This window comes from Vanacampus margaritifer, chromosome 4, assembly GCF_051991255.1.
Source record: "Vanacampus margaritifer isolate UIUO_Vmar chromosome 4, RoL_Vmar_1.0, whole genome shotgun sequence".
Classification (NCBI taxonomy): Eukaryota; Metazoa; Chordata; class Actinopteri; order Syngnathiformes; family Syngnathidae; genus Vanacampus; species Vanacampus margaritifer.
This window is the reverse complement of record NC_135435.1, coordinates 12961686-13066680: the sequence shown is the minus strand read 5'-3', so window position 1 is coordinate 13066680 and position 104995 is coordinate 12961686. Positions and strand designations below refer to the sequence as shown.

Sequence of the window (104995 nt, the reverse complement as noted above, 5' to 3'; positions counted from 1 at the left end):
TATGCTCTTCAAAGCACTTCAATAAGATGCCACAAGTTGGCAGAAAGCACTCATTTTGTCTAAATAAAGCTCTTTAAGGCATCAACGTACTTCCATGGCACCAAAATTATAGAAGAAGGTGCCAAAGCACTACTTTTGGCCAAATGAAGCTCCTCAACACACATCACTATAGTTCCTTGGCACTAAGCTGACACAAGAAGGTGTCAAAACACAATTTTTGTCTAAATTAAGCTCAAACACATTTCAACAACATGCGACAAGTGGGCAGTAACGCACTACTTTTGTCTAAATTATGCTCCTCAAAACACGTCAATATAGTTCCTTGGCAACAAGGTGACACAAGAAGGCGCCAGAGCACTACTTTTGTCTAAATGATGCTCCTCAACGCACTTCAATAAGATGCCAAAAAATGGCAGAAAGCACAAATTTTGTCTAAATAAAGCTCTTGAACGCATCAACGTACTTCCATGGCACCAAAATTATACAAGAAAGTGCCAAAGCACTACTTTTGGCCAAATAAAGCTCCTCAACACTATAGTTCCTTGGCACTAAGCTAACACAAGAAGGTGTCAAAACACTGTTTTTGTCTAAATAAAGCTCAAACACACTTCAATGACATGCCACAAGTGGGCAGTAAAGCCCTACTTTTGTCAAAATTAAGCTTGTCAACTCATCAGCATACTTTCTTGGTTCCAAGGCGATGCAAGAAGATGCCAAAGCATTATTTTTGTCTTAATGAAACTCCTCAACTCACGTCAATATACTTGCTTACCACTAAGCTGACACAAGATGGCGTCAAAGCACTATTTTGTCTAAATTAAGCTCTTCAACTCACATCAACATTGTTTCTTGGCACAAAGAGGTGTCAAAGCACTACTTTTGTCTAAATGAAGCGCCTCAACTTTCTTGTTTTTTTTCTTCTTTCTGATTCTGATGCTGCTCACTTACTGCTCTGCTTAATGATCAGTTTACAAGGCTATAGCACTTTGGATACTGCATAACTTTATTCTGCATTAATGTGTGCTGTTGTCAGTCTTTCATATTTCCTAGAAAGTTCTCAATATACTCTCAATATATATATTTATATATATATTATATATTTATATTATATTTTAGAAACTTAAATTCAGTTTTAATATCCGGTTACACAACATAAGCAAACAATGAGGTCAAGCGCTAATAAATATTTAACATGTGCATTTTATTTTTAAAAGCAAACGCTCATACATATTGGCATTTAGCAGCTCCAGGGTGAAACGCCTTCATTATCACTTTGCTTTGTCACATGTGGGCCCGATGCTGTCATTTCCTATTGCCAATCAAATGCTATGCGCGCGCACGCACGCGCACATGCACGAACTATCCGGACACTCCCAAATCTCTTTCTCGTTTTGTAAACAAGTAGAAGAGTTGTTTGTTGCATGCACCGGAACTTTCTCTAGTTCATCATCTCACACGAAGAATGCTTTTGTCTTTTTTGCCATTGAGTCAAATTGCTAGTATGCCCTCTGCTAGTATGGAAAATGTTACAGTTCTACTAAACGTTCAAAAACAAACATTTTTGTTAATGTTTAACCTTGTTAATCTTAGCTCTCTACCCTCAACTGAAATATATTTCTTGTTATCTTTGCTGGTCAAATGATACTTTCCGCTCACATCTACAGTCATGTGTTCATGTACTTGCGTTTACGTGACAGGTTTGTTTTGACGTGACGCCAGCGAGCCTTCCGAATGTCTCTGACGCAAAAAAAGTTGCTCTCTGACTGACTGCATGCTGTTTGTTGGGCACCACACACAAAGTGTGAAAATTCTCAAATGCCAGTGGACATACAGTGTCGGTTTCGACGCCCTGTCGGTATACTGCGTCAATAAAAGCTGTGGTTGCCATGGAAATCGAACAGGCAAATATACTTACTCCACTACATTGTTAGTAGTTTGATAGTGTAAACACCGAGCAGCATTTTCTTTTTCTTTGTTTTTGAAGTGGCTTTAACCTTTATTGGAAGTGTTTATATGAGCTTGCTGTTTTGATGATCAAGATAAAATAGTTGCAAAGAGTCCGTCGTTAAAATGACGGTCATCTCCCCAACGGTGGTCCGAAGAAACCCAGAGCAGAATGTTCACTGCAATCACTGGAGCAAAACAAACAGTAGAACATAACCGTACCCCAAAAAATTATTACGATTGCCTCTTTGCTGCATTAAAATACGTGATGAGAGCTCGCCTGTTAATTAGTCCCCAGGCTGCCTTGCTTCGCCTTGATCAGAAATGAGTAGGCAGGATTAAAGCCATCATTGCATCAGAATACATTTGAGATACGTGAGAGGTATGTGCTGTCGGTTGACCAATTCTTTGCCCTGACATAGGCACCAGCATTCGATATTTGCATATTCACCTTTTTTTTTTTTGTATCGTCTGTTATTTGCTGAAGGAGTTAATTTAGACAAAAGTAGTGCTTGGCCACTGTCATGTGGGATTTTGGTTTGATGTTGGAATACAAGATGGTCAGCGCCAATTCGGCCAGGGCCACCACAACATGGAAATATTTCATATTTGTATCATTTATTGATTGTTGTTCATGTCCATGTTTTCACTGTCAAGAATTGACATTTATAAAGTGATGTACATTTTGGGTTGTTGTTTGAAATGTACATTGAAAAACACAGCTATTTGCAGGGAATTGAGACAATGCCCTACGTCAAATATGCATTTCAATTGATGCCCCCGAAAGGTTTTAATAGCCTATAGATGCCTCAAGGTGGGAACAAAGCACTACTTTTGTCTAAATGAAACTCACTTCAACATAGTTCCTTGGCACCAACGTCTGGGCACTTGGGCCTTTGTTTTAAAATCATCTTAAGTAACCAACTGGATCCCTGACCTAAAAACCCATTGAACACAATAGGTGGTAAATAAGAGCAACTCAATTGAAAAGAACAAGAAATTGCTATCAGATGTTCTTTTCAGGTCAACATTGGTGACCTTTGACCTCACAAGTGTCTCTATGGAATGGACAGAATTGACACATAATCTAATGGACTCAAAGTGAGGATCCATTCATCCATTTTTACTCCCTGTAGGTGTAATCGGGAGGTGTCCCAATTCTTTTGCCAATACAGTGTATAACAAATATAACACTACTACTCCAACTCGGCATGCTTTAAGGTCGTAAGTTCATAATGCAGCTATATTGTTACCATGGTAACTTGCTGCACTTGCAGCCTCTTATCCACTAATGTTTATTCCCATAATAGTGTTCACATGTAAAATCACGCACAATATCCGTATACAATGACTGTGCTGTTTTTTTTGTTTTGTTTTTAAATCAGTTTCAATCAAACGGGCTCGTGATAAAACAAAAAACAAAAAAAACATTGTTTTGCATGTAAGCTATGTAAAGATTCTAAATTGTCGTGACCACGTCCCTAAATTTGGGAAGACAATCCTTTTCGAGGAGGATTACCTAACATCCCCTCCGTCCTGTTACAACACAAGCAGTCCTCTATGATGACAATTGCGACTCATGCGCTGTTTTCTCATGGGATAGGACAGGATGAAAATACTGCAGTCACCGCTGGTCATTATTTCCTATTAGCGTCCTGTCTTTGCTTTGTCCTGCCCTGCAGAGACACGCTGGATTGGAGTGTGACTCCCACTGATTAAAATGAAATGTTGACCACAGGAGAAGTCTCAAATCTATTTAATGAGCCTTACATGCTCGTAGTCCTTGCTGGTAAATGACTATGGTGCACTAATAGGGCGCACTAGTAATATTTTTCTACTTCTAATGCCACTCTTGGCCTACTGGTACACAAACATTACCAGCAACCTACCGTGCTGGACTAGTAACAGTACTAGGCATCTGTCACACAAGTAGCCTTTTGGGTCCTACTATCAGGACCAAAATGCCCACTAGTAGTTTTGCCTGATGAGAAACATGTATTGTCCTACTAGTATGCCATAGTTGCCCTACTAGTATTAGTAATAGTCAGTCATTTTGATACCCAGTTGAAGGTCCATGTACTAGTATGGTTTTTTTTGTAGTAATTCAGCACACTAGTAGAATTACTAGTAAGTGATTTTTCCTCTACTAGTGCCACTAGTGGCGGGCTAAAGGACAGTTAAAGCTGACTAGTTAACTAATGTGCTGCACTAGTAAAACTAGTAGTTTTGCCTGATGAGAAACATGTAGTGTCCTACTAGTATGCCATAGTTGCCCTACTAGTATTAGTAATAGTCAGCCATTTTGATACCCAGTTGAAGGTCCATGTACTAGTATGTCTTTTTTTGTAGTAATTCAGCACACTAGTAGAATTACTAGTAAGTGATTTTTCCTCTACTAGTGCTACTAGTGGCGGGCTAAAGGACAGTTAAAGCTGACTAGTTAACTAATGTGCTGCACTAGTAAAGCTACTAGGCATGTGTCAGAAACTAGTAGCTTCCTGGATCATACTAGTAGCACCAACACACCCACTAGTAGTTTAATATATAGTTGTCCTACTAGTATGCTAAATGTGTCCCACTAGTGTGCAGAAATGTTATATAGTAGTGGAAAAAAATGTTACTAGTAAGATCCAGTCATTGTACTAGTACCAGGCATTGTCTTACTAGTGAGGATGAAGGATATATATATATGTCTTTATGGAAAGTCATGTACTAGAATGCTATTTGTCCTCACTAGTAGGTGGCTACATGTTACTAGTGAAGCAAAACTGTGTACTAGTTGACAATTACATGCTATTAGTACAACAAGTTACATTATCAAATTGGACCAGTCACCTTTTAACACCTCACTAATAGCACTAGTAGCGTGCAACTCAACGGTTTCACTACAAACATGTAGTAAATGTTATACAGTTGTGGAGAAAAAACTTTATTAGTAAGAAACTTGTTTTACAAAATCATTCTATTAGTGTGTAGAGCTTAAGATGGATATTAAGGATATCAAATACACAACACACACGAGCACGGGTTAATATTGAAGCTCCAAGTGAGCCCGAGGCTGCCTATTGGCATCTGGTGCCCACTGTTCCTGCTGTGCATCCATCAAGTCCACACCTGGGGGCTGACGAGGCCTGCAATTGTTGTCACGGCACGCGCACCTGCCCCCGCACGCTGGAATCCGTGTTCACAAGCAAGACATGTCACACAAAAGACTATTGTGCTTTCAAGTCATTTCCACACACAATCATCAATGCTGCATATCCATCAGTTGACCACCAGTGGGGCTTTTGTGTAATTATGGTGAGGTGAAAAAAATGACAAATAGGCTACAACGCACTACCTCAAACCTAACCAGAGGAATAACTTTCACTGGATTGCTTCCAAGATGGAGTGGTATTCAGCAAAAAATAGAAGGTGGTGAGACTCAACTTTCACAGCAAACTATGTTTAACTTTGGAAGGTAGGCCGCGTGACACACACACAAAAAAAATTGCTTGTAAACTGCTTGAAATATGACGGCCTTTTTGAGTTCCTTGGAAGCAACGACACAGTAGTCACAGAAACATCAAGTTGCTTGGAAATGGTCTTATAGACTTTGCCTTTTGTCAACAATTCTCTTTCCTTTTTTTTTTTTCTGGAGAGCTCAGTATTGTTCATTCGGTAATTTTAACGATTTGTCATGTCATCATCATTGCTCTCTCTTTTTTTTAAATTTTTTTTAATTTTGTACGTGTGTGAGTGTGTGAATGTGCGCGCGTGTGAGTGTGTATTCATTAGTTCACCTAAAACCTATTAAAAAATCCCATACCGTTCACCTAAACCGAACACTTCCAGCCAGAGTCGTGAGCCCGTCAGGAGACCCGAGGAAGGACCAAAGAAAAGAAAACAATTCTCGTTCCAATCTTCGTTACGTGTCTCCATCGCTTCCTCCGGTCCATATTTAGTGCGGTACACGCCATGTCACCACCAAGGTTATTAGAGTTAACGAAAACTAACGAAAAAACAAAAATTCCCCCCAAAAAATTGTCAACGGAATAAATAAAAAATGAAAAAGTTTTTTTTAAAGACGAAAACTAACTGAAACTGTTTACAAAACTAATTAAAACTACTTAAATTATAGCAAAAATGTCCTCCATTTTGGTAATTAATTTAATGCATGATTTTAAACGTGATTTCAAGTAGATTTATTTTTATATTAACCGGAAGAAGGACGTTTGAAAGTGTGTCGCGCAGAAGTGACATCATCAAGCAGCAGCCAATAGAAAAACACCTTCAGATGATGTCACTCCCAGGCGACAATTTTTCATGCTTGATTTTTTTCATTTAACACAGCCGAATTGCAACATTAGGTAAAAAATGTGTTACTTTTCTAATTTTACCATGGTGTTTTTTTTTTTTACTCATTAGCTCCCAAAAACGTATGAATATGTTTTATTTTAAATATTACCATGCTCCCAAAGGCGTATTAATACGTTCTTTTTTAATGTTTGTTTGTTTTTTATGCTAGAGCATACAGAAGGCTTTGATGCAGCCTCTCAACTGCAGAGAACGGGTGAAGCAATGGTATTAATTACAAAAACAGCCAGCAGGTGGCAGCAGAGTATAAGAAATCAATCAGGGCCATATTGCAATTAGCTGTTTCCCCCACTTTATTCACAAACAGATTTGAGAATAATGATGAAACTTAAGTTATATTCTAATGCTAATTGTTGCAAAACGGAAACAGATAGAAATATATTTATATATTTTTTTTGTTTTTATAGCAATAGAACACACTATTCTGTGGGCCTTGAAAAATCTGTCAAAATCCAGTAAAACAGCCAAATGAAAATGGCTGAAACTAACAAACTAAACTAAAACTAGGCATTTTTCAAATAACTAAAACTAATAAAAACTAACAGAACCACCCTGAAAACTAATTAAAACTAACTAAAATTAAAAATTCCAAAACTTTAATAACCCTGGTCACCTCACAGCACAGTGACTGCTAGTCACCAGAGGACACACCTTGGTTGAACGTCCTCATATTGTCCAATCATTTTCATTTTCAATCTTTTCTTCATTCTTTTTTGAGTTTAAAATGCAGTCGTTCTATTTAAGCACAATATAAAAGCAATGTGAGTGTAGCATTATTTGATAGCAATGTTTATTATTATTTTTTCATCCAGGTCATTTCTGTGACCACTGTGTGTTTTTCTTTCATTAACAAAGGGTGAATGTGTAAATTTATTTGAACTTGTTACCTGCAGTGTGTAGCTGTCTTGGATTAAAAATAATAATAATAAAAAGCTAATAAAAATCACAAGTGTGTAATGTTAAACCCCCCCCCCCCCCAACAAAACAGTTTTTTTTTTTTGTTACACTAAGAAAATAAAATGGGGAAAGTTGGCACATGAGTGCATGTTCGAGTTAAAAAATGTCTGTGGGAAATAATCATTAATAGTTCATTCAAGGACACTCAGCAGAGTTCACAACACCACCAGTGCCAACATTAAAAACAACCATGATAAACAGATCCGTTATGGTTCCCTGACCAACACTATGTTTCCATAACACTGCCTCGAGTTTATTTACAAGCCTAAAGTGGCTCAGATTGGACCTGGAGATTTTGTGCAAGGAGCCTTTACTGCCTATGGTTAAACAGCAACTGACCTCACGTCAAGTGACCACCATGGATAGTTAGGGGCTCATTTTATGAGAGCCAGTAACACGAGGTCATGGGATTTATACTGCTGGGATGAATTTTAAATTGCCTTGAAACAACCTCTCCCACTGCTGGTTAAAAAACACAGGCAGCGCTCTCACCCAGAGAGAGAGAGAGAGAGAGAGAGAGAGAGAGAGAGAGGAGGAAGAGAGAAAGAGCGAGGGAGGAATAGGCTGCATACAGAAAGAGGTAGAGAAAGGGTTGGAGTGGACAGCACCGGATGAGAGGAGGAGGAGGAGGAGGAAGAGGAGGGACGAGAATGAGAGGGGGCGGACCGAGACGGTGGGAGGAGAGGGGGCACCAGAAAAGTAGATGAGAGGGAGAAGAAAGAAGGAAAGTGAAGGAGTCAGGAGAAGCGAGCACAAGCAGAAAGAAAAAAAAAGAGACAGCTCAGCAAATGATCCTTATAGCAGTCCTCCAACCGCTGCAGTGATCCAAGTGCTGGGTGGGGAAGGGAAGCTCAGTGGGGAGAAAATAAATTGTGGTTTCCATCTTTTTTTTCCCCTTTTTTTTTTGTGCGGGGAGAGAAGAAAAGCAGAAGAGGAGAGGGGCAGAGGGAAGCGCGACAGAAGAGGAATCAGAGCCTTCTGCAACCTCCTTGTGTCCTGCAGGAGAACATGGACTCGGACTCCGGAGAGCAAAGTGATGGGGACCTCTCGCCAGGTACGCCACTCACCTTTACATTTATTTCATAAACTACAGCTCGTACTCTTCATTACATTTCATGTATTACGCGTACTCTACAGGTGGCCTTTATTTAACATCTTACACTAACATTCTGGGTAAGTATTATTATACGTCACTCTACTCAGATTTTATTAAAAGTAACTCTAATGGCTATTCCAGATTTAAAAATTGAAGTAAGTAATTCTAAGAGCTGTTCTATATTTAATATTGGAAGTAACTCTAATGAACACTTGAGAGTTAATATTACAAGTTAGACCTTTGAGTCTTCCAATTGGTGCATTTAATTAATATTGAAAGTAACACGAATGTGTACTCTAGATTTAATACATATAAGGATTAAATAAAATGAATACTCTGGTTTTAATATTACAAGTAACCCGAATGGGTAATCTACACTTGAAATTTGAATTATTTGGGTAATTTTGAGTTAATATTGGAAATAACTAGGGGTAGGAATCTTTGAATGTCTCACGATTCGATTCGATCCCGATTTTTGGGCCTGTTATTCGATTCAGAATCACTTTTCGATAAAAAACGATTTTTGATTCAAAGTGATTGGATTGACAATGATTTTTGCTTCAATCTATAGATGTGCAAGGAATTGTAATGATCTACTTGAGTCTGACTCGCTAATTCTAATTAGCGCGCTACTCGCGACACTTTTATCATTCAAAAGAACAGCTCTACACTGCAAAAAATATAACTTATTTATTATTATTATTTATTTATAACTTTTATTGGAATAACTTGATTGTGACTTTTCCCTTCTACTCTCTAATGTGGCTACAACTTAACAGTGTATTAGACCACGTGGAACCACACTGCCCCTAAGTGGCCAAATCGGGTACAACATGAACAGCGCTCCAAATAAAGGCACACACAGACAAAGGCAAGACAGTATAAAATAATTTAAATAAAATCGATTTTGGGACATTTAAAATCGATTCTGAATTGTACTAAATGAGAATCGCGATTCTTATAAGGATCGATTGTTTGGCACACCCCTAGAAATAACTCTAATGGATATTCTGGATTTATTAAAAGAAGTAAATCTAATAAGCCTTATTTTCATGCCAAGTGCAAGTCTAGCGCAAAATGCCATCTGTGCATGGGTATTTTAGTTTTGAGGTTTTTTTGGTGGTAGTTTTGTAGACAGGCACAGGTAGAGAGGTGTGTTTGAGCCGTTGTGAGAGCGAACACAGTTGACTAGAACCACTAACTTTTTCGCAGACCTAGGGAACTTTTTGCACTTTTTGTTTTTGTTTGAAATTAAAACAAAAGATAAGATTTAATTTCAGTTATTTGGACATTTTGAAAAATTGCATTTACTGTAGAGTTTTTATTTAACTTTGTTGGACATGCTGATGTCCCTGGAAGCTCCCTGAATTGTTTTTGTTAGAAAAAAAAACTTTTTGCTAATCTGAAAAGTTGTTCAATAAACATGCTTAAAAACATTTCAACAAAATTAAGAGTTGGAATCTGTTTTTTTTTGTTTTTTTGCACCAACTTTATCTATTTTAATGACAATGAATATTGGTTCAAAATATTGCTTGGTTGGTTCCTTGGCTACTACTAATCACCATCGTCCCTGAAAAAAACAAACAAAAACAAACATATGGGTCTATTTCTACATATACCACAAACATTCTACAGGTACTTCATACATCCTAATCTAACGATAAATAAATGCTTGTTATATTCATCTGTTTTATTTGTCTTTTGGGTTCTATTTCTCCTGGCATTTTCAATACCTGAACTAGGCTTTCAAGTAAGCAAGTGCTGTAAGTCCAAGGTGCTGCGAGACGCCCGACAGAGAGCGCGGCCGGCTCGTCAGCTGGTGAAAGGCGGCTCAGTCGCTACCAGTTACTGGCGAGCTCCAACACATGTTTGGTCATCGACGCATCCGAGTGAAGCGAGGGAGGGGGCAACGTCCCTCAACGCTTCTCTCTGACGCGTCTTGGCATTAATACTTGATCAGTTTTACTGGAGTGTTGTGGCTCAAACGTTTTTGAACGTATCTTCCATTTCTTTGATATCTGATCAATATACTAGTCCTGCTATTTGAATTTATAATTAAGGCAATTGGGCACACTTGTAGCACACTATGGCGCTGTCAAATGTGACAATACATTGCTCAAATGACTTCCCCTAGTGAGCGAGCAAAGATTTTTTGTGGCTTCACAAGTCAATCATCAAGTCTCCACAAGTGTTAGATTTGCTGTCTGATGAAGTTATTTACAATGTTATCCCAAATTATGATTTTTTTCTTTCTTTTTTTTTAATCTTTGTATGTTAATGATCCTCTGCTGAACTCCACCATCTGTTTGTCCATCTGGCACATTGTCTGTCTGTCTTTTGATCTCCTGGCAGAGGTAGCGGAGCACTGATATGTGAGCCAGGTGGCAGTTGAAGTGTGGCATGGCAACGTCCAGATTTCAAACCCGACTTTCATACGCTGCCACGGTCTGAGACCATCTAGTAAACGTTCTCTTTTGTCCGAGACTACGGAGCCAGATAAATTAAAGTCTAGGAGACTTTCCCGTCTGGACTGAAGGAAAATGACATTTTTTCATCCAATAGGCTCTGACTCATACTTAAATGCATCCTGGTTTGTGGCTGCACCGCACTTTTTATCATTTGGTTTACTGTCAAGGGAAAGGAAAAGCAGCATGAATGCCTTATATAGGTCAACATTTTTGCGTTATGGTTTTTAATGAAGTCAAGGTGGACTACTACGAAAATTCTTTTCAGTTCAAAGTTCAGACTTTTTGCTAATTAGAGCGCTTAATATGTATGCAGGAACAAAGTGTCAAAAGAGTAAATATTGATATGTTTTGTTTCAGGTGACCTTTCGGGCTTGAGCAGTTTGTGATTGTTGTTACTTAGTAAGCATATTTTATGATGCAACTTGCCGCCGCGTTCTTCTCAGTGACCTCTGACGTGCATCAGGGAAGATGCTTGATCCAGACAGGTCATACAGCAAAACAAAATCATGTGCGCGTTCAAGTCTTCCAACTTACTGTAACTAGCAAGCACGGTCTCTTTCGGGATGCTGCAGTTTAACATTTTATTGCCATAAATAAGTTGATATTAGGGGTGTGATTTGCCAAGTACCCGGCGATTCAATTCGTATCACGATTCATAGGTCACGATTCGATTTGATACCGATTAATCCCGATACGAATCTATAAATTGCTTATTGCAATTATTTTTTATTTTTTACTCAAATTTAAAAAAGCACTAATCAGTAAACTAGTACATGTACACTGTAAGATTTGTATGAAAATGTATTTATTTATCTGAAAATTCAGGTTTCTATTTGAGCCACTGCATTTAGCAAACAGGTTGCAGTCTGTTTCATGTTTGAACAGCACTGAAATAAAATATTAAGGCTTAATGTTCCATTAATATAACATTCTTCCATGCTTAATGTGTGAATCCTAACCCTAAGTAAGATGTTTTGTTGAATATTCCCATAAAAAATGGATGTTTAAAAATCGATTCGGCCGCATATCGAATCAATTCGAGAATTGCACGCTGTAATATCGTGATTTATTGCTGAATCGATTTTTTCTAACACCCCTATTTGATATTATTACATAATGTTAATATTATATTATTATATTATATTATATTATGGGCAGACAGGACAGGCTGTGATTGCCATGAATGCCCAGCGAGATGTTTAAATTGTCGAAGCGGTGAATTGGTTGTTCACAAATAGCTAACTTTTATTTATATTTGTATTAGTGGCAAGCTATAATTTTTATTTGCCTGGTGTAACATCATTCTGTTTATGTATACAGTATTTTATACAGTAATGGACTTTTGTATTGTATTTTCTTGATTGTTAGCCTGCCCAGGAGTTACAGGTATAAATTCAGTGAATTATTTTCAAATCACTTGTTGCACTTTCCCTCAGAAAATTCTTCCTTGGTGGCAAAGACGATTCTTTTATGGACTTAGTGGTGGACAGTGAGTCAGCTCACAGCCTATTTTGGCAACATAATCTCCATGATTCAGTCACCCAGAACGCAATGTGCCATCTGCTGAAGTTATTTCCACGCATTTTTGCCGACTTCAACATCACTGGAACTCAGACTTGTTGAGAAAGTGTTTGGTAGTGTCTTGAAGTGTATGCCAGCCATGACATGCATAGGGGGCATGAGGGCCGCTTCATTTGGCTTGTGTTATAAAAACAAAGACACTAAAGCTGTTGTTTGTTGACACAACGTAAATGTAATCCTCAGCCAGGATATCCTTGTATGGAATGTACTAACAATGGGCTATACTCACAAATAACATCAAAATGAAACGACTTTTGTATTACATACTTGCATTAGTGGTAGCCTCGGTCAAAAGTCTCGCTAGTAATCATTCTACTAATTAGTTGTGTTGTCTGATTGGTGAAGATAAAGGGCAACCTAGTAAATGGACCTGAATCTGACTTTTCAAGCCTCAAAAGGCTTTCCTTAAGAGACAGTGTGTTGGTCTGGCATGCATCCCCCACTTCTTTAATCTGATCCGCAGATGGAGAGTGCTCACTGCACCCCTGCGCACGACGCACATCCCCACCCACACCCCGGACTCTACGGCCTGCTGGAAAATTCTAACACAAACTGTTAAAAAAAAAAAAAGGCAAAGCCAAAAGTGGAAAAGGCAGTTTAGGAGATTTTTTTCCTCTGTCGTTGCAAAGAGCAAACCGTAAGACTTGCAGGTGTTGTAAGCATCATGTGACATGTTTCATAATATTCTATGGGAGAGGAATGTGCTTTCTAAAACATGGACTTAAACCGCTGAGGTATTTTGAGCAGGCCTCACACAAGTCTGTGGTTTGATTGGCGATAATACGCAAGCACAGACTGACTATTGGACTATTAGTGTGATTATCTGGTTTTAAATCGGTTGGCTCAAAGTCGATCATGACTGTGGCAAACAGCAAATATAACAATCGAGGTGGTGTGAAAGGCAACGCCCCCCCCCCCCCCCCTCCTTCTCACACCTACTTTGGCACAACATAACCAATTGTGCTCATTATCATGAAGTGTGAGTGAGCTAGAAAATATGGAGACATTACCTAGGAATGACCTCATATCATGTTATTGATCCCAGTGTGCAACAACAACAACAGTAACTTAAAAGAATAACATTTCAGTTAAGTCCATAAAATGTGTTTGTTTATGTGTTTGTTTAACCAAACAAAAGAAACTCATGTTACCTTCAATTTTTTGGATTCAATGGAAGTTTCAGGGCCCAGAGAAACAGGAGAAACCTTTTGTTTTGGGTTACTATTAGCATTGACGCTAGCAAGCTAGTCAAGAAGAGAATGTTTTCCAATTCTTAAAAAAAAAGAAGAAGAAGAAGACTTCACGCTGTTCATATCATTATAAGATGAAGTATACTGTAGAACAAACATAAAACTATTGTGTAGAACAAACTACACAAGTATGGTAGTTTTATGCTAACGCAAATCACTATCGACACATGATTTAAGGTAACAGTGTTTTGTGTTGCGAGCATGGTAACTTAACAAACTCATATGTACATAACTGAATGCTCCACTGTAATATTTCAAAGTGCCTGTTGTGACTAGCGAAATTCCGCGCGCAACTGACGTCTTCCCCAAAAAATTTTGATTGTATAAGATGCCACACGAAAAAGCCGTTTTATCTATAAGACAAGGCAGCCTGACTTAAAGTTCCTCTCTGCCAAACCACAAATATATAGAACTTTACTGTAACACATTTTTTTCTGACCACAACTTACAAAATAGTCTAACTTTTTTTTTAAACTTGCTTCCAAACTAGTTATCCATTAAATTGTTGCGTATATGTGATATTATGAGGTGATCATAAATTAATATGAGTTCACAGTCATAATGGCCCCATAATTATTTTTTTTAAAATGAGTTTGCCTTCCTGCCTAACCTTGGTCTTTCTAACTTAAAAATAGAAGTTGCTCTTTGCACTTTAGAGATGGCTCCCGAGGCTGTTCATGAATTTTAGCAACACAGTGCACTGAAAAGAATCAATAAGGAAAATAAATATTTAGTAAGCAAGAAGAAAATTAAGGCAGTAGCTCAAACTTGCCAAACAGTGATCCCCCAAATTTCGTTAAAACCGTTTATTACATCATTAATAACCCATTATAACCCATTTAAAACTGTACTTCATTGTGAAGTGTTCCTTTCTAAATTACAAATAATTTCCCCTCTTGCTCTCCAATAAAGTCTGTGGGAAGCACAAGGCAAACCAGAAATACATGTGTGGTTTACGACATTTATTGGGAATAAGGAAAAGGGGGCTCAAATGTGACAGTTTTTTCCCGTAGTCTTGGATTAGAGTGAACACATGTGGGGGGTTGGATTTACGCTGTCAATGGAGAGGGTTAAGTTTCCAAGAGAAATGTGGTCCCTCCGAAGCTGAGACAACTCTTCAAATGTGTGTTTGTGTGAGGACGTGAACCACAGTTATTTCCTTGTCATTAGTTAGCGGTGGTGCTTGGGCCCGCTGCCACGAGGGGAGCAGCACTTGAGCTTTACACTCAATACTATCAGGCTGTCAAGGACAAAGGGAAACACACATCCAATTTGATCACACCAATTAAAGCAGGAGCAACCTTTTAATTGAGGTGACACGGAAAATTGACACCCGAGCTCCTCTGGCCTTTGCTCCCGATTGTTTTCCACACCCACGTTCAAATCTCGCCAGCTCATTCTTTTATGTAACTTTATTAGGTCATCCGGCTGCATTCATGTCTCACAAGTTTTATTGCAGTTGAAACTTCTTAAGGTGTATAATCAATAAAATACATGTAGACAGTGTTGTTGCTTTATGGCAAGCTGAGCATTTATTCCACATCATTGATATCCATCTTAAGGTCCGTGCGCTAGTATGTTCGTTGTCCTCACTAGAAAGCAGAGATTGCAAATCCAGGTCCAGAAGAATGTTGCCCCAGTTTGGCTAGCCACAGGTGCTTCTACTAAACCTGTAGCACTGATCTGAATATATTACTGGATAGCCAACAGCCCATACAGGCCCGTGCAAGTCGTTGAAGCCACAGGGCGGCCATCTTACTCCTCCCATCTCACGATCAGACTACTGTATAAACTGTATATATACGTACAGATTAGACATATACAGCTTGTAGGCTCTTAGTTTAGGGCCGGGGGTGGGGGAGTTTGAGGTGGGGTGGTCACTATTTTTTAACAAGTAAAAAAAACAAACAACAAAAAACAAGTGGACGTACTGTATGTGCTGCTTTGGAGACCACCTTTTTATTTTATCGCTCAATTCCTTAGACCCCAATATTATATTTGGCAGAAGCATCTTTTGTTGAATTACAGTTATAATTCTTTCATTAAAAAATATACAAGTTTCCTCCTGTAAACATCATTAAGCATATAATTTATACAAGTATTTAAGGCAAGTTGTAAAATGAAATGCAATGTAAAAGGCCTTTTGTGTATGTTTAACAAATTTAAAACGTTTCTCAAATGTTCTCCAATTTCGATACTGTAAATAATATGGCGACCTTGATCATGGCTTCAAAGTTTTTGGCCTATCGGCTATCCAGTAATATATACAGATCAGTGACCTGCAGGTAAACCAGCTCCCAGCAGCTAGCTAGCTAGCAACCACCAGGTAAACGATCTCCTGGGGATGTAGCTAGCTAGCTAGCTAGCTAGCTAGCACCTGTGGCTAAAACCAAACTGTGGCATGATTTTAACTTCCTGGACTTGGATTTGTCACCTCTGCTAGAAGGTCAACTTCATAAAATATAGTTTAAAAAAAATAAAAAATCATAATAATTACTTGTAACACACGATTCTTCCATTAGGCAAGGCAAATATATTTCTATAGCACATTTTATACACAACTCAATGTGCTGTACACAAGGAAAGACAACACCTATAAGCATAGTGCGCTGAATTGTTTACCAAGTGAGGCAAAGTGTGCTAGTACACTGACCTCAAGATGGATTTTAAGAATATGAAGTAAACGTTCAAATGACTTTCCACAATTCCACACTATTGGTTCCATTAATGCCTAATTATGTGCAACTGGTACTTCCACTCAGCAGTATCAAGGCTTTAATGCTTCAGAGATCACATAATCTCAGCAGGGTGCTATATGGACGTATGTAATTTATTCTACTCTACTTTTACTCTATTGAGAATGTCTCTGAAGTGTGAGGATGAAACAGTTGACATTACAGAACATGTATTACCAATAATTTTCCTTTACATAAGATGATAGTTTATAATTAGCATACTGTAACATGTTCTGCACATGTTAGCATGATGCTATCGGACTTCATTAGTATAAATTCAACCTTTTGGTATTTAAATGCACCATTTTTTTTTCTAGTCTTTAAATTGGCAAATTAACAGCTTGAGTTTGGATAACTATGTGATTAGCGAGAGTCTAGAGAGAATTATTTTCATTTTCTAAATGTGACATCATAAGAGAGTCTCCTATCTCTTGGCGGCGAGAGAGTGAGAACATGTGCTGAGAAATAGTTGAAAATGTGTGTTTTCATGAGTTTAAAATGTGTTTAAAGTGCGTGGGGGGTAGAACTATAAAATCATTTTGTGTGTGGTTTACATAACAGATTTTCATCCACGGCAGTTTTTTTTTTAGAACGTTACCCTTGCGATAAACAGGATTTATTATTAAATTCTCTTCAGTCTTAACATCCCTTGTCGTGGCTGTTCCTTTTTTTACAATAAGAATTGGAAAAATCCACCACAAAAAATGTTAGAGAAAAATAAAAACCCATATCTAGAATTGATCCTTTGATGCTTGCTGTGCAATGAGGGCAGCAAAATTTTACGACATCTTGCATGTTATTGATGTGTGCAACTTGGGAAACAGTTTTACCACAAAAATAAAGTTCAGTTCCGAAATGTACAACTCAGAGAAATTAGACTTGAAAGGTTTCACTGTTCATATTTTCTTTTTGGTTTGTGATGTCATTTCATTCCAATGAAGCACTTGCCCTCATACCATTTGATGAGTTCCCATGATGCCGAGCGGCTCTTGTTCTGCTGAACATGCACCATCGCTATCGTAATCTGTCCATAATAGCTCAAGTTATTTTTATTCCTCGTGGCTGTTGAATAGAAAAATACATGTGGTACAACCTCAGTGGATCCTGATGCAACATGTGAAGAGAGCAGATGTGCCCGACGGCGGTTACTAATTGTACTCTAGAAGCCACAAAGTGACAGCGCGACATCGGATTTAGCCTAGGGTCAGATTTCATTGCTCGTCACACTGAAAACCATTTTGAATTGAAGTTGAGAAAAAAGATGGATGTCGTTTGTAATGCATAGATAACATATAATAAGTATTTAAAAACAAATAGTGACAGAATATAACACTCACAGGCCTATATTCTTTATCCTAAAACAATATTACAATATTAAGAAATAATCTGGTTTATGAGGTAACATGCAGCACATACGAATTGTAGAATTCATGTGTTGATGTGTGCCTTTAAGAGGCGTGGCCTAATGAGTCAAATCCTAAAATCGGATTCTAGCTGCGGTTGGCCATTTGCCACGCAGTGCTGTGAAAATGAAAATCATCAGCTCAACATTTATTATTATTATTATTAACATTATTAGTTAGTTAGTTAGTTCGTTAGTTAGTTAGTTTTTTTGTGACAAAAGCGGACCAGCTGCCTTAGCATTTAGATCCTGGCCCTTTTCGGACCTTTACACAGGCCCACTTGGACGTAAACTGAGTCCAAATGGGTTAACTGTAAACAAGCCAAGAGGCCAGAGTTATGGGGAAGGTTGGCATTGCCTGGATGATTGTGCTTGTGTTGAGTGGGAGCCTTTACACCGCCGTGTGGGTCTCTTTGAAAGCAATGCTACGCCATGCTGAGACTTGGCTAGGGCCAATGACAGAAGCTACTCAACAAGGGCCGGAAAACATTTACTTCCTCGGCGCTCGGCTCACTGAAATGGAGTCAGAGAGGAAGAGCTTGGCAAAATAAAAGAGTCCAAGGCATTGATGCTGGAGGAGGAAAGATGCTTCTCGTGAGTGGGAACTTAGATCTGACGCAAAGGGACTTTGACAGGAGCTACAGTTAGTCTTTTTTTTTCTACCACCCTCACCACCTCCTCCAGGCTTATATATCTTTGTCACTCATTCTCAAATGATGTGACATAGCTGCAGATTTTTATTTTTCCACCTGTGCAAATTCATGCCGCCCACACACACACATGCAAGCACATACACATTTTTCCTTCCCTTCTTGAGTGAATGGTGTGAAATGAAAATGTGTATGGGTGTATTTTTAAGCCTTTTCAGCACAAAATTCTCTCTCGCCAAAAAGCTTTGATTCCTTTTGGGAAATTTAGCAACAAGCACCAGCATTGTTGTGATGGAGGCAAAACAAACTTTAAAAAAAAGCAAGGTGGACATCAAGGAGATTTCTTATTAACCTAACCACATAAAACATTATTTGGTCAAGTGATGTTTGATGAACAAAAGTGTCTTGTTCTGTAATAATAGTCAATGGATTTATTTGGAATCGTTACACGTCTTGAGCATGTGGCAATAATTGCGCCACAACTACTGAAACTATTCTTGTGCAATTGGTCATAGCGGACTAATTTCACACAAGGGCCAAAAAAGAAATTGTGAAAATAAATAAATAAAAACCAAAAGGAAGATTATAGGCCTTTTCAGTAATCTGCTGTGCACATGTTTTGAACTCAACATGGTCAACATGAGAATTCAGTATAACATGGCACTTTATTACACATTTAAGTTTCCATGGAGACAACATCATCAAAACAACATTCATGCTGACCTGTGAAATAAACGCTGTTGGCGTTGTTTGCAACAACACCACATCTACTTGGTATTATTATTTTTAGCATTTTTAATAATCCTTGAACGTAGACTTTGGTAAATAGTGTAGGCCTAATAGAGACAATCGCAGTGCAGTAAAAATAACACTTGGCTAAAAGTAGACACAATTTTCAGCTTTTAGTCATTTTCTAAAAGGTTCACTTTGAGATCCAGTTTTAAAGGTTCAAATTTTTGGGGTAAAAAGATACAATGAGCCCCTCTTTATCATTGCGGATATCTTTCAAACCCACCTGCAATAAGTGAAAAGCCACAAATGTAGCTAGACCATATAATGTCTTATACATACAGTTTTACCAATCTCACGCATTTTAAAGACACACATTCAGTGTCAAGAAATGGTAATAATTGTAAGGAAACATAATTGTAAGGAAACAAAGACTCTCTCACGCACACACCTTTCTGAATAAGTGGCAAAGCATGCTTGCTTATCATACAATTGGGCTTAAAAGTTTACATGCCCTTGGGGAATGTATGGAGAAAGATTTGGATGCAGGTTTTGGATTAATATTCCGCTATGTACTTCCGCAAGCAACATTACGTCAACCAATAAGAAGAGCGGATTCTGAATCGTCATACTCTAACCTAGGAACATTACCGTAAGTTGTCATATAAACCAGAGGTCCCCAACCAAGGTCCTCAGGGACCGGTATCCAGCCTGTTTTCCATGCATCTCACAGCCAACACAGGTGGAGATCGTTATCAGCCTTCTCCAGCGATTGCTGATTAGCTGATGATATGAATCACCTGTGTTGGCTGTGGGAGGCATGGAAAACAGGCTGGATACCGGTCCCTGAGGACCAGGGTTGGGGACCTCTGATATAAAGGACATTGATGTTCATTAACTCCATTGACATTTTACGGACTATTTTTGGCTCTCATGAATATTACGGGACAAAGTGCGTCCCTTGACGCTTACATTTCTAAATACAGGACGATTCCGGATTTCAGGGAACAGTGGGCAACCGAACATATTGGTTACAGATACTTTTTCTTAGCGGGAGAAATTAAAGCGTGAGAATGGACAGAAATGCGTGTGTCACGCTCAATGCGTGAGTATTAGAATGTCAACTTTTAAACACAACTTTATGATGTTATATAACGAAAGCCGACCAGCTCAATTCTAAAATAGAGTACAACGTGACACGTTAGTTTCCCCGTGTAACAAATTGTTATACACAGTCTCTGCTTGGGAATTAAAAAAAAAGATAAAGAAATAAAAAACACTAAATCTCTGAATACTGATTTTCACTGATTTTATTAAAATGGCGGACAACCAAAATAAGTGAACCTTGAAAAAAATGACTCATGAGTCACTACAAAAGGGGTGATACCTCAGTAAATGTGGAAATTAAATGACAACAAAATCTCATACACTAAAACGCACAAGCACACAAAATACAACTGATACTGTTGCCTTCCTAAACAATACAAATGAGGAGAAGAAAAACCCAACCGCTCTCCTCTCCGTCTAGTTTAGTTATGAACCCAGGTACCCTCAATAGCTCCTGATTAGGTGAGTGAGGCAAGATGGGAGAAATTAGACAATAAAACTGAATAAAAACGCTAGGAATTCGAAAAAGGGTCCAAATTTTGAACCAAAAAAAAAAAGTTTAAGCTTGGAAGAGGTGTATTTTGAAGCGTATCGAAAAAAGGAAATTGAGAATTTTGGCTATGGAAACAGGTTTTTTGATTGGATACACGTCGCACGTTTTCACCGGATATAACGTCACAGTACGTTTGTAGTCACAAAAAATGGCGGACGATAAAGTAAGGTATGTTTGGGGGAACGACGAAACTGAATTTTTTTTTTAATTAATTAAAGAAGCGAATATTAATGCAAATGTAAATGGAAAACAGCAAAGAAACGGTTTATCAAGAATTAAAAAGGCATACTCGACATACGACGTCATCGCACGGCGCAGTTGCTTCCTGTTTTTCTTCTTCTTTCAATTGACTGAATCCCATCTCTTTGGTGTATACCGCCACCTACAGCGGCGGAGTCCCATCTCAATATTCGCAAAAGAAGAACAGATGGAAACGGGCATAAGTTGCATGTCCGTTTTGTGCATTTTCAGTAAATTTGCTTAAAAAATTCGAAACAACTGGATGGAAACCTGACTATTGATGGGCTAAAGGAAATTAGCATTGATGTTACGAATCTTACCTTTAAGTGCTACATAAACACACATGAAGCTGCAACAAAATACAATTAAATTGTGTTTCTAAACACCAGAATGTTCAACTGCGTCTGCTAGCTTAATGCTACTGTATAACGTAAATCGTTGGGCTCACAGAAATTAGCAAAGGTAACTTTAATACATCAGAAGTCATTTAAACATTGTATATTCAACCAAATATAATGAAGTCTGACAAAATATGCTAGCATAAAACCCTGTGCTTTATTTTGTTTAGTTAACATGCCAACAATCCAATTTTTGATGTTTATATACAAAAAGCTTCCTGTGTGTGAGTTCTACGTGTTCGTGATGTGGATTTGGCAGAGCAGAGTGGTAGAGAAAATCTCCCACAGTGGAGCGAAAGAAGCAGAAAAAGCCTGCAGCCAGTTCCCATGCCCGACTAACCAGCCGAGTGGGCCTGGTTGTGTGCGAACTAAACAATGGCAGTCCGCAGCTGGTTGATGCATTAGTGTTCAAGCAAATAGAGGTCAAAGAGCAGCAATCCTACAAGGTCCACTATCTGATCAGACAGGATGTCCCAAGTAGCACTTACTCTCCCCGGAGGACTGGATTGGTCCTGTCGTTCTCCATAGGGCAGAGTGGCTGTGATGGGAGCTAAGGTGGAGGTCGATGATGTCACTTTCTTCCACTATCCTCATGACAGGCAATCAAGCCAACAGCGTATTAATCCGTTCCTGCCACTTCCTGTTTTGGCTTCAACTCTTTAGGGACATTGTCATTACAAGGGAGACACACAAATGCCTTGAGAATCACACAAATTCTTAAGTGTACATTACAGTATATGCGAGTATAGGCTGAGCTACATCCATTGAAATAAATTCCGATGTGCAACAGCAGCAGATTGTACACAAAGCCCATTCATTTGTCACGGTCACTTTTTTCCCAAAGTAAGCAGAGGATTACAAGATTTCCTCCAATAAAAAACTTGCGTGTTCCACTTTCTGCCACCGTAAAATAATCCACATCCACTAAAAGCAAAAGGACTTTCAACTCACGCTGAATGATGATGATGAAAAGCATTAGAGAAATTAAAAGGGAATTATTCATTAACCCCGTAGCTCTGATTGCCCCGCTACATCTTGAATAGTTGTTAAAACTCATTCACTACCATAAATGAATGTAACTAGTTCTATAAGTTTAACATTTTTCACACTTTTGTTAACAAGAGAATGAAAACCTAGATTTTTTTAATTGTACATTTAGAACACATATAAAATTTGTGATTAATCGTGAGTTAACTAGTGGTCGTGCAATTAATTACAATTAAACATTTGATCACCTGACGCCTCTAATTTAAAAATATATATATTTTCTTTTTAAATCTTTTTTTAATTAACTAGTGAAGTCATGCAATTAATTGCCTGACGCCCCTAATTTTTAAATATTTTTAAATATTTTTTTTAATAATAAAAATTAACTAGTGAAGTCATGCGATTAACTACAATTACAAATTTTAATCGCCTGATGCCCCTCATTTTTTAATAATTTTTTTTTCTTTTCTTTTTAAAAAAAAGGAAATTTTAATTGCTTGACGCCCCTAATTTTTAATAATCTTTTTTTCTTTTCTTTTTTAAAAAAAGGAAATTTTAATTGCCTGACGCCCCTAATTTTTAATAATCTTTTTTTCTTTTATCTTTTTTTTTTTAAATAAAATAAAAGATAACAAAAAAATAGGGGCGTCAGGCGATTACAATTTTTAATCTCACGATAAATTACAAATTTTATATCTGTTCTAAATGTACAATATTTTTTTTCTCTAGGTTTTCATACTCTTGTTAACAAAAGTGGAAAAAATGTTAAACTATCAGAAATAGTTCAAATGAATTTTTGACATCTATAGCCGTCAATGGCAGTGAATGAGTTAATGGTGAGGTGAATGACCTCCTTCAGACCAGAATGCCTTGGAAAAGATTTAACATGGCGTGACCATGAACAAGATATCTTACTTAACCACTCTGCGGAGACCATTTCTTTCGCAATTACCTACTTTTTTTCTTCTTCATATTTACATATAGAGCACACGTGACGCGCAGGGCTGGCGTGTTTGAGTCATTATGTGACAGTGAAAAATAGGCCGATGTGGAATTTTTACAGGACAGACTGAGAGGAGGAGAGAGAAGGAATAGCAAAAAAAATATGCATAGAATTAGAATTTAAGAAAATGCTCTGTGGTGTACCATCCTCACCAGTCCAGTCAGGCTCGTTAACCAAGAAGCTCATTAAAATGTTGTTTTCCAGTCGCAGCCCACAAAAATGTGTAAAAAAAACAAACAAAAACAAAACATCAACAACAAAAAAACATTAGTAATGCAAAGATAAGGCCAGGAAGAAAAAACAGGGAAAGGCAAGCTGTTGAAGTGAATTTCCTCTGACATTTTGTTAGTATTGATGCGAGGTTGGTGTGGTTGTGTTTGTCCTCGGGGATGACACAACTGGGAGCATATCCAGGCATTTCTCTCCACATTATGAGCAGACATAATTTGCCAGATTCACACGAATGGATCTGTCTGCCATCGACCAAACCTTAGGTCAACTAAATGGCATTAGAGACCATGCCAGAGCGGTGTCAACTTTTCAGTCTTTACAAAGATAACTCAACCCCAACCACCTCAAACCGGTACCAGTCCAATGATACAGAGCCACACAAAGACACAACAGTTTTTTGATCATCAGAGTCTGAATTTTTTTTTAAAGCCGGGAGGCTTTCCTATAACCCACTCGCAGGTTAGGTGAAGATTTTGAGAAAATAAGGTTACTTTTACCCAAGGTTTGGTTAATTATTTTGACCCCGCAGTTGAAAGGGAAGTCAACGTTAAGCATTTCTTAAGTTATGAAGCAATATCCAGCCGTTTTTATCCATCTCAGGGGGCAGCCATGTTGCCACTTGCTGTCGACTGAAGATGACGGCACAGTTGCTCCTCTCTTGCGACTGTGATGTCATCAACTGTGATGTCATCTTCAGTCGACAGCAAGTGGCGAAATGGCCACCTTCTGATAGTCATAAAAATCGCTGGATTTTGCTGCTTAGCTCATATTCCACTAACACAATATCAGGGATGTGCCAAAAAATCGATTCTCATTTAGTACAATTCACAATTGATTTTAAATGTCCCCAAATCGATTTTATTGAAATTATTTTATACTGTCTTGCTTTTGTCTGTGTGTGCCTTTATTTGGAACGCTATTCATGTTGTACCCGGTTTGGCCACTGAGGGGCAGTGTGGTTCCACGCGGTCTAATACACTGTTAAGTTGTAGCCACATTAGAGAGTAGAAGGAAAAAGTCACGTTATTCAATAGTCAAGTTATTCCAATAAAAAAATATATATATTTTGAGTAATAAAAGTGACGCGAGTAGCGCGCTAATTAGCATTAGCGAGTCAGACTGGAGTAGATCATTACAATTCCTTGCACATCTATAGATTGAAGCAAAAATCATTGTCAATAAAATCATTTTGAATCGAAAATCATTCTTAATCGAAAATCGATTCTGAATCAAATCGCAGACCCAAAAATCGCAATCGATTCGAATCGTGAGACATTCAAAGATTCCCACCCATACACAATATTAACCAGAATACCGTATTTAGACTAGTGGAGCTGCATAGAACATAATTGGCAAGAATTTTTGTGTGGGTTGGCTTCCCCTTTAAGAGTGGAAGATTAGATTTTGGGCTGGGTCGCCATTTCGGGTTACATTTAACCCAACAGTTTCAAGAGTGCTCATCTCAGTCACATGATATGATATAACGTGAAGCCTTGCGTTTCACTCAAACCTCTTCAACTGTATATCTGAATGCCTCCCAAAGCACCAACAAGCAATAACATTTCAGCAATTCTCATCACTGTGACATTTCAAAAGATTCAATGAAGCCTTATGGGCCTGTCACGTCTGAGGAACATTGACTGCAATGGAGAAAGGTAGTTAAATAGAAAATGTATTTCGGAGATGCGACAATCATCACTTGCCAACAACACTCCTACCCACAGCACATCAGTTCTTTGACTGACTGTTTGTACCAATAATATTTAGAGGGGGACATAAAGGTCCTCATGCTGAGGTAAATATAATGTGTGCCTTTGTGTGTGCACAGCACATAAACCATGACCACACGTCATGGTCTGTGAGTGTTTTTGTAACCTGCAGCAAAACAACACACGCACCTGCGGTGCGTCACCTGGTGTCATCCAATGCTAAACATCTGCATGTTGTCACCAGCAAGGCGTGCGTGTTTGCGCGTTGGTGTATATGTGTGAGATATCTGATTCAGGCAGGATTTTTTTGGGGGAGCCGCGGAGAAGCACGGCAAAAACATTCTGACGAGTTGCAGGGAAGACAGGCTGTACTATTCGGTGCATACATTTACCTGTTTTTCCCTAAAATTGGTTATTTGACTCATTATTGTGTTTTGTAAAATTATCTCATTCAGTTAGTTGTTCATTTAGTTAGAAGTTTTCTATATGCATTCACATTTGATTTTGTTAAATAGTTGGTTTCAAAATTCTAATTATATAAATGGAAAACATTATGAAGGAAGCAATTTGCCAATTTTTTATTTTATTTTAAATTTTACATCAATTCAATTTTTTTCTTAAATTGGTCAGTTAAAACTTCATTTAACTAATTAAACCATGTGCTAATGGTGTTATTATACATAATACACAATATTAGCAAAAACTGTTTTTTATATACATTAAAATGTAAATAATTGTATATTGATTACATTTAAATTAATTATAAAATGAAATATTAAAAATGAGCATGATTTTTTTATTTACTCAATTTAATTGAAACTTAAAGTAATTGAGACTTGAGGCTACATTTAAAAAAAAACAAAAACAGAAGCACATTTGATGCCACTCCGTTTTCTTCTTTTACACATGTACGTTTGTGTACTTTAACTGACTTAAATAACCCTTACTGTAGGCTACTGTATATGAAAGTCTGCTGGCTTAATGCTAACACTCAATGGAAAATGCCATAGACCGGCATAACAAAAAATGTTGTGGTAGTGTAAGGGTTCAGAAATGAGTAAGATTTAAGTGAATTTAAGAGCGACAACGCTTTCTGACCACTCCTCAGCTGACTAACACTAACCAATCAGGAGCTAGCAAACTTTAGGTAAATGCAAGTGAATTAGAACAGCAAATTCAACACGTCACTTTATCTACTTGTACATATAAAAATGTACAAATGTGTAACTTAAATCTTACTCATTTCTGAACTTCACAGTAGTTATAATCCTCTAAGCAACAGAGAGTCTTTTCCGCATGTGCATGTATATAGCATATGCGCACTTTTACTGCATTTTTTTTAAAAAAAATCAGATCATCTGTGATCCATTTTTTTTTTAAGGGTAATGTTGTAAGTGTTTCGGGATCATAGTTTGTGGTATCTTTACAGTTTGATCTATTAAAATATGCGATTCACCAAAAATGTTGGACATCTAAAGGCAGAATGTTGTTATGTCTTGACTATGGTCGCTTTTGATGTCACATTCCTTTTGGACATATCAGCTGCATCACGCCATAAAATCAAAGATATACGATGGTTACAGCAGCGATTTAGGAGCCGTTCACTAATCTGCTGACTAAATTTGTGTTCCCTGTCTTGTTAAAATGTTAACTTGATTAAGTGTTAGGTTTACGGCTTATATTTAGTTTCCTCTACATATATTTCCTATTACTAATCCTTGCCATACTAAAAGTGCAAAACTAAAACCAGATGTTCTTTGTCGACGGTGCCATGTAATTTTTCGCAGGGCAGCTTTGGCTGCTCTCCATGTTCCGCACTGCATGCATATTTTTATGTAATGCAACAAAAAGTGTTGACTCAGCACTCCAAAAACATCAGGCGGAACAAAGAGGTCAGTCTCGTCAACAGCCACCTTCCTAATCCGACGTCAAAAATCAACTTCCATTGTTGTAACCATTTTGAAAGTGTGCATCAACTTCATCAAGAGTTCATTGCAATTTCACAAGGTGTGTCAGAAAAGTCCCAGGATTGGTGTCACAAAGTTAGATTAAATTAACGGTGGTGCTAATTTGTTCCATGACCATGCGCGTAAGGGTGGGTGGGTGGTCCGTCGTCCCTCTGCAGTCTGTCCGCCCTGACAAAGCTGACACATTTATTTATTTTTTACGAGAAGCGTTTTCTTTGAAAAGGTAGCGTAGCCTGGTTTCAAGGACGTGATTGGCACATTTTGGCCTCAAGGAATAACTTCACGATGGGTGTTTGTCACTGGTGGGAAGAAACAAGCAAAAATGCTTTGTCATTGGACTTAAGTAGATGTTTTAGGTATACTTTACTTGAGTATATCTGTACTTTCTATTCTTTACTTGGTCAAAGTAGGCTAGATACTTTTTTATACTACACGAATGATGACACGATGTATGAAACCCATAAATAGAAAGCGGTAAAGTTAACTGCAAGCATGCCCAGTATTTTTTTTTCCCGGCCAGGGCTAAAGCTATTGAAAATATTTTGAATACATTTTTCTACAGATTTTTTTCCCAATTTATGGGATACATTTTGATTTAGCATGTTTGTGTCAGGTGCAAATGCTGTTGTTGTGTACTTGAGGTCAACGTCCTCACGTTCAACACATCATTTCTATGATTTTGAGTGTGTGTGGCTTTAAAAGGTTGGTGCCAGCCTGGTGAATGATGTGGACGTCTGTGAATGAGAGTAAACTCAGATTAGTAGCTGGCTGTTTAACTAGCTAACCGTTAGCCAATTGGCTATCATTAATACCTTGCATTAGCCATTGTAGAGGCGCTGCTGTGGTACGTTAGTTGTTTGTAATTCGTTTTAAAATCAGAAATAAGCCGAAACGTTGGACATTTTCTGTCTTTTAATAATTTTTTCCTCCTGGCTGACCACCATCACACAAACTTATTTCAACATGGAGTGATGTGTGAGTCTGCAGTAATATTAGTCCATGTGGAAAAATGATCACTATGAAGCTTTGAGGCACAGATTGTGCTTCAACTCTTTTTCTTATAGATTATAAGGTTAGTCAATTAATCATTTCAGCCCTTTTCTCAAAACTAGGCAAGTTAACTAATTCACTGCCAATGACGGCTATAGACGTCAAAAATTCATTTGAACTATTTCTATTAGTTAAAAAAAAATCCCACTTTTATCAACTAGTGTATGAAAACCTAGTATTTTTACTGTACATTTAAAACAGATTTGTGATTAATCGTGAGTTAACTACTGAAGTCATGCGATAAGTTATGATTACAAATTGTAATCGCCTGATGTCCCTAATTTTTAATAATTTTTTTCCCCGTTTTTTGGAAATTGTGTCAGCCGATTAAAATTTTTAATATTAATTAATTGCTTGATTTCAATAGCTAATTCATGATTAATCACAAATGTTATATCTGTTCTAAATGTACAATAAAAAAATATTCTAGGTTTTCATACTCTTGTTGACAAAAGTGGAAAAAAAGTTAAACTAATAGAAATAGTTCAAATTATTTTTTGACGTTTATAGCCGTCAATGGCAGTGAGTGAGTTAATAAAGGAAAGCTATTTTTGTTTTCTGTATGAAAATGGATATTATACCTTTGCAATAGACAGAAAGAAAAACATTTTTACTTTTGCACTTCATTACAAGTACAGATAGTGAGTACTTTTTCCACCTCCGGTGTTTGCATGTGTTATTTCAGCTCTGACAACAGATTTCACTCATCAGTGATTCATTTTCGAAGTTGACAGTGCACACATTCTTTGTAGTTTGCAAAGCTGTTGCTTCCATCAGTGTGCTTTCACAAATCATTCCAGTTTGCTTTAGGAATATCAGCGGCTCGCAAGTACAAAGAGGTGCTTCAGAGAAACAGGAAATGACAGTGATAAAGAGCCTGTTGATGTGAAGCGTGGATCTGCCTAATGAAGACCATGTTGTTACATCCGGATTGTGCTACTGAAATATCATGTGAACCATGACATCCATGTTGTGACATCTAAATTTATTTCAATGCGCACAGCTGGGATGAAACAAGTAACTGCTGTCAAACTAGTATTCAACAGTTTTGGCAGTAGGCTTAAAGCAACAGTAAGTCAGGGACAGTGGCGTGTAAAGTGTGTGTGTGGGAGGGGAGGGGGGTGCACAAGGATGTCGGGCCCTGAGCATCCAATTTAGGGGGTATCCAAACAGCCAATAGTGAACCGAGCGCACTAGCCTCAACCAGTTTCTGAGCGACATTTGCTATCAACCCCCCCAAAAAATATTTAATGTGTCTGTAGTTGTGTGTTTGACAACCGCAAACCAACCTCCCCCCCTGCTGTTGAGCCTCTTCAGAGGTCCGACTCGACCTCCCATGATGCCATGCGAAAGAGCACACAGAGGCCACATGCCATCATTTGTATTTTGAAATGATTGCAGACAGACATTTTCTTTTTGTTGCTAAATGTCATGCTGGGCTAATGATGTGCATGAAATGTCATTTTGCCTTAAACTAACTCACGAAATGCCACCGATCGGCTTTCGTCTGCATGTGGCGGTGCAGCTTTGAGCCTCTTGTGGGTACGCATGCACCCGCACACACACCACCATGTTCAAATGATGTGCTACAGTGGTCCTCAACCTTTTTACACTGTGCAAGTGCCACCTCATAAAATACTTAGCTCTCCAAGTACCACTATAATGACTCACATTAAAATGCTGTTCAAGTTGCAGGACACCTTTGGGGGAAAAAATGTTGTTCTGGATGAATGAACATTTCAAATCATCATCAAATACATACAGTCAGGCAGACAACATAGAATAAATAGATTCAGAAACAGCTTTTATCCCACAGCAATAAAGGCATTAAACAACTGTAGTAGGTAACACTGGTTGCTCAGGGATAGAAGGGATTGTGCTACTGCAAGATGGGTGTATGGTTTCTTGGCACTATGTGTTTATTTTAGCTGTTTTTTATATTTTAGATGTTTATTTTCGATATATTTAACTTATATATTTTATAAAAATGTCTTTAATGTCTTTTACACACGACACATTGACACCCGTCGACGGGATTGCGCAACAGAGGGGCACAAAGGCGGAAGCGCAAGAATTGGGACGCGGACCACACGTCGCAAACAGGAAACAGAAACAAAGCTGATGTGTGAAAACCAGGAAGTCGGAAGTCCCGCCTCCTCCGCGGCATGTACCCCATTGCTGCGTAAAATTTTCGGAGTTGCTGTAAGCCCGAAACGTCCGGTTTAACATGTCAAAATAAAAGCATCGTATTTCAAAGGAAATAAAGATGGCAGCAATTACACACTGAGTGATTGCTTGACTACAATTAACTATTTTACTGCCACACGTTATCCAAAAAAAAACCCCGATAGTGCCAGTCGATTTCGGGCATTTTAACTCATCTTTCAAGGCAAGTAGAATATTGTACACTTTAACTAGACAAACATGCGACGTACCAAATGAAAGATCGCGTTCCATTCTTTCATTAAAAAAAGTATGTTTCAACCTCTTTCCGTTCTTTAGTAATCACCATTTGAAAATAGGTCATTTGAGTGAAAATTTAAAAGAAAAGGAGAAAACGAGCTTTTTGTGAAAAGATACTTTTTGTGCACAACAGTGACTTTGACACTAATATTTTTTGTTTAATGACGCTCTGTGAATTTTATTTAATGTGACAAATGCTTTGATCATTCATGTCATCCTTGAAAACGTTCTATTTCCTAAGATCGGTCATGTTTCATTGCAATTGCATACACCGGCAGAACATTGAAAAGAGATACAATGCTGCCATCTGCTGGTCATAGTTAGTAGATGTTTGTGATTTCACAAGTCCATTGAGTAGGCAGCGCTGCGCAACAACTTCCACTGCACATTGTTAAAGCAACACCCCCCTCCCCCCATGCCCCACCCCCGTAGTAAACGTCAATTAACGTTTTTGGCGGCATTCATTTGGATTTTAGTAAACGTCATTAAACGTTTTTTTGGCGGTAAAAGAGTTCATGTCTCACATCATGCTTCAGTTAACTGCGGCAAAAACTGGTTTAGTATTAAAGTATTAAATGCTGCTTTGGTGTAATTGAAATTGTCTTCCAACTTATAAACATCACAGTAAGTCTAGATTGTTTCCATTTGGTTTTTCATGTACTGTATTTGTTTCTGTATTGTGTACTGTATAAGTCTATTCTATTCTATTAACGACATGAAGCACTCATTGCACGAATAAAATATACTTATTAACTTGCTTGTGTCCCAATACTTGTGCCCAAACAGTGTTGCTAGCATGCTACCAATTCCCCAACTGTCAATCTCAATAATATTGTCACAGTGTGACATATGCTGCGTAATGAAATAAAATAAGCCTTTCATTATCCAACTCGGCGCATCCACATGTCAAACATCACTGTTCTTGACAAGATTGGCTAAGTATAGTCACAGCCACGCGTGCACAGCTGTGAAGCATGTGGACAGACAGTGTGCAGACGCGTTGTTATCACGCTGCAGCTGTTTGATGTTCTCCACAGTAGATAGTAATCATTCCCCCCTCAGTCAGCCCACCGCATTGCTGCCAACTCCAAGAAGGCCGCCGCCCTGTTATAGAATGTGCTTGCACCGCACTACTGTACAGCACATCTGTTCAGCTCCACACTACACAGTGACTTATTTCCACAGTTGTGTAAAGATCTGCTTAGGAAAGCTAGTAGGAGTTGTCGGTGGGGTGTATATTTAAGTCAATTTTTCAAGTACATGACATGAGAATTGTCTGCTTCCTACATTTGAAAACATATATATGTTGGTTCTACTGCTTACTTTGCCAAAATAAGCTTGTTACTACATTTAATAGCTACAGATAAGGAGATGTAAAATAAATAAATAAATAAAAATAAAAAGACATAATGGTGTTCACAGATTCTCCATCTAACATGAAAAAAAAAGTGTATGCTTTGGGTGTTTTCCCTAACTGATTTTGCAATTTTTGGTTCCTCCTTACAAAGTTAGCAAAGCAATGGGAACATGTTTTGATTGCATAAAAGTTGAGCCAATGCTAACTAGCGCGTACACAACAGCGTGATTCGTGTCTATTATGACGGACCACCTCTAGAGGGAAACATTCTGAAAAGCTGACACACCCGTCAAATAAAGGTTTATAGTTACCGTAACTGTGGGACGTTACAAAATGGCAGCAAAGCACCACCAATGTTTACATGAAAGTCATGTCAACATATTTCCTTGGCACCAAGATGCCACCAGATGGCGTCAAAGCTGGCCTGTGCACAAAAGCAGTGAATCGTCTTTTTTAGTGAAATTGTAATATTTAACTATTTTGTTTTCATTTTCATTTTTTTTCTAAATAATAATAGCCATTGCGTATAATGTATTAATCAACTTTTAGAAAATATGTATGGTAATATTGATTTTATTTATTTATTTGTACAATTTTAGTTGTGACATTTTTATTTCATTTAATCAATAATTTAAACTAAAAAGTGTATCATTAAAGTTTTTTACATTAGATATGCTTTTTTTTAATATTGATGATATCTTTCATCATTTTTTTCTCGTAACCTTATAATACAATGTTTCTGATCTATTATTTGAATATGCTGTGAGCCAATAAAAAAAAAATATATATATATATATATATATATATATATATTTTTTTTTTTTAAACGGGTCGCTCCGGACCGGACTTTGGGTGTCCCTGCTCTTCAAGGTCTTTAAGTACAGGAATAGAATTATTATTTTTACTTTTACCAGAGTTTTTTTTTTTATTATTATTATTATTCAGTTTAAGAATTTGTACTTCTACTTAAGCGCAGAGTAAGAGTACTTTTGCCACGCCAGGAAACTGCATCAACAGCCAAGCTATAAAACCTAGCACCTCGTATTTTTGACCATCCTTCTCATTTCTTGCTCTTTCCTCTCCTTCCCCAAGGACACGAAAGCTTCAACTCGCGCTCCTTGGCTCTGCAGGCCCAGAAGAAGATCCTGAGCAAGATGGCGACCATGGTGGTGGCCAACATGCTGACGGACGACACCAGCAGCGAGATCCTGGATGAGCTGTACAAGACCAGTCGCGAGTTCACCAAAAGCAAGAAAGAAGCCCACAAGATCATCAAGGACGTCATCAAGATCGCCCTGAAGATCGGCATCCTGTACCGCAACCACCAGTTCAGCCCCGACGAGCTGGACACGGTGGAGCGCTTCAAGAAGAAGATGAACCAGGCGGCCATGACGGCGGTGTCCTTCTACGAGGTGGAATACACCTTTGACCGGAATATTCTGTCCGAGCTCCTGCTGGAGTGCCGGGACCTGCTTCACGCGCTGGTCGAGCAGCACCTGACGGCTCGCTCGCACGCTCGCATCGACCACGTTTTCAACCATTTCGCCCACGGCGAGTTCCTGGCGGAGCTGTACGGGGACGGAGACGAGTACAGACTGTCTCTGAGGAAGATCTGCAACGGCATCAACAAACTGCTGGATGAGGGGACGCTTTAACCTTTCACCTTTCTGGCGCCGCCACGTCACTCCGGACCGCTTCCTGTTCACTTTCCTAAACTGTTTGCGTCACTTCCTCCTTTCTCACTGTCAACTTCCTGTTTCCTGCATCTGTTTCCATGGAGCTTGTTGTAACATCCTGCAGCTGGGGGTCGTTGAGGGTTGTTTCATTTGGACCACGTCTCTCCACACACACTTGGACAATATGTGTCACGTATGCGTTCACGGCAAGACGTTTATTCCATATCCTTGATATACAGCTCAAGGTCCATGTACTACAGTAGTACGCTCTTTGTCCTCACTCGTAAGACAATTCAGTGCTCTAGCGTAATGACTGTGTGACTGTTTTTTAGGAAAGTTAAGATCTTAGCTGGGCCTGGATATTGTGGATTTAGAGAAAGCCATTTGAGTATTTAAAGTGGATTTGCAGGGGCTAGCCAATTAACCCAAAGAAATCTTCATAGAACGCTGATAAAAATTCAATATGTGTTTTCTATTAAAAATGTATACCATTTGTCCCTACTAATAGGACAAATTTGGCATAATAGTTACTAGTGGGGCAAAATTGTAATTGACATAAGTCCTAGTGACACAAAAATGTACTAGTTATATGCTGAAATGGAAAAGAAAACATGTATTCAATATATTTGATAGTCATCTTAAGGTCCATGTACTAGTACGCTCTTTGTCTTCACTCATGACACAATTCAGTGCATTAGTAAAATGACTGTTTTACCCTAGGGGTGTGTAAACTTAAGAGCACAACTGTACGTCTGTCAGATAGTGAAGAATGGTGGTATATCCAGTTGTGCTCATAAGTTTACAAACCTATGTAAACTTATGAGCACAACCACATTAGTGTCACTAGTTGTGCTCATAAGTTAGCATACCTTACATACCAAACTTACGCACCTATGTAAACTTATGAGCACTGCTGTATGCCAGCTAACTAGTGGTGAATGATGGTATATATAGTTGTCCTCATAAGTTTACCAACCTATGTAAACTTGTGACCACAATCACATTTGTGTGGAACCAGTTGTGCTCATAAGTTAACATACCTATGTAAACTTACATGCCAATGTAAACTTATGAGCACAGCTGTATGTCTGCCAACTAGTGGTGAATGGTGGTACATACAGTTGTGCTCGTAAGTTTTAATTGGTATATAAACTTATGAGCACAACTGTATATACTATATACTAACTATATTTGTTTATAGTATGGTGGTGTATACAGTTGTGCTCATAAGTTTAAATTGGTTTATAAACTTTAACATTGGTATATAAACCTATGGGCACAACTGTATATACCACCATACTATATACAAACTCTATTTCTAGTCGTGGCATAAGATTCTATAAGTTGACATAAGAGTCTAAAAGTTGACATCTAACACATTGCTAGTAGTACTAGTTTTTTAAATAGCATACTAAAGTTGTGGAACTCGTGTCTAGTAGTGGATGTCAGTAGTGGACAAGCATTACTCCAGTCATTCCACTAGTGTGCTGAATCGCGTTACTAGTGCATGGACCTAAAGCTGGATGGCTAAGATATTGAATAAATGCTCAAGCGGATATCCAATTGTGTTATTTTGTGTGTGCAAAAAAATGCACTAAAGGCCAAAAAAAACATGCATTAAGGTATACAGTATTCACTTTTGGTCTTCGTGTGTGTGCGTGCGTGCGTGTGTGGTGGACTCGTATGGGCTTGGCATGAACCATCTGTCATGAATCATCTGTACATAAAACCAATGACAAGTCAAATTTCTCCAGAGTGTATCACTTGTCTTTTATTAAAGACTTACTGTCAACGTCATCTTGTCTTTCTTTCTGACGATAATAGCAATAAAATGATTGGTTCTCTCTTCTTGGCGTGCTTTGTCAACATTGATTGACGTTTTTAGGCAGCATATCAGGGAAAACATCGATTTCCATGACTGCTACGGCCAAATACGCTTCCAACATCGGCCACTCTTTTGCACAACACAGAGACTTGAATCACTCAAGACTTTACTGCTTTTGTTTCTGCTAAAATTGTCTCCAAGACAGGAATTATATGGATGGATTGGATCAGGAAAATAAACCACAAATTGCGAACGAGGCCACACGTTTCCTGTTGGCTTCACAAAGATGCACGCGAAGCATGACTTTGTCGACATGCACTTGGAAATATCATCATATAAAATTTTTTGTTTCTGCTTCACAGGATTCCCTGTGGTGCTCGGGCCCACAGACATTATGGCAGTATTTGCCTTTTCATTCTTTTACACTAAAAGAAAAAAACATGAAAGTTAGCTCTGTGATTATTGTTCATCTACATTAAAAAAAAATATATATATATATATTAAAAAGAGTTGAGAAATACATTTAGTTTTACTTGAAAACTGTCCACCTCGACTATGAGTCAGGCTTGGACCCCCATGCTAATACACACTACATTAGATTACAGCAATTCCCCAAATATGGAACTTGGGCTCCCTCTAGTGTTATGCAATAGAAGCACTACCTAAATTCTGTTTACAGTAGTTTCACTTTTAAGTTCAATACATTCACATTTAATCTTTTAGAAATATTAAAGTACAATTTTTATTTAACTTTTATGTGCAACACATTGTAATTGAAGAATCATTCAAGCACACTTATATACATATATATATATATATAAAAACGATGACAAAATAGTCAACTAGAACAAAGAAAACATCACAATCATATCTGTCATGATCTGGTGACCACAAAGTGCATTTGGAATAAGCAAGCGAGCAGTTTGTGGCAGAATAAGATGTTTTCTAGCAAAGTGCTAGTAAAAATAACATGTTTTCAATACAGTTGGGAGAGACTTGAAAGGAATGAAAACGTTCTGATATGAGTTATTAAGTAGTCTTTGAAGGCTCAAAAGAGGAGGTTTGCCTTTGAGCATGTTATAAAAACAAAATTTATTTATAAACTAGAAAGGAGGGCTACAGAAAAGCAGACAAACGTTGCATTACGTTACTGAAATAGACAAACTAATTAGGTGTGTGTGTATATATATATATAATCTAAACCGCTTGTCCTCACGACCACCACATCTCTACAATAATACTGTACCATGACGGCAAATATTATCAGACGAGTACATGTACTTTCAGTCACCAAACGCAAGGTGTCAGTATTGTTGTGATAAAAATTCTGAAGAGTTACTGTTAATGTTTCATTACATTTTGTTAGTTTATTTGACAGGGACAGTATGCAATTGCACAGCAGTTAGAAAACAAAGCTAGCAGCTGATGTTAAGCATATAGAGTTTAGCAAATGCTAAAAACAACTTCCAAGTCCCGTCCCTACATAACTATTGTTCAAAAGACCCGCGGGTTGCCCGTATATCATACCTACCCATGGGCACCAGGTTGGTGACCCCTGATATAGATACTGTCAATATCTGAGGTTTGGGGTTTTAATCCAGGCTCTGGTCCTTCTGTGTGGAGTTGGCATGTTGCATGGCAGTCTGTCTATAGGATAGACAGTAGTAGTATAGCCAACCATTCGCAGGGAAAATACAAATACTGGTGGCGGTAAACTACTTTAGTAGCTACAGCTGCCCTGGGGCAGGCTGACGGAAGTGTGGCTGTTAGTGTGCGCCTATTGCCCCCCTGACCATTACCACACATTCGCACCATTCATACACCAGTGTGAGTGGCACTGGAGACAATGTGGGTGAAGTGTCACATGACTTGGGATCGAACAGGCGACCTTCTGGTTACTGAACCTACACACTGACGCTTCACATCTCAGATTTTATAAGTATTCTATGCCTCATTTTCATCACAGAGATTATGAAAGTAAACAGATCATAAAAGTGGCCTTGTAAATCTGTGATGTGAGCACAAGTCGAATGATTTGCTGGTCGTTTAATTGCATTTGCTGCTGACAAGCAGGCGGGCAAACGAAAGATAGTAGGCTTACAAGCATGGTGCACGTAGATTGTGACGCACGTTACAGGCTAGGTCATGCTCCAACGCTGCAAAAGGTGATGAACAGATGATGGACTTTAACTAGAAATTGTGGAAAATAAATCTTCAATTGAATAAATTGTGGTTGCTGTTATGAATTGTAGACACGTGATAATGCACAGAACCAGGTTTTGATTAAAAAATAATAATAATAATAATAAGCAAGCAGGAAGTGCATACATAAACTAAAAATTCCACACAGGATGAAACCTGGACCTCTCAACTATGGGGTAGACGACCTTGGACGTTAACTAAAAGTAGATTTTACACAGCCGAAACACTCACAACAGAGAAAGCATCATGTCCATTGTTCAACGTGTCGCGAGGATCGCTTTTTACAGCGCTCTCCTCCTCTTCCTCTTCCTCCTCTTCGTCAGTGAGGGGGCAGGTCCTGTTGTGCTGAGCTGCGTTACATCCTCCGGCTAGTGATGCTGTAGCTCACACGGGGCTTTGCTCAGCCTTCCCATTTCATCCTTTGTAGAAGCAAAGCGTTCTGCCTGACCTGCTTTCAGCACCCGCAGCCGGCAGACAGCTCCACCTCTCTCCACAGTCAAGCGGAGCTCAACCAACCGCTCCCCCGCCGAGAGCTTCACTCAGGCGGCTAGCAATCTCGCAGCCTCCGCGGCGGCGGTCGGAGCCCTAGCAACCACTTTTATTTATTTTCCTTTTTTACTATTTCTTTTTTTAGATTTGTATTATTAGTTGAGGATGGAACCAAAGCATCTTTGCATCGTTTTCCATTTTCTTGTATTCACGAGTCTACTAAACCAAATATCTGCCTTTCCTACACCGACAGCATCCAGCGAGGGTGAGTTAGCCTTTAAGGGAATTCTTACTCACTCACATTCAATATACATTACAGTCATTTAGATCTTGTATTATCAATGTTAAGAGAGCTAGCAACAAAACGAAATTACTAACTGTAGAGAAACCAACTTAAGTGACCCACCCTTGTAACACACTATAACTTAAAATCTCTCTTAACAGTAGAATAAAATAGACCCTAAACGTGCTAAAGGTGCTTACAATGAACAGTTGGTCATTACTGACTAATTGTAGCTCAGATTAGAGTCGGGTTTGTGGTTCTTTGTAGTTGTTTCCAGCAGTTCCATGTCAATTTAGCTGTAAATCTGCTCATTAACAGAATACAGCAAAGTTGAGCTGCAGCTCAGCGGCGGCTGTTGAGGCCTGTAGTCTATTTTTGACTCAGTTTAATCTTTTGTTTGGTAATCCGATTAAGGTCTGCCCAAGAGAGGGCTGAGGGAGTGGGAGGGCAGCAGCTTTCATATGTCTGGAAGCAAAAACTGAAGCGTAACCATGACAAAACTCGCAAAATTGTAAAGTGTAGAAAATTCCGATAGAAGGAACCTGTGGGGGAAAAAATTATCAGTTTAGCCTACAAATCATTGAGACTAAACTAAAGTGTTTGTCATTTACTGTACTGTCTTTGGTCAATTATTATTGCAGATCAATCTGTGTACAATCGGCAGCTGACAGAAGAAAGACCACTCCAAGAGCAGGTGAGGCTCTCTTGTCTCTCTCTCCCCCAGACAAACAATGATAATCAAAAGCTAATATGCAGAATGGAATTATTTATAGAAGGCTTGTCATTTCCTCAGATTGCTGAGGCGGACAGTGTGAAGGCTGCAGTACAGTCGGCCGGTAAGAGGAAATCATATTGCCAATCAATTAATGACACATCCATGCGTTCAGGTTTCATTACTGCCAGTAAGAAAATGCCTCATCCATGCATAGAGAAGCTAAAATGTGCTGAATGCTAGTCGAATTTCTGGACTAAGGTTACAAAAGGGTGGACAGTTGCTGGTAAATTTCCATGGGAGGTTAAGATGGGGAAATATGGAAATATTTTGGGAATTTATTGCAATTGCCTTGGAATGGAGGGTGAATTAATTAGAAAGGCACCACAGAAATATAAACATAGTGTTTTATCAAAAACACCAACACTTAAAAAAAAGTCATTTGAATGTACTTTGCAATTTGAATATTAGTTGCACATGATTAAAATATATAGACTTATTTCAAGGAAAAGAGGGGGGATTACCTCAAAATTAAGTATGTTTTTCCTGGTTTATTCCCACTTCCATTCATTCTCATGTAACGTTTGCAACTTAAAAAATGTCAGCAATTTTGTAAGCTTGTTCAAAGGCACCGCACGCGGAATGCACAGTGATGAACGATTTTCATTTCTTCTCCCTATCAGAGAGCAAGCGACCTGCCGTTTCCGAGGAGGCGGACGGTGATGACCCGACCGAGCTGAAGTCATTAGCCCAGAGCCACAAATCCAAGGAGACCGCTGATGAGGTGGAGCAGAAGAAAGATGAGTACATTCCAGATGAATCTGATTCCACCAAGAGCCGCCGTCTGGCTGAGGAATACGACTCGACCAAGAACGGGATGGAGCACGGCAAGTACCGTCAAGCAGAAAATTCACACTCTCTACTAAAGTACAAGTAGATACTCGCTTTAAAGAATAAGTAAGTAAAAGTAAAAATGAAAAAAGTACACTTTTAAGTAAAAATTAAACTTTTTATTTTTATTTTTTACTGTTAAATGCGTTTTTATACAATACCCGTTAAAATTACTTGACACACCAAAAAAAAGAAAAAGAACTTCTCCCCATGTCGCTGTTGTCTGTTTTTCCGACTCTAAAACATCAGTATCAGTTGACTTGAGTTCTCTCTATTTACGTCTTTAAAAAAAAAAAAAATCAATGCTTCAAACCATTTATATTCATAGACTCAGTATATTGAGGCTCATCCAGTAGCGATCTTGTCTGCTAGTGGGTGACCTTTGAACATGCCATGTGCGACATGAAAGAAAACACGTGGATGTCAGTGGGATTATCCCCCAATGCTCTTGTGCCAACACTCAGAAGCACTAGCTTTAAAATCTCTTTTTTTTAATACAATGTCTTGAAGATACTAAAGACTCTACAAAAGTCAAAATTGTCCTTCTACTAATTGATATTGCTTTATATGGAATCTCATCATATTAGCACATTTCTGTGCTATGGTATTCAATTGAGTTGTTGAATTCAAACTGTCTGTCTGTCCTTCTATCTATCCATCCATTCGAATTTGACTATGGCTCAGAGATAAAAGCAAGTGGCTTGTAGTATGTATGCGTATGTGTGGAATACTGCTCAACAGGAATTGAAGCCACAAATGCACTTTAGAAGTTGACCACTTCGCAAACAAGGGATGGAAAGAAAGACCGTTCTTGCTTTACTTAAGATGTTCGAGTTGTGACGCATCTGACTGTAGAAGCAATATTATGCACTGCATGATTATTATACTTCAGAGTCTGCTGACTTAAAACAGTTCCGGAATTTGGATGGCTGTTTTTTGAAAATGTTTAAAAATATATTTTTGTTGAGTTTTAACTGCACAATAAATAAATAAATACGTTTTTTTTTTAATTATTATTTATTTATTTATTTATCTTGCACACAAAAAGTGCACCTTTTTAAACTAAAACTAATATATGAACTAAACTCAACTAAATTGAAGCATTTTTTTTTAAACAACACAACAACTAATAACTACCACACCTGTTGTGAAAACTAGCTACATTTTAAAAAACACACACACACACAACTCTAAACGGAATAAAAACTAACTATAATGAAACGTCCAAAACTATTATAACCCTAATCAGAACATGCTGTATATGCCCACAAATTGGTGGTTGGGGACCACTATTTAAAACAAAAGAGTGTAGAATTAAGGCTAAAGTTGAGATTTAACCATTTCTACAGAAATTAAAAAATAAATCAAATCTAGTTATATAGTGCAAAATACCTCCTCAAGTACTTTACGACAGCACAGTGATTTATAAATGTGGATGTAAAAAAATAATGTAAAAAGAAATAAAACGCTCGCTAGATTATGCCAGGATTCCAGTCTGCCTAAAAAAAAAAGCATACAGAAAATGCTTCCATGTCAAATTTGATCAAACGATAAAATATCTTCAAATACAAATGTCCAGCCATGTGATTCTAAAGTGAGATGACTCAGAGACAAATCAGTTTTTACATAAGGCTCAGCATCTGTGAGCTTCTCATCATTTTACGTTGTTACATCACAACACAGCAAAGCACACCTTGGATGTTCTTTTATTGTTCCTCAGAGTGAGACAACAATAGCTTGAAGATGATGCAATAAGTCAGCACACGCTTGCTCTTTGTGGGAGGCATGGGAATTATAAAAGAGTTGAGCTGTATGAATAGTATCTCTCTCACAAAGTAGAAGAAAAAATATACACGCTGTAGTCAAAGTGTTGGGAAACTTGCCAAAACACCTACTTGAAGTAAAAACAGCGAAACAGTCAAAAAAACAGATGTCAGGGGGTAACACAGTGCAAGACGCTCATTTCATACTTGCTGTGGTTTGACCAAATATGAGAGTGTAGAATTAAGTCTTCAGTCCAGATAACAAATTGTTTTTAGCATATTCCATAAACACAAGGTGAAGTGGACCCATCTCTTCCTTCCACTTTTTCATATTTGGCCTTCATCTGAAAAAATCCGCTCCTAACTGATGAATCCATTGACGGTCCTTTGAGGATGACTGGAAGGCTGTTGTGAATCAGCTGCTGCGCGCTCTGTCAAATTAGCCGAGCGCAACACAATTAGCTAACGCAAATGATGTCCCCCTTCTCCTCCCAGATGACACAGACACGTTCCGTCAGGTGGACGGCACGCCGCTGACGGCCGACGACATCGTGCAGAAGATCGCAAACAAGATCTACGAGGAGGACGACAGAGGTGTCTTTGACCGGATTGTGTCCAAGCTGCTCAAACTGGGTCTGGTAGGTCTGACTGCAGTAGCAAGTACACATCATGAGGCATGAGGCTTGAACTTTCTCTTATGCAGAGACAGTGATGGGAAGTAACCAAGTACAAATACAGTGTTACTATTCTTCAGTGGATTTTCAGATGCATTGGTGCCTTGAGATATGACTGACTCGTATGTCATGTACCGGTACTTCTATTATACTGCCACCAAGTGGTTAAGGCGCGCACAACAGAAGGAGCAGCACAATGTGCATTGAAGTGAAGTAAAAAAGTGGGACAATAACGGTTAATTCAATTACAAAAACATGTGTTTTTTTTTAAATTGGGGACTGGGATGGATGAATGGAATTTCCATTCATTTCAGAGACAAGTGTTTTCAGTTTTATGAATTAAACTCATATCTCAAGGCAACACTGTATCTGTTGTTTACTTGAGTATTTATTTTTCTGACATTTTTTTTACTTTTATTCCCTATTTTTTTTAACTTTTACTCCCTATATTTGAAAATAGTATTTAGTATAGTAAATAGTAAATATTTGTGTATGTTGTTGTTATTATTATTAACTCATTATCTCCCAGCCATTTTCACTGAACCCATTAGCTCCCAGCTGTTTTACTGGATTTTGACTGAATTTGCAAGGCCCACAGAATATTGTGTTCTATTGCTATGAAAACGTGAAACCCACCAAAAGAAAGATTAGAGTATTTTCTTTCATCAGGAAAAATCTTTTTCTGTTTTGCAGCAAATAGCATTGGACTATAGCTAAGTTTCATCATTATTCACAAATCTATTTAGAATTGTAGGGAAATCAGCTTGTTTGCAACATGGCCCTGGTTGATCTCTTATACTCTGCTGCCACCTGCTGGCCGTTTTTGTAATTACTACCATTGCTTCACCCATTCTCTGCAGTTCAGAGGCTGCATCAAAGCCTTCTGTATGCTCTAGCATAAAAAAACGAACAAATACGTCTTTGGAACGCTTAAATTTTTTAAAATAGAACGTATTTATACATTTTTGGGAGCAAACGAGTTAATCAGTTATCTGCCAAATATAGTCTAAAAAATATCCCTATCAGTCGGGCCCTACTTTCTACCCCGTAAGGTGCTCAGCTAAGTAGACGTGCTCACTAACACAGATTTGTACAGATTTGGGAATAATATTTGAGAGAGAAATGAGAGGCCTTTATATACACATAGAAGACCATCTTTGATCAATATTTGTTCAGTAAGTACAGGAGTTGACTTTGAGTCATTTTACACAAGTATCTGTATTTCTTCTGAAGTACCTCTGCCACCTCTGTGCAGGGATAGTGTCTGTCTCTCAGCCTGAAAAACGATCAAATGAAATGCAATCAAATAGGCGTGAATTGGATATTGTTCACCCGAGTATTACTGTTATGACACCTCGAGTGCTCTGTTTCTCTCAGTCAGCCTCTCACTAGCAAAAATCCATGTTATACAATCCACAGTTGTGTTCAGTCTTGCTGTTTGTCTTGCGCTTAGATAACGGAAACTCAGGCTGACACGCTGGAGTACCAGGTGGCCGAGGCCCTGCAGGATCTCATCACCAAAAATGCAAAAAACAATGAGATCGAGGACAGAGATGAAGAGGAGGTCGGGGCTGTGCAGGACACCCAGGCAGCAAACCTGGTACGGTTTTCACAAATACGACGTGACGGCGGTTAAAAAGAAGTTGATTTCAATTCATATAAAAATGATCCTTGCATCGCAGGATAAATGGGAGCAGCCCAGTCGGCGCTTCAACAACGAGGAGGAGGAGGACGATGAGGTAATGGATGAGGTGGACAGGGATGCTGAAGATGAGGACGAGACGCTGGATAAAACTTGGGACAAAGACGACGGCGAGGACGATAATGAAGTGAGCCCCGAGGACGGCCTTCAGGATCTCCAGTACTTCCCCAATTTCTACCGACTGCTCAGGAGCCTCAATTCAGGTGAGCGCTTCCATCACACGTGTGCCTCCAGGACAACACAAAGACCTGGACATGTTGTCATGACAACGATGCGTTCGAGGATGAGTCACTGTTTCGTCCGCCTTTGTAGATTGCCATCTAGGAACACACACACACACACAGCACTAATTATTCATAATCCCATCACCCACATCCCTGCAGCCAAATGCCACACGATTATAACAACACTGTGGCAACCAATTACTGCAAAAACAAGGGCAATTGCACAGGTGGAAAAAGTACTTTCATTCTGTAATTAAGTAAATGTAGAAGTACGGAGTACGGATTCAACCTCCATTGGTTATATTGTCAAAACAACATGTATGAAAGGCCATCAGGTACATACAGTAATTCATCTTGACCCTATAAGTGAATTTAAAAAATACTCAAGTAAAAATATTACCCGAAGAATCAGCTTCACTACAATACTTAGTTACTTCCCACCACTTCTCCTGATTGTTTCGTGATTGTCTCAGACCAAGACGCTCAGGAAAGAGAGACGCTCATCACCATCATGAAGACGCTGATTGATTTTGTGAAGATGATGGTCAAGTACGGCACCATCACACCCGAGGAGGGCGTCTCCTATCTGGGTAAGAACGCTTCACCTGTACCACATTTACTGACGAGGCTCTGTCTGGAACAACAAACAAATATTTATTTACAACTAATGCAGTTTATTTGTTTGCAGTATGTCTGAGTATATTAACTACATTACAATCTAAAGTCACATTATAACCTATTTTGCCAATAGCTTGATGTCAATATAAAAAAAATATACAGGAAAAGGAATGATTTAATATGGTCTTGTTATTTCACTACAAAAGAAAAATGTTGTGTAGCTGAAAGTAAACCAGCCTTCTTTTATGGCTCATCATCACATTAGTGGTCCTAGAAAAGGTCTTTCACATGTGAAGCACAGCTGTCAACCTTTTCCGCCTTCCTTTAACTTTCTCTTTTAATATTATTTCGTTCATTTCTGTTGTAAAAAAGAGGGAAGAAAATATATACTGTAAATGGATAGCGGATGGATAGATGGGTCAGGGTAATGCAAAAAAAGTGCAGAAAAATAACAGAATTCATTGATACTGATAGTTGTAACATTAATAATAGGAATCATTAATTTATCAATTGATTAAATAATTTCATGTTGGAAAGTTTTAAGCATTATGATGAGAGTAAACGCACAAATACTTGTGTGTGAATGTATGCGTATATGTGCATATGGTCCAGTCTAAATTACGTAGATCAATAATGTAGTGTTGTTACTGAGGCAATTTGTCTACCAGACAAAAAAAAATGGATGGCGTTACGCGAGAAAAAATCAATGAAGGACTCACGATTTATTGTGCTGTTCAACGAGCATGGAAAGTTCTCTAGAAATAGCCCTCATCCATTATCAGGTTGTTCATCTTCACAATATGGAAATATACGGAGGCTGTCGACGTCCGAGTCCTTCACATGACCCTGAAGAGCAGCTGGCCATTAATGCCCATGATGTGAGTTTCCATGGCAACCTGTTGGCCTTGGCCATATGGTTGTAGGGATAATTGGTCAGACTTTCACAATCGCCTAGCAACGTGTTAACTTGAGCTGCGCCTCTCCCCCCACTTAACCTGGAAGATCACGGAGTCGGCATTGGGCACGACCCACTGAGCATGCAGCAAAAAAATAATAATAATTAAATAGACGCAAAGCATACAAAGAGGAGGGGAAAAAAAGCAATGTTATAGCGTGTTTGGCTGTCGAATGCTAAGGAGGAGGCTGTAAAAAAAAACAACAACAACAGCATTTTGCCGCACTACTGGTGGTAGTAGGCGGTGTGAATACAGACAGAACTTGCTAAGAGAAAGTGAGATCGGAAGAGAAAAGTAGTAGTAAGCCGTCGTGATTGTAAATGTCTTCATGCAAAATAAGAATGACATTAACCTACATTAACTGTGTCTTTGTGATTCAAGCAGGAAAAATATTATGCTTACAATTGTGCGTTTTAAAGCACTTTGAATTCAAAGAAAGCACTACCATAAACAGCATGAAGAGCAGTGGTTTTAATTTTAGTTTCAAATTTCATTCAAATGTACCCGACCACACGTGATTTCTTTTTCACGTACTCTAGAGAGCGCCTGCTTGTCTTTAAGGCATTCTGGGATGAGTGAAGTTATGCAATGCAATTTTTTACTTTCTCACTCCTGTAGAAAATCTGGACGCGATGATTGCGATGCAGACCAAGAACAAGCTCGGAAAGGCTCTCGGACCGCCAGACTTTACAGGGCCAAATGGTAAAGAAACAAAACAAACTTCCAATTCTGGCAGAGGCCTTTCTTTGGTTGGTGGTTAGTTTGCGGTCATTTATTTCAGTATTTCCAAACTTTATTGAGCCAAATAAGGCACATGAAGTATTAGATGACAAAACTGAAATTTCCAAATGCACCCCGTGTTGACAGCCGAAAACATCACACATTCATTGTCATCACTACTACCGCTACTACTGTACTTCCATTTTGTTCTACTTTCTTTTTGGCTTTTGGCAAACACTTTTGGTGCATTGTTATTTACCAACCGCCAAAAGAAAGTCAACACGATTAGGGAACGGGGATTTTGAGTGCCAGTCTGAGCTCAAATTCTAATAAATCGTTGGCGTCAGCCCGAAACCTGTTACCTCACTTTTTAGGATACCTCAAAAATTTTAAAGCCATTTTCAACACTTTAGATTGGTCAATAATGTTTAAAAATAGCTTCCGCACGTGTGGACGTACCAATTATTTAATTTGATGAAATTCAGCAAATTGTGACTTTTGAGGAAGTCACACCTGAGGGTAAATTGCAGGACCAACCAAATTATTTTTTTAAGCGACACTTATGCTCCCAAGTGTAAATATCTGGGCCTGATTAAACAAACACATAGCTATTGTTGTGTAAACAGGTTTATCAAAGAGCATTTATGTGAATGTCGTCGGCAAAGATAAATGAAAAAGCACATTACGTCACTTGAAATGCCATTGACGGTTATAGACGTCAAAAATTCATTGGAACTATTTCTATTAGTTAAACATTTTTTTCCCCCTTTTGTTAACAAGAGTATGAAAACCTAGAATTTTTTATTGTACATTAAAACAGGTATAAAATTTGTGATTCATTGTGAGTTCACTACAGTCATGCAATTAATTACGATTACAAATTTTAATCGCCTGACTCCCCTAATTTTTAATAATCTTTTCTTTTCTTTTTTTAAAACACGTCAATTTTTAATTGTAATTAATCGCATGACTTCACTAGTTAACTCATGATTAATCACAAATTGTATATCTGTTCTAAATGTACAATAAAACAAATTCTAGGTTTTCATACTTTTGTTAACAAAAGTGGAAAAAAATTTATACTAATAGAAATAGTTAAAATGATTTTTTTTACGTCTATAGCCGTCAATGGCAGTGAATGAGTTAATTGATCATAGCTCAACCAGTAAGGATATATTGATTTATTTTGAGGTTTTCCAATGTGTGCATTGTGCTAACAATTTGAAATTTGAATGGTTAAAAAACAAAAAATAATAATGGATATTTTATACTAATGACAAGAACTGATATTATAAACTTTAAGCAGTAAAAGAAGCACAAAAACTTTTATTTATTTATTTATTTTAAGCAAGAGTATTCTCCATCACGAATAAGCTGAAAAGGTAGTTCAATCGATTAAGGCCTGGGTGTTAATCGAATGTCTTGTTCCCGGGCAGAGGGCAAGAATTTGGACGAGGACGACAACACCAAGGCCGAGGCCGCCAAGATGCAGAAGGAGTACGAGAACCTGAAGGACTCCACCAAGCAAGACCAGCCACCTACCAGTCAGTCCACAAAGCAGCTACGATGAACACACCACATATTTTGTCTTCAGACTTTAGATGTGATCCCATATAGCCACTGAGACCGAGGGCCTTTTTATTGATTTATGCAAAATAACTTTATTGTTTGTGGCAAGTTTTAATCCTTTACATACTGTTTAAGTAAAAAAAAAAAAAAAACCTAAGCGCCTTTTTTTTTTTACACCCTGAGATTGGATGACTTTTACTGAACTAAAATACTGTACACAAATATTTAAAAATATCATTCTTTTCTACAGGTGTTCCAAAGTTTGTGTAAACTGAGGCTTTGACCCGTGTTTATTAAAATGTTGTTGCTTTTTTAGATTGACCAGTTTGTGTTAAATCAAGGAAAATGGTGTTTTTCTTTTAATGGGACAGTGGTAACAGTAGAACTGCCTGTGTCATCACCACATTTGACAAAAACATGCACCTGTTTGTTCTTTGAAGAGTCATGGGGGAATCTGAAAACAGTAAAACTGCATAAATTGTCATACATGCTAAACATAAGGAATATAAATCATACAGAAGTCAGAGGGTGCCTTGACAGAGTCACACACATCTGAAAAATACACATTTCCCTTTTCTCCGAAACTTTAATAACGTCCAACAGGCTATTCATATATTTTGAAAAGATCTGCAGTTGATAATTTAATATAGACAACATTTATGAGAAAAATCTTGTCCTAGAGCATACTAGTGTGTTCATGGAAAATGAAAAGTATGAGAGGGTTAAATGTATATTGTATTAATCTACTTCAACTAACTAAATGACGTCACTTCAATTAAACAAAACATCTCCTTTGCCCTACTTCCACTACAAAACAAAGCAGGCCTTTTGTTTTCACTCAACAGCGCCAGCAGGAGAGGAATAAATAAATATATAAGACAGTACAGTCGAGCCAATCATAGCACGGAGTCCGTGTTTGGCCCAGAACTAGGCCAGTCCAATAAAGACGGGCAAAAGCCTATCACAGCTGCCGTTATTTCCTGTCCCTCTACGCTGCACCGTACTTCGCTCCATAGTAAATCCTCAGCAATAAATATCACATGAAAAGCCTTTATTTTTATTTTCACTGATACAACATTTATGAACAAAGTTAAATTATAATTAGTAGTACATCAGGATGTTCTCATTTTTGATGAGTGCATGCAATCATCTTGATTGGTATCTTTTGATCGTTATCGACAGATCGGCCCGGCAAGTCTGAGACCTATCTGGAGGCCATCAGAAAGAACATCGAGTGGCTCAAGAAACACAACAAGGAAGAAGGCAAAGGTGGTGAGTTGAACGAAGTAACTCGATCAATCCAGAGAATTGTGTTGGGTCACAAGCAGGTCAAAGGCACAGAAAAGCTCAAACCTTTTAAGCTCTTTTTGTTGTCCCTAATCTGCATTTGAAATGAGTGCTTGAGGGATGCTTGACCAGACGCTTGCTCCACAGCTAATGAATATGGATCACTCTTGATGAGTTTGTCCTAATTACTGCTGAAACAAAGGCCTATTCAGTAAACTCATCCGACTTGTTCCTACATTAATGATGTGTCTAACTATATGGACAAAAGTCTTGGGACACACCTTTTGATCACGTTTGATTAAGTTCCTCTATAGCAGTGGTCTGCAACCTGAGGCTCTGGAGCCACATGTGGCTCCCTGTGGATCTCTTAAAAAATTAATTAATTAATAGGTTGATGTTTTTTACATATTTATTAGCATTTATTAGATAAAATATTGTTTAAATGAATTAATGATTTAAATAAAAATGGAATAATTAAATATTCACAGAGTCCAAATTTTTAAATCGTCAGAATAAGATAAAAAAATCAGTTTTTTTTAAATTACCTAAAAATTAAAGTGATTAAAAATGTCCAAAAAGGAAGAGGAAAAGCAGAAATCTACCAAAATATGTCCATGCAATTGCCAAAAATGTCAGAGAACCTTATTTAAAAAATGCAGAAAAGAAAATGTTCAAAAAGTAACCTCAAACGTCCAAAAACAATAAAAGGCAGAAAAATTACCATGAAATATTTTTGTAATTGTCAAAAAAGGCAGAATTATTTTTCTTTTCTTTCTTTTTTAAAGAAAATATTTCAAAAAGTAACTCTGAAATGCTGTGAAACAAAATATGTAAGAAATCCTAAAAATGTACATAAAATGTCCACAAAATTGCCAAAAATGTAAAAATTGCCAAAACAGTCAAAAAATGTATGAAAAACGAAGTGTGAAAAATTATATACAAAACCAAAGACAAAAGGTAGAAGAAAAGGAATGTCAAAGTATTGGATGCTGCATATATTTGTGTTGTGGTGCAGCTCTAATTTCCTTCATTTCAATCTTCAAATTTAGTTTCCTTCATTACAATCTTCAAATGTTTTGCGGCTCCAGACACTTTTTTTTTTTTATTTAGCCTAAAATGGCTCTTTAATAGGAAAGGTTGCTGAAATAATGTGTTGTTAAAAATAAAAATTGGTATGTCTAGTATGAGGTTTCAAAATCATGAAAAACTAAGCCGTTCTCTCCACTCTCAAAAACTGTTGGCGTGTCCACTAAAATGATCTGAAACTACACTCTGCTCTATTTTCAACTGTCAATCAAATAGCTGAAAAAATGGCTGCTACATCTTTCTTATCTGATTTTGGACATTATTTATACATTATCCCATCAGGTGCTTTTGCACACTACAAAAACAAGGCACTCTAAAATGGCCACGCTAGCACGAAGACCTTGTCCAAATGCTAGCGCTAAAATCGTGCCTTTAAAAAAATCGTCCCGGTCACCTTAATCAAAGTGGAAATGTTCACGATCAAACACACCTGTTGTGGATTTTGCCATTCAGCTCCTGGTGAGAGAACAGAAAGATGAAAAGTTCACCTCCAAAGACTATTGTTCATTTTAGGTTCATCTTGAGATTTCACCCAAAAACGTAATATCCCCCAAACATCTTGGGAGTCGTGTACTTCCTTTTTCATTTGTACCTTTCTTGACAGCGCTATCATGCCAGGGTGCCCTACTTTTATGTCCAAACTGCTTGCATTTAAAATGCACATCAGAGTAAAATTCACAAAGATGAAACTAATTGAACTTTCCGTTCTTGCAAAGAAGAAAATGTCTCCGTCCTCAAAGATCCATTATTTCTGTAGTTTTGGGAAGGGGTGTTGTTTCTTTGGTTGAGGCCGGCGACCCTGAAAACTGATTGACGCACAAAAGTCTCCCTGCTGCTGTAAAAATCAATGCCCCAGCGGTATTTCATTTGGCGGCAGGAAATGAAATGTTAATGAGCTCTCGCTGTGCAGGCCACGAACAGCCGAATGTGATAGCTGCATGAAAATTGCATTTTACAGTGGGCGCTCAGAGGCTTTAATCAACATGCGTGAAGCAGGTGCTGTTAAACAAAAAGCCAGGGTGCCTTTTAAATTAAGCGTTAAAAGAATTTTCACAATCCATTTTTACGCGACAACAAAGGCCAGCAGGGACGTTTTAAAAGTCTCATCTTCTTGCTTGTATGTGGGACACTTCATTAGTATTCTAGTGTGGGATGGTTGTCTGGGACAACATCCGCCTCCCCGCCTGCTTGTCAACCAAAGAAGACACACTTGAAAATTGGAGAGAGTACACTGAACACTTGCAGTTAAAGAGTACATCCAGTTTTCTTAAAATGGTGCAATTATTCATCATGTAAACCTATGAAGAGCCGTTTGAAGCATTCATTCCAATATCCTTTGATATCTTAAGTGTACTAGTACAATAGTGCCCTGAAATAGGAGTGAACTTTTCCAGGATACGAACCGCCATTCGGACAGTTTTTGCTTTGACTTGTGAGCACAAATGTGAGATAAAAGCGCTGAATGGTGGCAGCGAATTCAACTCAACTCACTTCACAGCAAGCTGCAGTTTGGCAAATGGTGAACAGTTCTTCAAAAAGGAGGTTTCAAGCTGTTTGTTGCCACTCCAGTTGAAGTTGACTGTCACACGCAACACACAACAAAGAGAATTACATACTGGGTATTTAAATAACCACATAACGTTGCCTTAAAGTTTGGTGCCTTAATGCTAACGCATAATGGGGACATGCCATAGACAGGCTAACGAACAGCATCAAATTTGCCATGTTATATGAATGCATGTAGACAGGCAATATAACAATACATTTTTTTAACCTAGAAATTTCTGGAAAAAGCTCCAATAATAAGCTTCTAATTTGAAAAAATAAAATAAAATTTTAACATTGAATAAACAAAAAGTCAATTAATTTTATTTATTTGTTATTTTATTATTATTTATTATTATTCATATGTAAAGTACAATCTTACATTGTTTATTAAGAACACGTTACAAAAATTTTAGCTACTTTGTTTTTTTGCGGAAAGACTGGAACGGATTATTGGCATTTCTATTAATTTCAATATGGAAAGACGATTTGCGATATAATGTTTTGCATTAAGAACATGACTCACTAGTACAACAATTCACCACACCAGCAGAATGGCGCGCACAAGTAGAACAACTGTATGACATGTTACTACTGAGACAAAACTACACTATTATCCGTATCTTCACACTCCTAGTACTACTACCAAAGTGCTATAGTACAGTTAAATGTCATTACTAGTACAAGTAGCACACATTTTTTTCTACTAGTGCATAGTTTTGCCCAAAAGATTTTACTAGTTTGTGGACCTTTACCTGGATAACAAGGATATCAATTAACTCTTTGACTGCCAAAAACGTTAAATAACGTTTAGTAAAATCCTATGGAGGAGTGCCAAAGACGTTAAAAGACGTTTGTTTCAAAACAGAGGTGAAACTAACCATTTTCTATTGTGGATTACTGAAAAACGGAATAAGGTAGAAACAAACTTTTTTTTTCTGATGAAAGATGAGAGTCCAATCTTTCATTTGGTAGTATGTGTGTTTCCATAGTCCAAACACATAATTTTCTATGGACCTTGAAAGATCAGTCAAAATGCTTAAAATCGGCTGGCACCCACGGCATCCCTTTTCTGAAAACGTCTGGCAGTCAAAGAGATAAATGCTCAAAAGGCAGAGGTCATTAGATTGTGCAAGTGTACCTAATAAAGTGTCCAGTAACTATATTGACTTTTCTCTGTTGTCGGAAAACAAGAGCAGGTAGAGAACAAAGGCCTCCTTGACCTCTTGCCAGCGTCATAGAAACAGAGCAAGCAACCATTTATTGTGTTTACTCCTGCAGTCGCGCGCCCATTAGGACAATCTCAGCTGGCAGCTTGTTTGGAAATGTGCATGTGTGTGTGTTTACGCCTACACACCACACAGATTAGGCACAAGAGCAGATGGACGCAACGGCCACATACTGGTTTTGGTTTTTGGCTCCGCACAGTCAAGATTGAAAGAGTCTAATCACTTTGCGTTTAAATCCCTGACGCACGTCATGTTTGTCATCAGCAAACTGTGTCCCGGCAACCGTATCGTGCATGGCGTGCGTCATTAACAGGGGTTTTCCTCATTGAAATTCATACTGTAGGTCATCTGCTTTTTTAATTTGTGTCGGAACAGTTTGTTTTGTTCCTAGAACTGATAAGAAACAGCTTATTTCTGAAGCTAACCTGCTACTGCTGTGACGTTGTGGACATGAATAAAAGGTCAACGGAAATTAAAACTGTCTTTGATTCAAGGGTAATGATGTGTTGCTGATTGGAATTGATTTTACGGACCATTTATTTTTAAAACATTTTGTTATGTATTTGAGAATAACTGGTACAAAACCACCATAAATTTGATTTGTCCAGCGCAACCATCAAGGGCACACATTTTTATATTTTATTTGTCATATATTTGCTGTTTGTTTGGTCCAACCTTGTTACAGATACTCAGGCATCTAAAAAACACAGATTTCAAAAACTTTGCTGATTAATTCCTTTATTAATTAATTAAGTTTTATTTGAATAATGATTTAATTTTAGTAATAGCCGACTGTAATTATAGGAACAGTTTTCCAAACAAATGCTAATGTTGAACTTTTTGCTTGAGAGTACATGCTATCTTAGCATTTAGCTGCTATGCTAACTGGTCAAGAGCCAACATAGCGATAGACTTAATAGAACAACTTTAATGCCTGAATATCTTTTTCAGGTAATAAGTAAAATGGTTGTGGGTGTTTGAGTAACAAACTCTATTACGTTTAAAACCCACACAAAAAAAAATATATTTATATATATATATATATGAATTATGAAACAATGACTTAGTTAACAATTTCCTTAATTACTACTGAGGCGCGTAGAAATATATTTTTTCTATTTCTCTAAATGGCTAAAATATTTTAGAAACAAGGTTGTATGTATGTTGGGAAAACAAATCTGATTTACAACCTTACTTAATGCTATATTTGATATGTAGGTTGGTCTTCAAGAGGGAGGGATATGGGGGCATTTTAGAGGGCGCTTTAAAGCTATGTGGTAGTTCAAATTATATTTCGAAATCAATTTTACTAGAGCTGTTTGTTTTCGACTTTCATCTCATAGCTACTGTTGCATTTTTCTCTCACGGCGACTGTAATTTACACAACAAGTGCATGTTTCAGGATTTTGTGCATTGATTATTTGAAACTTCATGGGCAGGACAGAAAATGTCCTTGGATTCTGGAATGACCCTAATCGCGGCTGCTTTAGGGTTCCTTATGTTTTCTTTCACCTCACATGCTTGCGCTACTGAGTACTGACCTCAATCCCTTGTAATAATGAATACAGCACAGATTATGTCTTGTTTGGGTGTCGTGATGACTGATCTATTCTACATACAAGCCCGACTTATGGCCATAGATACATTCATTAGCCACAACATTAGGTACACCTGCACAGATTATGTCTGCCTGTAGAAAGATGGCAAGTTTGATACCAAGTTATAATAAAGCTCAATAAATTGCTTTCACGTATTTTTTGTCATTGTGGGCTCACTATTTGACAAGCTACTGTTACATCTCTTCTGTAAGATAATGTGATGACTGCGTTGTTTGTGTGCCAGACTACGACCTATCCAAACTGAAGGACTTCATGGACCAGCAGGTGGACTCTTACATCGAGAAGGGCATCATAGCCAGGGACGAGGGGGATACCATCAAAAGGATCTACAGCAGCCTGTGACGTCATCCTCCAATATCTCCATGCTCTAGAACTGAATCGAAATACTAAGAACATTCATTTCTTACTCACACTTGATCCCCATGGCATGGTAAAGTGCATTCATAATAACTACTTACTCTCCCATACATGCTACAATCATATTGAGGGACCGAATGTAATAAAATTATGATACAAGGCACTAACACAATTTCATTATTGTTTGCGCGGCAAGATTGAAGAGTAATAATCCCAAATTTTGCCATTGTCATTTTCTATTGTATTTTTAAAACACATACAGCTATGGCAAATATTAAGAGACCAAGAGCTGATCATTTTGCAGTGGTCTTATTTTTCTCTGTCTATATACATATATATGCATATACTTACATATAATACATTATATACACACACACACTGTAATATGTAATCTTTTTTTTCTGTTTTTGGTGTATATGTGAGACATAATTATATTCCTGTTTTCATTTGACCAAAAATATATTTCTGTATTACATTATAGTGAACTGCTGTAATAACTCTGGAGCCCACAAGGGGGCAATGTGTCAATCATTCCTCTACTGTCCATAACATTTTCATCTGAGTAAAGACACACAAGATGAGATATTTAAAATGTAAATATGTGATTTTTTTTTTCCTAGAGTGTGAAAGCAATTAAAACGCTGTCTTTTCTTTGCAAGTGTGCTTAATAGGCCGAACAGAGCAATAATGGTTAATCCTCAAAATAATACACCCGCAAGGACATGCATTGCAATGACAACACATCAGGTTTAAATACATTCAACAAAAAATATAAATGCAACAGTTTTGGTTTTGCTTCCATTTTTCAGTAGCATAAATCAAGTTTCACAAATCTGTCTTAATCTGTGTTGGTGAGCACTTCTCCTTTGCTGAGATAATCCACCCAGCTCACAGGTGTAACATAATACTTCAAGCAAAACGGTGACTTTGACTAATATTTTCTTGCTTTTGTGATACCTCAATTATAAAACAAAAATAAGTCTGAGACGGCTTTTGACGGCAAAATAATTTATTTACAGATAGATATATGAAGAAAAATAACACGAGTCCTGCATGTTTTCGAGGTTTCTCTACTCCAACACACCTGAGTCAATGATCAGGACAATAATCATGCTCCTGCAGAGCTCGCTGATGAGCTTAAATATGAACGTAGGAAACCTCTTAAAAATGCAGGACTCAGGCCCTCGAGGATCGGACTATGACACCACTGATCTATAGGGATCTGTTCATCATTAAGGTGTTTTACGAACCTGAATTTCACAGACAAGTGTCAAGACCAACTTCAACGCGCGCCTATTGAAAACACATTTAATGATATCTACTGTATACATCGGTGGCAGTAAACAGTTTATTGTGAGCAACCTAACGCTCTCCTGTGCAATAATCAGCATGTTGATACGCTATACTTGTGATGTGGATGGATTATCCCAACAAAGGAGAAGTCCGTAACACAGAGTAAGACATAGTAATTATTATTATTTGAGATAGTTTTGTGTGTGTGTTTAAAACATTTTTAAAAATGACCCTCATCTCTTTGACTTCAGACTGTGAACAACGTGGGCAGGAAAAAAGTGCTGCATTTATATCTTTGTTTGGTGTACTTATTTATTCTGGCCAAACTAAAATATAGAAGCACATAAAAACATCTTCACACACATAAATAATGCACTCCCAAAATAGAGGCTTCCCTTCTGATCTTGAGGTAAATGCTTTTAGGGAGCTAATGGAGTGAGTATAAACTATTACCTGATGTTTTACTGAGGGTTAAACACTGATGAGAGCATGTGCAGCCGGGGGCGCTCTATAAAGCGGTTGTGCATAAATAGATTGATAGTACCTGTATACAAGATGTTCCGCTTAAGCCGTCTGTCTCCCAATGCAACTGTACAACAACAAAAAACAATCGTACATGTCATAACACTTGCATATCCATAATAAATAAAAGGCAAACATAACAAGCAAGAAGGTAAACAAACAAGCGGGGGTTCAGGTAAACACAAATGTCCGTCATATTTCCTGGTATGAGGTGGTGGGTGTCGTGTAGTTCCCTTCGCTGCTCCTGCAAATGAGGAAGACAAACAAGGTTTCATGGAAATTTTCCACTGTGGAAACACACACACACAGGTTCTAAACTGGTCACAGGGTCATGTGCGTGTGCGTCTTGTGTCAATAATGAATGAGGCTAATCGAACAACTGTCTCGGTCTCAGGCGCAGCTACAGAGCTCATGTAACCATGTGTGTATTGTTCGTTCTTTCAAAAGTGACTTTTTTGTTTTTTTTTAATCTAACACTAGTTGACGACTGTGTGCTAATAGTAATACTTGTGACATATGGAATAGGGCTGCAGCTATTGAATAATTTTACAATCGAGTAGTCACACCAATGATCCCATCGATTAATCTAACAAAAATGTCTTTTCACCATGCACATGTTGTGAGATGTATGTGTTATTTTTGCGGGGCCTGCCAGGTGAGTGACATGGGCGTCAGCAAATGAGAGTGTGGCGTAAGCTGGCTGTTAACTGGCAAACACACCTGCCGTGATTTATGGTCATTAATAAATGTGCTTAGAATGTAGTTCCCTACTGTTTGTTCAATAAAGCAATCGAAAGTGAACCGGAAAAATGATCCACGCGAAACTTTGAGGCAGAGATTTTGCTTGTGCTTTTTTTTGTAATCAAATTGAGTTATTCGATGAGTTGTTTTTAGCCCTAATATGGACAAATCCTATTAGTTAACATTGAGCACTTCACTAGTACATTGGAAAATGGGGAATTATGTTTACTTGAAAAAAAAATCACTCAGAAATTCTAATTAAAGGGATACTTGAATCATTTAGCCATTTTTAGCAGTAAAAAATAATATTTTGTCTAGAATAAATTTGATAACTTCATTATTATTCATGTAGAATTAGTACATTTAAAGTCATTTTTCCACTTGTTGTCGACTGAAGATGACATCACCTGTGCGAGAAAGTAGGTAATAATGACCAATCAGAAAACAGATGAGCCGTGATTGGTCGTTACCTACTTCCTCAGCACAGGTGATGTCGTCTTCAGTCGACAACAAGTGGAAAATTTACTTTTTAAAGGTAATAATTGTATACAAAAAAAATGATGTAGTTCTCAAATTTATTCTGGACAAAATACTAACTTTTTACTGCTGAAAATGGCTCAATGAGTCAAGTAACCTTTAAACTCTCCTTGTGAAATTTACTTAGAAATTTGGATATCTAGTTTGTATATAATTACTCAACTCTGAATTCACAACATTTTCCGCTGAGAATGATAACCTAACAACATAACCACGTTGTGGTTTTCTTCCTGCGGAAAGATGAAAGCTAAATGGACACGTGCATGTTTGCACGTGTTGACAGTTGAACAGATTTTCTTTATCGATTTCGTCTTAAGGACACGAGCGCACATTGTCGAAAGCAGCAACGAGAGACATGCTCAGTCTTGACTGGGCAAGTCAAATTCTTGCCATTTGCAAGATGTGCCGCCTTTCTAGCAAAAGCCGGACTTCAGTCCTCTGCTCCACCATTGCAACGTGTAGCCACTTCATTAGGTAGACTTAACAGAACGTAATGAGCTCTGCACCACCGTGACAATGTAATAACAATTTGTTAACTAGACCTCACCTTACTTCCTCTTCTTTCAGCCTGCGCGCGGCCTGCTTAGACTGTTTGATTTGTAAGTCCAGTCTTTGTAAGAAGTCTTTGGCAGAGAGTTCCTCCGCTTGGGGCCGGGAGACTGCGGAGTCCTCAGGCGGCGGCGAGGGCGCCGGCGAAGGTCCCTCCACGTCCTGCAACGCGGCACGGTGGGTCTCCGTCTCCTGACACGCTGCTTCGCCGTCCCCGTCTGGGGACTCCAGAGACAGTCCGTTAAAAATGGAGCGCTTGGGCACCGCCACGGGGATGTTGAGGCTGTTCTTGAGGAAGATGCAGTCGTTGCTGAACAATTTGTTGGCTCTCTTGATTTGTTCCATCTGGAAGATTGGGTGACAGCCAAGAGGAAGAAGACGAAAAGTGTTAATAGCGATGAGGAAGGGGAAATCACACGCTTTTGCCATGGAAATAATATCAACTTTTACATATTAAAACCTACAAAATCACGTGAATATTCAAAGTTGGAAACTTTCCATGGGTATTAACAGGAATTTATAGGAATTAACCAGGAATTTAGAAAATGGAAGGTTGAAAGTACTTACATTTGAGTTCTCGCCGATACTTGATAATGACATTACATCCTGAAACTGTGATGACAATCAAGATCTAAAATCGATCACTGTAATGCTTCATTGCAGAAAGACCCGAGCCATTGAGGTCAATCTCTGTACAGATTAACACCCAACTAGTAAACAGGATGAGTCGAGTTGTGTTGTTTATTGAATGGCTCATGGCTCTTTGAGTATGGAAGATCAGGTGTCTGCCCTTGTTACATTTTACAAAGCTTTTTATTCAATGACAGCATAATACAAAAATTATTGTGGGCGCCTTGGTGTTGGTATTAGTATGCAGTGGTATATGATAGCATTATATGGTATAATAAAATTGGAATGAAGCAGTATTTGTCTTTTTGGGACCTCTAGCAAAATGGCTTTTTTTCCCTTAAAAGTTGTCATTTTGAAGATGTAAGGATTCCACCCAACAGCGATATGTGTCAGCTGGTGAAGTGGTATCAGTATTGCTGTATCGGAGCATTTTAAAGAATATTTTCAGGGTTTTTTTTATGTATAAAATGTTTAAGTTGTCTTTGTGTAATTAAGCAAAACATACAATATTAGCCTGATAGCTAACATCAGCTCTACGTCAACGGCAAAACAAATAACATTTGTTGTCATCTACTGAATTTTGACAGTCGCTCTGTGATTGTGTTAACTTACTTCTATTTTTTGTATCAATTTAACAGTTGAAATTTAAGTTACGACCAGCGCTCCGTCTCCCTTCCAAGGTAGTATTTAGTATTTAACTCATGTAACATCTTATTTTCGACTGACACCTCACACATTGAAAATATGGCAGTAGAGAAAAAGGTGAAAATCATCATTCAAGCGATCTAGCCTGTTCTCTCATTCGATCTGCCTTGCTCAATTGATTTGAAATGGTTTGTTTACAAGTGCTGTCAATCGAAAGTACATGTGAGTTATGGTGAAATGTCCAGTGGATTAATTGTCAGTAAAATTTCATTTTAGTTATGTGGTTTGGCACAAATCAAAATTCTGTACTTATTAAGTAGAAGAATTGAATCTGTACTTCAGCAATCTTTTCTTTACCCTAACAAAGTATCCGTACTTGTATTTAATTGCAGATTTGAGTAGTAGTTTTGCACTTGTGTTAGATGGAGATAGGGAGGAGATAGGGAAGTACAAAGTCAACTCACCGTTACACCATATTTGAGGGCAATCCCCTGCAGAGTATCGCTGTCTGTAACCCGATGCTCTATGAATTTCTCCCCCAGAGAGGCCGTGACGCTCGCCGTGCTTCCGTAAGAACGTATCTTAGTCCGAGCCAGGCTTTGGGAGAGTTCGCTCTCTGACTCGGAACCGGACCTCGACCGAGGGAAGATAGGTTGGCCGAATCGTCCTCCTGCTCCTCCATCCCGCATCGGTAATACGGGCGAGAACTCCGCCATCTTCTTTGGATGTAATGTGGAACTTGTGACCTCGGTGAATGTTAACGTTCGACTTACGTGGCCGGGGCTATAAAAACGACAGCGTCAGGGTGCACAAAGGTTCCCATTCCCGGTGGAATCCTGCTTGCTAGCCCCAGATGAACAACATGTTTCGGGGAGCACTACCTCAAATTTCGTTTTCGTCATAGGGCCGTCACGTCGACGTAGTGAGCGGCAGCGCGTCCAATCAGCGACAAGAACAATTCACTTCCGGTTCGCTCGATTTTGTCTTCGACAGTTCGCGTTTTATTTTGTCCGCATTGTTACCAATTTTCAATTCATTTTTATTTCAATCATTTATTTCATTCATTTGTAAAAGAAGCGAGACAATATAAAACAATATTCTTCATCGTTGAATGAAAAGGAGCAGACAGAAAACAAGTCTTAATTCGTCTCTGCCCCGTTTCTACCCAGAGTTCAGGTAAGGTAAAGTAGTTTAAAAAACAAACAAACAAACAAAAAATAATAAATACGACACATAAACAACAAAAGCAAAAAACTAAATAAAAATGGTGACAGCTAGTCTCAGTCACATCTGTACTTGCTCGGTTTACAATTTGATTTCTGACATTTGTAACAACAAAAATTAACAATTTTATAGAACATTTAGATTTAAAATAATAATAATAATAATTTCACAGTAAGTAACACAAAAACATGTTGTTGCATTAACTTTTGAGCGATGTACTGAGGATTTTGGTTAAGAAAATGGCTTTTGTAGGGAAAACATTATGTTTGAGAGAGTGAAATGTGGAAAAAGCGAAATGCTGTAATGCACAAACTGTTTTGCACCCTTCGAGAAATGCACCAAAGCGACTGAGAAAAACTGAAAATACATGGTGTGTAGTCCACTTCGTTTGATGCTTAAACTTTAACTGGAAATAGCAATAAACAGCTTGAAACAGAACTGATTAGTATCTGCTGCTTGTTTTGACGTTCACAGCCACCATTTAACGGCAGAACCATGGCTTGTTCATGGATGGATGGATGGATGGATGGATGGATGGATAGATGGATGGATGATGGATGGATGGATGGATGGATGGATGGATGGATGGATGGATGGATGGATGGATGGACATACACTGTAATAAAGGTTTTAATTAACGTCCCCGCCAAATTAAATTCACAGCTTCCACTATCCTGCTATCCTATTTTATATGAACTGGGAGAAGTAATGAATATTTTATTGTCCTGATGTCGTCTTGCACTGCATCTCTCGGGAGCAACAGGTCAGTTAATCATTGTAGAACTGTAGGCAAAGGACCCATCATTGAACTGCTAGATAATGAGATTGTTACGGGAACGCTGTGAACCCGTGAAGGAAAACACTCCGACGTCTAAATGCTCTACTCAATTTTTCATCATTGATATCAATATTTCCATGGCCTCCCGTACCTCTTTTTGCTTTGTCTGCTCCATGAATATTTAGAATGCAAAAGAACCACCTAATTCACTTAATTAGTTTGCCTCTTGAATTAATGAAGTAAGAAGTTATTGAACATACAGTCCTTTATTCAATCAAAGTGGTTGCACACAATGATGATCTGACCGCATTGGATGGCGCTGATGTGTTATTCACCTGGAACACAAAGAGGGCATGTGCTGCTTTGGGTTGTACACAATGAAGTCTAATTTGCCATGGGGGAAAATATTGGGTTTCAACATTCATGATGGTCAAATGGCATTGGATATACTAAAATACAAAAATTACTCATGCTGACATTTTTCAAATTGATATCAGCTGTAGTGCATTAGAATACAAAGAAACCTAAGATGCAATCTAACTGATTTCTAATTCACAATGACGGGACTAAGCGAATGGAGCACATACTAGACTACATTTTCATATCCATATTATCCAATATTATCCAGGTAGACAGTAGTTTTGATGACTTCAACTCAACTGAACTGGGCTTTATTCATAGAGTAAGTTAAAAACACACACAGCTGTAACAAAGTGCTTAGCCTCTCCTTCCAATAGTTGAATGCTAATATAACTAGCATCTATGTTGCAGTGCTAAAGTATAACTAACCCTTAAGTAACACATTGAACAAATAGTGCAGCGGCACACGTACACAGACAATATGATAATACTCACAGTCATATATTTTTTATCCACTGCAAAGAATGACTTATATTAATTAGTGCTGTACTGATGAGCTGGCAGGAGGCGAGAGGTCTCGGTGAACAGTATATAATTGTGTTTAAATCTGCTGATTTTTTAAAAATTCTATTCAATTATGTCATTACTGTATGTTCTTATAGAGTACAATATTATGGAACGCTTCATAAAAATACATATTACTACAATTTGTGTTGTTTTTTGGGGGGGCGGCGGCTGGTACTGACAAATGGCATTTCCCATTTGTTGTGAGGTCCTGCTAGACCAACATGGAATCATATTCGATGCCCTTTTAGATATAGGAGGAACAAAGGAAGAGGAGTAAGAGCACGATGAGTCATAGTCACAGTGTTACCATGACGACAATCTCCTGAGCTGCTTCCTGCTGATCTGGCTGCACGCACAGATGTTGTTGGCTAAGATATTGCATTGGTGCAGTATCCCTCCAAACAGTTACCAGACCACATGGTCCTTGCAGTAATGCTTTGAAGGATGAGGAACATTGGAATAGTTAGCCGTCATGTTTTTTTTCGTTACAATCCAGTAGTAAACGAATAAATGGACTGATATAGTATTCATGCAACAAATTTAAATTGGTGTGTGGTAATTTATTACTCTTAACGTATACTATTTTATTTATTTTAGTATAATGTATTAAGAATTCTGCAGTGTTACAAATTGTATCCATTTCTATGAAGCAATGAAAAGGCACTAGCCATCATTTTGAGCACTGTATCGTGGGATTGTTATGTTCACTTTCAGTATCTTACTACAGCGACGCCTTGCGATACATCTTTTCATTCCATGACCATAATAGTAACTCAAATCTCAAATTGTATTTCCCTATTGAAATGTATTGAAATTCCATTCATCTGTACCCATCCTCTTAAAAAATAAATACAAGTTTTTATAAAGCTTTTAAAATAAAAAGGAATTAAACTGTTTTTGCCAAGTTTTTTGCTCCAATTCAATAAACATTGTGCGGCTCCTTTTGCCATACGGGTATGCAGTAATACTTAAAAAAGGGTTTGTTGGATTTATACATTAGACAGACAAGGGCATTGGATGCACCTTGCACACTTTAACATGACGTGTCACCAACAAGGATATAATTTCATTTTGTACAGTATTTATATTGGTGAAACAGGACGTTAATGCATGCAACCAATGTCCCTACTATTTACATGTAAATCCAACAGCCTCGAGTGTTCTTTGCAGACGGTACAGAATATATGCCTGTAAGTATTTTTTTATATTATTTGTCCACGACGTGTTCAAACATCTGGTAGTTAAGTAGACGACAGCAGTCTGACCAACAGTTCACCATTTGGTCTTTTATTACTCCTATTGGAACTCTGAGGCGCTACACCTTGTTTTTTGCTAATTGTCATATTATTTAGAGCACTAGATGGCGCAATTATCCTTTAAAAGAACGAAAATTACCATCTTTTGAATAGTGTGCATTTAAGCATTTGTTACAGTTCTGTTTGTATTTGACAACAATTCCACTGTTTCGATTGCGTACCAAGCATCTTCTTGAAGGCTGTTTAACATAAATCAGCATCATACAAGAATGGATACACACTAATGTGTTCGCACGTTGGAATGGCAATTAGCAAAAGCTAGTTTACTAAGCCACCAGTGATGACTTTTAAGTATGTACAATAACTCAAACTTACATTCTTCCATTTAAAAGTGATTACCCTGATTTGTTTCCCCCAGCTGGAGGGGAAAGCGGTTAGTCCGTCGTCATTGGGCAGGGGAATGTTTTTTTCAAGACTAGGAAAAATGTCAGCATGTTCCCTGGATTTCGAGAGGCATCTGAGATTGACACTGCTGCAACATCACTTTGTTTTGTAGTGCTCTCTAAATATAGTTAATTCACAACAACCGCATTTACAACATAATCTACAACTCGTAATTCATTCGGCTCCATTTTATCCTTGTTTATGTTTTGTTTTTCCTCTCGGAAAGTGCTTTCTAAATGTCCTCTAAGTCCCTCCTTTATTTTATTGTGTTAGTGTTCACCTTTGTGTGCCAGTCAAGGTCACGTTATTGAGTGAATTGTTGCAGGGTTTACATTAACTGCACACAATTTGATCACATCTTGAGTGATGTCATCATTCTCCTTTTGTGACAGCAATTAAGCAAAACAAGTCCTTCACCTCTGGCTCAGCGCACCTCTCAAGCCCCAAGAAACCCATGAGAATGAAGTCATACATATGAATGACATCATCTCCCGGGCATGTGCAATCACAGAAACTGGATTTGATTAAAGGGTGCATAAGAACACCAGCAAGCTCACCGCCCAAACAACCACAAGGCCCACCAAAAGTCATGCAAGAGAAACTGTTTAGAAGTCTCAATAAGAAAAGCAAATAGACTGAATGTAAAAACATTTATTGTTGAAGATAGCATATATTCAGCAGTGCGGTTCACCAGTCTTTTTTGTCTTTTAGTCGGCACCTGTTATTTTAACATAATGTACAAAAAAAAATTGCCACAGTAGTTGTGCAGATCTGTTGTACACACATTGTAGAGTATACACATTGCATTTGAGATGCCATTTTACAATTCATATACATGAGTCACAGATTTATCAACAAAGCCCAACAAAGAAGCTGCACATTAGCTGTCCACCTGTGTTGTATTATATGAAAAGACGAGGATATGAGCATGCAAAGAACCCAACATGGCTCAGATTAAAATCATGTCGAAGGAATGTGATATTTTGAAGTTCAAACAAATTTTGGTCAATGGAAACATTTTTAAAAGATGCCATGCCAGAATAGAGATCCTATGACGCAAAGACAGTATTTACAATAGTCAAGATCATTTGAGCTGTGTGAATAGCAGATGAGTGCACCTTGAGACGTCTGGCTTGAAACACACAGCATGTTGAGAAATGAATGGTATGTTGATGGGAGTACCTGTAGAGTGTCAAATGAAAGCGTGTGGGGGTAACTTGGCCTGAAACATCAATTCATACAGTATACAGTGAACCACCGCATATTTGCAAATTCCTCTATATGTGGATTTTGTGAACAGGCCAATCTTATGGCGTCTTGTTGCCAAGGAACTGTGTGAAGTGAGTTGAGGAGCTTCATTTTCACAAAAGTAGCACTTTGCTGCCAACTTGTGACATCTAGAGGCCATTACAAATTTTAGCTGTGTTTAATTACTTCCTTATTCAGTGATCCCGAACCTGGTGCCCCAGACCTGTGATTTTCTAAGGATTGTTGTAAAAATCATCATTGAAAACGGAACACTTGCATTGCAGAGATTTATCAAATCACTGTTGATAATAATTGAGAAATCATTAGATTGATCAGTGCCGTCATATAACGCCATTAAAGATATTTTTCGAGCAAATGTGTTACTTCAGAGGTGTGCATCTGTTAGCCCTTTTCATTAATAAGTAGCCCAGAAGCAGCTCAGTTTCCAGACGGTTGGTCACCGTATTCAAGTGAATAGCGGAGAAACTATCTGTCTATCATGTGCAGTCATTTCACTCGCTTCCTTTGTTGTGTCACTTTGTATGGACCGTTTAAGCCACAAATGATTTCCCGTAAAGAAAAGTGATATTGCAAAAAATACATACACAATGAATGTTTATCAAACGACACCATGAGAAGGTGACTATTTAAACCAAAACCTATTCCAACATAAACACATGGTCCAAAATGACACAATTAAGTAATGCATGTGTTGGTCTTTGGCATGGTTTAACATCAGAGTACAAATTTATGGCTTCATCTGTTAAACCTTTTCACTAGAGAATGACATTAATATCCTGCTGCTTACTTTATAGTTCCAACTCAACAGAGCTGGAATTTCCATTTGTTACAAGAGGTGAGGAAAACCACAAATCAGTTAAAATATAACAATGGAGACGTATAAAAGCATTATGTAGTGGGACTTTTGTGTGAGTGGGTACAATATTTAACCGGAGGGGACGAGTCAGCAGCCATTTATTAGGCTGACTGCAGCACAAGGTCAGCACTGACTTGACTAAACATTCCTTGCTCGCATTAATCCAAACATGCAGCAGCCGTGAGGTTTTACAAGATAGTGCCGATAAAAAAATTAACTGAGCCTACATGTGCCTTCACTCACAGTTACGACAAAGTTTGTACATAGTGACGTAGAGCAAAGCGGATTTCCTTTTTTTTTTAGACAGGCGGTGAAAGCTGGTGTGACCCTGGTGTTCCATGAGGTGATCTTGAATGTTAATATTAATTTCTATTCTGCTATGTAATGTTAACAGTTATTTTATGTGACGTCAGTATAAAAGAAGAAAAGTAAGAAGTCAGGACAGATTAGTTCAAGGCTGAAACCAGGGAGCAGCTGAAATGGAAAGACTAAAAACTAAGTTGATTTACACCTTCAATGACAGCATAAAAATAATAATAATAATAATAATAAACACATATATATATAGGAGAGGGGGTGCGTTTCATTCCAGTTATTTCTCTTCTTCTCAGATGTACGTTCTTGCTGCGCCTTGCCCCAGAGTTTGGCACAAGACTTGTTCCACACGGTGAGATGAGATCAGGGCATTGGTGGAAATGATTCCACATGGCGAGATGAAGTGACAGGATTGGCTGGGAGATGGGCGCGACTCCACCTTTACTGGTCCCCTTCCACTCGTCTCCTGCGGACTGCGGGGAAAGTAATATTTTAAAAACCTTGTTATTGCTCCTGCAAAGGCTAAATAGAAGAAAAACAGACAGATTACATGCTAAACTACAACTTGTTAGTTATCGTAATAACATGTGAGTCAGCACGTGGTCAAAGTTCACACCCATTTTCAAGAGCGTGCGCAAGTGAGTACTACAGAACAAACTAAGCTGGCGCCACTCTTAATAGTGAATGGTCCCATGAACACTGTGAAGAGAAGTCACAGTTAACTTGCACTTAGCACACCACATGCATCAGACCTGTGCTACTGCAGCTCTGACAGGAGGAGGAACTAAAAGAGAGAGCAGATCATCGGTGCCTAGAAGTCAAGAACATCAAAAACAGTAGCTGGAAACTAACGGTAGAATTTATGTCAAACAGGAAGGGAAAGCAAAATAAATGTCAATATTGTTATTTATTCTAACTTTTGATGGGAAAACCACCGCAGAAATGACACTGTGCTACAATGTCAATTAAAATTAGTCCATGTACAGCTTGTATTAGATCTACTACTGTAAATTGATCATTCCTTCAAAAATCACTTAATACAGAGCCATTAATGTCTAGACCTTCTGCAACAAAAGTGAGTGCACTCCGGCGTGAAAATGTTCAAATTGGGCCCAATTCACCATTTTCCCTCCCAGGTGTCATGTGATTCTGTTGCAAGGTCTCAGGTGTGAATGGAAAGCAAGTGTATTAAATTACGGTCAAGGGAATTTCGATACGGCACCGGCAGGCAAAAAAAAAAAAAAAAACACACAACTGTAACGATTGAATTGTTTTATTTTTTTGGGCTAATCTACAAAAAGATGGCCTTGACTTTATTATCATTATTATTTAACTTTTTCTTTTTTTAAAAAACTTTTTTTGGGGGGGGGGGGGGGGGTGCTCTTCATTTTAGTATAGTAAAGGAATCTAAGAGTTTGTGCAAGTGGGGGTTTTAGGAATGGAATGTTGCAGAACAAAGGATGCTAATTGCAGGGGGAGATGCAGAGCCGCGATAAGGTCAGAGTAGGTTGTAAACCACATTTGTTTTACACCTGGGCGGAAAAGTACAAAACAGGAGAAGCCACCCAGTGACGCTGCGGATGAAGATCGGCCAATGAAAAGCAAGCTAAAGTTAAACTGCAGAAAACACATAGCCAATAGAATAATGTCAGGATGCCTTTGTTTCTGTGTCATTTAAATATTGTGTAGTATAACTATTCACTGGGGCAACTCGGAAGAGACTACGTTGGCTGCTTGAGACAGAGACGTATAGAATTGTATTGATAGGGACCCGGGACCCCAGCTGTTTGTATTAGATTTGAGTGTTAGGAATAAATCCACTCGTGTGTGAAAATGCCGGCTTCCTGATACCTTTCTATTGCAGAACGAGCATGCTATTGTTGGATGGGTGGTAGTTTGGTAAGGTCACAAATTGGAGTCAGATTATTAACTTAAGTTTATATTAATATAGCAATAAATTCCAACAATAGTTTTTGTTTATTAGTTTCAGTTTTAGTTTTGTTTTATTTTTATAGCTGGTGTTTGTTGAGTGCAAAATTAAAAAAAAAACTGTAGAGCATAGTAAAGTTGACAAAGACAAAATAATTCTAAAACAACTATTTGACCTTCCTTACGCTGTATGCACATACCATAATACGGAAATGAATACGTTAAACCTAAAAAAAACTGAAGAGGTATAGATTTATTTGCCAGAATTGCCTAGACAACATCAAATGACATTTCCCCTACAATTATAGTTTTAGTTTGAACTACTTTTATAAACATAAAATGTAGTTTGAGTTTAATTGTTTTTTTTAACACCAAAAATGCCCCCACCCCCACCACCCAATTTTATAGTGTTAAGTTTCGCTTAGGGGTGCAACTCACTTTTGTTGCCAGCAGTTTATACAATTATGGCTGTGTCAAATTATTTTGAGGGGACTGTAAATTTACATTATTAAACAAGTTATTTGCTGTGAAAACATTACATTATAGCTAAGCATCATTTCTTCAGTGCATTTACAAAACTGCGTGTTTGGCGAACTCACTGAATAAGCGGTATCATATTATTTATCATAATTCTGTTTCAAGAGAGTATATACATTTGCTTATGATCTTTTTTTCTTTTCTTTTTTACAGCATGAGAGCTCAATCGTTACTCTCCAAGACTGGAAATAAAAAAAAACCCACAAGAACACTAAAATGAAGGAATAAAAACAAATACATTGTTTGCATGCTTGCAAGAGGACAATCACTCTGTAAGCACTTCATGAAAATGAGGCAAACAATGGCACTATTACATTTTTCATTTCTTCATTTGCAATAAAGTTAAATTGTTTGTCCGTGTAAATTGACATAAAGGCAAATGTTTCCGCTGGGTACGTTACACTCATTTGTCACGACATGATCTCATCCACCCCCGACTTGTTGTAATGATCCAATTCTGCGCAGGTTGCAACGGGTTGTCAGGTGTTGTGTATATATGCACGTGTGCTACTTACCCAGGTCATTGTTCTTGGTGATGGCGGCGGCAGCTCGAGAGCGCGGCCCCTGCTTGGTGAAGTGGTAGCCGAACTTCACTATGCTGTTGTTCTCCTCCAACATTTTAGCTATCTCCATCTCTACATTGGTACCCAGTTGTTGCCTCTGAAATACAATTCTAGAGCTTAAAAGGGGAAGTCGGCCTTAAACATTTCTTGACAATAAAATGGTATATGTGACCACACTAGGCTAAACATGACATTCTGATTAATATTACATTTGTGGAATATGAGTTAATGCAGCAAAATCCAGCTGTTTTTATCCATTTCAGGGGGCGGCCAGTTTGCCACTTGCTGTCGACTGGAGATGACATCGCAGTTGCTCAGGGCTCAGAAAACGACCAATCACAGCTCAGCTTCAGAAAACAGGTGAGCTGTGATTGGTCGTTGCCTGACACCTGAGCAACTCTGATGTCATTTTCACCCAACAAGTGGCAAAATGGCCTTCTGATATTGATCAAAACTGCTTAACTCATATTCCACTAACGCAATATTAACCAGAATGCCATATTTAGACTAGTGAAATAGAACATATTGTCAAGGAATTTTTGGGGGGTTGACTTCCCCTTTAAAAGGTCTGCAACTACTAAGACCAAAGTCACCTTTTCACCTCACCAAATCTGGCCCTCGTTACAAAAAGTTTGTACATGACTGCAAAATAGTCAGTGCTGCAAGATGCCACTGTAAGCTAACTTTTCAACTTCATCTTCAAATAGATTCAATAGCTCTGATGTGTATTTACCTGGTTGTCGATCTTGATCTCTCGAAGTGTGTCATTGTCTCGCAGTGCATCAATCAGCAACTGCATTCCAGCACTGGTGATGAAGTTGGACTCCAAGTTCAAACTCCGCAGCGTCTTGTTCGCCCTCAGCGTGTCGCTGAACGCCTGGAAGGGCAACATTTAAAAAAAGTGAACACAAGAGTGTCTTTGTGTGGTAAAAACCCAGAGCCCAGTGACCCTCACCACTGCAATGGGGTCGTTACTCCGTGTGGCGGCCATGCTGAACTTGGTTACGTTCGTGTTCTTCTCCATGGCTTTGGCAAAGTCTTTGAGAGTGGGGACAGGGATGTTCTGCATAAAGGAATAAGCAAGGTTGGATAAAACAGGAGCGACACCGACCTGGAAAGCCTTTCATTCTGAATTGTGAGTGTTGCACCTTAATGTTGTTGAGGTTGACCTCTGTTAGGGAGGCGTCATTGCTCTTGATCCTGTTCAGTGTTTCTTCTACATTTGTGGGATTGGGTGGCTCGTCAAACACAGGGTTCATCTTCTCCCCTTTAACCACATCTTGGGGGAAACAGCAAACAGTTTTAAAGTTGATTTTGCCCTTTTGTACTCCAAAAAATGAGAATGGAAATTTAGTTAAAAGTCACTTTACATTTGGAGCAAGAGAGGTAAGATCTCAGCTTGCCGGTTGCATATCAACAATAATGTTGTATTTTTAGTTTTAGTAGTTTATTATTTAAGCTATCAGTATTACTACATTAATTATATGAGAAGTAGTAGTGATGTTGTTGTTTGTTTGACATACTGTTGTAGCCTTCTTTCGCTCCAGTTCCGCCATACGTCTGATTGCTGGTTACAAGCGTGTGAACACCCAGGATTGCTGCAAACAAAAGGAGGCATATGAGACTCGGCATGCACAAACATGTGAGTAGATCTGAAGGGCACTGAGACCGGGAGGTCTTGGAAGACGTGATACGATTTGGACTAGCAGAACACAATAAAAGATGGAGCCACGAGTGCGAGCGCAAAATAGGATTCTCGCAGAAGCCGACGTAGATGTAAAGAGGTCATTCCATTCACCTGCAAGATCACACAGTTCCGTATCTGTGGCACTGGACAAGGCTTCCTCCAATTCCGGGTCAAGGGTTGTGATATTCTCCTGTTGCGTTTCTACTGGTTTCTGTTTAGGAATAAATACTTTGCCTAGAGAGACAAAATGAGAGAGGAAATGATTCGGAGAGGGAAATAAACTGCTTGTCTAACACAGTCATACAAGCAGGTTAAATTCAAAGATTCATATGCTACCTAATTTCTCACATCCTCTCATGACACCGTAGCAGCAGAGGTGCTTTTTCTTCAATAGGCTTACTTTTTAATTTCCCTCATGGGATGAATAAATCTAAAAGATCCTCCTTATTTAAGTTAACAAATGTCCTCTACAGTTACAATATCAATTGTAGGTATTCATCAATCCATTCATTGTCCCAGTTCAGTTTAAATCTGACCCTCATATCTTGCCTTGCGCTACTATAATGGCATCTGCATGACCTCATCACAATAACTCAAATCCAATTTGTTTTCATTTGTGAATAACAGCAGCAGCTTGCGGCCGTCGACAACAGACTGTGGCATCATATTACAAAATGTGTTTTACTTTCCTGAAATGCAAAGAAATCTTGCAAACGGTATTGTTTCTGGTAGCCACTGTATAATTGCTACGGCTCATTGGGCTATTACGGTTTAAAATGTGAAGAAAAAGTGTTAGGCTTCATGCGGTGTTCTTCTGCTACAACATTCCACATTACAAAACTGAGTTGAGCCAAACTAAGAGTAACAGTCAGGCAAGCATGGTAGCGTCATGGTAACCACTCGGGGAAGAAGGGGGGAAAAGGGAAGGAAGTCATGAACAATAAGTGAACTGTAATCTTGACCGCGCTGCTGTGGTGTCACAGCCTGTGGACGCCAGCGCTACATGTCGGCAAAAAACAGGCGCTTATTACTTGTGACTCCCTTTAAAGTCAGTCAAGCCAATCAAATTGCTCATACTGGTCCCTGGTGTGGGTTCTGGCACTTCCTGGAGCCAACAAAACGGTAAATAAAATCATCAGGCTCCATCCGGCGCCAGTTCATTTGGAGCAATAGAGATGAGGCTTGTGATCCCAAAATCCAAATAGTTTTATGTACATTGTAGATTCAATTATGAAAATGCCAAAGGAAACCACAAACGTGATTCGCATTACAAAGAATTCTGATGATAGACAAGGGGAAAATAGGGTATGTCTTCCAGTAAGTGAAGCAAATTATGTACGTACATTACAGGGCAGCTATTACAGTTAAAAAGCCTCAAAATGTGTACAACATAATCTCTACAAACAAGCCTCAAACTTCTGAGGTTGGAAATGAGGGAAATGGAACTGGGAATGGAAAACCCAAGAAAAATTGATCAATTATAAGAGAGAAATAGTCAATGGTAAAGGCCTGATATCCTTTGCAGTAGTTTCCAAGGCACTAGAGGAGGTTGTTTGCTTTAATTTATCAGCAGGGGGTAAAAAGAAGGGGAAGGGAATCTGCAACATTCCACATAATTACCGCAATGATTCAAACTTTCCATGTCGTCATAGGACTTGCACACATAGGCATATGGGACGCATTATAGCTAACGGGGCAGTGTGGGTTCAGCGTGGATGTCAAGATGTCAGCTTCGCATTTCCTCGAAATGAGCTGAGAGAATAGTTTAATCTTTAAAAGATCCCGACAAGGGGAACTCCATTGGGCCGTGCTAGTTATTATTACTCCACTGAGGTAGGGATGATAACTGGAACAGTTACATAGTTTTCTGCCTCGCCCGCTTCTGCTATACTGTTTTCCCACTTTGGTGTCCTGTAAAACTCTTCAGAAGCAGGCGTATAAGAAGTGGTTTCTTTCAGCAAGGAAAGGTCATTATGGCACAGCTGGATTCAAGGCTGAACAATTAAAAAAAAAAAAAAGTTTTTGCAGCATAGCGACTTTTTAACAATACATACACTTGTACATCATGCCAACATGCAAAGTGTAATGACATTGGCAACAAAAATGTACTAAAAGCTATGTGAACACACACAGTAACCCATGTAGACAAACAATACAACAGTAATAACAGGCATATATTAATATTAATATAACTGCATCTAACTGAGTCACTCAGTTGTGAAACTCCTCTTTCTTTGTGTCTGCTTGTCTGCAGTCTACTGCCCCCTGGTGGCCAAGGCTTACACACCAGAAGAAGCGCAATTCAGAGTTGGAACGGATTACTGCCAATTCCATTCATTCAAATAGGGAAATGCGATTTGAGATACAAGAGTATAACTATAAATAATTTAAATTAAAAATAAATAATAATAAATTCATACAGTTTAGTCCAGAATACAGGTCACAGTTCCCTGCTGCATATCCCTTTAAAGCTTTTTTTGTCGGCTCACCCCACACACAACGGTGGCGCTCCCCCACACTCCCGCCATCATGTTGCATAAGAGCCAACAAGCATTAGTAATACTTGCAAAGACAGCAGCAGAGCAATTACAGCTGTGTGTCTCAAAGTGTATTACTGCTACATACACAATTCCACTCTCCATCCCAGTTCACATTACGAATATAACGAATAGCAATAATGACGGACTCAGTTAACAACCTCTCTGTTTGTTTTTGTTTTTTCCCCATTCATTGTCATCGTGATAAGGTTGACGCCTGCTGCAGCAAGTGCACTTTGCGTTTTGGGAGGCAAATTGTCGAAATTCTTTTAAGAACAGGGACTAGAAAATACCAACACTGACTCTTGATAAATATAAGCATATTTTATACTGACAACGCCCTAATATCATGTTTAACCTTATGTTGCTTTTTTTCATAACTATGAGAGATGGATTCCTGCAACTCTGCTTCACGCACCTTTCCTCTCTCCAGTGAAGGGTACAATGTCTTCTCTGTCCTTGTATTCCATGGCTTCCTTCTCCAGGTATTTGAGTAGGCGCTCTCTGTCGAGCGTTCCTGTGGCTTGTTTTGTAGTTTGGTTCTTCTGACGCAAACCGGCCGGAAGAAGCGCATTCTGAGAGGGACCAAAGTCACACACGTAGGTTTTTAAAACATACAGTAGATAGGTGACTTAAAACAATATTAACTCATTCACGTCCAGTTCAAATGGATTTTTGACGTATATAGCTGTCAATGGCAGTGAACGAGTTAAAATATTACATGATGATAAATGCCCGCCCCCTCCTCCAGCTGTCACCGAGCTCTGACCTCTGGGTCCATCTCCTCCAGGGCCGTCTCCAGCTGTTTGAGCTCATCCGCCGACAAATTGTTAAGGATCTCATCTTCATCCAGATCCTTGTACTTGTCCAGGTCCTTTTTGAACGGCAACGCCATGATGTTCGCTGTTGCTTGCCCGACCACACTGAACAGCAGACTGCAGCCCCACTTTCGACGTCTCTGTCTTGTCGCTCCTCAGCAGAGAAAAGGCAACCTGAAGACTAAGAAAACATTTTTTTCATGTCAGTTGGAATATGAGAAAAATATGTTTTCTCTTTTTTTTCTGCTGAGTAACTCGTAGTTGAACAATTGTGTGATGTGAGTTGAAAACATTTTTAGACTGTTATATTCAGCTACAATTATGTAACAGTAACATTTTTTTTTCAGTTTTTCTATCCTGTTCATCCTCATTAGGGTCACGGTTGAGCTGGAGCCCATCCCAGCGGTCTTTTGGCGAGAAGCGGATTACACCCCGAACTGGTCATCAGCCAATCATAGGGCACATACAAACAACTATTCACGCTCACATTCACACTTATGGACTTTTTGGAGACTTCAAATTCAATGAAACCGACATTATTTTTGAACGGGGGAAGCCCAGATTTGAAACTCGAATCTCAGAATTCGCGAGGCAACCGTCCACTGTGCCACACAAATTTCTAAGAAATCATGATCAGAACACCGCCATTTGAAGAGTCATTATTTTTGTGGTTTTCAAAGTATTACATCGTCTAGACTTGTATCTAAGAGGATGCCTTGCTCTTTTATTAAAAAATGCCAGCAGATTCAATCAAGTCTTTTGTAAAGGAGGCCAATGTTGATCTCCTCCTTGTGAAACAATAGTTGGCACTGCACATTACGTTTTGCAATGACGCAACATACACAGCTAGAACAAAGAAAATCAACAGACTGACCACTCCTATGAAGACTGCTAACTTTCATTCCGGTCGGTGTACCTAACGAGCTAGTTTGTCAATATTGTCACTTAGCCTGCTAATGCATAATCTTAAATCCATATGTGCCGTCGTTAAACAAACAAAATGTGTGTGAATGATTAATGAAGCATGGTGAAAACATTTCAGAATGATTGTCGATCCTGTGCAACTCGGTGATGAGACCTCAGTTTTTTGTTCACTCTCCCACGCCACAGTTGGAACACAGCATGACCTCATCATTTCCAGTTTCCCCTGAATGGTCCACATCTGAAGTTAGCCCTAATCCCTCCTCTAAACTATAAAGACAGGATTTAACCCTAAACTTGCCTTAATGGTTTTCTTGGGCTATATCGCACTACAAGGTGAACATTTACGAAGTCTTACTACCTCTAGATGACATAAAAAGTGTAAATTTAAATAATTCAACATTATAAACACTAAGTGGCAGCAGTAAAAATAAATCCTCAACTGTGAGGTTTAGCAAAAGATTCTTGAAACATTTCTGGCAGTTTCCCCGGAGCTGCTCCAGTCAGTGATTTCTGCACTTAAAGAGGGGTTTCCTGAATGCTCTGTAGTTAGATGTGCTGTTCAGTTCCTCGCCTCCACTATTCAACCTCTGTCTTTCTGAAACTCCCTCCTAGTCTGCTCCATTAAACCACCACAAAAAAACACATTAGGGAGAAATAGTAAGAGTCACAACAGGGGCATCTACAAGTCTGAGAGTCAGCAGATAAACTGAAATGTCAACGTTGATAGCTTTAATCAACAGCAATAATACCACTCAGTTCATATTCTTTCAAATGTGTAATGTTGCAATATAATGCTTATATACTGTAGAGCCAGTATTCCAATCTTAAGCCTATATAATGATATAATATTTGTAGCAAACACGGTAAATGAGTTTTCAAGCAGTTAAGTTAAATTGGATAATTTTCCACAACGTACCTGATGATCCCTTCATGGCACACTAATAGGCAACAGCACCATGGTTGGGAATCATTGCGCTTGACTAGACTGTGTTTCTCAAAAAGGTAAGAGTTTATCAGGCGACAGTGTGCTTTAATGGCAGTAGTCTCAACTCGCAGGATGTGCAGGTTTAATGCTGTAGGCTAAAATTAATCATTGTGAATTAATAGTACTCTGAGTGCTGGTTCACAGAAGATGTGGGCTTTCTTCACTGTGTCTCCCCAAAATGTTACCCTCTGTGTTTTTTGTTGAATTTTTAAATCATGACTGCTTTGTTTTGGCAAACTCAAAATTAGTTACTGGTTGTCTTTGAAGCCGAGATTCGGCTTTATGGTGCTATGCACAATGTTTCAATGTATTTGTACATGTTATACTTATAGTAGGACTTGAAAGTATATTTGTGTTCAAGTTAATTTTGCAAACAATTGTCGGCTTACTTAGCGGTTATCGGCATTTTCAAAATGATAAGTTTATCCGTATCGGTTGAAAATAGCACTCAGCTAGAATGCATTTAGCCTTCAGAAATTCTAGGGGTGTTAGAAAAAATCGATTCGGCAGTATATCGCAATATTACAGCGCGCAATTCTCAAATCGATTCGATATGCGGCCGAATAGATTTTTAAACATCAATTTTTTTATGAGAATATTCAACAAAACGTCTTACTTAGGGTTAGGATTCACACATTAAGCATGGAAGAATGACTTAATATTTTATTTCAGTGCTGTTCAAACATGAAACAGACTGCAACCTGTTTGTTAAAGGCAGTGGCTCAGTTATAAGCCTGCATTTTCAGATGAATAAATACATTTTCATACAAATCTTACAGTGTACATGTACAAGTTTACTGATTAGTATTTTTTCAATTTGAGTAAGAAAAAATAAAAATCGCAATAATCAATTTATAGATTCGCATCGGAATTAATCGGTATTGAATCGAATCGGGACCTATGAATCGAATCGCCAGGTACTAGGCAATTCACACCCCTAAGAAATTCAGTTAAAAACACATTTTGGTGAAATGACAACTGCTGTTTATGTGTGTGTAAGAAGTGTCATATTTGAATGAAATATACGCCATCTTCAATAAAAGTTTCTTTGTGAACCGCATTATTTGTTTTAAACAAAACATTTTCATCACAATTGCAATATGTAATAGTGAGTAAAAAAAAATTACTCACACTTGCTCTGAAATTAAGTGTTAGTGCATCCCATATCGAAATATCAGTAACTACAGATGTTAAAAAGGGCAGAGGGTTCAAATGTGATATTACTGGTCAGGATTTGGAGAAAGTGAAGGCTAAAGCAGTCAGGATAAACATAAGTCACACACATATAATGCTCTTATGACAAGATGAGCCCAAAATAACACCGTTTACGATATTATCCTCTTTTCTCAAACAGCAGCCACATAAAAGAGAAAAATATTAGTGCGTGCAGACAGTAAAAATGGGTGAAAGGTGAAGACACGGCACCAAGACGATCAATTAGTCCAATCTGATTAATTCCATTCTCCTTCTCATCTCTGCTAATCTTTCAACACAAACACAACGACAGTAAGCCAATAATGCTGCAAACCCGTCTACACAACTCACCTTGGCCTTCCTGAAACTGACCTCACCATTATTAACTCATTTACTGCCATTGACAGCTATAGACGTCTAAAATTGATTTGAACTATTTCTATTAGTATAAATGTTTTTTTCCAATTTGTAACATTTTAACAAGAGTATGGAAACCTATAAAAAAAAATTGTACATTTAGTACAGATATAAAATTTGTGATTAATCGTGAGTTAACTAGTGAAGTCATGAGATTAATTACGATTACAAATTTTAATCACCTGATGCCCCTAATTTTTAATAATCTTTTCTTTTTTTCTTCTTTTTTTATATTTTGTTTTTATTTTTAATAATATTTTTTTCTTTTAAAGAAAAGATTATTAAAAATGAGTGGCATCCGGCGATTACAATTTTTAATCGTAATTAATCACATGACTTCACTAGTTAACTCACGATTAGTCACAAATGTTATGTTCTCTTCTAATACAATGTAAAAAAAATCTAGGTTTTCATACTCTTGTTAACAAAAGTAGGAAAAATGTTAAACTAATAGAAATAGTTCAAATGAATTTTTGACGTCTATAGCCGTCAATGGCAGTGAATGAGTTAATTGACACATATACAGTACATACTGTTAAGTTATGTGTTACGATTTTAACAAATCTATACAGATATTCAAAGACTGCGAAGTGGGTGACTATAATACACAGGAAGTGTTTTACTTATTCCCTTATCATAGTAGACCGCCCCAACACAAGATTAAAATTAGAATTACCAACTTCCTCATCCCACACGTTGCTCCATTAAATTCCCACAATGTCTCCTCCATCTTGTTCATCCTTCACTACACTGAGCTGATGATGGCAGGTGGTGTGCAAATATCTAGCCAATGTCTGCCAAATACAGAGGTCAAAAAGACTTATCTGAAATGCGCCTTGACCAAAATAAATGTTTTGTTTTCTCACGCACGTTAAGAAATAAGACATTTAAATAATAACAAGGTTCTCCTTAAAGGCTTGGCAATGACACGGCAGGAAATGTGGCGTTCCTCAAAATAACTCGACATGATTGCTTACCCGTTCAAGCTGTGCTCTCGAGGCAGATACTACATTATTATTACTGTACTATGTCCTGCTTTCAAGGAGGTCCTGTTCTTCAGCTTGGCCAAGACACAAAGAGAAAGCATAAGGAGTTTTACAAATTCTACTAAAAAGACCGCTCTAGAAAAAAAAACACCGTTTTTGATATTAGAATTTCAACTTTTGAATGCTTTGGCCTCAAGGCAGTACAATTTGGAAACTGACAAACACTTCGGTAAAAGACGTGCCTCTGAAGCGGCAATTGGAAATGCCATGTCAAAAGTACACACACTTACTACCCATTTTCTAACCAAAACAACTACTTTATTATTAGTGTGGTGAGTGACGTGAAAATAATGCCTTTTATTAACGGTGGAAAATACAAAGCGGAAATGACGTCTATTTGTGCCATGACGCTGTCCGTGCGTCGTGGTTGAGATGGTGGGGTTGATCACATTGCCATGTACAAAGTTACTTGTCAACACATGTAAACGGATTATTTCAGAAAACGGAATTTTGACCTTAACTCATTCACTGCCAACGACGGTTATAGACGTAAAAAAATGATTTTAACTATTTCTATTAGTTTAACATTTTTTTCTACTTTTAACAGGAGTATGAAAACCGTGATTTTTTTATTGTACATTTAGAACAGATATAAAATTTGTGATTAATCATGAGTTAACGAGTGAAGTCATGCGATTAACTCTTTCACTGCCACTGACGTTAAAAGACGTCAAGTAAAAACCTACGGAGGGCTGCCAATGACGTTAAATGACGTCATCCAATTTTTTTTTTTTTAAACGGGTCCAGGCAAGCCTTCCGGAGCTGTGGTGAAAGTTTCAATAAGGTCTGTTGTGCCTAATGACTATTTTTGGCCCCTAGAGGGCAGCGATGACTCTCTTTTGACAAGATCGGGTGGTCGTCAGTAGAGGCGGAGCTAGAGCGTCGAGCAGGAGATGAGAATGGAAGACAAAGGAAAAATGGCGACCGGTTGCGAGCAGCTCACGCCCGAGCCGTTTTTTTCAAAGACCAAAAGCATCGACCAACGCTAAAGAGCACATTGATGACGACGATGATCATCATTGATGATGATGATGATGGTGAATCCGAGGTTGACAGCGAAGTTGCAAGCGCTGACGCGGCGGCTATGACCACGTCATAAACGCGGAGCACAACCGAGCACGTTCAGGCGGACGTTCAATCGGACGACGAAGAGTGCCCCAAGTCCAATGCATATTCATCGGAGGAAGTGTGTACAGTCTGCTACTTGCTATTTATTCCCCGGAAAAAAAGGCCGTCAAAAAAGTGTAACGTTTGCACGCGAAACGGACCAAAGCGAAAGTGAAACTGAACTGTTGTGCGAATCCTGGCGTCTCCTTGCACGCAGGAGAGCGTTACAAAAAGAAAAACTGTATTTGAAACATCCACATAATTGTAAGTAGTACCACAGTTGCACACATTTGTAAATAGTTTGCGAAATTGTTTTGTCAAATTGTTACACTGTTGAATGGAAATAAACGTATTTTGCAAACTAAAAACACTTTTTCATTGTTGGTGAAAGCGTTTTACAGAAGTAAAGCACTGTTAAGGTGTTTGTGGCATCATTCATGGACAAAAAGAAGTGTACAATTCACTAGAGTGCATGAAATAACATCGTTTCACAAAAACCTCTTTTTCTCCGCTTTTTGTTTCAAAACAGAGCATTTCGGTGAAACTAACCATTTTCTATTGTTGATTACTGAAGAACGGAATAAGGTAGAAACAAACTTTTTCTGATGAAAGAAATTCTGATCAATTTGTTTTGAGAAGTCCAATCTTTCATTTGGTAGTATGTGTGTTTCCATAGTCCAAACACAACATTTTCTGTGGACCTTGAAAGATCAGTCAAAATGCTTAAATCGGCTGGCACTGGGGACAACCCGTTTCTGAAAACGTCTGGCAGTCAAAGAGTTAATTACGAGTAAAAATTTTGATCGCCTGACGCCCATAATTTTTAATAATCATCTCATCAGGCGATAACATTTTTTTATTGTAATTTATCGCATGGCTTCACTAGTTAACTCATGATTAATCACAAATTTTATATCTGTTCTAAATTTACATTTTCATACTCTTGTTAACAAAAGTGAAAAAACATTTAAACTAATAGAAATAGTTCAAATGAATTTTGGACGTTTATAGCCGTTAATGGCAGTGAATTAGTTAATCCAAATATTGTCAGCATGTAAGTCATTTAAAAAAGAAAACTGACTACCGGCCAACTCTACACTCTCATTCGCTGACGCCCACATCACTCACCAGGCCAAGCTATACACACTCAAAGCCACAGATACCAAAGTTGAACATTGGTGATGGTAACTCCAAGTGGAGAAAATAATACAACATTAATGTTACTCATACTACCACCAGTATTACAAGAGCTCCGTTTAGTGTTAGGCGGGAGAATCACTTAATTAAATGTTCAAACTGTGGATTGTTAGTGTCTTAAACTTTTGCTTCGATCCATATTTAATCATCATTTTGTTTTGAGAAGTGCAATACAGCTGCATTGCCATTTTTTAGAACTGCTTGTTTTCAAACATGTATTTAGGAACGATTGGTTTGGGTTGCACTGTACGCAACATTTCCGAGCAGGTTGCAGGGAAATCCTATCTGCAGAGCCTGTTTATCTGCAATACAACACTGCATCGGATAGGTGTGGCAGACGGCAGCTTTCACCGCGAATGTCATGTCAGCATGCACACTCCATGCAGGTACAAACAGCTATCTCACAGCTTGTAAGACGATCAGCTGAAAGCTCACTTTCCCCGAGCAACCATGCACCATAACATAAGAGCCACACCCTGCATTCACTATGCCCACCAGGCAGACTACACCTAAAGTCAACTCAGATGTTGAACGTGAACAAGAAAGTGTCCATGTATTGAATAACACAGCTATAAGAGCTTGTATCTTTTTATTAAGTGTATGTAGAATTTTACACTTAGCATTTCAGTGGTCTTGTTGATGGTGGGAGTGCCCCTAGCTTAATCACTGAAACTATACGACAATGACGTGTTTCGACGCTTGCCTGAAACTGAATCATATTAGATCCCCGGAAAGGAGCTATAATAATCGACATAGCAACTCAACCAGATCATTTTGGAGTACTTTCGCCAGGTACCAGAAAAACTGGATGTCATTGTGTTATGTGCAACAACACGCCCATTGATGACAACGCGCAAAGCGTTCTGTGGGAAAGTTTACGTAAATGTAACCATTGGAAATTTCGGCGTGGAAATAATTTCATTCATCTCCTACGCTTAACTCGTCATAACATGTTTATGATGATTCTACCGTCAGTTAGAAACCGCCATAATCATTGAATAAGCAAATCCGCAGTTAAATGAAGACTACTGTATTTTGAATATGCACTGAAACTTGGCATCTGATAGAAATGGCCTGACAGCAGCCAGCTAGCAGGCTAACATTTGCTCAACAGTGCTAATGGTTAAAGCTAGCTCAACCAGCTCGAGGGCACACATACAAGTGGCACATTTGTTTAGGACTCCAATTATTCCAGCAAGTTAAAACGATAGACGTGCGCGTTTTGTGAACGCATATGTCTCACAGTTCTTACCTGTAGATGATAAAACGAAGTAGAGTGATGAACGGACTTCCTTGAGAGGACGGTGTCTACTGTCTTCAGCGTTTGATTTCTAAACTCAGCCCAAGGGTGGTAAAACGGGGAAAAGAGAGTGCTGCAGATTGACTGACTGACGTGCGATTTGGCCAATGACACCACAGTTACATGATTTTTAACCAGTGGTGAGAAAGGACCCGCCCCCAAAGGGGAAAAAATGTAAATCAGGCGGAAATGGAATGATCTGAATGAAATACAGACAGTATATAGTAGAATGACCACTGTATTTTTCATAGTCATTTAGTTTTACCTTTAAAAGCACAATAATACGTTCATTTTAGCTGTGTGGACACCTAATAAAATATTAATAGAATGTCAGGTCTGATGAAAGAAAATCTATATTAGGGCTGCAGCTAATGATTATGTTTGATTAATCTCAAAAACAGGAAATTATTTGAAATTGAGAGTGGAAAAAAGATGTACAAACAAAACTGTTCATGGTTGAGCTGTGTGAACCAAATTATATGATGGTTTATTACCTGTATTTCTTGGAAACATACAAGTAACAAAGAATAATTAAATAAATGCTCTCTTTCTCAAAAATGTTGGTGCCTAAACTGTCCTCCAATTCTGGAGTGTCTTAGATTTATAGTAATATATTTTATTCATAGTTAGAGGAATGGTATGTTTGAATGTGCAGCATGGAAAGCAGATGATTGGGGAAAACAATGCAATGACACAAAAGTGAACACAGAACAGCAGATTAGTTGTCTGAATATTATGTAAAATAGTACAATTGATTTGGTTTAATTGAGCATATTTCAATGTCAATCCCCCAGGACACTGACACTATTTTAATAAATTACCATCTCTCTCTAAGTTGTTATTATTGCTGTCACTCGACTGTGACGATTGATAGAATTTCATGTACCACTTCTTTCACAACATATGCACTGTAACATAATATGATTGTAATACAAATCGGGGACATACATAGCAGTACTCAAATGGCTGCCGCATTTGTCAAATAACAGCAATCTGGTGAAATATGTTGACAATTTGACATTTTATTATTTTAATTATTCATAATAACAACAATAATAATAATAATAATAGCTTAGATGTATATAATGCCTCTCAAGGGATTTCATGGGGTAAATTGAAATGACTCGGGTGCACTAATAGAACTATTCGTCCAAACAAGCAGGACAACTTTGGCGTATGGAAACTGCACATTTACACTACATACTAGTAATCTGACATTGCTATTGAGGCAAAACTTTGCACTATTTGACAACTGTGTCTGTGTATTACATGTACTGCAAATAGCGACACATGAAATTTCCTAGTCAAGCACTTCACTAGTTGTATGTGGATGTTAACTAGTGCACACTTTTTAGCTAACTAGAAACGTGTAGTTGTCCTACTTGTTTGCCAAAGTTTTCATATTAGTGTGCAGAAATGTCACACAATAGTGTTTAAAAAAAAGTTACTTGTGAGTACAGTATAAGAGTATACTAGTACTATCAGGACGTCGAAAAAATGCTCAAACGGCTTTCCAAAGTTTTGCCTGGTAACATCGTTGAGCAAGTATGCCAAAATTACAGAAATGCCATACAGTAGTGGAGAAAAATGTTACCAGCGCAATAGGTACATGTACCAACTATACCTGATATCGACGTCCTGCGTTTTACCACCCCCTAGTGTTCTTTTGAACTCACTTCAGCAGCGTGTCGTCTCCAGCGTGACCCGGAAGTTGAATCTGTCCTCGTAAAGTTTTAGTAAATATTTCCGTTAGGTCACATTTCACGGCAGTTTTGGAAAAATGGCGGATATGGATGAATTGTTCGGGAGTGATGGAGACAGCGAAAATGACCGACGAGGTATGGCACTCTCTGTCACCTTTCATCTGCTAGTTTTATGACGTTAGCATGCGCATCGAGTCAAAGAGGTACTTAGCTCTAGCAAAGCTAAAAACAGGTAACACACGGCGGTGTTTGTTAGCACTTATGCTAACAACATGGGCTGCAATTATCTAAGATTAAAAAATAAACTTGAAGTCTCAAGCATTTAGTATTATCCTACATTCGGCACACTAAAATAGTTGATGACATTTTAAGTAGCTTAAATAGAAAGAATGCATAAGTCATTCTCATTGAGCCTGTTTTATGAGTTTTATTTTCTGATTAGTTATTTGATTTACATCAAGTTAATTGCACCTTGAACACAATAATGCTAGGCTAGCACTACTGCTATTTTTTTTAAATAACTAAACCTTCTTCGTAATATTTTTTCTTCTCTTTAAGTAAGTTGGATATACATTGACAACATTAGTAGTACTATTAAAAATTTAAAATAAATGTATCACATGACATTATTTTGATGTATAAATGCTCTACACACATTCACTAAACTCTTTTAAAATGCTTATAGCAGCAATGGCTCACCTGTAGATTGGAACAGTGATTAAATAACCCCCCTAGTCTGCTTCCTGTCGATGTGCCCTTGAGCTCGGCACAACCCTGCTGTTTCACTTTGACATCTAAGCTTTAGTTTTCCATGCGTGATCTGGTTTACTGCATGTTGTGCAAAACATATACAGCAGAAGCAGAGTGTGAGTCAATTTCCGATTGAGGGGTTACAAGACTATAATAAATTTAGTAAGTCATTTACTACCTCCTAATACATTAATTAGGCACAATTTTAAATACAGTACATACATGTGGGTTTGATATCATTTGAAAGTGCAGATGTGCCTAATTGTGTGACCAATGTCCCACAGAATCTGCTTCAGGCTCCGGTTCCGATTCTGAGCAAGAGCGACCTCGTTCTGCCAGCAATGCATCGGGCAGTGGCAGTGACAGTGACAGAGAACGAGATGACGATGACGAAGAGGAAGGCCAGGAGGGTGGAAAACCCAGTATAAATAAGGTGTGTGCCACTGTTTGACAGCTGACTAAACTGAGACTCAGAAATATCAATGAGTTAACTAACAATGCATGAAACAAGTGCTAGTTAAACACTAACTTGTTGAAAGGTTGGGTCTTTTATTAATAGTGAATCCCAGCGACATCACGGTTTATTTTTCCGTGACGGTTCACTGTACATGCTTTTATTCTCAGGAACTGTTTGGAGATGACAGCGAGGAAGAAGAGCATAGTCAACACAGTGGCAGCAGACGCAGTGACAATCAGTCCGAGCGGTCGGGTAATCAGTCTGATGCCAGCATCCACTCGGATCAGGCTGAGAACGAACACTCTGATGCAGAGCAGCGCAGTGGCTCGGAGCGTGGCCATCGAGACGATGACGAGGAGGACGAGGAAGATGGAGGCCGCCAGTCAGATGGCGGAAGCCCAGCAGGCAGTGGCATGTCTGGAGGGGGAAGTCCTCGCTCTGAGAGGGGCAGTGTCCGCTCTGACAGAAGGTCTGTAGCACATGGACTCTAATGAGATGTTCTGCCTTTACATAAATATTCATGTGTTGCTTTAATTGGCCTGCAAACAAACTAGAATCACAATTATGGAAATGTCATGTGTGGTTTCATACCATTTTGGCAAGGGTTATTATCGTTGTATAAGATAAATCTATTTTTGTGCAGATGCAGCTTATAATGTGGGTGTATCTTGTTCATTTTTATTTTGTTCAAGCATTCACAGTGACCTCGGAACCCCGCGGTCAGGTGCGGGTACCCCTCACTCTGATGGAGATGGGTCAGGCCGGGAGAACCATTCAGATGATGAGAAGTGGGAAGGCAGAGCTAAGAGTGACCAATCGGAGGACGAAGAGGAGAAACGGCAATACTCGGATGAAGAAAGGGAGAACTCTGATGATGAAGGGCCCAGGAACAGAAAGTCAGGTACATTGGACCCCCTTTTTGCAGGGGATAGGCCAGTGAAAAGCAAAAATCCACGTATAATTGACGGCGATATGGGGAAAAAAATCTTTAACCCCAAAAATTATTCAACAAATGATAATGATTATAAACATTCATTATGTGTTTTCCAAAATAAAAGTTTTCCACTAAAAACAAGGTGTAATGGGGGGTTGGTAACCTGCCAATAGCCAGACTGATAATTGTGATTCACTTAAGGGAGTTCTTCACATTATCAATCTGGGACTGCTCCACGGTGATTTGCTCGGGAAAGGTGGGGCATTCTGTACAATACTTCGAGCTGATTGGACAATGCTGCATCTTGTGCACTTTTGTTTTGACCACTCACGGCAACGGATAAAAATGTCATCTTCGGTCTCGCCTTAGGAGGAAAAAAACAAACACTTAACATCTTTACGAGATAAAAACGCACCAAGTGCCTCTCGCTGTTCAACAGTCAACAAGGAAACGGCGAGTAATTCTGCAAGAACAGAATTAATTGCAGCATTCATTCGTCTATGTTAGGTTTGTTTGTTTCCCCTGACGTCGGCGCTTCCTGGTTTCGTCACAGCTGCATGTCCCGCCCTAATCAACGCCTGATTGGTCCAACCTAAAAAAACTCGGTTGCGACCGTATCAGCGGGAGCAGTACAAGATGGATTCTCATAGTATTTGTGAACAAATACCGTGAGAATTCAGCTTGCTGGCAAGGTTCGGGAGTTGGAGAGCGGCAAGAAAAAAAGCACTAAAATAATATTGCAAAAAAAAGTTTAAAATGCTGTATATCAGCTAATATGCAAATTGATGGGTGCCAGAATGTGAGTACGTAATCAGGGCTCTACTGTACTCCTTATGGTCCGTCATTGGTCGGCAGGCGTTTGTACAAGGCAAGACCAAAACTAAAACAGACACTGTACAAAACAATTACCATATTTAGAAGAATGGGCAGAATTATTATCAACATGATGAGACCTCAAGTTAGCAACACTGACCATTTTTACCACTCATTCACGTGTAAGAACTTTATTGGTATTTTAGATCCAGAAACGGTGTATGTTTACAGTAGCCACAAAGACACTGACAAAGATAAGACTGAGTTGCAGAGCATAGCCAACAAAATGTTTAATGATTTTCATTTCCCATTAAAGGTGGATTCAAGGATTGTCTCAAAAAGTAGAAGCTAAACATCTGTTTGTCACGTTTAAGAAAAACTGCGCATGCTTGCGACTCTCAGCTATTTTCAAAGTATGCGGTTATCTTGGTGGAGCTACAACGATGAATGGCTGAATACGAAGCTCAGCGGCTACATGCTACAAACACTCGAAGTGCGCATGCGCAGCCACGAACGAGCACGCACAACCGCGTTACGGCAGATTGATTGACAGGATCGAGATCGATTGTTAAGAAGATCCACCCGGAAGACGCAGCGCCAAATCCTTGAATCCACCTTTAATCTGAATGATAAGACTTTCATTCTCTGATATCAAAAACTCTTGTTTTACGGTGTTGTAATGAGTGTTAATCCAGATAAGTTCAAGGAGTGATCACAGTAGCTAAACTGACTGGTGTAATATACACACATGATAATGTGTACAACACTTCAGAAAAGTGAAATAGGCCAAAAGATTCATTGAGCCTGCTGTGTCTGTTTTGTATTTTTCAGAATCTGCAAAAGGAAGCGATAGTGAAGAGGATTTCCTCCAAAGGAGAAGCAAAGCAAAAGCTGCTTCAGACTCTGATTCTGACAGTGAAATGGGCGAAAATGATAGTAAGAGACCCTGATGAGTGTTCACCTTTCACAGCTTTTTATTTTTTTCCTGTCGGAGTTTGTAAGGTTGTTCATTCTGTGCTATCACGCAGACAAGAAAACTGTAGCAGATGACCTGTTTGGCGAGGCTGACGACATTTCTTCTGACAGTGATGCAGAAAAGCCCCCGACCCCGGGACAGCCCATGGTATCCACCTCAAATTTTTCATTACTGTCTCTGTCATTTTTAATGAGAATTACCAGTCTGTTGCCCTCAGAGCGTCTCGCTAAGACTCGTGTCGCTAATCCCTTTTTATCATGGCTCAATGAAGTGGTGTTTGATGAGCTTCTCTCTTTAGGATACAGAAGACGGTTTGGAAGGGGATCAAGCAGAGGAGGAGCCTGTGCCTGAGACTCGTATCGAAGTAGAAATCCCCAAAGTCAGCACCGACCTTGGCTCTGACCTTTACTTTGTTAAGCTGCCCAACTTTCTCTCTGTGGAGCCCAGGTTAGAGCCAATTAAATTTTATAAATGCACACAGTGCTCACAGTAACCTAAGATGTGTTGAAGTATTACTTCTCAGTGTTCAATCTGAGCTCAGGGGAATTTCCCCTATGTAGACCTTTTGACCCACAGTACTATGAGGATGAATTTGAGGATGAGGAAATGCTGGATGAAGAAGGACGCACCAGGCTGAAGTTGAAGGTGTGTACATTTCATCTTTTGTTTACCATAAAGCTGTATTTGTTTGATTGTGGCAGCACTGTCAGTCATAGCAGCAAAAACTGAAATTAAACGTTTGATTACTGCTGAGGAGTCTTTTGCGTTGCTGTGGAGGAATTTCGGGGCTTTCAAGCATAAACTGCACACGCTGCCGGCCAAATGTTGGCCTGCTGCATTTTCTAGTAGACAGCAGAATTTATTGCTCCATTGATTATATCAAGTCATCCAGGTCCTGTAAGAGCTAAGCAGCCACAGCCCCACACTGCCATCAACATGGTCGACTGACGACTGTAGGCATGATGTTTGTTTGTTGTTGTTTTTTAAATCAAATACTGTTATTTTTATGCCAGATGTAACAGGCCACACAAATTCCAATGAGTATTTTAGGCAGACAAAAAAAAACATGTAACATTTAATGCTGGCATTACATATGAATAGGACAATTGAAACTGTAGTGTAAATCCAATTGTAGCGTAAATCCAGCCTATTTGGTTTCTCGTGAGCATCTATTGGATCCTTTTAATGTAAAAGTGTAACCTGTTAGATTTGAAAAGAGGTTGGGACTTGACGCCGTGAAAGTTGCTTAACTGCGGCTGTGCGGCTGACTATAAATGGTTGCTTTTCCCAGGTGGAGAACACCATTCGGTGGCGAGTCAAGCGCGACGAGGAGGGAAACGAAACGCGCGAAAGCAACGCACGCGTCGTCAAATGGTCCGATGGGAGGTACGTCTTAACTGTCAACCTGTCAGTTTGTCTGACTGCTCTCCCAACGACGGGCCCCGCTCAACTCTGCGCACTTTTCGTTTTTTGCTGCAGCATGTCCCTCCACCTGGGGAATGAAGTGTTTGACATTTACAAAGCACCTCTCCAGGGAGACCACAACCACCTGTTCATCCGCCAGGGTACTGGGTTGCAGGGACAGGCTGTGTTCAAAACCAAGCTCACGTTCAGGTACTCGCATCCCCTTCCGTGGCCTATCAATAATAAATAAGGCCTTCACCTAAAATCTGAAATTGCAAGGAATACTTGCAGGGTCCTCTGCTGTGTATTTCAAGTTGAAGCTTATTCCTAGCAGCGTCCATTCACGCATCATTGAGAAATTGGCTCCAAGTCCTTTATTAGCTTGTGCAAGCTGCCCAGGTTTGTGTAATCCTCTTAACTGCCACTTGTCCACATGGATGTTCTGTTTTCTCAGACCACATGGGCCTAGTAGTAGGATGCCATCCAAAGGTGATTGAATACACAACAGCGCTAAAATCTGCCAGATTGTAAATTACCTTTTTGTTTTGATTCAGATTACTGCTGTGACTAACCCAGTGTTTACTAACAGTTTTATTCATAAATATGAAACTTTGCTTTTATTGCTGTATTATTCATCTGATCAGCAGACAATCAAAAGTTACATACACTTGAAGAGGCATTGTAATAAGGAATCAAGTGATTGTTGATGAATTGTGTCTAGTTTACTTGACTGCAACCAATAGAGGTGCTGTTGATTCCGACTCAACTAATTTGCTATTGAAAAAAGGCAACACAATGGCAACTATGCAAAGTTAAATTCACATTAAAGATAATAACTTAGTGGCTCACGGAAACTTTATGTAATAATTCCTGCTGTTAGACGTCACTCTTAGAGGCAATGCAATTTTAAACAATTGCTAATTTAGTCAATATATAACTTGTGCTTAGCAACTCTACAAACTATTTTTCAAAAATAATGACTTGCAACAAATCTAGTTACTTTTTGTGGTATTATTGGAGAATTCTGGAGACTCTGAGACTCCCTTCAGAGGTAGTTAGTTTGCAGGTAGACATTTTTTTGAAATGGTTGGCCAACAAGATTTATTTGGTTTCTCCACCAATCACGCTGAATGGGTAAGCACGTTCTCCAGAGACTCAACTCTTTGTATGCAAGCAATCAAACGATTTTCCATATTTCACATTATGTCCCCTTGAAGACCCAAGACAAGTTGTTAAATGAATGCTATAGGGATTAACCCGTTTATCACGTGGGATACAAGCCAGCCCCACCAGTGCTGTAGAGACAGCATAAAATGCTTTAATACAAAATAATCATAGTTTACCCTTCGGCATGCTTTCAGCTTATTTAAATACCCCCATTAATACACACTAAAGCTTCTTAAAACACACTTTTAAGTGTCCCTTTTTTCACTCTCTATTTCTGTCAAGTAATGTGATACAATCATTCGGGGCAAAGTGTGGTTGGTTAAAAAAAAAAAAAACTCACTTAAAAATCAGACATGGTTGGGGTGCAAACGATACCAGGGTTTGCTGTGATTTATTCTTACATCAAAATGTCCATTTTCCTCACCAGGCCTCACTCCACTGACAGCGCCACACACAGGAAAATGACCTTGTCTCTGGCCGACCGTTGTTCCAAGACACAGAAGATCCGCATCCTCCCGATGGCCGGACGAGATCCCGAGTCGCATCGTAATGAAATGATTAAGGTGACACGTGTTCTCTTCTTTTTTATATTTTGAGTGTGCTCTTATCACCAGCAGAAAGAAAAAAAATCAGAAGCGCCAGTGGTTTCTAGTGTAAACGCATCACAACTGCTTACATAAAGACACATGGTGACACACTTGCATAATAATGTTGGACTGTGGTTGACGACGTTGCCATTAGAGTCTGAGGCGGGATATGTCTGTGCTTCCAGCGCAAACAAAGAATGCTGCTGGCAGCGTCCATCATACACAGAACCAAACTCTCGAGCCAGTTTCCTCTGCTTGGCACGGCTAATATCATTAGACTAATAGCAGTCAAGTCTTTTTTTTTTTTTTACTCGAGCTAGCTTTGTGGATTACCATGACCTGGATGACAGACATTGCTTTTGATATGATGAAATATGCTATTAGGCTACTGATACCCAATGCTAAACATGGTGCTTTACACTCACATATTTTACTCACAGATGTGCGGCGGCACTGTGGAACTACTGCGCTATATTGTTAGACTATAATTTGTCTAGTGTATTATTGACAATGAGTATCAACTCATCGGCAACTCCACATTAGGGCACTATTAACGCATTCCATTAATAGCAGGGAGATCATTTTCTCTCAGGGATCATATTGCATACGTGATATATTTGAAGAGAGTCAATGTCGTTTCTAACTGATGTCCATCCATGTAGAAAGAGGAGGAGCGCCTGCGAGCGTCTATCCGCCGAGAGTCGCAGCAGAGAAGAATGAGGGAGAAGCAACATCAAAGAGGCCTGAGCAGCAGCTACCTGGAGCCCGATCGCTATGACGACGACGAGGAGGGGGACGAGTCTATTAGCTTAGCGGCCATCAAGGGCAAATACAAAGGAGGCGGCGGCGGCTTGAGAGGTGAGCACTAGTCACTGGTGAGAGGTAACAAAGCGTTTGTACTTAGGCTTTATTTCTGTGGTGAATTTGTACTTTTGTTCGTTACATTTGAAAACAGCAGTTGAAGTTTCGATTGATTGAAATCTTGGGGTCTTATAAGGTGAAAAATGCAGCAACATGGATAAATTGGAACTAGAGACATTAACAACGACGCAACAGATTGACAGAAGCTATCCCCCATCCATGGTCTTTTTTTAGACAGTTGTGTGATGTCAGATTGTAGCTTGTGGCATTAAACAAAAAAATCTGAAAAATCTGTCTTTAAAAAAAACATACTGGTAAGGTGAATTTTTTTTGCAGTTATTAACTAAGTTAACTTTATTTTTTTATTTTTTTTACATACATCTGTGTGGGTTAGAGCGTACAAAAATAAGCTGGTTGTGGATGAGAATAATGCTAGCTTTCGATCTGCCTTAGTCTTAAAGGATTCATACCAGTGGGACCGTGGTATTGGTATTGGCAATGAAACGTAATCTTTGCTATCAAAATGTCATGGCAAATAATGCACAGGCAACAAACTGTGATGTCGAACTTTTTCCCTATTACAACATTAGTGCCGCTTTTCGACACTGTGTCATATTGACTATTGCATTATGTTGCATGGAATGCGTGGAAACATTTCACCAAAATTGAAAGTGAAATAGAAACAGTGACACAAAGAAATACTTAATTTTTGGAGCTGGGCTATGATGTCGAGTCTTACACACTATGCTATGGAACATAATACAAAACCAATCAGATCGTTGAAGAGAAAAATGCGCAGGGCTATTTACAACAACTACATTCAGTGTAATGGTAAGTTGATGTTTAATCTTCTTTTGTTATGTATAATGGTCCTATCAAAATATGTCTTTCAGTGAAACGGGTCCATAGGCTGTACTGTATTTGCCGGCTACTACACAAATCTTAAGTCCTAATGTGCAGTGTTTTTTTCTTCTTCTTTTCAGTATGAGCATTTTGCAGGTTTATTAAACGGAAACTATATTGTGTGTAGATAATTTTTGTCTTCTTGTGTCAACTGTCATGTTATTAAAAAAAACTAAATGTTGACATGTTTAACTCATTCACTGCCATTGACAGTTATAAACGTAAAAAATCATTTTAACTATTTCTAGTAGATTTACGTTTTTTTCTACTTTTGTCAACAGGAGTATGAAAACCTAGATTTTTTTTATTTATTGTACATTTAGAACAGATATAAATGTTGTGATTAATCGTGAGTTAACTATTGAAGTCATGTGATTAATTACGATAAAAAAAATAATCACCTGATGCCCCTAATTTTTAATAATAATCTCGTCAGGCGATTAAAAATTTTAATTGTAATTAATCGCATGACTTCACTAGTTAACTCGGGATTAATCACAAATTGTATATCTGTTCTAAATGTACAATATATTTTTTTCTCTAGGTTTTCATACTCTTGTTAACAAAAGTGGGGGGAAATTAAACAAATAGAAATAGTTCAAATTAATTTTTGACGTTTATACCCGTCAATGGCAGTGAATGAGTTAATTTTGTAGTTACATCTCAGAGTTTGTGTTTTCGTTTGAGTTGAATTTGTGTTTCTACTATAATCACTTTAAAACAAACAAACAAGTAAACCCCTTGAAGTACAGTGTGAGAATATATTTTCCACCTGGTACTAATTGACATGTCCTAATGTCTTTTATTCAAGAATGTTTATTTTATGAGATCACCCACTGTTTTGCTCTCTCTCACTTAATCCAGAGGAGCGTGCGAGGATCTACTCATCAGACAGCGATGAAGGCTCCGACGACGACAAGGCCCAGAGGCTGATGAAGGCTAAAAAGCTCGACAGTGATGAGGTGAGTGTCAGACAGTATTTCTACTCTGCACACAGGTGGCAGTAGGGTACAGACCAGCGCTAATGCTGAAAATCCAGCTCTTCTGCACAATGCCTGCATGAGAGTTAATAAAAAAACACACACACAAGCGAAAGGAAAAGGTGCCGACTCGTCTTTTCCACTTGGAAGAATGTGCTAATACGGTGTGAAAGTATTCATTTGTCCTGTTTTTGATTTATCACAGATAGGTAAACAATATCTGTTCAGCCGCCACTAAAAACAAAAATGTCTATAATATTGCATTTAAAAACTATGAAATCATATCATTAGAATGTAGAGAATGAAACAGTTTGTGCATTATGATTTGATGTTTCAATTCGTTTTCCTGCTCCTTCTGATCAGAACGTGTATTTGTGTTTATTGCAGGAGGGTGAGGGGTCGGTCAAACGAAAAGCAGAGGATGATGAGGAAATGGCCACGAAGAAGGCCAAGAAATATGTAATCAGTGATGAAGAAGAAGAAGAAGAAGAAGAAGTGGAGGAGGAGGAAGAAGAGGGGGAAGAAGTGGGGGGAGAAGTGGAGGAGGAAGAAGACGACGAATAATAATAGCTTCTTTCTTTTTTTCTTTTCTTTTTTTTAAATAAACTCTTTCACCGAACTATCAGTGCACGGCCCACATGGCTGATAAACTTCCATACCTTGTTTCTGTATTATTATTTTTTTAAGGAGAACTTTGTGTAGGTGTGTACAATTGTGCGATTGCTTGTCGTGTACAGCTGATGTGAAAAATAAACATTTGTCTTATGTAATCCACGATTCCCAAGGCCTTTTCTATTTCTTTTTAAACAATGTGATTCAAATGCATGAGTCACACAGTAGCGAGGTTATGAAATTTACAGTATAATTTTCAAATAAAAGAGTTGCTATTTGGATACTACTTTATCAGTGCTACAAAGTGGCTTTGTAAACAGACCGACTGACAGGAAATGAAAGGAAGCAATCAAATTCAGTATAATGAACCTTCTGTCTTGTGTTTTTCAGTTATATTAATCAATAACGCCATAAGGCGCCTTGGAGACCAAAAAGTTTTGATTTTTCATTTTCCATTGCATTAAATGGATGATAGAATTGCAAACTTGAAAAGTTCCCGCTTTTTTTTTTTTTTTTTACATACAGGCAGACAATGTGCATGCAAACATCACTTTTTACTACGGTATTTTTTTTAATTTTTTTATAAGAATGTATAGTGAAACTTCAACTGATTTAACAAATCTATTTCACTCTATATTTAGAAGTTCTAAAAGGTTTTAACAGGAATTGATATTTTAATACAAATGAGTGGACATGATCGGTTTAGCTAAATCTAACTACACATATGCTTAATTATTGTCAAATTGAATTGATAAGACTTCAGTTTCATTATTCTACATTTTTCACAATGAGTGATTATTTTGAGGACCCCAAAGTCACTTTATATTGATATTGAGCCAAATAATTACAGATAAAAAGCAAACACATATGTGCAAATAAGAATGCTGATAGTTGCAAAATGTCCCCAAAACAGGGCAGCATGCAGCACTTGCTAGAAAAATTCCATAAATTCCATTAATTTTTAACTGGTGAATGTGTCGGGATGGGATAAACGTATGAACCCCTGATTGCAATACTAGCCAGAAGTTAATCTCTTAACACATTTGAACTCCATAGTTGTTTGTGAAAAGTGTTATAATGTTGCTCCATTGTCACAAGTTTATGCTAGCTCCATTTTCACAATTTTACTTTACAGATGTACATTTTGTGTTCTTCGAGAATACTTATTCAACACTATTTCTGCTGAAACGCTGTCAGGACAGTCTTGAATAAATTATGCAATATTCACAAATGATATGCAATTAATTTAATTTGTCTAGTGACGTCAGTGTTCCTCAATAACGACAGCAAGCTAGGTCACTTGAGGTTGTCTCCATCCCCATTGAACCACACAGTTATGACAAGAATGTATGACTGCAACATTACTGGTTACTGATTCAAGTTCATCTGCCATAATGATGCAGTCACACAGAAACACACAACCACACACACTCATTTGGCACATAAACAGTACACACTTAGGCAAAATTGTTGAAAGAAAGACAAACCCACAATTATTCCTGAAACAACTTGAAACTGTCAAAATGCACAGAAAATTAAAGACAATTTCCATGTGTTATTTTTCCACAATTTAAACAGTTCTCGGGTGTCTTGACATGTCTGTTAGTGCAGTTTTCTGCGAGTCCTGACTTAGGCGCATCTACTGTACTTTATCCAGGTTGTTAGTAATCCACTCATGATTTTTAAAACTGATTTAATTACTGTAATTAAAACTACTGTACTAACAAAACAAACAATAAACATACAGTAAGACAGGGTAAGGGAACTGTGTCTTGACATTTGACTGTTTAATGTCAAACTGACTCATAAAACAAAAGAGAATTCCACTTTAAAGACATCAAAAAATGTTCAACCAAACCATACAATTTTGTTGAATGAATGCCTGCTATACTAGTGCTACCTTAATTCATACACATAAAGCGAAACGCCTCTGATTGACACACTTGGGAAATTAGCCTAGCTGTTACTGTAATCACAAGCAGAGCTGCAATACATACAAACATAACATACAACAAATCATATATTTAAACACCAAACTGTTCAACTCAATCTTATAACTTCATCTCGCAAAGGCCTCTGGCGTAATGCTAGCATATAACGTGAAGCACCATAGATGGACTGATGTAAGTTAGCATAGATGTTATTGTAATTATAAACTTTCACACAGTTGTTACATTAACACACAAAGCAGCAGCCATACAAATAATTAAACATTGTACAGTACATTGTAGATATAACTACCAACATTTTCACCTGAACCCAAGGACTGCTAGCTTGATGCTAACATCTATTGCGAAACATCATAGATAGGTGTAACAGGTTACAGTAAAAGCACTCATTGTATTTGGGATAAAATATAAATGTTTTGTGGATGACGACTGCGCGGTGATGTCACTTTAAGTGCGCGAGCCTCGGCCACTCTCGTTCTGGATGTGGCCGAGGTAAGACACGTACGCCGCTCTCTCCCGTTAGTTGCGACGATTAATGTCATAAAAACTTGGTGTTATATTAATTGGGTTGCATCATGTTATTGAGTCTGTTGCTAAGGATGTTTTGCGTGCTTACTAGCTAGTGTTGTGCTCGCTATGTGACATTTTTTGAGCCGCTGACCGTCGTCAAATGGAGCTAATGCTGTTAATGTTGGTTAGCGCGCCTTTTACTGAGATCTGTTTTTGACTTTCAGGAGAGCTAGCTAGGTCATCATGCACACAGACCACTGTGGAGGAAATAAACGTGCAGTGAGACCAAATTTGACTCCATTTATTGAAGATACAACACAAAACAACCCCCTGTGGGTTACACAGGCCAACGGAAATTAGCATAGATGTTACTGTAATTACAAACCGTCAAACAATTGCACTCTCAAAGCAGACTACATGCCTGTAAAGACCCATGAAAACCATTACTTAAAAATCCACGATATAGTGTGTGTTTGCTGTATTTGTATACAAGCAATTAAAAAGGCCATTTTCCTCAATGCTGTTCTGTTTGTGCCCTTTACCTTTGGCCATACCCTGCAATTGGCTAGCGACCAGTAAAGGGTGTATGTAGCCCACCTCTTGCCAACACACTCTAGTAAATGAGGACAAGCACCTTGGCTACCAAAACGGGTAAAACACTAACTATGTGATTACGCAAGACTTGCGTAAAATGACTGCATTCTCCCTCCTGACAACCAGGGTCTCTGTTGCATTGCGTACACTCACACACACGCGCGCACACACACTTTGAGACCTCCAGACTACTGTTCACTCGGTTAAGATTGTATCTTGAACGTTAAACATTTTTAATAAAGCTGCCAGTTTAGTTTCTAAGAATGGCTCAGGGCAAATTGTTGACTACCATTTACAACTTTTAGGCCTGTGTGTGTCTTCTCTGTGCATCTGTTTGCTGATTGCAACTGGGTCGAAACCTGACCATTCATTCCATATCCTTGATAGCCATCTTAAGCTCAATGTGCTAGTAGTACGTGCTTTGTCCTTACTAGACAATTCTGCGCACTAGTAGAATGAGTAGGGCGCACTAGCACCTTACTGATTTTGCCATTACTCACGTATGCCACCTGTGGCGTATTAGAATGCAATGAAACCTTGCCAGTAAACTACTGTGTTGCACTAGTAACGCAACGTGGATTGGAACAAGTGGGCTTGTGTCATGTCTTGGGAAATGCTAGTAGCACCAAAATGCCCACCAGTAGTTTTCCATGAAGCGATATCCAGCTTGGTCCATGTACTAATACATTCTTTATCCTCCCAAGTAAGGTAATACCAATAGAACAGGTAGCACTAGTAATTATGATCTCCACAAAAAAAAAAAAAGCAATATTAGTGTCACATTGGGCACTAAAATGTATACTAATAGGGCCTAGTTATGCCATTTTATGCCCTTATTTGATATCCATGTACTACTATTATACACTCTTTGTCCTCACAAGTAAGGACATGTTGCTAGTGAGACAAAAATAGTACACTAGTTGACAACAGCCATCTGCATGCTTTGAGCACTACTGGTGACGTAAAATTATCCACATTAACATCTAGCGCTTCACTAGTAGTACTAGTAGCACACAGATGTCAACTAGTGCACAGTTTTGGCTCACTAGTAACATTTAGTTGTACTACTAGTAGCAAAAATTTCATAAAGTAAAACATTACTAAGATCCAGCTTGATGTCCATTTACTACTGTAGTATGCTCTTTGTCCTCACCAATTGGCCCACTAGTAGACCGAATAGGCCGATGCTAACTAGTAGAATGCAGTAGAACATCACAAGTAGTACTAGTATCATGTAGTTGTCAACTAGTGTGCAGTTTTACCTCACCAGTAGTATGTAGTTGTCCTACTCGGATGACAAAGTTGTCCTACTCATGAGGAAATAGACTGTACTAGTACATTGACCTTAAACTAGATATCAAGGATATTCAATAAAGTTGGGTCCAGGTAGCTACTAGTACATGACATATGCCTACTAGGTGTGCCTTGTAGTGTTGCTAGTTCCACACAGTAATTTTCTAGTGATGTTTACTTGTGTACTAGTAGGCCACAAGTGGCACCAGCAGTGGTAAAACGTAACTAGTAGGGGTGTGCCAAAAAATCGATTCTCATTTAGCACGATTCAGAATCTATTTTAAATGTCCCAAAAATCGATTTTATTCAAATTATTTTATACTGTCTTGCCTTTGTCTGTGTGTGCCTTTATTTGGAGCGCTGTTCATGTTGTACCCGGTTTGGCCACTGAGGGACAGTGTGATTCCACGCGGTCTAATACACTGTTAAGTTGTAGCCACATTAGAGAGTAGAAAGAAAAAAAGTCACAATCAAGTTATTCCACTAAAAGTTTTTTTTTTTTCAGCGTGGAGCCGTTATTTTGAGTGATAAAAGTGCCGTGAGTAGCGCGCTAATTAGCATTAGCGAGTCAGACTGGAGTAGATTATTACAATTCCTTGCACATCTATAGATTGAAGCAAAAATCATTGTCAATGAAATCATTAAAAAAAGAAAAGTTCTTAGTCAAAAATCGATTCTGAATCGAATCACAGACCCAAAAATCTGAATTTAATCGAATTGTGAGACATTCAAAGATTTTGACCCCTAGTAACTCGTGAGACAAAGTTGTTCTACAAATGTCCTGACTTGTTTTACTAGTGAAGACAAAAGCATATTAATAAGTGGATATAAAGGATATGAATTTCCACGTCTTTCCATAGAGCAGTCCCGCCACATCATGCAACATTTGCATGGCTCATGTCTTGTAAAGGGAAGGTTTTGTCAGGAGTGATGTGCTGCACTACCTCAGACTGCAGTGGGTTATGTAAACCCCGCTCCACACAGCATAGCGAAGGGAAGGGTGGTGGTGGGTAAGGGGTAAGAGGGGGGAAGGTAGCGCTCCACTGTCAGTACAGAAGGTGGATGAGGTAGAGGGGAGGGCTGCAGCATTTTACCCTGACCCCCCCCCCCCCCCACTCCCTCTCTCTCAATTTTCTCTCCGTATCACTACCTCCATCTTCCCACAGGCCCGTCGAAAGCTCGACTCGCCGTGTTACATCATCTTTTCTGCAAATGAAGACAGAAATTGTTTTCTGTGCTGTAGGTACAACAGTCACTTGGGGATAGAGTGTGATACCAGGTGATCCTTCAAATGCTGTAAATACACATTTGTATACTAGTAGCACATACCTGTATAGTGCTTAATGTAGTTGCCTCACTAGTAGTAACATATTGTCCAACTAGTATGCCGAAGTTGTCCTGCTAGCATGCTAGTACATGGACCTTGGGTATGATTGGGTTATACTGATAATGTTTTTTCCCCCGACTACGCGCTAGTAGTGACAAAATATTTATTGGTTTTTAAATTTTACTTTAAAGGGTGGGTGGGCGTTTGCAACTATTTGGACTAAAGCAATTCAAGTCATTAAATGGTTAATTTATATGTAATAAGGGAAATCACATTCAAGATTTTACCTTTCACTATCTCCAAGAAATTTTTAGTCTTTGGCAGAGGTGTGCGCTTACTGAGTGTTATCAAATTGAAAATGAAACTGGATACTGAACAACACATTTCCAGCTCCGTTTGATGACCTTTTGGACCTACGTAATGAACACCGATGTTAAAGTAATCACGGCAACTAGTTAATTTCAAGCTTGATCAAATACGCTCCGGATGCCATTATCATTCATTTATATATAATAATTACATTTGTCTTTGCACTCTGACATCTCAGTGGCCTTTGCTATCCACCTCTGCACGTCCCTTCTCCCTGTTGAAGCTTATATAAGAGGCGAATAAATAAAATAGAAACACAATACTCCTCAAACCTCAAACGCTCACAGATCCACTAGCCCCATTGTGAAAACATTTTCCCTTACGTACAAGCAGGTGGTCATAATAAACACACGCACATTTATAACAATTGTGTTTCCTCAGCTGCTGACCCTTACCAAATTGGGTCAGGCTGTTCAGCTCAAAATGCGGAGATTAATCGGTAAACAATTGGTTGCCACCAGTAAGGAGCTGTTGTGAGCGCCGATTACGCCACCAAAACAAACAAGAGGCACCGCTGTGGGGGATTAAGGAGCAAAGTGTTCTAAATCGATGTTTACCACATTAGGGCTATGTGTTATGTAGTGATGTCAAAGTCTAAGCCCATGGGCCAGATCTGGCCCGCGATATCTTTTTATGTGGCCTGTTACATAAATTTTCCCTGACATCGCTAATATAATGGGACCGTTTCAGGGATCCCGCAAAGTAGTTTGTATTAAAGTTAGGGACAAAAAGTGTAATTGCCACTTGTAACGAGCAATCACGGCTCACCTGTTTTCTGAAACTGAGCCGTGATTGGTCAATACCTGAGCCCTGAGGAACTGTGAGATCATTTTCGGTCAACGGCAAGTGGCAAAATGGTCGCACCCTGGGATAGGTTAAAACAATGGATGGATTTTGCTGGTTAACTCATATACTACAATACAATAATAATCACAATGCTGTGTTTACACTAATGGGGGCTTATACAACATATTATTGTAAAGAAAAGGTTTGGGTTGACTTCCCTTTAAATCTGTCTTTGTTAACACAAAAGCTAAGCAAAAGTTTGTTAAGAATTTAATTGCTTTAATATACTGAATGTGAACCGAACCATGATTTTTGTCATATTGTTGCAGCCATGGCCATTTTCTGTAGGCTCCTTTAAGGGCAACCATATATGATGCACACCACAATGACAACAAGTTTGACACTCTTGCTTTCCGTTCAGGTAATATTACAATTTTGGAATATGAGTTATGAAGCGAAATCCAGCTGTTTTTGTCCATCTCAGGGGGGCGGCCATTTTGCCACATGCTGTTGACTGAAGATGACGTCACAGTTGCTCAGGGCTCAGGTAACAATCACAGCTCACCTGTTTTCTGAAGCTTCTGCACTGTGATTGGTTATTACCTGAGACCTGAGCAACGTTGAGCTGTGATTGGTCGTTGCCTGAGCCCTGAGCAACTGTGATGTCATCTTCAGTCGACAGCAAGTGGCAAAATGGCCGCTCCCTAAGATGTATAAAAACGGCTGGATTTTGCTGCCTAACTCATATTCCATTAACCAGAATACCATATTCATATATGTATTTATTTTTATTTAATATATATTTACCATATATATATTTATACTAGTGGGGCTACATCTAACATTTTATTGTCAATTTCTTGGGGGGCGGGGGTTGATATTGCACATTTTAATTTGCAGATTGTGATTTTATTTGTTCAGGAGTCTCAATGTAAAGTAGTGAATGTACAACTTAATACTGTCAATGGACTGTCCACTCAAAATATTTCAATATTAAATATCTAAACCACTGGCAACAAAAGTGTGCACACCCCTAAATGAAAATTACAGTATTTGTACTTCATTATTTCACATCTCTGTACGTAGAGAAAATGAGCTCATAGTCGACACAAAGTGGTGCAGTCTTGTGGTAGCGAGAGGGAAAGGTATAAAGTCTGGTGTGGTCTAAGAACTCATCCCCTCTCCCCAACCTGCAGTATTTCAGAACCCGCTGAGACAGTACACAGTGCTCCTGACCTCATTATTTTGTTATTTAACCACCCTGTCATCACCAAGCCAAACTATCTCTATCTCTCTCTCTCTCTCTCTCTCTCTCTCTCTCTCTCTCTCTCTCTCTCTCTCTCTCTCTCTCTCTCTCTCTCTCTCTCTCTCTCTCTCTCTCTCTCTCTCTCTCTCTCTCTCTCTCTCTCTCTCTCTCTCACTGTGTGGCATGATATCATGTCCACGTCCATGGCTGTGTCACTCATCTTTCATTTCCCTGCTTTCTTTGGCAATCCACACAGCGGGATCACCGATGCATAGGGAGCCATCTTTGCATTTGATAGGAGGCAAGCATGTCAGTGTTTTTGCATACTGTATATGCCAAATAAGGGTTGTGTGCTCATCGGTCTTGGTGGAGGTCTTATCACGTAACCGTGGAATGTTTTCATGATCTGTACTTCAAATTCTCTCTGCTGTGGCAATTTAGATGTTTGTATATTCCAATTTGTGTTTGAGAGAGCACTCATTATATTGTAGATTTGCTACATGTGTAAACAGTGTTGGGAACGGTGCTTGCTGTTAAGTGGCAGTTATGTAATCGCATGTTGAACACCCGGGAATGAGAAACACAGGAATGATACATGTTACAAATGTACAACAATGTGCCTCAATGCGCTTGGGTCATGGGGTCGTACTCTGCTTGTGACCTTCCCTCATTTTCTGTCATTTTCTTTAACTTTAAGGACGTTATGTTTCGGGAAAATAATATGTAACTCAAATGTCAATTTCAACCATTTCAGTTCTCTCGATGTTGGGGGCGTGGCTAACGACATTATCAGTATGACCCAATCATACTACTTCTGTGCTGAATAGTCTCATCAGTCAAGGTCCATGTATTAGCATGCTAGCAGGACAACTTTGGCATACTAGTAG

The 104995-nt window shown here is 38.6% G+C and overlaps 5 protein-coding genes across 6 annotated transcripts; 3 read left to right on the top strand and 2 right to left on the bottom strand.

Annotated features, from left to right (window-relative positions):
- Positions 1-7961: 7961 nt before the first annotated feature.
- tnfaip8l3 (tumor necrosis factor, alpha-induced protein 8-like 3) lies at positions 7962-35991 on the top strand. The gene is made up of 2 exons (XM_077564728.1): positions 7962-8311; positions 33326-35991. Exons 1-2 carry the CDS (start codon positions 8266-8268, stop codon positions 33886-33888), a joined length of 609 nt encoding a protein of 202 aa, XP_077420854.1. The 5' UTR covers positions 7962-8265; the 3' UTR covers positions 33889-35991.
- Positions 35992-38249: 2258 nt separating this feature from the next.
- Positions 38250-56318, top strand: scg3 (secretogranin III). Of its 2 annotated transcripts, none has more exons than XM_077562938.1 (12): positions 38250-38690; positions 39350-39402; positions 39502-39544; positions 40104-40307; positions 42570-42712; positions 44202-44348; positions 44431-44653; positions 45148-45264; positions 46867-46950; positions 48405-48512; positions 49720-49806; positions 55527-56318. In XM_077562938.1, the coding sequence occupies exons 1-12, from the start codon at positions 38591-38593 to the stop codon at positions 55643-55645; spliced, it is 1428 nt and encodes a 475-aa protein (XP_077419064.1). In that variant the 5' UTR covers positions 38250-38590; the 3' UTR covers positions 55646-56318. The 2 variants fall into 2 exon arrangements, with proteins under 2 accessions (XP_077419064.1, XP_077419063.1); XM_077562937.1 differs by having other exon boundaries at positions 49720-49809.
- Positions 56319-56403: 85 nt separating this feature from the next.
- Positions 56404-61511, bottom strand: lysmd2 (LysM, putative peptidoglycan-binding, domain containing 2). The gene is made up of 3 exons (XM_077562939.1): positions 61042-61511; positions 59301-59647; positions 56404-57719 (listed from the first exon to the last, which is right to left on the bottom strand). Exons 1-3 carry the CDS (start codon positions 61291-61293, stop codon positions 57668-57670), a joined length of 651 nt encoding a protein of 216 aa, XP_077419065.1. The 5' UTR covers positions 61294-61511; the 3' UTR covers positions 56404-57667.
- Positions 61512-65842: 4331 nt separating this feature from the next.
- Positions 65843-83977, bottom strand: tmod2 (tropomodulin 2). The gene is made up of 10 exons (XM_077563908.1): positions 83840-83977; positions 75669-75898; positions 75318-75474; positions 72474-72596; positions 72199-72273; positions 71824-71954; positions 71631-71738; positions 71409-71552; positions 70628-70772; positions 65843-68119 (listed from the first exon to the last, which is right to left on the bottom strand). The coding sequence occupies exons 2-10, from the start codon at positions 75792-75794 to the stop codon at positions 68088-68090; spliced, it is 1041 nt and encodes a 346-aa protein (XP_077420034.1). The 5' UTR covers positions 75795-75898; positions 83840-83977; the 3' UTR covers positions 65843-68087.
- A 1629-nt stretch (positions 83978-85606) lies between these two features.
- Positions 85607-96192, top strand: leo1 (LEO1 homolog, Paf1/RNA polymerase II complex component). Its single transcript, XM_077564814.1, has 14 exons — positions 85607-85725; positions 86625-86773; positions 86965-87266; positions 87490-87698; positions 89376-89480; positions 89573-89667; positions 89819-89967; positions 90081-90165; positions 90812-90906; positions 91000-91134; positions 92519-92654; positions 93341-93536; positions 95307-95404; positions 95810-96192. The coding sequence occupies exons 1-14, from the start codon at positions 85668-85670 to the stop codon at positions 95984-95986; spliced, it is 1989 nt and encodes a 662-aa protein (XP_077420940.1). The 5' UTR covers positions 85607-85667; the 3' UTR covers positions 95987-96192.
- The last annotated feature ends 8803 nt before the right edge of the window (positions 96193-104995 follow it).

What these genes read in the sequence shown, in the direction of transcription:
- tnfaip8l3 (XM_077564728.1), top strand. Translation starts at nt 8,266, where the DNA reads ATGGACTCGGACTCCGGAGAGCAAAGTGATGGGGACCTCTCGCCAG. An exon ending in TGATGGGGACCTCTCGCCAG is followed by an intron (nt 8,312 to 33,325) that starts GTACGCCACTCA and finishes TCCTTCCCCAAG; the next exon opens with GACACGAAAGCTTCAACTCG.
- scg3 (XM_077562937.1), top strand. Translation starts at nt 38,591, where the DNA reads ATGGAACCAAAGCATCTTTGCATCGTTTTCCATTTTCTTGTATTCACG. An exon ending in AAAGACCACTCCAAGAGCAG is followed by an intron (nt 39,403 to 39,501) that starts GTGAGGCTCTCT and finishes TCATTTCCTCAG; the next exon opens with ATTGCTGAGGCGGACAGTGT. An exon ending in AGACTTTACAGGGCCAAATG is followed by an intron (nt 46,951 to 48,404) that starts GTAAAGAAACAA and finishes GTTCCCGGGCAG; the next exon opens with AGGGCAAGAATTTGGACGAG.
- lysmd2 (XM_077562939.1), bottom strand. Translation starts at nt 61,293, where the DNA reads ATGGCGGAGTTCTCGCCCGTATTACCGATGCGGGATGGAGGAGCAGGA. An exon ending in CCCTCAAATATGGTGTAACG is followed by an intron (nt 59,648 to 61,041) that starts GTGAGTTGACTT and finishes CCAATCTTCCAG; the next exon opens with ATGGAACAAATCAAGAGAGC. An exon ending in CTGAAAGAAGAGGAAGTAAG is followed by an intron (nt 57,720 to 59,300) that starts GTGAGGTCTAGT and finishes CCTCATTTGCAG; the next exon opens with GAGCAGCGAAGGGAACTACA.
- tmod2 (XM_077563908.1), bottom strand. Translation starts at nt 75,794, where the DNA reads ATGGCGTTGCCGTTCAAAAAGGACCTGGACAAGTACAAGGATCTGGAT. An exon ending in GTAACGACCCCATTGCAGTG is followed by an intron (nt 71,553 to 71,630) that starts GTGAGGGTCACT and finishes TTGCCCTTCCAG; the next exon opens with GCGTTCAGCGACACGCTGAG. An exon ending in CACCAAGAACAATGACCTGG is followed by an intron (nt 68,120 to 70,627) that starts GTAAGTAGCACA and finishes CTTTCCCCGCAG; the next exon opens with TCCGCAGGAGACGAGTGGAA.
- leo1 (XM_077564814.1), top strand. Translation starts at nt 85,668, where the DNA reads ATGGCGGATATGGATGAATTGTTCGGGAGTGATGGAGACAGCGAAAAT. An exon ending in GAAAACCCAGTATAAATAAG is followed by an intron (nt 86,774 to 86,964) that starts GTGTGTGCCACT and finishes TTTTATTCTCAG; the next exon opens with GAACTGTTTGGAGATGACAG. An exon ending in GTCAAATGGTCCGATGGGAG is followed by an intron (nt 90,907 to 90,999) that starts GTACGTCTTAAC and finishes TTTTTGCTGCAG; the next exon opens with CATGTCCCTCCACCTGGGGA.